Source organism: Alternaria infectoria (genome assembly GCF_024043175.1).
Source record: "Alternaria infectoria strain BMP 0036 chromosome Unknown scaffold_20, whole genome shotgun sequence".
NCBI lineage: Eukaryota > Fungi > Ascomycota > Dothideomycetes > Pleosporales > Pleosporaceae > Alternaria > Alternaria infectoria.
Window position 1 is genome coordinate 6,960 of NW_026250709.1, and position 140,263 is coordinate 147,222.

Consider the following 140,263-nt stretch of genomic DNA (forward strand, 5'->3'; position numbering starts at 1 on the left):
TCTCTACTTCTTAATATAGCTAGAATTCTCTACTAGTATAGTATTCTATAGGCTTTATATATAAAGATTAAAAAATACTAAAAAGTTTAGTAAAGGTATATTCTTTACCTAGACCTAGACTACACTTACTAAGATCTAGATAGGTATTATAACGTATATTAACTAGTAGAAATTCTCTATATAGTTTTACTTATAGTAGCTTAATATATTAGAGCGCACTATAAGACGTCTAGGCTAATAATATAATATATACTAAAATTTAGAGAAATACTCTATCTAGTAATACTATTACTTACTAAGATTCTATATACTAGTAAAGTACTCTAAGTTCTTATAGTTAGTAAGAACTTTAAAAGGCTTATATACGCTAGTAAGCTTAGCTATCTATATTTTAAGATAGCGCACTATAGTAAGTAACTTTTTATTATAAATAGTATAGTTACGCTTTTTACTTATAAAAGCTACTAAATAGTAAGTAACTAGATATAAAATACTTCTAATATACTATAAAAGATATCTCTCTAAGATAACGTCTAAGTAGTTTATCTTAATAATTATTTAGTAAGAGAGGTTCTATTAATAAAGAATAGAGCTTATAATAAATATAGACTTTAATATTTAGAAAGTCTAGTTCTTCTCTAGTCTCTATTTAAACTAAATAGTCTTTTCTATAAGTTAGTAGAGAGAAGTAGCTACCTTAGAGAAGTTAGAGATAAAGTTATAATAAAAGTTTATAAACCTAAGAAAACTATATATATCTATTACTATTATAGGCGCTTGCTAGTTCTAGACTATCTAAAGCTTATCTAGGTCTAGACGTATAGCACGCTCTACCTTAATAATATAACTAAGGTAATAAACTTTCTTTACTATAAATATACTTTTCTTAAAGTTTAGATTAAGTTAGGTATTATATAGTAGAGTTAGAACCTATTTTACCTTTATAAAGTAGTTAGCTCTACTTTCTCTAGAGTAGATTAGAATATTATTAAGATACACTATTATAAAATCTTCTAGTGTCTTCTTTAGCGTACTATTAATATACTACTAGAAGAATGTAGATATACTAGTTAGGCTAAAAGAGTAGATAAGCTACTTAAATAACCTAAACTAGATATAGAATACTATTTTTATCTTATTACTATTAGCTATATATAGCTTATAAAACGTAGTATAGATATTAATCTTAGTAAACTAATAAGCTTCTAAAAGTATATATAGTGTCTTCTTAATTAAGAGTAGTAAGTAGTAATTTATAACTATAATCTTATTAAGGCTATAGTAGTTAATATAGAAGTACTAACTTCTAAAAGCTTTTTTTACTAAAAGAACTAGTAACTTAGTAGAAGAAAAGCTAGCCTAGATCTACTTTTTATTAAGTAAGTCTATAAGCTACATACGTAGCTCTAGTAGCTAATTATATAATATTAGATATAAAGAGCTTTATAGCGCGTTCTACTTATAGCTATATATATTTATAGATAAGTTAATATAATAATTAAAGTAGCTCTAGTAAGAGAGTAGCTTACTAGCTTTATTTTTATTAAAGAAGTTATAGAACTTAGCTAACTTAAGTAGTAATTTACTTAGCTTAGGCTCTATAAAGAGTTAGATACTACCTAATAAAAGGTAGAACTAACGTAAAGTATATATAAGAGTATAGATACTTATAATAAGAACTACGCCTCTATACCTAGAAATACGCGCTCTATAACCTACTACTCTAGCTACTTTCTTAATACTAATTATTATAATCTCTAGCTACTTTAGAGCTTAATTATACTTATACACTACTATTTCTCTAGTATAATCTATAGTAAGAAAACTCTATAGAATATTAAGAATAATACCTTTCTAGCGTATCTATAGCTTACCTAAAATAATATTATAATATAAGTTTAGAACTATATAAGTAATAAGGTAAGTTAGCTAACTATTAATATTATACTCTACTATAGCTAACTATAAAATAATAAAGTTCTATAAAGAATCTACTACTTAGCGTAGTAACTATAGAGTTAACTTAAGAAATTAAGTACTTACTCTTCTAGTAACTACTTTATTAATTACGTAGAAATATTTATACTCTAAGTTAACTAATATCTATATCTACTTAGTACTCTTTAGAAATAAAAATACTAAAAATAAGCTTTTATCTATAGACTAGCTAATATTAACTAAGTAAGTATTAAAGTTATATATTAGTAACTTCTCTACTAATATAACTATAGTTTACCTCTAAGCTAGACTTTCTCTAGAGGTAGTTAGTTTTCTAAATATACTTTCTTTTTATCTAAACTAACTAATTATATTATAATAGAGTGTATTATAGCTATATTAGAGTATACTTTTATATAGTAGCCTACGCGTCTATACTACGTATAGATACCTACTATCTTATACTTACTAAATATATTTACTAGAATCTAGTTTTTTTAGTTAGAAGCTAGACCTCTATAAGAGCCTCTAAATATAGTATCTACTACTTCTACGTTTACTATATAAACATTACTATTATAGTTCTACCTCTAGAGCGCTATAGGTATAAAGTAATAGAGCTAAAACCTCTAGATAGACTTTATCTCTACTATCTTAAGATTAATAGTAATAGCCTTATACGTAAGAACTACTATATTATAGTTAGTGCGTAATATACTTTAATTTATAAAGACTTCTTTTATATAGTTATTTAAAGTATTATAAAGCTAATCTAGCTTATACTTATTAGTCTAGTAGAGCTTATCTATCTACGCTAGAGTCTAGCTAAAAGTAATAAAGAATTTTATAAAAGACTAACATTTTCTCTAGTATAGATAGTTTAGGTATACTAGAGTCTACTTCTTACTATAGATATTACTATAGTAAAATAATAGGTAGTTAAGAAACTCTAGAAAATTCTAGGTACTATATCTATCTATTTTAAAGTATAGAGTAACTTACTACTAGACTATAGGTAATAGTTTAGTGTTAATAAATATAAACTATAACTTTTTATTCTCTAGAAACTTTTAGTCTATAGCTAGCTTATACTTAATTATTATCTTCTAGACTTAGAAGTACGCTTTATTACTTCTAAAGTACTTTTCTATCTAAAGAAGCTTATATTTATCTATATATATAAATAGGTAAGAAGAAGAAAGTAGAGAGTCTACACTAGCGCTAAAACTACTAATAGATACCTCTATAGTAGAAGTAGTGTTTTTTTTCTATAGAGTATTACTAGAAAGAGACATAGTATTAAACTATATACTTAAGGCCTTAAGGCGCTAGATAAAGTATTTATTCTAGACCTAGAGCGTCTAAAATAAGGCGTAGTCTTCTACGTAGTCTTAGATTAGTTATTATAGTTAGTTTAGAATTACTTATAGAGTTATATCTTTAGCTATTTTTATTTCTTAAGCCTAGCTAGTCTATCTCTAGACTTATATATAGTATATAAAGAAGAAGCCTTATAAATATTATAGACTAGCCTTAGAGTTAGAATATACTAAGTATTAATAGAATATTATAAAGCTTAGAACTTAAGAAGCTATATATAGAATCTAAAGGTTTATATAGCAAGTCTAGACCTTACCTATACCTTCTCTATTCTAGTCTAGGCTTAGGCAAAGCCTAAGACTATTATATAGATATACTTAGTAATATATAGTATTAATAGAATATATTAATACTCTACACTAAATATAAATATCTAGAATATTTTTTATATAGTAGAATTAATCTAAAAAGTATATAAAAGTAAAGTATAGTAATAGTAGTATAAGAGTAGCTATTTACTAAGATTAGTAATATTATACTTTATATATAGAATAGATACTTAGAATATAGAAAGTAATAGTTTATACTCTAAGAAAGATTTAGAGTAGAAATCTTTATTTTACTACTAAGAAGTAGAGTACTAAATTTATTTATTAAATAGAGACTAATTACACGTTTATAGAACTAGATAAATATAGTTATAATTTATAATAGTAATACTATAGAGATAGTAAAGATTATAAAACTAATCTTTACTAGTTATATAAAAGTAGAGTCTCTACTAATATAACTTCTACTAAAGTTTATTAAAAAGTCTAACCTTATTAATTAGACCTTTATAGATTTACTTACTTTTAGTTAAGATATATAATAGAACTTTAAAGTAGTCTAGAACTTAATAGATAATATAAGTTAGCCTAATTTACTAGCGTAAATAGTAGTAATATAAAAGAATAGATAATTCTAGATATACTTTACTATTAAAATTCTATTAATTTATATATATAAATAGATAGATTCTTATAGATATAAAAGATTAGATTAATCTAGTAATATCTAGAGATTTGTATATATATATTATTAGAACTTTATCTAGTAATACCTAGAAATTTATAGATATAGAATATTAAATTTTATTCTAAAAATATAGAAATAATCTAATAGTATAGTTTCTATCTATAAAGTAGTAGAAAATAAACTTAGAAGTTATAATACTTATATTAATAAGCGTACTTCTAGAGTTAGCTTATACTATTAGTATACTTCTAGAGTTAGCTTATAGTATTAAGTATACTTCTAGAGTTAGCTTATAGTATTAAGTATACTTCTAGAGTTAGCTTATAGTATTAAGTATACTTCTAGAGTTAGCTTATACTACTAGCGTAGTTCTATATATAGCTTATAATATTAAGTATTCTTCTAGAGTTAGCTTACGCTATTAAGTATTTTTCTAGAGTTAGCTTACGCTATAGAGTATACTTTCTAAATATAATTATAGTAGAGAATATACTTCTAGAGCTAGCTTATAGTATTAAATAAGTTTCTAGAGTTAGCTTATAGTATTAAATAAGCTTCTAAAGTTAGCTTAAGCTATAAGACTAGTGCTAGAATATAAAGATATATAGACTAAATTTTATAGAATTTAATAGTAAAAGTTATAAATCTAATAAAGTTAGCTTTATATATAATATTCTTACTATAATAGAGTTTTACTAGCTTCTATTTTAGTATTATAACTAAAAATAAAAAGAAAATAAAGATTTAAAAGTTTCTAAAAATAGACTATTTTGCTTTTAAACCTTATAACTATACTAAATATTAATTATTTAAAGCTAGAGTTAAAGTATATTATATAACTAGATATACTCTATCTATATATAAAATAATATAGTAAGAAAGTTTAAAAATTCTAAACCTTAAGACTAAATAGCTAGTGTAAGATATACTATTAAAATTATAATACTTTTCTCTATAATATAGCTATTTATAATTTTTTCTCTTACTTATAAATACTAAGTATAGTACTATTCTCTTATCTTACTACTTTATTTACGTAATATCTTACTTATCTTATATACTAGAGCTAAGTAAAATATAGTATTAGATTTACGCTATAATTCTAATTAAAATAGTATAGCTAAAATCTTTCTATAGAGACTATATAGCTATAGTTACGTAAGAAACACTAAAACTAACTCTCTAACTTTACGCCTATATAACTTTTTATTCTAACTAGCTATAGATAATCTAAGAGTAGATTTAGAATTGTATAGTAATTCTATATAAAATAGTCTCTTTAGAATATCTAATATTACTTTAGATAGCTACTAGTAATAGCTTAGAGCTAGGCTCTTAGTTCTACTCTTTATTTCTTATTAGTTCTTATTAGTACTACTAAAAATTACTTAGAGCTAGTAGGTCTAAGTATATTCTTATAGATAGATAAAGCTATTACTACTTATTTATATATAAAAAAAGCTTTTACTAAATAACTTTAGGTTTCTAAAGTAGTTAAATAGAATAAACTTAATAATAAAGCTATTAGCGCTTTTAATAAAGTAAGTATATATTTATAATATATAGTATTTTATACTTTTCTAATAGCTAGATAAAAAATTTAGTTACTAAAGTTAGTAACTTAGAAAAAGATTAAAGTAAAGAATAAAAAAGTAAAGAACTAAATATATTAAAAAAGATAAAAGAGTAGTATTAGTAAAAGAGTAATATATAAAATATAGTAGTACTAAAAAAGAAGAAAAGAAATAAGTAAGAGTAATAGTTACTCTTTAGTAATATATTTACTACCTATCTACGTAAAGACTATTTTATCTAGAATTAGATACTAAAATTAGTATAGTTTTTAGATAGCTCTACTTAGTTCTTAAGCTTTAAATAAATTTTTAGTTTTTTATATTCTTAAACTCTTATCTTTAGTTCTTAAACTAGTATACTTAGTTCTTAAACTAGTATACTTAGTTCTTAAACTTTTATCTCTAGTTCTTAAACTTTTATCTCTAGTTCTTAAACTAGTATACTTAGTTCTTAAACTAGTATATTTAGTTCTTAAATAAGTATATTTAGTTTTTAGATTAATATACTTAGTTCTTAGATTACTATACTTAGTTTCTAAACTAAATTTATTATATATAAACTATTCTATACTTAGTTTCTACTAGATATTATATATTCTAATATAGTTAGATATAGCTAGTATTTTAGAGCTAGCTCTATACGCGCTAGTAGTACTAGATAATATAAAGTTATAAATTATAGTATAATATATTATAAAGTATATAAAAAGTAAATAGTTTATTATACTAGATTACTTATATAGATATAGTAACTATAATAATATATAAAAGTTTTATAAAGATTAGATTATTAATATTAAATTATATTATAATATTATTATAGTAAGACTTAGAAGAAGTACTTAGAAGTTAAATATATATAGTATAGACTATTAGTCTAAGATAAATCTAATATCTAAGAAACTAAACTATTATACTATATAAGAACTTTATATCTTTATAAACTTTATATTCTTTTAGATTTTATATTCTTAGATACTTATTCTTCTTATCTAAATATAAAAGAATATTAAGTCTAGTATTAGAGTATACGTACTATATTTTTAGAAATATAAAGTCTATATTCTAAAACTTAATATAGTTAGAGTAATTAAGTAAATAGATATAAAAAGTAATATAAGTAATATAGAAGAATTAGAAAGCTTTATAAGTAGAGTAAATTACTCTATTTATAAAGTATACTAACTATAATATATAAAGTATAGTAGTTACCTCTAATAAAGTAGAAAAAATAAAGTAATAATAGATTTTAGAGTAATAGAGTATTCTAGTAGTATATATAAGATTAACTTATATGTTATAGAGTTAACTCTAATATAAGGCCTAAGTACTTTCTTATAGCCTATAGGTAGGCTACTTCGCGATATACTCGTAGAGTAATAGTCGCGTAACTCGAGCGCGAGATATGCTTTAGAATCGCGACACAATAAACAATAGATTACTACTATACATGCGCACTTGCCGGGCTACCTGCTTAACAAAGTAGACACTTCAACCCCGTCCTTCCCATCATCTTCGCCACCTCTCCACCGGCTTCCTGCCCGCCGCTCTCCTTCTCTAAACACGACCGATGCCACAAATGCCTGCAAGCAAACAGCACGAGACTCTCCCCCTTCTCGCCCTCCTCCTCCCCATCATCCAGCACATCCGCCTGACTGGGTCTCTTCCCCTTGCCCTTCGCACTCCCCTCGCCTTCATCACCTACCGCCTCGTCCCTCATCTTCCTCTTCGCCTCCTCCCTCTTCTCCCAAGCCTCCCACACGCCCGGCCCGGTACCAGGCCCCCAAGCCCTCTTCTTGCATCCTTCGCACACCTGACCGCGGGGTCTCCACCCGCGCTTCCGCAGCTCGGTGATCTCGTGGACGTGCTCGAAGGATTCTTTGTCGAGGAAGCGGTTCGCGAGGCTGAGGATGGTCTCTTCGAAGGTGTAGGCGGCGAAGATCTCGGCTAGGACGGAGCGGAGGTCGGAGAGCGAGGGCGAGTAGGTGTGTGTTGCGCGCGTGAGGAAGCAGCGGAGGATGCGCAGGAAGGATGGGTTGGATTGCGCGCGGGATTGCGTGGGGCGCAGGGGCGGGCGGGTTGTTGTGTCTGCCGGCGCGTGAGATTGGGCGGCCTTTCGCGCAGGTGGGATGGTGGTGGATGTGAGAAGGGCGGAGAAGGTCAGTTGGATCGAGGAGCGGAGAGTGGACACGATGCGAGCGGTGTCGACGGTATCGGCTGGGTCAATGCCTGTTGATGTGATGGAGGCATCGTGGTCAGCAACGGCGCCGGATGTGTCTCTGATGAGTCGTACGGACGTGTCGACAAGCTCAAGCCATAACAGTTCGTCTGGCGCGAGATCTCCTTCACGAACTTCCCCGTATGCTGACTTCCGCCTGTCGATAGTTGACTCTGGTCTCGGCTCTTTGGATCGGGTTTGTCCTTGACATAACCATATGCCAACCTTGATGTACTTTTGGATGTCTTCGAGGAGATCGTGGACTGCTTCCTCGGTGTTGGCCACATCTGGCGTCTCGGATGCGGCTCCGATAAGGCCTATTAAGGCAGTCTGAAGCGTACCAAGATGCTTCACTAGTCGATCCATGGCTCCTTGGACGAGGCCGTCGCGAGCCATCAAGATGACAGCACCGTCAATGACGCCGCTCTTTTCTAGCGCGGGCAAGACGGGATTCAATCGGAGGTCGCTGGACTTCAATGAGCCGACAAAGTCTGCGACATGCGCGCTGTTGTAAGTACACATGAGCTGCACATAGTTCTCGATAAATCCAGAAGGCAAGTTCTCATCGATGGGCGTGACACTGCCGGTCGCGACTTGCTCTGGTTCAATCAGAGCCTGTAGATAGCGGTACTGCGCATCGCTTCCGGCTTCGATAGCGTCGAGAACTGGCTCGAGCAGGTCGGGCGCATATTGCTTCAATGTCACCGCAGTTTGCGACGCGTCGATCGCAGCCAAGTCTGCAGCGCGACTCACGATGACTAGCCTGACCTCGTTCAGCTGCTTCTTCAAAACACCTTTGCTTGGCCGGAAAATGTCGGCGATACAACCAAAGACAGCCTCGTCGTCCTCTTCGTCGTCAAGGTACGTTTCGAGCAGCTTCGCGTATTGGTGTGCGCCCCGATACACAGACTTGAGGACGCGATGGAAGCCAGCCTTCTCGAACAGCGGCACGAGACTCTGTGGACTGGGTGGGTGGTAGATGGAGAGCAGATACTCGACTGAGAGCTGGCAGTCTTCTTTGATCGTATCCGTAGGGTAGTTGCAGAGACCGATGAGTACCTGATGTAACGATGTCCCCGGAAGCATGATGTGTTGCGGATACTTCGGCAGATTCCGCGCGACGAACATGTAGAAGTAGATGATATCCTCCGGGTCGAAGTTGTCGGTATTCATTATCCCGAAAAGGTAGTTGATGATGGACTGGCGAGTGGGAGTGAGAGCGGACCCTTTGTGCGTGCCATTAAGCTGGGCCCCGTTTGGTGCATCTTGCTCGCCATTCAAGAAGCTATCCTCAAAGGCCTCGTTCAGCATGCTCATGAAGCTCGAAGCGTCAAAGTCCAAGACGAGCTGCAGATACGGAAATGGAGGCTCTGGGCTGCCGTCAGACTGTGTCAAGATGACATCGCCCGAGCCTGGAGGCCATTCCAGATTCTTACCCGAGAACAGGAACCGGTACATGTCCTTCTTGGCACTATACGCTTTATCATCCTCCATGAACGCGCCGCCAGGGTACACTCGCCCAGTGAAGGTGTACGCCAGGTATGGGAAAATCTTCTTCGCGGCAGTGAGATATATGTTCTCTGTCTCATCCACATCAAAGTCTACAAGCTTGATGAGCTCTAGAATGTTGGTGAGTGGCGTGATGTAGTCGCCCATAGCTCTCGTCCACACGTAGATCAACGCGTCGTACAATACGTATTGCTGACAGAGCATGGTGACTTGGTTGAGGTCCATCGTATCGGTGCTGAGCCGACAGATCATCTCTTCGAGCTGGGCGGAGCGATTGGCTGAGGCATAGAACGTGATGAGGTCCTTCAAGACGTTCGGTGGTACTGCGGTGATCTCGTCGTCTTGTATGTATGGCTCGAGGGTCTCAAAGAAAGCCTTCTCTGCTGACGCCTCCTCGTAGGTATCGTAAACGTCTTCGAACAAGAAGTCATATTCCTCCATGCATAGCAAACCTGTGAAGACCACCTCAGCAAGCTCTTTCGCTCGACGCTCCTGCGCATCGCGATCGAGGTCGTCCTGTCTTGAGAAGGAATACTTCAATGAGGCCGTGATCATCTCGAGCAGCTTTGGCTGTACAAGCGCATGGCGTGCTTTGTCATCGTCGGGCAGTCCGACGGTGAGCTTGTCTGCATCCCCGAGGTAGTACGAAGTCGCGAGACCGATAGCGGCAATGTAGTCGCCATCCTCCATCAAGGCCAGCAGGCGGTCAGCCCAGTTTGAGAGAGTGCCGATGGAGCAGTCGTTGAAACCCAGGAGGAACAGCCGACCCTTGTACGCCCGGAAACTCATGTAGAAGGCATCTGCCACAACACCATGTAGCGACGCATCTTCTTCATTAAGCTGCTCCACGACCGGCTTGAGCTGTCGTGAGAAAAGGTCTGAGTGGTAAGTGTGCTTTTGTAGCAAGTCGAATGAGTCTGTCACACGCAGGGTGTTGTCTTCCAAAATCATGAGGCGCTGACTGATGGTAAGTACGCTGAGAACTGATCGACTGAGCCACTGAACAGCAACAATAGCTTCTTCCGCCTTCCAGCGACTCCGAGGTCTGAAGCGAAGCTCGACAGGCTTTTCTCTTTCGGACGGGGGTGGCAGGATGGAGTCGACCTCCAGTATGGTCAGAACGTTAGACCAACAGTACACGAGTTTGGTTTTGGATATCGCGTTATCGGAACCATCGGAGGAACTCTTCAGCTTGACAGCCGGAAACCAAGCCAAACACCCACTCAGCGCGCTGTGCGCTTCCACATCCTTGGGTCGGGGCGCTTTGTGCTGGGTTTGTGCGACCGGGGTAGTCGAGACAATGACTAACAGATAGGGCGTTAGCAATGCGGTCAGACCCATATTGTCGGTTGGCTGCTCAACGTTGCCTAATGGCAGGGGTGCGAAGGCCAGCACCGAACTTGGTTTCCGAGGTTTCTCCAGTGACTTTGCCGACAATGGATATCTCCCTAAGATGCGCGTAGTCTTGACCGTCCGCGCGATCGCGCCCAGCCCACGTGTCGCCAGATGGGAGAAGGCCATGCCTGCGTCATCTGCGGAGACGAGCGCTGTGCGCCGGGTGCCGAGGAAACCCAGATGCAGAATGGCTACGCCCGAGACATGGCCATCTGACTTGTTGTCTTCCAGAGACGCCCTTTCCAGAGGCGGGATGTGCAAGAATGGCTTGGCCGGCTTCGCCAACTCCCATGTGAAGATGTGACCTGTCGCATGCCCCCCTGCAATGGCCGAGTGATCAGCAGCGATGGCTAGCGAAGTGATGGCACCGCATTCGACAGCCTTGGTACCCGGTCCAATAATGGACTTGAGGACCTGCTGGTAGTCGAAGATAAGGATGAAGCCTTTCGACGTTCCTATCGCCAACGAGACGGTCACATGTAAGCATGTGGGCCGGCCAAAGTTGCGCTTGCCAATCTCCGAGAAGACTTGTCCAGTGACCTTCTTCAGCTTTGTCCATCGCACAACCTCCCACGGCGCCTGAGGTGTCTCGGATCCATCATCGGATAGTTGCTGGAAGACGAGGTTGCTCGATACGGAGGATTGTCGCGAGTGCGGCGATAGGAAGGCAGGTGACTGGCCGCGCGGCGTTGGTCCAGGCGATGGAGATAGGCGGGACGAGAAGCGGCGTTCGAATGGCTGCAGCGATGTCGGTCGGTGAGGGCGAAGCGAGTTGTGCGACACGGGCACGCTGCTCGTGGGTGAGGATATACCGGAGCCCTGTCTTGGTCAGAGGATTCCCATGCTGATCTGCCATGCTGCATACCTGAACCGAAGGAGTGTCGTCGGGTATATCCGTCGAGGCCGGGCTGCCTGCCACCTCGATAGTTGGTCGTATGGACAGCACCGATGCTGAATCATGCGTCTCTTCCTGGGGGCTTCTCCGCCGTGTCCTGGCAAACGTCAAGCCCTCGATGCCGTTGTCTACCGACTGAACATCTTCGCTCTCGTCTTCGTCCAAGCTTCTTCGCTCGGTCGCGCTTTCCCCAGAATCATCCTCTTGTGCATCAAAAGTGCCCACCGCGCCTTCCCTGGCGTCTATGTCGTCTCCATGGTCGTTGTGAGCGCTGGAGTGGCTCTCTTCCGAATCTGAGCTCATCAGGCTCGTTCTGCGCAGGGCATTGCTTCAGGCGCACATCTGGTAGCTGTGGGTAGTTGCGCGATGTCTGGTATCTGGTCTTCGGGATGTTGTAGTTCGTGGGTGTGATCGACTCGGCGCGGGGGTTTCGGTGATGGTATGCGGTACGGGTCGGTGCTGCCTACGCGAAGGCGAGTTAGGCGTGCGTGCGGGCGGGTAGCGCGGCAACCGAGGGCGTATGCGATGGGCGTATAGTCAGTCGAGAGGGTGAAAGGCGCCCACGAGGGTTGGCATGGGCTGGCAAGGATGGCGCGTCTACGGAGCTCATGGCGCAGTTCGCAGATCGCCGCATGTGCCGCGCCGTTGGTGAAGGTCCAAGCTCCCGCCGCAGAACGTCACTCGACGCGCAGTCAGGTACACTTTCCATTCACACCCACCACCCACGATGCCTTCAATAGGACCAGCCATGCCGCCGCACCTCTCCAAGCGCAGTCGCGACGCCGAAGATGATCGCGCGTCGAGTCCAGAGTCCGGCGACAAGCGCAGACGAGTCATCGGCCCAGCACCTCCACCTTCCGCATCCTCACCTCCGCGCACAGCTGGGCCTTCACTACCACCAAATGCGACATCACGATCCAGCAGTGTCGACAGCGACGTTGGTCCTGCACCTCCGCCATCCTCAAAGCCGGCGCGCGTAGTCGGGCCTGCTCCACCGCCGGCGCCTCTGGACGAGCGGCCGCCAAACCCACCAGACAGCGATTCCGACAGCAGCGACGATGACTTTGGGCCCGCGCCGCCACCAGCTGGCGGAGCGTCTTCAGGATTCGACAACGCCATGGGGAAATCGGCATTTGACACGGAACCGCAATTCAGCGATGCGCCGAAGAAGGCACAGCGCGACGAATGGATGACACTGCCCCCGACGCAGGACGATCTCGCCGCTAGAATGGACCCTACAAAGATGCGCGCACGCAAGTTCAACACAGGCAAGGGCGCAGGAGGCACGGGAGGCATGAGCAGCGCATGGACCGAGACACCGGAGCAAAAGCTCAAGCGGTTGCAAGACGAGGCATTGGGCATAACCGCGCCCACCAATTCTGCACCTGCCACGTCGGAGTCTAAGCGCAATAAAGAGGAGGAGAGGAGGGCACGCAAGATGCGCGAGAAGATCGATGCGACACGCGGCAAGAGTCTGGTCGAGCAACATCAAGACAAGGGCACCGGCAAGGAGAAGGAGGACGATCCTAGCAAGCGCGCCTTTGACTACGAGAAGGACATGGCTGTGAGCGGCTCGCTCAACCACAAGCAGAAGCGCGAGATGCTCAGCAAATCAAAGGGTTTTGGCGATCGCTTCTCGAGCGGCAACTTCCTGTAGCCGCGAGACGTAGACCTACGAACAGTACAATTGGATCTACCCTCACGGCGACTCTGCTGGCCTTTCCAATCGCCCGATGTCCTCATCCCGCCTTTGCCGGGACCAAGACACTTTCCGTAAAGTACGATGATCAAGGCGCAGCGACGATTCAGGCCGCCTTCAAGTCGAATGGGACACCGTGTGGCTTCCGCTTCTGTCAAGGAAGCAGTGTAACGGGAGCTCTTTCCATGCCCAAAAAAATGTACCACGACATACCGATTGGGCGAGGATCTCCAAGCGCTACCTGAATCCGCGGCGTCCAACCTTTGATTGGCTCGATATACGCGGATGACGGAACTCGTCGCCGGCCTGATTCGGCCGCAGCGCGCCTTGACTCACATCTCGACTTCTGCTTCTAAAGGCACGCTATGCTGTACCGATTAATGCCATATTCGGAATAGATACAAGATAGTGCAGATGAATCATTCTGACCAAGAGCACGTGTGGCTCGGCTTGTCAAGAGCTTCCACACTGACTATGGACCGTTGTATCGTACTAACATATAAAGTGAGCGACCTGCGAATCCATACAGTATAGAATCTCATCCACGCAATGGCTTACAAGACTCCTGAATTCGAAAAGCTAGTGCTCGAGAAGATCAACGAGTTCCACGTGCCTGGTCTGTCCCTCGCGGTTGTACAAGGCAATGACATCTACTCCAAGGTACTAAGCCTCCCCACAAGAACCAGCGCGCATCACTCACACCGCTCAGGCGTATGGTTGTTCGGAACTGCCCGACACCGAAGCGACCACAGACACCCTGTTCGACCTTGCAAGCACTTCCAAGTGTACCACTGCGGCGGCCGTGGCTGTTCTCGTAGACGATGAGCAGTACCCAGACGTACAATGGACAACACCCGTGTCAAAGATTCTTCCCGACGACTTCGTCCTTTCCGACCCTTATCTCACAGAGCAAGTCACCATTGAAGATATCCTCAGTCACCGGAGCGGAATCGCAACTCACGACGAGTCATACCACAGCGCGCGCGCCAAACACCCCGACAATGCGAAGTCCTTGACCCGCAATCTGCGCAATCTCGAATTCGTCAAACCACTTCGTACCGAGCACATCTACTGCAACATCATGTTCAGTGTCGCTGTACACCTCATCGAAACTGTCACCGGCATGCCCTACACCGACTTCATCAAGACAAAGCTCTGGAATCCACTCGGCATGACCAACACATTCCACGACGTACCCGATATCTACGCCAACAGCGACACCGATCGACGCGCAAGGCCATACTACTGGAACAGTGAATCCGAGTCTTACGTCGCACTGCCTCACTACCCGCCAGCACCAGAAGGCCACGGCGCAGGCTGCATCTTCAGCAGCGCAGGTGATTACGCGAAACATATCCGCGCACTCATCAAACGCGACCCTATCCTTTCCGAAGACAGCCACAAAGCGCTGGCTACGCCACGCAGCTTCGATCTCCTCGGCGACGACAAATGGGCCATACCCTACAAGAGCGACGAACTCTACACCCTCGGCCTATCCCGCACGAGCTATCGTGGACACACGGTCATCGGGCATTACGGCTCGGTGCCTGGCTTCAAAGCCATGGTTTGCTTCCTGCCCAAGTTTGACTGGGGCCTCGTCATCTTCGGGAACTCTGATACCGCCATGTACGTCAACGACATCCTGAAGTTCACATTGCTGGATGATGTTCTCGGTGTACGCGACGAAGACCGCATCGATTGGAGCGCGTTCTTCAAGAACTTCCAGGCGACAGATGATGCCGAAGAGGCGGAGAAGCCGGAGTGGACGAAGGTGGAAGATGCGCAGCCGCTTGACGTTCCTCTTGACGCGATAGTCGGTAGTTACCACGACGTTGGGTACAAGAGCCTTGCAATCGAGATGAAGGACGACAGGCTCGTCGCAGATTGCACTGATCGATGCTTCCCGTACATGCTCACGTTCGCACACCTCAGCGGTGACACATTCGCGGTAGAGATGCACGGCGAGTGGGAGGGAAAGTTGTACAGTACTATCCGAGGCGAGATCCGAATTGAGGCCGGAAAGGTTGTCGCGGTCGGTGTGGGCCTCGAGAGCGACGTGAAGGGCGGCCTTATCTGGTTCGATCGTGTAACGTAGCCGATGGGCGACATGGTAACACGGGCGTAACTACCCCTCGTCAGGCGAACCGCGTCTCGTAGTCTATTGGATAGCATTCGTAAAAGGCTGAATCGTGCTCTAGTGACCTTGAATCTCACGTCAGACATGACGTATGTGTTAGTCCCATCCTCTCTGTGCTATCACCTCATATGAGGGAAAAGCCGAACGCCCTAGAGCCTACATCAATATGAAAACATACAAATCAGTTGGCCCAACGTCAAAGTAGGCTCCAGGGTGTCTAAATTTTCCCTTGAATGAGGTGCTATCGTACTTCACCGCGGCTTCGGAACAACCCACCACTGCCATGGCGAACGATCGTGCTATCGCACTCAAGACGCAGATCGCCAACGCAGCCCATGACCAGCAACAGTTGCGACCAATATTCACATCCTTGAACGGGGATAATTCATGGCTTCTTTCCTTTCCACGTTCAAGCGAAGAGCGGGTTACCATCGGGAAAGCATTCTATCACATCGTACACGACCCGTGGTTCAACGGCCCTGTCAATCTATTAGGAACATGGCTAGCAAGCTTCAGCCTATCGTCTCCACCCGCCGTCAACAACGGCAGCGATGTAGAAGGCATTGCGCGCGACATCGAAGCTGCAGCTGCAGACGCTGGGTTCTTTCCCACCACGACGCCTATCACTCAAGATGCATCACCAATTGACGCGATCTTCATACGCTTTCACTACGACGACCATCTGCACAAGCCGACACTACTAACGTTCGCGCCAAGTATACCCGTGTTCGCGACAACGGAAGCAAGCGCGATCATTCGCGGCTGGAACCACTTTGACAACATCATGACCACCCGAGACCTAGAGCCGGGTATCTTCGAGGGCGACTGGACATCGCTGCATCCAGGCAGCCCGCTACCTACCTGGCTCACGGTCTTCCGAGCCCGCGGTCACCATGAGCTCAACTTCGTGAGCGCAATTATTTACACGCCTTCACCAGACACACACGAAGCGGTATTATACTCCCCACACGGGATGCGTACCTCTCAGGAGTCTCTACAGACTCTTTTACATAGGTCAACACCAGACTTCAACGTGCTTGCCCTCCTTCACGGGCTCAAAGAGAGTTGGACGTTCAACTGGCAGACCACGTTCGGCGTTGCAACCGGGTTAGAATTGCAAAGGCAGACGGACTCAAAGTACTGGATTGTTACACACAACTCGCCACTGAGGTATCGAGGGCTGTTGTGGGTAATCGTTACGGATATTTCCCGGACGTTGGAATGGGCGCTGGGCAAAGAGAAGGCACCGGATTCAGAAGAGAAGAAGATGAATGTAGTTAACGTAGAGAACGGAGAATTCTTCATACTCAAGTAGCTTCTCGAGCGCGCTATTCAGATTTTGCTTATACCCTCTGCGACGTCATATGGTGAAAAGTGAAGGTGAAGCAGCATGCGAGCGTTTGTAGCAATAGGCACCCGCGCTTTGTCCGCTTTTTCGACATTTGCTTGCACGACACCTCTCCTACTACCTACTCTACGATCTTTATCTCTCGTTCATACACCTTCTCTACTCTCCCTACCGCCATCGCAATGGCACTCGATCCCACCACGCTTAGGCGCTATACCGGATGGTATAAAAACGACAAGACATCGGCCGAGCGCGTCGCGATCGCACTGGACGGCGCCACTATGAAGCTCCTTCGATTCGATACGACCACTGGCGCGATTAAGACCAGTTCCACTCTGTCCTTGGACGCATCGACAATGCGCATAGGCGGCGATGCGGATATCCGAGCGCTTTGGCGTATAGATCGCGAGTGCGTCTCGATGAGTTTCGCGATGCGCGGTGAAGAAGTCGGGAGCTTCTCTATCAAGGGAGCTTCCTACTCCCGCTATGAGCCTGATAGGAAGAGTGCGCTCTTGGATTTGCCTGCTGAGCTTCGACAAGAGGTGTGGAGATACGTTCTCGATACGCCCGGTAGCTTGGTCATTTCGTCGCCAAAAGACGGAAAGGTCATCATCCAAGACGTTGCTGGCGAGCGCACGCCGTACAATCGCATAGCCGAGATCCACAAGCAATTCAGCACGGAAGCCAAATTTCTCGAGCTCTCTCTGAAACATCTTCTCGCCAAACCTAGAGAGGGTATGTATCTCGTCAACGTTCTCGAGCTCAGCGACTCGTGTCTCGACCGCAAGCTCCGCAAGGTCACATACCAGACCAATTGGGGTCCTGACCTCCTACCTCGTGGAGAGGTCCTCCATGGCCTACTCATGTACGCGAAGAAGAACGCGCACGTCAAAATGAACATCGAGCTCAACAATTGGTACCTCAAGAAGGCGGGAGCCTACATTATTCGGGAAAAGTTCGTTAGATTCGGCATCGGTCTGCGAAGAGCGATTCGAGGTATCAATGCAGGTACTTTTGAGGAGTCTGCCTGGATTGTACACAAGTGGAGGGGAAATAAGACGGTGGAGGAGTTGAATGCTCCTAATGTATCGTTTTGGCCCGCGCAAGAGGAGTTAACGGACGTGGAGTGGAACAAGGTGAAGACGGCAATCGGTGTCAAGAGCTTCAAGGGTATTATGTTAGGGTGTGGTGTAAGAGGGCCGCAGGACTTGAATGTCGTCGTTGAGCTGCTCAAGAGCTACTACTTTAAAGGTACATAGCGACTAAGGACGACTTCGTCTTGTAGCGGCATGGCTTGGTTTCCTCTCATAGTTGAAATATCTCGTAGACGTTGTCTTCGTCATCTCGCTTCTCATGACAATGGCCGACATACCACGTTAGATTCCCGAGTACGTGACCGTAGAGTCGATTCCAAAGTTCACCGGGTAGCTTGAGCTGTGGCGACATGCGCTGGTTGCGAGCAGCACCATGCATCTTGAGTATCCATTCTAGATTGCATCTTTATAGACTGTTGCACTTACATTGCCTGCTTCTAGGGCGAGCTATTAGTAAGAACGAGTATCATCAGCGGGGTCGTAGATTGTCCGTGGGTAGAGAGTGGGAGAGTAGCTGAAGTGACGACTCTGACAGGATGATTGTAAGCGTGAGATCTAAGTGAGACTACGACGTGAGAACAAACCGACAACTACAGGACGTGGTACTTTAACTTTGATCTTGCCCCCTTCACCTCAAAAGATAAGCATAGTCGGAGTCGTCCCAGAGGTGTGTCGTCGCGAACGATACCGCTGCTCTATACATCTATAACTCATCTTCGCAATGTAGTCCACAAGCATACCTAGAGGCCGATAACATTTCCATCAACATGTGTCTGAACCTAGCTCAAGAAGAGCCATCGATTCGCGCGATGACTGACAAGCGCCATGTACCATCAACCACAGCCGTGTCCGAAAAGTACATGCACATCCATACTCACGCAAACCTTCGGTCGCCCAAACATCCTCTCGACTTCGGGACGTAGCTGTGCGATGGCCATAGTTTTGGCGCGCCGAACAGCCACGTCATCTGGCTTATTCCAACTCACCGCGAATTTGCTTACATTAAGGACGAGATGAATGCGTTCAAGGCCCGGTAGGAGAGCATACAACTCATCCACGCCATCTACCATGCGCATGCCCTGTACAGGCCCGCGCATTCGCATAACGCGACGCTCTCTATGCGGGTGTCCCACAGTCCACCATGCCGGAAACCTCGTCTCAAGGACATCTTTCGTGATCTCGCCGCAATGACCTTCATTCATTCGGAGAGAGCGTATCGCAGATCTTGCGGGCTCTGGCAGCTGGTGTAGCCACCACACCAGAGCATCGATCGAAGTGCCTCCGTAATAGTCCGCCTCGAATGTGTTCAAGGCGTAGGGGAGTAGCCATGTCTCTTGGTGTATCTGACGAGAGACTTGGTGTAGAGTAGACCCGAAAGCCCGAATTGTCGGATTACCACACAGAACACACTCGCAATCGTCGTGATAACGTGAGACTTTCCGCCAAGCATGGTCTTTGTGGCATGTGATGTGCCAAGTGACATCACTGTCCAGGACGTATTTGTAGATCCGGTTCCTGAGCTCTCCGGGGAGTTTGAGGAGGGGAGAGTTGGATTGGTTCATCGCACCGCTGGCAATTGTTAGTCGCCCAGCACTTCGGGGCGTTACATGTAGAGTGTGGGACTTACATTGCTATTTGCTCCGGTTCAGCCTTACTCAGTAGTACCATGTTTCCGGTGATGAAATATGCGATGGAGCCAGGAGGGAAGGAGTCTTGGTGGGAATCGACGCACAGAAATGAGATCACAAACCACAGACGATTCACGAAGTTGATATGTCAGGTTATGGCCCAACAACGTCGTTTCGAAGTGCGCCAGACGCGGCCTGTAAGTGGTTTTGGCCTTCACTGTCTACGATGCTTTGTTCTGGCATGTGAACATGACTGCGCGGATGTGACATTGCGTTGTAGCGCGAGCGTTGTGAACCGACAGCCTGGTTGTCAGATTGTAGCGCCTATCTGTCTTTATGTCGGCGCTCCGCTCACGTAGATGTCGTCTCCAGGTAACCAGATACATGTGCTAGTCCATAGGAGATGCATTGGCGTGTTCGTCGTTCAGGTGTGAAGGTTCGTTAGACATGAGCCGATCTGACAAGGCCCGGGGCTGGCGAGCCTCGGTACTAAGCCCGATTGGGTGCAAGGGTCCAGAGTGGGTCATCGTCAAAGCCGTACACCCGTATCGTCAAGGTATGCTCGCAAAATCTACTTCAGATTGTACATCACAGCTTTCGGCCTTAATATGACTACCGCGCCTCTGCCCGATCGTCCCAATGGAAGCTTGACCAACACCCGAGGAGCCGTTCCTCTCAATGAAGCGTTTGAGCGTCTCCGCTGGTCGGTCTTCGAGGACATCTCCAACATCCTCGTTCTCGATGATCCATAGACTGACCTATCGCCCTTTGACGGTCACGCCATCGGATCAGAACCAGCTTCCGAGATCCCTCTCACCAAGATAGCCTTCAGCATCGACGAGCTCAACGAGTTCGCAGCTCTCGAAACAGGTTTCAGCGATGAAGAGTTCGACGAGCCTGGGTTTGAGGAAAATCGTCGCTATCAGCGACCAGAGCCCTTACCTGTTACCAGAGCAGATGGCGGTACTGTTACAATTGCAGACGTTGTCGAGCAACTATCAGTCTACTTGCTCACTCACAAGGAAGACATTCTTATGGCAAAAGCCTATATTAATGGGGACATAAGCGACCACGGAGCGGACGACGATCAAGCCGCCACTAGTACCCTGGGCAAAGACCGGGGCGCATCTTCCAGCACGAGAGTTTTCTTTGACGGGTTATTTGGTATCATAGAGCCCAGCATGGACTCTGTTCCTGTATTATTGTGGGCCGATGGGGATGGTGCCTCGTATCCATTAGATGACAGACTCCGACAATGGACACTCTGGGGCTCAAGCTCGGAAGTTGGCCTGGACTTACAGTCAACATGGTTCTCTCGTGTCCTGCATCCTGTCGCAATATAACCCTCAGCCGCAGACCGCGCACTTGCAGATCCCTGCGGGTAGACTTTGTGTGAGCCTCAGGAGCAGTCGCGTAGTGTCAATGCGGTGAAATTTGACTCAAGTTGCATCACGAACGCCATGGATAGAAAGACCAAGTCAGATGAGGTTGTAGAAGCGTATAGTTGCGTCGGCACTGGAGCGTGAAGATAACTCACTACATGATCTGAAAAGATGCTTTTCGCTGGACACCGCTATGATCTTCGGAGATCACGCTGACCTCGCTCGACACGACAATAACATGCTTTACATCTGGTTTGGCAGAGTCAGTCTGCATAGGATGCATGGCCACATCATTCCCTTTGATCATGTCTTCCTCACTCTCATTGTCAAGCGTCAGGCCCCCGAAAGTGTGGCGCGCCCGGTGCGGCGCCCTCCGGCTCGCCCGTTTTCCACCGGGCCCGGATCCACCCCCAATTGTTTCGAAGTCACTACCTGGGGGTTCTTGACCTTTTGCGTTACTGGAGCCGATCGTACTGGGTAGGAAAGGCGTGAGCCAGTTCCTGAGCAATGGGAAGATCATGGGAAGGTTCGTCGTAAATATGGCGATAAAGGTCTCGCGAGTACCCCAAGAGGCGGTGAGCTCGGCACTCTTCAAAGGGTCCTAGAGATCGGTCAGTCTTGAAGACCATTGTATAGCGATTGTGCCACTGTGTCTTACCGTGATAAGATAGATGCTCTTCAATATCGCACACACAATGACGAGCATGCCAGCGCCAAGTACAAGCATAGCGGCAACCTTCTTGTACGTTCTCAATCTCGACTTCCATAACATAGGAATTGGTATCAGTAGCAGATAAACGTCGGTGGATACGTTGAAGACAAATGTGACCCAGATGAGGCGCTTCGATATCGCTGCTTGACACGAGTTTCCGGGGTCGGGATTGATCTGCCAGTAGCGCCAGAATGGTCGACAGGAGAGGTATATAGTGAACATGATGATCACAAAACTGGTAATGATGGACGCGAAAGCGATGTAAATGCGGATCGTGTACATCCCAAGACCAGCCTGTGATTCATGTCAGTCAAAGCTTCCCGGGCTACTGCGATAGATATACACACCGTGAGACGAAGGTAAAAGGCTGCTACACATAGCTTGAGAGACCAAAGTAAGCAGGCAGAGGTGGTCCAGCCAGCTACCTGAATCTTGGATCCGATGACTCTAAAGCCCAGTTAGCTATGTGTGCGCGGTGGACTACTCTTGTGTTCGTTGCGCGCCAGAAGTTGGCTTCGTGTATACCTCAATCTATACTCGGGGTCGTCTTGCGTCAGCGCAGCACGCTCTTTCGGCGTCATGCCATCATTTGCGAGACCATGTACGTGCACTCCCAGGCTATACCCGAGGCTACATTGGGCGGTGTAGATCAGCTAGTAAACAGGTTGTTAGCAGTATAGAATCTATGAAGCATTCTTTGCTACTCACGATGGCAATCCATACTAAATAGTCATCCACTTGTAGTTTGCGGAGGCCCACGGCAGTAATTCTGGCGTACGTTCGCAAACACGTAAAGGAAACAGCAAGAGCATAAAGGGTCCATAGCTCCACGATGCCCATGGCGTATCCTGCAACGATGGTGTTGAATGATCGATTCAAGTCTGATCCATCACTCTTGAACTCTGGGTCGATCGGTACAATCACAAATCCAGAACAAAACGGATGGAACTGAATCTGTATCCGAGACGTTCATAGCGTAGCCTAACTCGATAGAACGTCAGCCAACAGATACCCCGTGTAATCACATCACATCGGCCCGAAATCACATTGGCACCCAATCTGAGTGCGCCATCCGATACTTTGCAGAGAGAGGAAGGCACAAAGCGGCGCACTTCTTGGCTTGCCGGCTATAGATCAGGATCACGCCGAATACGAGCAATGCCTTCTTTTTTGGCTGACTATATTGCAATTGCTTGTTCGCATAGCCGAGGAGATCAGTGTCTTCGATGGTCACGTTCGTGGTATCGCCCGGGCAAAAGGCGCGCAACGATGGCCGCATTGCGCATTCGGCATTCGACGTTGTTGTTGGCAAGACGGGAATTGGCATGCATGCCCTCGATGAGTCTGTAAAGTACAAGGGTGCAAGCTTTCCAGCAAGGAAGGATGTGGGTGAAGATGCACCTCCACTAGCGCAGAGGAAGCGGCTGTTGATGTCTGGGCGGGCCAGGGCAACGGTGCGGCTCGCGGCATCTAGTCCGAGCCCCGAGCCAATCGCGGTGACGCCTGGGCCCCACAACCCTCAATAACGTGCAAGCGCGCAAGTCGCGGCGAAGACAAGATCATCGTAGGATCAGATTCGCACCGATTGTGTGACCGAGCTGAATCCTTCGATGCAACCCCTTCCATCTTCAAGCCGTCTGGACCCCGATGATATGCATGCTGCATGACAGCCCGGAGGTCTTCCTCATGGAGCATGATGCTTTTAGCCGACAGCGCAGATATGTTCTCTTATTTGAGATGCTTTGAAGCCACATTCCAGGATCTTGGTAACTCACGGCCGTGTCTTGCATCCTGCTTGACATCTCCCCACCGGCATCATGTTTGCAAGATTTCTGGCACCGTTGGCTGTCGCAAGCTCGTTTCTTACCTGTGTCGTTCCGACTGTCTCGGCAACTCCTACTTCGCCATTCGACCTCTTCTCTAGGACTCCTGCAGCAGGTATCGACGTGAAGTCATTGGCACCGTATCTTTCTGCCACCGCAAAGATTTACCTCCCCGATACGAAGGAGTTTGCTACTTACACTACCCGATGGTCCAACCTACAGGCTCCTACGCCGAGCATTGTAATCGCGCCGGGTACGGAGAAGGACGTCCAGAAGATTGTAAGTTCACATCTAGGCGGTAGGGCGTTCTGTTTCAGACATGTAACAACAGCTGACACGTTCACCGCAGGTCAAGTTTGCGAGTGATCACAACATCCCGTTCCTTACCTACAATGGCCACCATGGAACGCTTACGACGTTGGGCAAGATGGACTATGGTATAGAGATCTATTTACCGCAGTTGAACTCAATCTCCATTGCCAAAGACGGAAAGTCAGCAACAATCGGTGGTGGAGCCAACGTGAAGAACCTCACAGATACTCTGTGGGACGCTGGAAAGCAGACTGGTAAGCTGTCCAAATTCGCGTTAGACTTGGCCTGCTCTAACAACATCTAGTCACCGGTTGCTGCGAATGCGTCAGCTACTTAGGACCAGCCCTCGGTGGCGGTCATGGGTGGTTTCAGGGCCACTATGGTCTGATCACCGACCAGTTCCTTTCCATGAACATCGTGCTCGCAAACGGAGACCTGAAGACGATCGACAGCAAATCAGACCTGTGGTGGGGTATGCAAGGGGCTGGGCACAACTTCGGCGTCGTTACGTCCGTTACCACAAAGGTGTACGACATCGAGCACTACGACTGGGCGATTGAGACAATTGTCTTCAGTGGCGACAAAGTCGAGCAGGTCTATGAAGCGGCGAACAAGTACATCCTTCAAGGTGGCAAGCAGTCCGCGGATATCCATGACTGGACGTACTGGCAGAATGATGCAAGATACGATACCGAGGGGGTAAGACATATGACACATCTCAATGAATTCCACTCGCTAATATCTGTTCAGCCGGTGATCATCATCTACATCGTGCAAGAGGGTGTAACCACTGTCGATTCCAAATACACCGCACCATTCCACGACATCGGTCCCCTCGCCGCCAGACCCCAATCCGGCACCTACAAAGATCTCGCCAAGTGGACAGGCATCGCGCTCGAGTCGCCTCCATGCCAGGACTTCGGCTTCAACAACCCTCGTTTCCCTATCTACATGAAGTCCTACAATGTCACCGCGCAGCGCAAGGCCTGGGATCTCTACTCCTCCGCCGTCGCCGGAGCTGACAACGCATACTACAACTCCATCTTCATGTTCGAAGACTACGCCAGTGGTGCTGTACGCGACCGTAGCAACGATGCCAGTGCATTCGGCTTCCGCGACGCGCACACCCTCGCTGCGCCTCTTATCATATACAATTCGACTGGACAGGCGCAAGACGAAGCCGTCAAAGAACTCGGCACGCAGCTTCGCGAGATCATTCGTGAGGGTACAAGGTCTAGCGAGCTACACACATATGTAAACTATGCGTATGGTGATGAGGGGCCAGAGGCTTGGTATGGTCATGAGAGCTGGAGGCAGAAGAAGCTGAAAGCGCTCAAGAAGAAGTATGACCCCAAGGGGAAGTTCAGCTTCTACGCGCCTATTGTGTAGGCGTTCTTGATCTGAATGTTGAAAAAGTAATTAAATAAATCACGAAGCCTATGTTCGTCTCGGTTTGACTGTGATGTTGAGGTGTGCCCGCAGTGTACATGAACTTGTGGGTCTGGAGAAAAGGGTATTATACAATACCCTGGAGACCGCACGCTATTCTACAGCTATGTAAAGGCCGTGAACGAAAAACCTTGCCGCTGACGTTCTTCTTCTGGTGTATACGGCTGAGCGATTACCACTCGTACTTTCTCCTCGGTAGATTGGCTTTTGATCCCATCGCCTAGCTGCGTATAACAACGGTAGTCTCTTTCTGGACAGACTCCGAAATGTCTATCGAGTTTCCTAAGACCAGGAAAGTCTTGGAAGCCGATCATCCCTCTTGGTAAAAGCAGTGACATCGTTGGGCGTGGGTGCGAAGGATTTGGACGATCGGCAGAAGAGGCAAACAGGGTGATAGTCGTGATGGCCCAGCGACATTCCCTCGGAAAGTTGGTGAGCCAATTGCGAAGATCATCTTTTGTCTCACATTGGAAGTCACTGAGTGACCATGGTAAGAGACGGGCTTCGTTATATATTTGTCGACAGACACGAAGCAGAGCTCGGTGATCGTTGCGCTCAGCTTTGGGAGTTTTGCAGGTCAATTTACGACGGGTATCGATACGCCACGTATTGCCACCCAGAGTAAAGTCGTAGATCCTGTTACGAATCTCTCCGGGGAGCCTCAGCAAGGGTGATGTAGTGCGGTTGCGTTCGGTACTGCATACTTGTTAGCTAGTTAGAATTGTTTGTAGGGATGGGGAACGCACATTGCTTGTAGTTGGGCCATGTCGGAGTGATGAAATCTCGGTTGAGGTTCTTGTCGACGGTGTGTAGAGAAGTGACCGCGTGGTCTCGAGGCCCAAGTCGGAAGACTGATATACAACAGCAGTGCTAGGGCTGATCTCTGTTGGCCACTGGTGAAAAGCCTCACAGAGCCAGCGTTGTAGTACCACTCCTTTCACATTGTGCAACAAACATGGGCTTTCACCATCCGGTTCCTTGCTCATCGGTCCCAATCGGACATGTCAACGTGACTCGATGAACGAAGCTGGCCCCACGGCTCCAGGTTGCTATATCTGCTCAGCTGTAATTTCAATGGCTTTCCAATGCATGCCTTTGCCGCATTCAAAGGCGTCACAACGATATGAGAACGTCGCGACCACCGACATGTGTTCGGTGGAGGGTTGTGTTGGGGCGACACAAACGCAGGCAGTAGATACTGGACACTTCATTGCCGTAGCGTTGGTACTTGAGGCAATCAGATCACATACCAGGAGACTAGGCGCATCTGTCTTGGCTTTACATCAAGAACACCCTTCTGGCGACCCTCATAATGGGGCTCATAAGTCTCTTCATCAGGCCTGGCGTGGGTTCGCCAGTCAAGAACCAGTCGTACACCATTACCCAGGCTTCATTGCCGCCAGTATGGAGGACATCTCCATGACAGGGTATAATTCGCTCGATCTGCCATTCCGCCACTTTCTTCGCATCGCGTCGCATCAGGGTGTAATCAACGGTCGCAATGTGGTATACGAGGCGCTTCGCCCATATCGATCGAGGATGTGCACGCTTTGCAAATTCGCGGGACAGTGGACCGTGGTGCGATGAGCTGGGATGATATTGCTGACAGAAGGTCAGCTTTTGATGTCGGGTACGCGCCCGGTAATTGCGTGGCATACCTCTGTGCATGGCAAGTTCATCATCAAGTCAGACTGTATCAATGTCTTCGTCGGCTTGTGATACCAAGCTACACAGTATGTGATGAAACCCTCGAACAGCACGGTCTCGATATCTCGCGCAAAATCGAACTGGTCTTCCGGACTTGTCCGCCAGTCTTCGTAAATGTAGTCCCACTCCACGTCTTTCCTCTTGCTATCCAGACCTGGAACGCCGATCGTCTTTGCTTTCGGCCACGCATCGATATAGTCCTTCGCATACATGTGATGCCCAAGATCACACGCTACAAGATCAACGCCTCCAAGTTCATTCAGCTTGTCGCGCACCGCTTGTTCGAGCTGGATGGGGTTGAGGAGAAGGATTCGGTTGTCGTGCAATCGGATGGCTGTTGCCCGATTGCCTACAGCGACGAACTTGCGGTAGCCGAATGGCGCGAAGCGGTTGAACGGCGCGGAGAAGGTCGTGATGGCGGGCGTGACGTCGCGAATGGTGAGCCCAGCGGAAGGCATGCTCGCGTCGAGGTGTGTTCGGTTTGAAGCTGTCTGAGCCTTGTATCGAGAAAATCTCGGCGGTATCGATGATTGTGAATTAGGTATGCGAAGATAGCGTCTAGAAGCGACGCGCGTGAGGGAAGTTTGGAGATCCATGATGTCGTCATGACGCTATGCGCTGCGACCAGAGATTGAGATACCGGGTCGTAAGACGCTTACAACGAAGCTACATCGTAGAGGCAATGCTGCGCAATGTGGGTAGCAGTATACATTACCTGTTCCACATGTTACTTGGATGTGCTTGTGGGTGTGAAGTAAGGTGACTCAAGACTTGACATTCCGGCGCTGTAGAGGCGGATGTGTCCGCCTAAGACTCAATGCTATGATCCTGTCCAGATACCGCAGGCCTTTACCTTATCACCTTCGCATGCCATCAGACATAAGAGTGCGATGACCGTGGCCTGCGATCTCGACTGTTAGCTCGAGCTTAGGCTTTGGCGCTCGCGAGCTCCACGAGGCAATCGCATTCATTCGTGTCTATGCAGCAGTGAAAGCATGTAAGTCATCTACTGCCAGCTTGCGAGTGCACATGACGTGTCGCGACGGGAAATCGTCGTGTTGAGGAGTGGACAGTCGTGATGCGCGTGTAGGGAGGGCTGGCGCGCGGCATCGGCGCTCCCTGCCCGGGCCGACACCCGGCCGAGTGCTGCACTTCTCCGCGACTTCAACAACGTCACACGGTACACCACCAGCACTGTATGCTGCCATCAGCGTTTTGCGCTCGCGATCAGCATTCAAATCGACCGAATCTGGAAGTCGCGTTCCGGCTTTGCTTCCGCACGCAAATGATTGTACTTACGTAACACTACCTCCACGTGATTTACGCAGCTGCCGCGCTTACTTAATCACCTTCACCTTCACCATCACTGCTGGTATATCCGGCTGCTGCCTGGATCGCCTTGGCGTATGGTCAAAGCTCCATGCGTCTATCTACTGCCTCGCCTTCCTCTCTTTATCTTCCTCCAACACCAGACCGCGCCAGGGTAACACTCGACGACGCCCCCCGCTCAACACGCGCGTCTTCGCTATCAATCTTCTTTTGTCCTCCATCGGAACCGAGATCGGGGTAAGTCCCTCTCCCTCCCACAGTTAGTAGTAACACATCAGGCACTTCGCTTGCGACTTCCCCAATCGCCTCTCCATCTTTTCAGACATCATCGACACCAGGGAATGAGTCAGGTCGGCTGAACCCCAGCATCGTGGCTCGCCCTGGTGGCATCCGACCGCGTCCAGCGTGAAGTGGTGCAGTGTGCGGGAAAGTCAAGTGGCCGGCTCCACTTGACTTACACTTCGCATGAGCAGGAGAATGCACGTGTATCGAGCGTGCAGGACCCTAGCCGACGACATTATGAGAGCGGCTGGTCCGACGATAATGCACCGTCGATGAGACTGGCACCCTGAGCCAGTAACCAATCGCGGTTTACTGTAAACTCGACGAGCTGGACTCGTCGCGTGGATGACAATTCGACAATACGCCCCGGCGCGTCACGTCTTACCGGGTCAGTCAGGTAAGCAGGATCAAACAGTGTCTCTCTTTGCTCTGTCCTGCTGGGTGTTGCGACCTCGCGGGTACGTGTTCGCCCAAGGTCACTCCCCGTCCAGATCCTCATTAGTGTGTCATATGAGAAGATAACTTTTTTCATTGAGTCTTCACCATGTACCGGTGTTGCTTGAGGAAGAAAGCGAAGTTTCACCACGCATACGTAAGACAAACATAGCGCGTTGCAGCATACAGCCACTTATCAGCCTCCTGTAGGATTATCTATATAAGCTTGTAGTCTTTAAAATGATGTTCGCTGTTCGCATGATTGAGCAACAGAGTTCACGTATATGGCATGCTTGCCTCGCCCATCGATCTGGATACGGGCTGGCTCTAATGTCGTCTGCCTGCCATTGCACACCATCGAAGCCGATACGACTAAGATCAAGATCCGCTTCGCTTGTTGGCGCTTCAAAGACATACTTGAGAAAGACATGCTGCTCTTCGTCGCGTACATCACTGGTGGTCATCCACGAATGTCTATCAAGCGAATTAACGAAGTGCATCGCGAATTCGCTAACAAAGCAACAAATTTTAAGCTTTAATATAACACCCTAGTATGCACAAATGTAGGAAAGTTTGTTAGGCTTATTAAGGTAGACAAGAAACGTCTCTAGCTCTACCTCTAACAAGTTATCCTTAGGACAGAATGAGGTATGTCGCTCCGAAGACAGAGGATCTTCACAGCATATTGCGCCAGCAGCGGTTGAGATGCTCGTCAAGGACATAAGGAGCTGGTATGAGGAAGGCGTGTGAGTTCATGTATTCGCGAAACCTTAGGTGGTCGTATTATTATATATACGTACCTCCGATATGTCCCTCAAGAATTACGCGTCGTCCGTACAGCCTTGCTGCCATCATACATCGTCAACCATCCGCCACCGTCCACTCATCAACGCATTACTCTCTTCACAACTCTCATCCACCAACTTCCTACTCCCCTCCATATCCACGACTGGCAGTCTGACTTCGAATCTCTTCCCTTCCGGCGGCGCTGCGCCCTCGATATTGTACGGGAAAGGTACGTACTCCGGAAGCAACCCCAATTGTTTCAGCGCCGTCGCATGATCCCAGCTGATGTGTTCATGACACAGTCGATCACCGCGCATGGCGACAACGCTGGTGAACGGAATGGCGAGTGGCTTGCCGGTGGGAGGGATACCAGGGAGTAGCCAGGGAACTTCTTTGGTGTGGGTGAGCGTGAAAATGAACTCGTCGATCACACGGTCGATGCCTACGGTTCGGGAAACGAGGGCAAGGGCGGTGTCAGGCGGATTGCTGAAGACGAAGTGGTGCGTGTAGAATGCTGTCAGTCGCTCTTGGCCTACGCCTCCGCTGGTGGGTGGTCAGTATTGACGGTCGCATGCAATGCGGGGGTGGGATGATGGTGGTTAAGAGATACGTACGTCATAGTCGGAATGTGGTTGACATATGGCTGATCCACCATCGTAGCCATCGTCTTCTCCACATCTCTCTCGCCGAACTCGAACTTGGTGTGCTCTTCCCACACAGCCTCCAGATCGAAGAAAGGGCCGCCGAGCAGCGGCTTCAAGAAAGTCAGACTTCTCGTATGCGCAATGCCCGCGCTTCGCTTGTGGTAGTGCTCGTCGCTTGGAAGCACCCATTCAGAGTCTTTTGTCGCATCCTCGTACCGGTATGTCTTGATAATGTTCTCCGGAAGTGGCAATGCTTTCTCCGAGGATGATTCTGGGACCAATGAACATGATTCGCGGCGATGAGGGTCTGGCAGCCCTGCGACGTGTATTAGTTGAGGTGGCAGTGCTGTCGAGCTTAGTGTGGAAAGGCTTTTGCCGCCGTAAGAGACGAGGGCCTTGATCGCAGGGTTCTGACAGGCAGCTTCTTCGAGATAGTAGGGAATCCTTGATAGATATGCTGGTAACGATTGTTAGTATGCGGCCAGGGTGACTGTACACGATGCGAGTGAAAGTCGACGCACATATCAGTCCAACACCGTTGCCGAACTCGCATTGCTCACAATCCCTCAATACGTCCAAGGCCTTCTGGAGAGGAAATTCGCCATCGACTTTGCCCGGTACCAGCAGCTGCGAGACAGTCAGTATTTCGACCAAGCCATCACGTTTCCTGTCATTCATCACGCGACATGTTCCATACGTCCATCCTCATGCCCACTTCACCAAGACATACCAACATACCTGCACAACCGCGAACCCCTCCTCCGCCCACTTCTTCAGCGGCGGCGGATCCAAACACCCCTCTTTCGCTTCCCTCGCCGCATAATGGTTCAACACCAGAACTAAACCCGGCCCTTTCCCTCGCCTCGAAAGCGGCGCCTGAAGTGTGATATCCGATGTTATGATTTGAGGCTGCGGTGGCGGGGCCTGCGCCGACGATGACGATGGTGGGGTAACGGGCGCGCCACCCATGATTGTCGCGATTGCGATGTTTCCGTTAAAAAGAAAAGGTCGGATTGGTGAAGGGGTGATCTGATGGGTAAGGGTGGATACAAAGCGATTGTTCCGAACAAAGGAAATGACGTTCCTGACACCTTCCTAACGCGTGCAAACGGGTAAGTGTGGGGTAAAAAAGGACGAACCGCTGCTCCCGCAGTCACTACATCCCATCAACCACCAGACATCCTGCGCTCATCAGCTTTTTGAGCCCTTCGCATACTAGCTTGCATCTGCGCGTGTCTTGATCCTGCACGACCACGTCCTCCCTCATCTTCTCATGTAACACCGACTCGATATAAAGTCGATCACTCCCGCAAGTAGAGTGCTCGTGTCGCACCAACCCCTCTGTAAGAGCTAGATTGAGCGATTCCGCGCATATCGCACGGCGTCACGAGATAGTGTTGTTACATCTCATAGCGTTGTTGACGCGTGTAGGCCGGGCGTTTCTGGGTCATGTGCGAGATGCTTCATAGACGAAGTGATGCGATTGAGTTGATTGCGGCTGGAGTAGCGTGGTCCGTGGCATGTCCGTGGGTATCAAGGGGATTCGAGTGCGAAAGAGGCTCAGATTTGGGGTTCTGCCAGAAGCGCGTTGGAAGCTGTCACATCTATTTCCAGAGAGATGCAAGCAGGGCATACATGTCTGCGCAGGCCCAGGTAGACCTGTGTCGTCCCGTTGCTGTACCAGGCACGCATTAGCCAGGCTACCTAGGTATGCATCGCATCCAATCAACCTCCTCGACAGTATGTGTGTCGCCAAACCCACGCGGAGACAGCGCCGAGCGGAATATGTTGATGTTACGTGGACTCTCCGTGCAGAGTGCAAACGGAGAAGCCAGTGTACAAGAGGAAATGAGCGGGGAATGTGGAAGTGAGCGCGGAATCCGTTCGTCCACAGGACATCGACGCGTTCATATCCAACGCGTCTGTTGGTCCTCTTCCTCGACGTCGCCATCTCCTTCCAACGACAAGCATACCCAACATCACGATGCACATCTACCCTACTCCGATCCTTTCACGCACGACTCCAAAGAAGTACACTGGCTGGTACCGCACCAAGAACGGCTACCGCGCTATCGTTACATCCGACGGCGTTTCCCTACATCTGGGCAGCATCAGCCATGTCTGCGACCACATCCTCGAAACCTGGGACCTAGGATGGTCCAACATACCCACGTTCATAATTGGTGGTGATTCTGCAGAGGAACGGGCCGTCAACGCTGAATGCCAGGCCTTCAAGCCTTGCGTCATCAATACAAGCGAGGTGTCACGAATCCGTGACAGACAACACGGTTTAGACCCATCCAGGTCTGCATGCGCATAGTAACACCAAATCGATAGTTGTCTTGCCGGGTATTGCTATTCCTGTCGATGACGTTGCGACACAAGATAGGTACGTCTGTCAGAAGCATACGCTTGCGACATGAGAATAGGACGCCGAATGTTTTGATCATTTGCTGACTACAATGTAAGAAGTGGCAAAGGTTATGACAAGACGTCGTGCAATGAGAGCTCCCGGGTGGGCATCCGTGTTGCATCTATATACATCTTGAGCTAATGTAGTCGCTGGGCTGCTGTGGAAGCTACCCCAGCATCGCTCGTCAGTCCCTTGAGTTCTTTTAGTACCCTCGCTGCGATCGCAACGGCATCTTCAGGAAGACCTGTATTCGTTAGCTACCATCTCCAAAACTGTACTTCTGAAGCGCACGACTTACCAGCAACTCTCGCGACCTTCAACGCATGGCTCTCACGATTGACACCCTTCCTCAACCGATGCACGTATGAGAACTTGCCGTCTGGCTCTTCAAGGACATCGTTGCAGTAGCAGCCCAACTTCGCAAAGTCCTTTGTCATGTCCGTGAGCGCGTGGAAGTGGGTTGCGAAAAGCGTTCGACATTGATTGACGTGGTAGAGGTGGTGGAGGCATGCGTACCCAACCGCGATCCCATCCTCGGGTGTGGTGCCCCGCCCAACCTCATCCATGATGACAAACGAGCGAGGCGTAGCCTCTTTGAGGATCTGGGCTGTTTCCAGCATTTCGACCATGAATGTGGATTGATCTTGGTACAAGTTGTCTGCTGAGCCGACGCGACTGAAGATCTTGTCGACTAGCCCGATCTCTGCGTATTCCGCTGGGACGAAAGATCCGGTCTGCCCTAAGATGGAAATGAGCGCATTCTGGCGGAGATATGTACTTTTGCCAGCCATGTTTGGACCGGTGATGAGCCAGATGCGCTCATTGTCGCCGAGTTGGCAGTCGTTGGGGGCGAACCTGCGGCCTTGTTCGCTGAGGCCAGCTTCGACGACAGGATGCCGACCACCGACGATGTTATGCGATGGCTCTGCACTTAGTATGGGTCTGATGAGATCTTTCTCCATCGCGAGTGTAGCAAAGGCGCATGCGACATCAAGCTCATCGAGCACAGCGGCGTTACGTCTAAGTTTCACAAGGTTCTGGACGACACCTTCGCGCAGCTCACCGAGAACACGTTGTTCTTCTGATCGGATCCGGAATCGTGTCTCGTCCATTTGCGCGCCCAGTGAAGTCCACTCCGGGATCTGAAACGAGCGGGTAGACTTGCTGCTACTCAAGCTTCTTGGATAAAAGGTAGTAGCGCGAGCTGCGTCCTTGCCCTTAACGTGAGCAATGTGCGCGAGGTTCGGAGTCCACTTCAACACCAAGCTTTCTGTACCCATCTTTTGACGCATCTCTTGTTCCAGGCTTGCCTTTGCTTCTGTCATCTTGTCCAAGCTCTTGTGAAGGCGTTCAAGTGTCGTACTGGCATTGCGCTTCATGATATGAACATCTTCCCGTCCATCGGTCGCACTCTTGAAGCTCCCAGTGATCATGGTAAGTTTCGGCTGAACGCGCTTCGGTAAGCTCTTCAGATCTTCTTCTCCAGCCTCGCGACCGATCACGTCCTGGGCCAAATCGGACATTTCTTCCGCCTCTTCGTTCTCCATGCGGTGGTACTCGGAGAGACCGTCTTCGTCGATCGCATGCTGTATGCGGTTTGCGAGTTCAAGCGGTTGCGCTAGATCAAATCGACGCTCTAACATCGAAATGCACTGTCGTCTTCGGGTATCCGAGGTGGCTGGAGCTGTGTCGACTGGAACAGAGTTCCTCGAAGTTGCGTGCTCGTGAAGGACGTCCACTATGCTGGAGGTGACAAGGATGGTCTTCGACAGCTCCATAAGGTCATCCGCGTCGCCGCGCCCATATGTGAACTTGGTGACCAATCGTAAAGAGTCGAAAGTTTGCTCCAAGAGTAAGATGATGTCCTGACGGAGTTGCGGGTACTGCATGGTCTCCTCTACGAGGTCAAGTCGATCATTGACCGTTGATAACGACATCGACGGCGCCGCTTGGATATGTTAGCGATGGATCGGTGTTACTGGCGTGCTTCTACTTACATAACCGCTCAGTAAGGAGTCTAGTACCGCTTTTGGTGACCGTCTTCTTGAGTGCATGTACCAAGCTTCCTTCGTAAGTACCCTCGCGAATTGTGGTTCGGATCTCTAGCGCTCTCAAGCTGTTCTTGTCGATACTCATGTACTCCTCGGCTTGATGTCGTACTGGCGCGCGCAGTCGTGTCCGTGAACCAAGAAGTTGATGCTTGACGTAATGTAACAACGAGCCTCCCGCTGCTACCTCACCGGGCGTGAAGTTGGCTGTGTTGAAGTCTTCCACGACGTCTTCCAACATCGGTATCCAGTCGTCGATGGTGGGCGGTTTTTCTGAGGGTTCCTGGAACGTGATGACATGTCCGTCTTCTTGCATGATCGAAGCGATACGTGAGTGATCCTGCTCTTGAAAGATGCTGTCTAGTACAATTTCTCGGGGTTTGATACGGGCTACCGCGGACGGCAAGGATGCGATATCCGTGCTCTGAGTAAGAAAGTCGCCACTTGACAGATCAATCCAGGCCAGGCCGACCTCCGTACGGGGTAAGTTGAGAACAGAGGAGACACTCGAACTGCCAGGACTCTCCTTCACAGCCTTTTCCTGCGTGAGCACTTCGGGATTGACATAGATGCTGAGGAGATAGTTGTTCTCCCATGGGTCCATGAAATGCTCATCGATCAGTGTACCTGGTGTCACGATACGCGATACTCTCCTTGTATACTGTGGCTCTCCCTTTGCCTTTGTCGGAGCATCATTGAGATACTCGTCACTAATAGCGACATGTTTGTTGAGGTCTTGGACGAGAATCTTCAGGTACCGGTCCAGTTGGTATGCGGGGAAGCCTGCCTGACGGTGTCAGTTTCATGATAGGTCGCCGAATTGAACTACTGACCATAGAAACGGCGGGCTTCTTGCTACCTCTTGAAACCTTCCTCTTGGACTTTTTGATGTTCAGCAAGGGCGCACATTCGTCCGCATGCTCGAAGTATAGCTGCAGCCTGCATTAGCTCGAGACATGTCGCACAACCTGCATGCTTGCCTCATAGAAGCCACCGACACGTGTGACTAGCACGCAGTGACTGAACTTGAGCATGTTGTTGCGCACTTGCTGCAACAGCGGAGGGTATTCCGGTTCGGCATCGTCTTGGGGTGGCAGTGCCTCGGCCTCCAGAGGTCCTTGTTGGAGGTCGTCAAGGGTCGCGACAGATTTCCTCTTTGCACCACGACATTGCGACACCGGAAAGCATGCTTGGCCAACGAGCGGTGTTGCACGTGGTTTCGCGATCGGACGCGTCAAGCTTGAGAGTGGGCGGACAGAAGCGGCACTACAAACCCTTCGGCTGAGCTGATGTGAAGCCCTTCGGCACGCCAGGTCATGACGCGTCAAACATCGGACATGTCTGGAGAGCATCCTCGGATGAAATTGGCGTCGGAGAGATGTGGAGATAGCGCGGTGGTAGAGATGCAGGAACGCGTCTCGATGTGGTTAGCGCCCAATCTGCACGCGCGGGGTATCCGGAGCTTGAACAAAGTTACGACGCCGATGTCATTGACGTCCGACATTTACACCATCCACACCAACAATGGCACCCCAATTCGAGCCTATGAAGAATGACCTCATTCTGCGCACAGCACGAGGTCAATAGCCTTGATCGGTCAGCAACGTACAGTATATTGACACTCCACAGGCGAAAAGGTTGAGCGCCCACCGATATGGGTGATGCGCCAAGGTAAGCATACATCGTCAAGAACCCTCATCAATGCTGACGTTGTATAGCCGGACGTTACCTGCCGGAATACCACGAGGCGAAAGGCAAGAACGACTTCTTCGAATGCTGCCGCAGCCCCGAAATCGCATCCACCCTCACCCTCCAGCCCATTGAGCGCTATGAAGGCCTCATCGATGCCGCCATTATCTTCTCCGACATCCTCGTTATTCCGCAAGCGATGGGAATGGAGGTCATAATGGTGGATAAGAAGGGCCCCCATTTCCCCGAGCCGCTGCAAACGCCAGAGGACAAGCAGTACAAGGAGGTTCTTGAGAGGAAGGTGGATGTTGCCGAATCGTTGGACTATGTCTACAAGGCCATCACCATGACTAGGCAAAAGCTGGCAGGAAGAGTGCCGCTGATTGGCTTCTGTGGCGCGCCCTGGACATTGCTGTGCTACATGGTCGAAGGCGGTGGCAGCAAGATGTTCATCCAGACCAAGACATGGATCTACAAGTACCCCGAGGAGAGCAAGGCGCTGCTACAGAAGATTGCCGAGCTTTGCGTGGAGTATGTGGCTCTTCAAGTTCAGGCTGGTGCACAGGTACGTGGCATTGCTAAAACACATCGGTCCGATGCTGACTGTCGCAGATGATCCAAGTCTTCGATTCCTGGGCGGGAGAGCTATCGCCAACCTCCTTCAAGACCTTTGCTCTACCTTATCTCAACTACATCGCCGACAACCTGCCCGCGCGCCTCCAGTCAAAGGGCCTCGAGCCCGTTCCCATGACCGTCTTCGCGAAAGGCGCATGGTACGCCTTGTCGGATCTTTGCGACACCAAGTACAACACCATCGGCCTCGATTGGCTGCATGCGCCGGCGGAGGCATACAAGATTGCGCAGGCAAAGGGTAAGGTTCTGCAGGGTAATGCCGACCCGGGTGTTTTGTACGGTACAAAGGAGTCCATCACGAAGGTAGTAGAAGAGATGGTTGCTGGATTTGGTGGCGGCAAGCAGGGATGGATCGCCAACCTTGGACACGGTACGTCAAGCCATGGGTCACATGACGTGCCGCATCGTGCTAACAGCTCGCAGGTATCACACCGTTCGTTAAGCCGGACGACCTGAAGTTCTACTTTGAAGAGATCCATCGGTTAACGAAAGCCTAAGGTCGGATTGACGGCTTGACATAGCTATATAACCCTGCCGAAAGAGCTTTCCAAGCACTCCTAGTCTCTGATGATTGTGATCCCTCTTATTTGAAGGCCCTCACGTGTTGCGCACTGACCTAGGTCACTTACCTTCCGCTCTACCCCGCCAAGCGCTACCTCCGACCATCAGCGAGCAAGTTCGTGTCTCGTCCAAAATCGCCAATACAGTCAGCATGACCAAGTCAGAGACGCTACCTCGGAGCAAGAAGTCAAAGCTTCCACGCGGAGTGATTCGCCGGCCGCGGAAATCCAGCCCCAAAATGTTGGTGAAGCCATACACAGCACTCAAACTACCCCCATTGACACGGATAATTAGTGAACAGCCCGATATTCAAAACGCTCACTGCGACGTCATCGACTCGCCGCTCCTTCGCCTCCCTCCTGAGCTAAGAAACATGATCTTCGCGCTCGTACTCGATCACGGGACAATCCGTCCCAAAATCGGCAAGACCTGGCTGGAGCCCAAGTTGAAAAACTACCCAATACGGGAGCGATTCGGCCTACTGTTCACCTGCCGACAGATCTATGCGGAAACCGCTCTCCTTCCATACAGGCTCAACACATTTGTTGTTGGGGGCCACGACCCCATATTCAATCTCAAAACTTTCTTGAATAGGCGGTCTGACGCTCAGAGGTATGTTATGGACAAGGTGCAGTTTTACCGTGACGAAGAACCGCGGGCGGCGACGGCGTGGGTGGAGATGATTGCTAATCATGAGATTGATCCGGTTTGGTGGGCATGGTGAGGTTGCGCTAGTTCGACAATTGGAAACAGTCACGGTCAAGCTACAATGCGTGAGCCTGGATACCTTCGATGTGCTCTCTATGGATGTAGGGAATTCCAGGAGTGACTGTATACCTTCACACCTTACTTTCGGAACTCCAGCCACTCACAACTTGGACATCGATGACCTCCTCACTACGGAATCAGAACATCTCAGCACATTGCTAGAGCAATGTAGATCTCAAGGGTAATTTTCTGCTTGGCTCGAAAGAGCCCTGTTGAGGAGTCTCCACTCGCTGCCTGGCGTGATGTACGTTACGGGTATAATCACGCTAATCACTCACCCTTATTACCTGCATTTGAACTCTCAATCTGTGTTAACTAACGCTGCACCCAAGCGAATTCTACCGAAATGGCGACTCGCGCACAACGGAAGGAGTGGTTAGAGAAAAGCATGAATCCTTTATGTCAAAGGCCGCTGACGCGAACGCACATGTAAGTTGCATTGCAGGACACGATTGGCAGAATTAACACACAGCCTCAAGCTCCGAGCGCAATGCAGCCGCCTCGCCCCTCCTCCGCCTGCTCCCCGAGCTACGAAACTCGATCTTCGCCTACGCCCTCTACCACGAGAGATTCGTCCTCGATCCCCCAGACTCATCTGGTTACGTGGTCAAGTCGCGTGACAAGAATCTACTCAGCCTTCTCTACGTTTGTCGTCAGATCTATTCCGAAACGGCATTCCTGCCGTACAAGCTAAACAGCTTCGATATCTGCCGAGACAATCCCGTCAGCTTAGTCGCGTTCCTCAAGCGACGGACGGCTACTCAGATAGAGCTCATGCAGGATGTGATTAGGAGATGGAAGTATGTCAAGACGCGTTGGGAACGCAGATGGCTCTTCTATAGGCGTATGTCTGCGACTGAATGGGTATCATGTTTGAGTACGCGAGGGGATCCGTCCTCCGTCTATTGGCTTGACTGGAAACCTGGATCTTAGCGGGGGGTTTTCTGGGGGGAAGTTGCGGTGCTCGGAAGTCTCTCATGGAAGTGAAGGAGTCGTTGTTGCCTTCTCACTGGCGTCATGCTTGACGCACTGACGTAGTGTAGATATCTACAGTTTCTACCCTGTTCCATCACTCTCTCGTTTTGTCTCCAACATACGCATCCGCCCCAGTGACCAAGATTTCAGCCTCGATTACAGCATGTCGAGTCCGAAGAAGCACTCCGAGGGCGCCAAATCTGATCTCGCGCCTGGCACCAACCCGATTGTCAACAATTTGTAAGTCAATTGCCGCGGTCAAGAGGGAATGAGGACTGACACACAACGACAGCGTCGAAATCACTCCCGACCGCAGTACCGAGCTTGCGATCGCGTCTCACTCAGCCGCCGCCCGGGACGAAATGTTAGTTTGCCGCAAAGAAGACTAATTAACGGCGACTGACAGAAGACGACAGTTCCAAGCGCAACGCAGACTCCCCTCTCCTTCGCCTCCCCGCCGAACTCCGCAACCACATCTTCGCCCTTGCCCTCACTCAGGGAGATATCAAGTGGAACTACGGCGCCTGGCTCAAGAACAAAAACTCGGTCAACCTTCTCTACGTTTGTCGGCAGACGTATGTGGAGACTGCCCTTCTCCCGTACTCACTGAACACATTTTCATGTATAAAGATCCACACAATCTCCTTGTACAAGTTTCTGAAGTGCCGAACGCCTGCGCAAAGGGCGGCTATGCTAGCAGTGCCACGCGAATACCCGTATAATAGCGGTAGGAAGCTGGTGTTCTCGGCGGCTGAATGGATGGCCATGTGTCAGGCTGGGTTAGAGTGACGCGATGGCTGAATTGGAGATTTTTAATTCTGTCCTCCCAGCTACGAGGCTTCCCAAGTCTTAAGAGTCATCTAGGACACAGCAGAGGCTCTGGGTATTTTCAAACAATGGCGAGCTTGCATGTCAATGAGCGGTCCTTTTATTCGTGTCGAGTAATGCTACTCAAGTTCCTTCACTTCTTGTCACTTCGTACCTAGCGCACTGACCCAAACAGTATGTACTCTATTCTGGTTTTACTTCCATTGCCTCATACTCCTCCCCTGATCTCAAATATTCGCCCTTCAGCTCGCCAAATCAGAGTCCGACTCCAGTATGTCGACCTCGAAAACGCAGCGCACCAAGTGTGGGACGACGAACCGCCCAAATGAACGTCGACACGATATGTTCGTCAAAGCCTTCTATAATTCAACACTGTCAGCTAACAGGTCTCGCTAGCACCGAGCGCAACGCCACCTCATCCCCACTCCTCCGTCTTCCCCCCGAACTCCGCAACCATATCTTCTCTCTCGCCCTCAATCACGGTTACATCCCAATAATTTTTCCAGAGCGCTCTCATCGTTGGAAGATTAAACGAGCTGAACGCCGAGGCTTCGAATATCGCTACCACTACAAGCAATTCTGCAACATGTTCTACAACCCCATCAGCTTCTCGGCGAGGTCTTGTTCCTTCAAGCTGAAAAAGCGCCCAGTCCGCAATTCCAAGCGTCTCAACCACCTCAAGCGGCCTGTCAACCTCCTGTTCGTGTGTCGCCAAATCCACGCCGAGACCGCACTGCTTCCGTACAAAGTCAATACATGGGTGATCGAATTGAACAGGCCCTGGGAGAGGATAAGAGAAGGGTATGAGCGGTACTATTGGCATGATCCAATGCACTTCGTCGAGAGATTGACCGCAATCCAGAGGGAGGTCATGGAAAAAGTATGGTCCGTTGACGAGTTTGGAGGCAAACATACGGTATACATGGGGTCTGCAAAAGTATGGATGGAGCGCTGGTTGCCACGGCCGAGATCGTGCGTCCTTGAGAGTATGGAATGTGAGGACACGAACATATTTCTGTTGCCACAGGGTGGCGGTTGACAAGGTGCAGTCGTCGCGCCTTCTCGCGGGTACAACCGAAGTGGGACTAGCTTCGTAATCACCTTCAGTAGCGCGATGACTAGACCCTTATTTATACTTCTTTTACTCCCATGCTCATTCTCTTCTACAACTCTCAAGATCACGTCTCCTTCAACCAACTTCACGGCCATCAGCAAGGACGTGGAAAACGATATGTCGGCGTTAGATCAGCAGTCAGAGAGCGAGCGCGAGCAAATGTGAGCTGCCTGCGATCTCTAAATTAAATGACTTACACTGACACGTCCTTTCAGCACCCGGCGAAACGCCAAATCACCGCTTCTGAGTCTCCCCGCGGAGCTCCGCAATCAGATCTTCGCACTGGCCCTTACACAGCCCACCATTGAGATCTTCTGGTCCGAACCGCACTTGAAGTTCAAGTTTCATGAGGATTGTCGGCCAGACTACGTGCGACAACCGCTCAACCTCCTCTTCGTGTGTCGACAAACCCATGCTGAGACTGCCAATCTTCCCTACAAGCTTAATACATTTGCTGTCGACTTCGTTTACCAGCGTGATCCTCCGAAGAACTTTCTTTATCAGAGGACAGTGGAGCAGAGGGAAGTGATGGGCAGTGTCAGCGAGCGAAATCTAAAAACTGGAAAAGCTGGAAAGCCTATGTCCGCAACGAGATGGATGGCTTCTATGGAAGCCGAGGCTTTCGTGCTCTATACTTGGAAACGAGGTGAGATGGAGGCTTGACTGCGCCGCGATTCTGCAGTTCTGAGAGCGAGTGGATGCATGCGTCTCATTATCTATTTGTCTATGCAACAAGGGGTTTAATACAGCCAATTTCAATCCCTACGAGTATGTTTTTGAGGTGTAGAGCTACTTGTCCCGTGCACCTACCTTGTGCGATCTGCGCACTGACTACGAAATACATCTCTTCTTTTGCAGTCCACCCCAGTTTCTACACACACTTCCTCGAACCCTCTTCGCAACACCCATCGCCAACTCCGACGTCAACATGAACACAGAAGAGGAGCAAGAAGAAGCGCGCGCTCACATGTAGGTCTCAAAACAGGGCGAAGCTCTTGGAAGTAGGTGCTAATACATAACTGCAGTACTCAACGCAATGCTACCGCCTCCCCACTTCTTCGTCTCCCCGCAGAAATTAGAAACATGATCTTCGCCTACGCCCTGAGTCACGGCGACACCAAGCTACACATCATTCCCAGTATACAAGACGGACCCGGTGGAACAGGCTGCTGGAAGCATCGCAGCTGGCCAGATCCCGCCAACGTCAGTCTGCTCTACGTGTGTCGCCAAATTCACTTCGAGACCGCTCTATTTCCGTACGAGCTCAATATCTTTGTGGTCTACGGTCACTACAACGCTGTCAAAGACTTCTTCGAACGTAGAACAACGGCACAAATTGGCGCTATGGCGAGAGTTGAGAGGGGCCCGCAGGTGAATATGGGCGTGCGAACCGCGAGTGAATGGTTGGACCGACTGCGATATAGAAGCAAGGGTGTCCTAATAAGACATAAGGACATGAACTCGCGAGCATAGATCACTATGGCAGATGGAAGGCGCCGCGCATCTCAGCTCTGTCTCTATGTTGAGGCTACATCGTGTCATATATAACCGTGGCCAATTTCTTGATCCAGGCCTGCTTTTGTCTAGCAGTTCTCCTACATGGGAGCAGCGCAATCCAAAAGTGAGACAGCTCTTAATTTCCAACTTCACCTGTTCTTTGAGATCGCCGACTAGCGCGCTGACTAGATTCATTGATATCCCTTACCACAGGCTTTCCTTCGCTTCAACACTCACCCCCGTACCTCCGTTAGTTATCTGCTCACACCTCAACCCCGACTCCAGCACGTTTATTTCCGAGATGCAACCAAAAAAAAAGTACGCTAGCATGTACTCCTCTAGGAACGAGGTGAACAGGAAGCGCGCAATCATAGAGTGTGCGGAGAACTTGAAAGTCGAGGCCACGCAACAGGAACAACGGCTGAATCAGATGTGAGTTCTCTCCTAAACTGATCATTTCGATGGATACTGACATATGTTGCTTACAGCACGTATCTCAACACAGCAACATCCCCGCTTCTACGCCTTCCAGGGGAGATTCGCAACATGAGCTTTGCGTTAGCTCTTACCCAGCATGACTTCTTGGTACTTGGTGGTATTGTCACCAACGTTAAACAGCCGATTAACTTGGTCCGAGTCTGCCGTCAAATTCACGCCGAGACTGCGCTGCTGCCGTACGCTCTCAACAGATTCATCGTCACCAAGCCTTTCTTATCATACCTCGGCCCTATTTATACAAAGATCGGCTCCCTCGAACTGTACTCATTTCTCGAGGCTCGAACACCGCCTCAGATTGGTGTCATGACTAGGGTGCGGTGGAAGCTTGGGTCCACTGAACAAGAGAGGTCTGCGGAGGAATGGTTGGAGATTAGGCATCTGTTCTAGGGAACAGCTGAGTCGCATTCTTGAAGCGTGGGCATCAGGTTGTGAGCTTATTGATCCCACGAAACATGTCTCTTTAGTCATCAATGCCATCGCACAGGGCTGCTCTTTTCCAACCTGACTTCTATGACGAAGCGGTGCAGTGAGGGGGGAACCACCTTCCATCTCTCACCGTGACTCTTACCTGTCCTTCGTGCTAGTCAACTAGCGTGCTGACGAGCAATTACATGTACCACTATTCCCCGCCCTAACTTCTCTTCTACACTCACCCCTCCGCCTCCGTCAGCTACCTGATACCAATCCCAAGCTCAGCATCTCGCTTCCCAAGGAGCAACAAGAAGATAATAGCTCAAGTATGACCTCTGCCGAAGCGCGACCAGAGGAGCCCAAGAGCGAAGAGGAGCTCAATGCGATGTGAGTTGATTTTTGAAAGGCGTGCCTTGACGAACACTGACGCAACCTTCGCTGAAGCACCTACCTCAACGCAACAACCTCGCCTCTCCTCCTTCTCCCAGCAGAAATGCGAAACATGATCTTCGAGCACGCCATGTATCATGAAACCATCAACCTACACCTAAAATACAACATGCAGACAGACATCGTCACATCTGAGCCACGCCATAGTGAACCTCTGCTCTTCGTCTGCCGTCAGATCACGTCGGAGGTGGCCTTACTACCCTACAAACTTAACGTCTTCTCCATCACTTTCAATCGCTATGCCGATCTCGGCGACCTTCTGAAACAGCGAACGCCAGATCAACTTGATCTCATGGTCAAAGTGATGTGCAAGCTCACTAACCACGGCCATCAAGTGCACGTAGCATCTGCTGCTAAATGGATGGCGTTTCTCAAGGAAATGCTGGAGAAGGAGACTTGAAGGGCGGGAGTAGATGGTAGCGACGATCGATGCGAGGTGTGTGACCAGCCTGGCGTTGTCATTGTAGCAGACGGACACGACGGTCTCTTCATCCGGGGTATCAATACACAGTGTGCTCCTCTCACCAATGGCGAGTTCTAAGTCCTTTGGAGCAGCCAAGTAGTGCAGTAAAGATTCAGAAAACTACTGCGTCACCTCACCTACCCTTTGCGACTAGCGCACTGACTAGTCGATACATCTCACTTCTTGTTCCAGCGCTCCTTCCCTTCTACACGCACCTTCAAGCAAGCTACTTACCCAACTAATTAGCCACACACAAACAACAGCTCCAGCATGTCTGTCTTCGCAATGCAGCCAGAAACCGATACCAGGATCGCGCAGCAGACCCAACTCTCAAATAGAATGTAAGTCAGTGTCTACCTCAGGTAAAGCCTCCACGACTGACTGTCATAGATTCGAGCGCAACGCGACGACCTCACCCCTCCTCCTCCTACCTGCAGAACTCCGAAACATAATCTACGTCCTCGCTATGAGCCATGGAGACATCATAATGGACTTCAACGACGCCGTGTATGGAACCAAGGCAGCAGACCGGAACCGGTGGCCCGACCACCAAGCGGAACCTCAAGCGGAACCTCTGCTCTTCGTCTGCCGCCAGATTTACGCGGAAGTCGCCTTGCTACCTTACAAGCTCAACAGGTTCAAGGTCAGCGTCAATCTCTGTTACGATCTTTACTTCATGCTTGATCGGCGGACATCAAAGCAGATTGCGCTGATGAAGGAGGTGTGGTGGATGTACGCTGATGAGCAGGACGGCGAGTGGTGCCGTTCAGGACTGGAATGGCTGAGGTTTCTTTGCAAGTATGATGACTACGATGAGGAGATTCGTATGCGTATGGGTGATGGTGAGAGTGAGGATGAGAGTGAGGATGAGAGCGAGGATGAGGATGACGATTAATACGATGAGAAGTAGGGTGTAGGTCCGTCGTCGCCTCTGCGATGGCCGGCCGTGGCTTCCTCAATCTATCCTGATGACGGGGATCGCCTGCCCCATGAGTCGTCTCTTTCGATACCGTTATGTAGCAAGGTTAGAGATCTCCGATACAATTGGAGTTGTTCATCGTGACCTCCAAATGTCCCAAGCATCTACGCTGTGCATTACTTACACTTCCTTGATCAAGCCAAGACAACAATGCATCGCCCTCACCAGCCTGAACAACGTCCCCAATACCTGTTGTTGCTGCGAAGAGACGATTATGCCCGCCTGTTGCCTTGACGTTGAGCCTGAGGCACCATATCGGCCCTACCATTGCTCAAATTCTCCATGTGGCTGAGGCGGCGAAGCTGCGCGATGGCGCAAGGCAAAAGAAGGGTCCCCTTCCGGCGCCCGGAACTTCGCCAATCTTCGGCGATAAGAGCCCTGCCTGATCGCCCCCGCGCTGATTGGCTCGGCCAAAAGCGGTCATAGCGTACCTTCATCGAAGCTTCCCAAGCAATGCGCAATGGCAAACGCATGTTCTCGTGCCATATGCAGACATTGAGGTAGTGAATATCGGAGTTTGTAGTGACATTCTATAGAGTGGAGCCTGCTGCGTAGTTTGGGCAGGCAGACGAGCGGATTCAGGCAATCTTGGGCTGGCGAGGCAGCGTGGAAGGGCATGGAATTGTTTGGAATCTTCTCTCGCTCGGCGCAGCCGGTGCATTTGCAACATCCCGGTTACTACTTTTAAGTCGACAAGCGTTCGCCCTCCCACGCACCCCAATATACACTGTGAACACGCACCTTGCCTCCGAGTCAGATACCCGTTTTCTTCTCTTCTCGAACCGCGAAGACTCCCCGCGGCGACTTTAGGTAAGCGCCTTTTTGCTCATTGTGTCAGCACTTCGACCAGTTACCCGCGCCTTCTTTCACCTGCAAGGCTGAGCTGCAACCGGGCGACTGCTGCGACTTTTGGCCCCCCAGGACTTGACGCTGACTTGATTTAAGATCTTCCCGACACCGCGACTCGCGCTTTCCACAGACCACACAGAGACCTTTCTCTATTGCCCCTCAACCCGACTTTTACGACCCCGCTAGCCCCTCGTCTACGTTTCTATCACACAACCACGAACCGCGACCATGGTCAAAGACACAAAGTTCTACGATATCCTGGGGGTAAGCACACCCATCTCCACAAACAGCTCAAGGCGAGAAGACTAACAACCCACAGGTAGCGCCAGACTGCGCCGAGTCACAACTAAAGACGGCGTACAAGAAGGGAGCGCTCAAGTGGCATCCCGATAAGAACGCCCACAACCCCGAGGCCGCCGACAAGTTCAAGGACCTCTCCCACGCATACGAAGTTCTCTCAGACCCCCAGAAGCGCCAAATATACGACCAATATGGCGAGGAAGGACTCGAGCAAGGCGGCATGGGCGGCGGTGGCGGCATGGCAGCCGAGGACCTATTTGCGCAGTTCTTCGGCGGCGGCGGCGGTCCCTTCGGCGGCATGTTTGGCGGCGGCATGGGCGGCGGACGCGAACAAGGACCCAAGAAGGCGCGCACAATCTCGCACGTCCACAAGGTCTCGCTCGAAGATGTCTACCGCGGCAAGGTCTCGAAGCTCGCTCTCCAGAAATCCGTCATCTGCCCCAAGTGCCACGGCGCGGGCGGCAAGGACGGCGCCGTCAAGAAGTGCGCTGGCTGCGACGGCCGCGGTATGAAGCACATGATGCGCCAGATGGGCCCCATGATCCAGCGCTTCCAAACTGTCTGCCCAGACTGCCAGGGCGAAGGCGAAATCATCCGCGACAAGGACCGCTGCAAGCAGTGCAACGGCAAGAAGACGATAATCGAGCGCAAGGTCCTGCACGTCCACGTCGACCGCGGCGTCAAGTCGGGCCACAAGATCGAGTTCCGCGGCGAAGGCGACCAGCTCCCCGGCGTAGAACCCGGCGACGTAGTCTTCGAAATCGAGCAGAAACCACACGCGCGCTTCCAACGCAAAGACGACGACCTCTTCTACCACGCCGAAATCGATCTCCTGACCGCGCTGGCCGGCGGCCAGATCCACATCGAGCACCTCGACGAGCGCTGGCTAACTGTCGACATCATCCCCGGCGAGTGCATCTCCCCCGGCGAAGTCAAGGTCATCCGCGGTCAGGGCATGCCGTCGTACCGCCACCACGACTTTGGCAACTTGTACATCCAGTTCGACGTCAAGTTCCCGGAGCGCCTCGGTAACAACGAGGACGGCGGGCCCATGTCCCCCGAACAGATTCGCGCCCTGGAGTCTGTGCTGCCGCCCCGCAAGGTACCGGAGTCTATGCCGCCGGCTGATGCCATGACGGAGGACTTTACGCTCGAGGATGTTGATGCTGGTGGTGAGGGCCAGCGCGCGAGGGGTATGGGCGGTATGGAGGATGAGGATGATGATATGCATCCCGGGGCTGAGCGCGTGCAGTGTGCGTCTCAGTAAGAGGTGTGTGCGGTACCATCGTTTCTGTGCTGGAGTAGATGATGGAGTTAGCATGATTTTACGATGCATGAATGCAAAGGAACGAAGTATGAAGCTGTAGAAGGAAGGAGATGGGGGCGTGAGAGGAGTTTCTTTCTGCATTGGAGGTTTTCGACAACTGCTAGCCTTTGAGAGATGAGGCTTCTGCGATACCAAAGAGAGTTTATTTTCCTTCTTTTACTTTCTGTAAGCAAAGGCATCATTATAGCTTTGTTGCTTGTTGCCGGCGTTCTCTTAGACAGGCGAGCTGCCCCGACAATGGCATTTCTTGGTAAACTGTGGGTTTAGTGGTGAGATGATAATGCGATGGTTCTGTGATAACTATCCAAGAGGGGTTTGCAACTATATGATTGATGTTTTGTAATCTTGCATCGCTCATTATGACATGTAGCGATGAAGTAAGGTTTGCCATCCCTGTACCCCAACGCCTTGGCGATGGCACGATGGCATTGGATTAGTGATATGTTGCTGATAGAGACGCTTCTTTTTCCAACGTCTCTTCTCACATTCTTGCCTAGTCTATACTGTCTTACTAGCCCTTCGTCCGCTACTCAGCTCACCCATCTGCCTGTCGTTCTAACACCACTACCGTCCCCGTCCCCCAAAAACCCCCCACCCCCCCAGAACCTCTCTCTCCCCCCAAAACAACCAACTCCCCTCCTCACCCTCGCCATACTTACCCAGTCCTTCTCTCCTCCCCCTCTCCCCAAGTTCACCCCACCTCATCAAAAGATTGCCATCAAGCACACCCCTCGCCCCAGTCCCCGCATCCCACCCGCCATCACCCGTCGCCTCGCTGCCCATTCGAAACGCTCTCGGGTTCAAACTGCACGGCGAGTCGAGCGTGTTGGCGAGGTACGCAGTGAGATTGGATAAACGACGATAGGAATCCTCTGTTAGAGGGGTGAGCAGAGCGAGGGTGCCGGATTGTGTTGTGTGGAGGATTTGGTGGAGAGGTTGGGGTGGGGATGATGGGGAGGGGGTTGTGGTGTCCATGTCGTCTTCGTCGGTGGCGGGGTTGGCGTTAGATGCGAAGGCATCGGTTGTGGAAGGGAGGGATAGGTGGGATTGGACGAGGTGGAGGGAGGTGGGGAAGTGGCCGGTGTGGAAGGTGGATTTGTGGAGGAGGCGGGAGCCCGCTTCGGATTTGGGGTCTGTGAGATGGATGTGTTAGTTGACTGTTTGGGTGTGTAGGTCTAGAGGTGAGGAAGGGAGACGTACTATCTGGATCGAATTGCAGGACTTGCAGGTTCATGTCTGCGTCTGCGACGATGAGGTGGAGTTGTTGGTCAAAGGGCAGGAAATCGACCGCGATGGTTTCTAGATTATGCTTTGAGCGGGAGAAGAGAGACATCTTGTAGGGCTCTTCCTGCTGTGGTGTTAGTATCATATCTCATACGGCCGAGTTTCAGTAATCGCAGGAGAACTTACTGTGTACCCCGTGAACCAGACACCCCGGTATGCATCAGCCATAGCCAGCATACCCGTTCCAGGCAAGTTCTTCAGGTCGCTGACGTAGCATTGCATGTCCATAAACGCGACTGGAAGCAAGGTGCCGTCTTCCTTCAAACCTCGGACCATGCACTTCTGTCCCTGGGCCATGATCATGAAGCCTTGGGTGCCCAGTCCAGAGATAGCGGACACCGCGCCTTTGACTTCATCCTTGACGATGAGCTTGAGGCGCTTGTTGGTCTCCGGACGATCGGGTTCGGGCACTACGGTGATGACTTCGAAGATACGGATGCAACCCTTAGTTGCAAGATCTTCGCCGTGGACGATCGAGGTGCCGACTGCGATGAGGTCTTTGCGCTGGTGTGTCACTTCGCTGACTTCGAGGTTGAGCGTTTCGATGCAAAGAATGACTTCCTGTGGATCCAGAACATGTGTGTCGATAATCGTCCAGGACTTCTCGTCTAGTAGTTTCAGAACGCCACGCTCAATTTTGGGCTTGAAGCTCATGTCTTCCTTGGGCAGTTCGTAGTGGTAGGTCTCACTGGGATCCAGTTGATATTCTTCGAACTGGCCTGTTCCAACAACGTATAACCCTGCCGGGTGGTAGGCAAGGGCGTGCACTTCTGCATCCATTGGCATGCGTCGTGTTGCCCATCCGAGGTGGCCATAGTGTGTTTGAGGCGGAAGTTGAGAGATGCGCAGTGTGTCTGTAGAGTCAAGGTAGGCAAATCCGCGCTGGCAGTTCGATGTGTGGAACGATGTAAGACCCTTAACAGGCTTACCACTAAGGCCAATCACGCGTGGTGCGCTTGATGACTCTTTGAAGATGAAAACCGGGGTTGTGCCTCGCTGGAAGATGGTACTGTAGCCGCAAATGTCGCTCACCGCTAACAGGGTACTTTCGAACCGTTGGTCTTCGGAACCTGCATCTTCGATATATCTTGGTATGTGCTGTTGCGACAGCTTGACCCATCGCAGGTTTTGAGTCCAAAGTTCGGAAGCAGATCGTGATGGAGAATGGAAAGCTTTGTAGATGACGAGGTTATCGCTGGAAGTGCGGATCTGGATGTGGTTAGTCGCTGGAGTAATGTGAGTCTGATATAGTATCTTACGATCAGATGTGGAGACTTTGTAGTGGCATCCCCCAAGTCCGCTGCTAGAATCTCGGTGATGGTCGCTTTGATCGCGCTCCGCTTAGGAACATAATCCATCGCTAGTACCGGCGGTAAGAAGCTCAACGCCTCAGCAACGTAACACGGCTTCTCCATGTCAGACATGGCGAAGACGCGAAGGCCACCTTCTGGTGTCAGGAGAAAGGCAAACACTTCCGTGAAGCTAGATGACTTGAACAGACTGGCCGAAAGCCATGTTGTTCCCGTCAGCCCAGTCGCTTCAACGTCTTCAAGCTCGCCGTCACCGGTAGCCTTAAAGATCTTGACACTGGAGTCCTCGCGCAAGATGAGTAGGTATGGGTCTGCGAAACTGGCGTTGATGACGTTGATCTCGTTTCCGTTGTCTTCGTCTTCCATGGGTAGGATTTGGTCCATATTAAGTTCTAGTCAACCATGTTAGTCTGAAAGGCGGATAACGTAGATGATCTGGCTTACCCGAATCGCACGTCCTGACCTCTGTCCGCATGACCTGCACAACCTTTGTGCCGGCGGCCAACACACCCACGAAGAGAGTAGAGCCTTCTTCACGCTCAAAATCGCCCTTGTCGGTTTCAGTCAGCTCGTTGCCGTTGACTTCGTATACCACAGTAGTTTCAGTGCCGTCGTCAATGGTTTTGGAGACAACCAGGTACTGGTCATAGTCAACATCAGTAGCCATGTTGGCTTCAGTGTCTTCGCCAAACGCTGCAGTGACATCTCCCGGGGCTTGCTTTCGAGCATGTACAGCCCAGACGCCATGCGCTGAAGGAAGCTCTTTGGTCGCGATACTGACAGGGTGGAGTTCGCGGTCAAGGGCAGTGATGGCTCCAGCCGACCCTCTACCCGTAGACAGCATGATCTCACCCTTGTTCAGAGAATCGGTAACCTTGCCAGGATGGAGGACGGCGGTCTTTATCGGTGCTATACTTGGCAAGACGTCGTGAATCCTGAATGTGTACGTTCCTGGCGCCGTGGGCTCAGATACAGCTGCCGTAATCTTTTGAACCGCCGGTGCCGTATCGTTGTAGAGATCGTCCTCCATATCATCCATATCCTCCTCGTCGGACATGTCCTCGTCGCCGTCGGAATCAGCATTCGTTTGCTTGCGTCGCAGTTGAGTGGATGAGCCAGTCCAGCCTAGCATTACTGACTCGCCGTCTTCGCTTCCAACGAACAGCCGCCCTCTGCCGAGATTACTCGTACATGAAGCGGCAGCTTTGAGGGTTTGACCGCCATGGTCTTCCGAGACAGTCTGTATAGTCATTCCGGATACAGTACGGCCGTCGAGCGTGAAGGTAAGGATGAGGATGCGTCCGCTGTTGAGCACGATCATCACATCACCCGTGTCCTGCGATAACAGCTCGACTTGGCATCCTTCCAATTGGAGGGCCAGATCTGACTGGTCGCTGAGCGGGAACGATGTACAAGCCTTGGCAAACTCGTTGACAGCCACGCCATTCGTCTTTCCTCCCTGGTCGACGTGTATGATCTCGTTTCCTCCTACCAACAGAGCACCGCCAATGGGAGACGGCAGCGGTACTACTCTCGTGATGTCGTAAGGCAGTCCGGTGACTGAGAGGAGCGTAGTGGAAGCCTTTTGTTCGAGATCGAGGGTGAAGACAGAGTAGGTGAGGATGTCTTTTCGGTGGGCGAGTAATGACGGGGCGGTGGCTCGCGAGGCAGCGACTATGCCAAAGGTGGGTTCGCGGTACTCGTGCAGAAAGGCGAGGTGGACGGGGTGGGTAAGGGTAGGGTCGAGGTTGGTGAGTGGGAGGACGAAGGAGGAAGAATACGGGGTCTTCTTCTCGCCATCCGCCTGCTCAGCCTTGGTCTCCTTGGGAGCCTCAGCATCGGAATCATAGTCATCTTCGACGAGATCACGCTGGCGAAAGGGCAGAATGGCGAGGTTGTGGGTGCCGAACTTGAGGGCGGCGCATCTGCTGCTGGGGTCTGCCGTCAAGAAGTTGTACGTGTCTTTGAGATCAGCGGACCAAGGGGCAATGCCGGGCAAGTCTGGGTTCTCATAGTAGTGTATTGATATTGTATGGAGGTTGTACGTCTCCGGGTCCCACTCCACCAAACTGAGCTTTGCATCCCGAAACGCCACCAGCAGCGCCTCGCCCTTTGACTTTGTGTTGAGCGCTTTCACGCGCGCCAGCGATATGACGGTGCCGGCGAGGGGGAACTCGCCCACCAGCACCAGCTTGGCCGTGCTCTCGGTGCGCTGCAACGGCACGTCGGCCGCCTCTGTGTCGAGGTTGGCCGCGGCATTCTCCGACTCGTTTCCTCCGCCCGGGGTGACTTCGGTCGTGGTCGCCTTGAGCTCGAAGATCTGGAGCAGCGAGTTCTTTGCGACGACTAGGTTGTTTGACCTAGAGTGCACGAAGGGCAGGCTGATGGCATGGCTGACGGCGGTGGGCGGGGCTATCTCAGTGTAGCACTGCATGGTGGTGGTGAGAGGTCGCTGCAACACTTCGCATGGCAGTCGTGGTCGTCGTGCTGGGTGGGGCGGTATAGCTCAGCGCGAATTCGTGGTGTTGACCGAGGTCGCGTCGAAAGAGCTCATGCGCGATTCTGTCTAGCGTGTTGTGTTGGAGCTCCAGCCCGGGAAGGTGCGACCCATGCTAGCTGTTCTGGGCAGGATCGAAGCAGGGTTCTGGCCGCTAGACGTCATTCCAAACATCGGCGGCTTCTACCTGGAATCCCCTCTTCTCTCCTCCAGCGATAGCAACTGCTGTCCACGGGTATCAACATGGCGCTGATACAGACCTCTCTCATCTGGGTCGCCTACGCCGTCGCCGTGGGAATCCTCTTCCTCATCGCGTCCACATTCGTCTATGTCTATCAGAAGCCGCGCGATCGCGCCGCTGCCGTTACCATTGTCTGCATCTTCACCACTCTCGCCCTGCTCGCAACCGTCCTCCTCATTCCCGTCGACGTCGCTCTCGTCTCGTCTACCTCGCGATCCAGTCTAGGCCGCAAGAAGGATTGGGCGACACCGGAGAAGGTCGATAGCATTGTCTACACTCTGCGCATCGTCTACTACACGCTCTACTCGCTCGATGCGCTTCTCTGCCTGCTCGTCATTCCCTTTACCTACTTCTGGTACGAGGAATACGATGAGGACGCGGCTGAGCACGGCGAGCAGACCGCTGGCCAGCGCATTGCAGGTGCTCTCAAGTGGACTCTCGGCTTCCTCATCTTTGTAGTCGCAATCTTCCTCGTCGGCTTCTTCGTGCCCTTTGCGAAGCAGGCCAAGGATGACAAGCGTCTGGACCTCGACTACTTCAAGCATCTTCTATCAGAGAACCGTAAGCAGCGACTTCCATTGTTTGACGACATTGGCTAACTCCATTAGATGGCGAACGCGCTCTATCCTTCGGCCTCGGCTTCCTCATCACCGTCGGAACGGTCCTCTTCGTGCTCTACACCGGTGCCGGTATGGCTCTCCTCCCCGTCGCCATGATCAAGTCCGCGCCATCCGTCTCAGCACCCACCCTCGCCGCAAACACCGCATCCCAGCTGGAGAACAACCGCGAGCGCCAGAGACAGCTTGAAGGCCGCAACGAAGGCAGCGAGGGCGGACTGGACAGCAGGGATAGACGCGAATTGGAAGCCCTTGTCCGCGAAGAGCGCACCCTCATCCGTCGCGAGCGTCTCGCTGCCGAGTCAAGCGGCGAGGACCGCCATTGGATCGTCAAGGCCTGGATCAAGACCGAAGCCTTCTTCCGCCCGCTGAAGCTCATCGGCGGCCTCATCCTCATGGTCTTCGCCCTCGTCATCTTCGCCAGCATGCTCATCACCGGCATCGACAAGGCCAAGAACTCCATCTGCGGCGCCCACTGCGGCTACATCCTCGGCCACATCAACATCTTCCAGCCGCTGAACTACATCCTCGTCAAGTCCGCCAAGGTGTTCCCCATCGACTATGTTATGTTCCTTCTCCTCGTACTCTTCTTCTTCTCTGCTTCTGTTGTCGGTATCGCAACCGCTGGTATCCGCTTCCTCTGGATCACCATCTTCAAGATTCGCAAGGGACATACTTCGCCCCAGGCACTCCTCATGGCGACAGTGCTGCTCACGCTCATCACCCTCGCAATCAACTACTCCGTCGCCATGGTCGTCGCGCCCCAATACGCGACCTGGGGCCCGCAAACCTACTGCGACATGAAGACCAACAGCATAGACGAACAGCCTGATTGCACCGAGCACAAAGACCTTATTAAGGCTTGCAGCGAACTCGCCACCAACCCCGCTGCTCAGCAGGTCTGCACGCCCTCCGTCCTCAGCACCTTCATCAACCGCGTCACCATCAACTTCCCCTTCTTCGGCGTCGTCCTCTTCTGGGCTCAGTTCGCCTTCTTGGGTGTGTATCTCATTGTTTTCTTGACTACGCTGTTCAAGGCGCCTAGTCTGGATCAGGAACAGATTGATCGCGATCTTGAGGAGGAAGAGGAGGAGGGTCTGCTTGCTAGCACTGGACGTAGGTTTGGTGCTGCGTGGAGTGATGTTACTGGAAGGGCTAGGAAGCCTGCCGGCTATGGTGCGACTGATCGAGATGAGAGGATTCAGTAAGTGGTGGGTATGACCATGTCTTAAAAGTGGGTGTAAATTGTTTTGTGGGGAATGGATGGTAATTTGATATGGACATGCGTGGGATGGTATTTTTGTCTTTTAGTCTTTCTTGTCTCGGTTCAAGTTGTCTGCATTTACTTATCTGTTTTGTCTCTTTAGTTTATACGATACCTCATTCTGGCGTTCAACGAGTTTCCAAATGCACGATGAACCTTCAGCCCAAACTGGAACTCACCATTCACCGTTCATTTTCATCGCTTGGCGCTCAAGACGCCTCTTCATACAACCAGCCCGACGGTCTCCTCCATCTTTCTTCTTCTCTCCTGCCACTCCCCTACCTCTTGTCCACACACTTTGTCTTCTATCCAAACCACCAAGCTCAAATCACGATGGCTAAACGCAAGCGCGCACGCAAGCCTCCCCCCAAGTCTTCTCCCAGCAAGAAACTGCGTGCCAACAGAGCTCAGAGGTCCGGCTCCGTTTCGAGCTCAAATTCATCCCTTGAAACCCTTGAAGCCCAAATCACGCCACTATATTCAGTTCAGGATCCTGTTGAGAAAGCTCCTCGCAGCCCACGCCTTCGCGACCGAGTGTAAGTTTCTAATTCTGGTATCTGCATACGTAACTAATGATGTGTTGTAGCAGCAAGTCGAACGCCGCAAATTCGCCTTTGCTTCGTCTTCCCGCCGAGTTGAGGAACGAGATCTTCGCCTATGTCTATACTGACGCAGCCTATCACCTCGAGCTTGGAGGATATGATGGTGAATTCCGTACCGTTCTGATCAATACGGTGACATACTCGAGGAGATGCGAAGTCCGCCTGTTTCTTGTCTGCCGCCAGGTTCATGCCGAAACAGCAATGTTGCCTTATGAGCTTGGTTCCTTCAATTTCATGGCACAGGAGTGGGATCCTCACCTGGCGGTAGTGGGGATGGGAAGCTTTCTAGAACGGCTTTCGCCTAGGCAGCTTCGTGCGACTGGTAAAGTGACGCTCTGGCGAACTTCATGGGATCATCATCGTTTCTGGATACAAACTAGAACTGCCGCATACTGGCTCGCGAAGCTCGACGAGATGGCCTTCTTCTCTGGCGCTGGGATGTACTTTGGAGTGCCCAAGCACTTCGACATTGCCAATTTCGGTCCAACTGATCCCGAGCCGACGTGATGGGGACTGGGCAGTCGTCTTCTTCATGGGAGTGTTCTTGTACCTAGCAAGATTGATAGCTCCACATTTTCGCTTGCTGCGATAACCTGAATACTATCCATCTCCTTGCTCCTCGTTATATCTGCATGAACATCGGAAGCTGAGGTGACGGCATTACAGTACGGCTTCTTCATCTTTCTACTCAGTATGAGCGCATAGTCTTGCCTTGACTGCAGCTGTCAGCGCGGTACTGCTTTCGCATTTCAGGTAAGTCGGTACTGTTCCTGAAGTATTGCGCTAATCAACCTCTGGAGCAGTGATGTGTTTGTGGTTAGTGACGTCACCTGTTTACTGGTGGCTGTCTGATGTGGAAGCTGCGGCTCTTATCATGGCCGGCTCTGATTAGAAGTCACCCTCACTTTGATTGGTCAGCCCAGGTTGGGTAGTCTTCTCGACCCTTGCTTCTATCTTACTCCTCACCCTTACCCCATTTCCATCGAAACACCAATCGCAACTCGACATGGCCAAGCGCAAGCGCCCATCGACCCCTCCCGCTACCACGTCGTCTGCGAAGGAAGCACGGGAGGACAGGGCATCGCGTCGCGCAGCTGCTCAAGATATTCGCGACCAAGCTCGTCGGGATCAGATGTAAGATTCCGCGCTTCTTGTCACAGGGTGCGACTGACAATGGCTAGTACTACGCTCAATGCTGTCAACTCACCCCTTCTGCGCCTCCCAACGGAAATCAGGAACATAGTCTTCGCCCACGTCTATACTGACAAATGGCTTTTCTTGCACAAAAGAGGGCATCTGACACTCCCAAGATACAAAGGATACAATGAAGGGCTAGTCAGTCTATCTTTCGTCTGCCGCCAGACGGAGGCTGAAGCGTCTCTCCTACCCTATGAGCTTGGTATGTTCGACTTTTGGGCCCATCTGGCATGTGGACTCGAAGAGCTCTGCACGTTGAAGAAGTTCCTTGGAAAACGGTCAGCGGTGCCTGGGCAAATCGACGCGATGGCTGTTTTGAAGTTCACCCAATGGTCGGTCTCGATGAATGACCATTGGCATCAGACAAGGACGGGTGCACACTGGGAGGCCAAGTTGAAGGATCTTGCTGTTTCTGTTGCCAAGATGGGTTCATATGATCGCATGCTGTTTGATGTCTCCTCGCTTGGGCCATCTGACTAGAAAGGCCAGGCATTCGTGGACTTGGTAGTTCCTCTCTTCACAAGAATGTTCCCGTTTTCCTCGTCAAGACGGCTATACTCTCTCGGTTGCTGCAATGACTCCAATACAGTCAATGTATTTAATAAGCGATAAGTGCACGTCACCTGTTCATAATCAGCTATCGTGTTCCACTTTAAAGTTCGCACCCACCTCACATGGTCACCCAGCAACGACAACAACGCGCCTGCCTCTTTCGAGTCTTGGCGACGTCACTCACTCTTTCACTTCTACGCTACATTCGCGCTTTCCTTCGCCCACCACACTCCCCGTTTCCTTCGACTACACCGCCTCGACGCTACCGCCCAAGGTCGCCACCAATGTCTTCAGCGTCCATGGGGAAGGAAGTGGTTTTCGCTCAAGAGTTAGAGAGACGCAAGCGCGCGCGGATCGACAAGCTGTGAGTCTCTCCATTGTTCAGTGCCAGTGCAATTACTGACAATGAATTAGCACCGAGCTCAACGCTATCCAGTCTCCCCTCTTTCGTCTACCCGCCGAGATCAGAGACATGATCTATGTCTATGTCTTCCGTGATGAGATTTTCAGGCTTGAGAGGAAGTCCAAGCTAGACATTGAAGAGTGGCTACTCAGCGGAGGTGTCAGACCTGCACCCAATGCTACCGATCTGCATACCCAAAAGTACCCCGGAATGGCACTGCTGCTAGCTTCTCGTCAAACCCACCACGAAGCAGCCCTACATCCTTACAAGCTCGCAATATTCGATTTTGGTGTCTCTATGACCTCCGCCTATCGTAAAGTCGGTCCCACGCAGATGGTAATGAAGTCCTTTCTGAAGAATAGAACGATGGCGCAGGCTGAGATTCTTGGCAGGATGCAGGTCGACGTCTGTGTGAGTGGAGGACCATGGTCTATCCAGTTCCAGAGAGCACTAGGGGACGAGAAGATGGAAGGCATGTGGACAGGAGATGCGGCGTACTGGGCTGCAGAGTTGGGCTGCCAGGAGTACTTCTCTTAGCCGTTCGGAAGCCATCTGCCGGGGCTTCGAGATCGGTTTTCAGGACGACGCCGACGACGGAGCTTTTGTTAGCTCTTGTACTGTCTCTTAAAAGAACGGCATGCACTGAGCGAGGTTTCAGCAATACAGTCTACATAATCTCCTTGCTCTCTGTGCACATTGCCGCAGCCGATGTGCGACAACACACTGCTGGTGATGTCCGTGAGCCCTGCGGCAATAAGGCTTTCGGGCGTTAGGACAGTCGTTTGCAATGACGTATTTTCAAACTAGCAACTACTATGAGTTTCGCACTGACCTTTGGTCACCCAGTAACCACAACAACAACGCGACCCCCTCTTCACACCCCCGCACACCTCCCACACGCACTGCCACTGCCACGACTCTTAGTCTCGTCTTCTCTTTGCTCACAGCGCCATCCCGCCACCAGCGTGTTCAGTCCTCTTAGGCAACGAGATGGCAGACGCAAGTCTTCAGAAAGCCGCAGCGGACATGCACCTACCACAAGATGCTGCTCGCCGCGACTCAATGTAAGACTTCCCTTGCTTCTGCCCAGCGGCTCTTCAACTCACCATATACACTAGAACAAAGCTCAACGCCACCCAGTCGCCGCTTCTTCGCCTTCCCGCTGAAATCCGGAACGCGATCTACACCTTCGTGTTCAGTGATCAGATCTACAAACATGGAGCACAATGGGATGACTACCCCTCGGTTATTTGTCGCGCTGAACATTCGTGTCTGGGGCTGCTTCTAGCTTCTCGTCAAGTCTACCACGAAGCCGCCTTGCTTCCCTACACGCTCGCCACCTTCGTCTTCGATGGGAGGAAACCATGGTTTCCTGGATATGCACAAATATTCTTGGAAAGGAGATCCGAAGCCCAACTTACGGCACTCAGTCGAATGGAGGTCATATGTTGCAAGAAGAGATGGAATGGAACTGGAGCCGACTTCTTGAATGAAGTTGATTCTATCCTCTCCGGAAATTTCCTGGATGAATGGCCCGACGCTTGGTTCTCTAGATAACATCCTTGTGTATGTATTGGCAGGGGAACTCGTGTTGGTGAATGCCATCCAAACCGAAATGGTTCACTACCTTTCAAGAGTTCTGTATTGTAGACTAAACCTTCAGTGTTTGTTATAGAAGAAGATCCTCATACTTCTACTATAAATTGAGTGACTTCTTCTTGGTGCGACTCACAGGTGAACGCAAGAAACACGTCGACTATGAAAGTCAGCTTTCCATTCGATGCAGAAGTTCCCCTCGCTATACGTGTCTTGCCGGAGCGGTTTAAGCCGCGCCTGGGCTAGTGAAGATGTTCGTTCCCCATGACGCACGGCTACCCAGCGCCACGACAACGCGACTTCCTCATTGTAGCCTTGGCGTATTTTACTACACTCCCGCACTCTCCTCACGCTCTCATCTTACATCTACTCCACATCCCACAGTCTCACCTACCGCGCTCACACACAACCATCTCGTCGGCAATGTTTCAGACCTCTTTCGGGCTACAGATGCTTCACCGGACTCGTCGTAGGGCTCGTCGTCTCAAGGCCGCGGCTCGCAAGCGGCTTCTCCAGGAACGTCAACGTGCTCGGCTGGAAGAAATGTAAGCCTCCCCTTGTTGAAGTTGCCGAAATTTTACGTAGCTAATATCGGGACTTCAGCACCCAATCCAACGCCGTACGCTCTCCTCTACTCCGTCTTCCTGCCGAGATCAGAAACCTGGTGTACCACTACGTGTTCTGCGACGAAGTTTACATACTGAACAATATGGATTGGGTACATCAGAGAAGGATTACTCTAAGATCCTCTAGCTGCAACGATCTAGCCCTACTTCAAGTCTCTCGTCAGCTTCATCAAGAAACGGCACTGCTTCCGTACAAGCTCGCAACCTTCGACTTGGGCGTTGATGAATGGATAGTTGAATCTAGCAAAGACGATGCTATCGTGACGTTTTTGGAGCTGAGATCAATGGCTCAAATCAGAGCCCTTAGTAGATTGGAGTATCACAAGTATTTCAAAGCGTGGATAAAGGATGACATTGAGATGGGAACCGGGTTGTACTGGGCTGAATATTGGGACTGCAAGAACTTCGTCTCCTATATAAACACTGACGGTGGTCAGATTGTTTGAGCTCTTCAATCTTGAAACCGCAAGTAGACACTCCCTAGCGGCGATAGAGGGATCCGGAAAGGGCCAATCAGAGCGCGGAATGATGGTGGCAATCTGCATATGACGCTTTCTCAACATTTCTTCTCTGCCCTGGTGTTCACACGCATCTTGAACACGAAAAAGCCAAAGCGAATGTGCGTTTGCGCCGTCTTAGCTAAGTTTCTCGCACTCGCGCGCTTCTCCAACACTACCTAGTTCGCTCACTCCGACCGCGCTTTCCCACTTTCCTCACACTCGCCCACTTCCTTTCCACACTCCTACGCTCGCACACCCTGTATCAATTCCAATGCAGCGTTCGGAAGTTGCCACCCAGTCTCAACAGCTCGCCGCGCTGGTTTCCACCGCCGCGCCAGATGACAAAAAGAAACGCACCTTCGAAACCGGTGCAACGGAATCTCCTCAAGATCCGGACGTTAACGACCGCATGTATTTCTACAGCCGTGCACTTGTTGCGAGAAACGTCACTAACGTCGTGTTGCAGTACCGCGCGTAACGCTGCAAATTCTCCGCTCCTTCGTCTTCCAGCGGAGCTCCGCGATATGATATACGGCCACGTTTTCGACAACATTACCTACAACCTGTATATGCCGTACGGAGACTACCCATTGTGCGAAAGCTCATTCCAAGAGGCAGGCATGGGGCTGGTTCTGGTATCCCGTCAAATCCATGCCGAGACCGCCTCTCTTCCTTACGAGCTCAGCACATTTAATTTCCTGGTCTACGACGCCAGCAAGAGTCAATGGAAGTCCGATGTGAGCAAGTTCCTCGCTAAGCGTTCCGAAGAACAGACCAAAGCTATGTCTTGTCTGACGCTACGCCGTTACGCCTGTGAAGAACAGGCATTTGCGATGGGGACTGGATTGTACTGGGTCAAGAGGCTGAAGATAAAGAAATAGCGATCCATCGTGCGCCATGCACGAAGGAATCGCTAGTATACACTGGGCTTGATAGGCGAAGGTTCGAGCAGGCAGAAGAGCCTTGTGGCAGTCACATCTCACAAATCAATTTTGATGTACATCAATACCGCTGTTCAGTATGAACCGCATTTCACCTCTGAGCTATCACGGACCGCACTGGAAGCTGGTAAGAGCAGTAACGTTCGTAACCGGCCAACTACGTAGGAATGGTCGTTGAAGCTGGAAAGCTGTGACATGCACGGCTCATCTCACATGTGTATCATGAAGTTGGTAACTACACCTTGCAGTAAGACGCGGTGAGCAGCACTGCTATACGTCTCGTGTTATATCTCTATCTCTGCTGAATGAGTCTTGAGATAGCACAAGGCTCGTTGGAAGGTGTGCTTTCGGCATGACGCGTTCACATTTGTTCTGACCCGGCGTTCTTACTCAGTATGGTGGCCTAGCAACCGAGGTACGTAGGTGTTTACATATCGTCTTAGCGAGCTCTCGCACACTCCACCACCTTGCGCCTACTCTGCTCCACTCCCTTCACCCACTCATTTCCAACATCGCCGTCGTTTCAAGCGCACGCCAACATGCCGCCTCGCAAGCGCTCGGTAATATCTTCAGCCGAGGCACCCTCACCAAAGAAGCTGCGCGAAACAGGGCGCGCCAGAGATCTGCGGCTCGGAATCAAGCCTACCGCAAGCAAGCCCTTCAAGTCCAAGCTCTTCGCGATCAAACACTTCTGGATGAGACGCTCCGCAAGAAGTCCAATGTCGCCAGGGTGTCTCATGAGGAAGGTTTTCGCCAAAACATGCAAGTCTCCAGCTCCACGACACACATTCATAGCTAATACGTCGTTTTAGCACAGAACTCAATGCCGTCAACTCCCCGCTTCTCTGCCTACCAGCCGAGCTGCGAAACATCATCTACCATTACGTCTTCGAGAGCGACCACTATCTGTTTGATCAGTACTTTCTCACCGGTATGAGGCCGGATGAAGAACGGCTACTTTGCTCGGGATCGTTCTTAAGGAAAGATCTTGCTTTACTATTCACCTCCCGACAACTTCATGCCGAGACAGCGCTACATCCCTACAAGCTCGGCTTTTTCGACTTTCAATTTGACTACGACTACCTCGACGAAGATGATTGGCGTGAGGCGGTAATTAGAGGCTTTTTACAAGCTAGATCTCAACAGCAGATAGATGGAATCGCGAAAATGGAGGTTAGTACGCATCGGATGAACTTCACGACGATGATAGAGACTTATACCGGGGTTGAGTGGGTACGGAGATTGAGAGGGTCATAATCGGAAATGAGTGGTCGGTCAAAAGCTAGCTACCTGACCGCGTATGGATGTCATGAATCGGATCTTTTCCTGGACTACTTTTGCCAGGATTAGAGAGCGATTGTTATTTCAGATCAAATTGTGTATAACTAGCTAGTAATAAGGTTAATTAAAGTAGTTTAACAGATAGTAAACTATCTAATTATACTACACTATATACATTCTATTTACTTTAGAGAAATTTCTTCTAATAGTAATAGTGTAAGTTCTTGTGTTAATAATAGTACTAATTTAAGATAGTTTAATTAGAAGAGTGTATTTTATAGTTTAATAGTTAAGTAAAGCTAGTTTTGCTTAGTATAATTATAGTACTATTACGCGCACTATAGAAAAGCTATTAGAGATAGAATATAATAAGAATACTTAAATTTTCTAAAATAGCTTTTATATATAATAGGTCTTTATTTTTTATTTAAAGAGTAAAAGCTATTAAAGGTATAATTACTAATAAAAAGCTATTAGAAGTATAATTAATATTAAATTTTAAGCTTATTAAAGTAAATAGTACTCTCTATTTTAACTAGAAAAAGTAGTAATACTATTTTTACTTTTACTAAAAATATTTATAATAAGTATAAAAGATATTAAAAGTAGCTATAAATAGTAGCTTTAATATATAAAAGTCTTCTATATATAATAAAATAGTTTATACCTAAAAAAGTAGAATATTTACTTTTCTTAATACTATTTATATAAGTAACTCTTAGTATATAGTAAGGTAATAAAGAGAGAAAAAAATATTTAAAAAGTTATCTTTTTTTAAAGCTATATATCTAAGTAACTATAGTACTCTTAAGTCTAATCTAGAGTTATCTTTATAGTAAAAAGATATTAAAAAATATTAAAAAGTGTTAAAAAACTCTAAGCTAGTTCTACTTAGAACTACTAAAATAATTTTAATATTAATTTAGTATATATTACTATAGTAATATAATTATTTTTACTTTATAATAGAGCTAAAGGCTTTATAAACTAACTCTATACTTACCTATATAATATTCTTTATACTATAACTAGAAATAATATAATATATAGTAATAGGTATACTAGACTTACTATAGTTATTTCTTATTAACTATAACTTTATCTTTATTTTTTAGTAATATTAATATAATAGCTATTACTTTTAAGATAAGTTTTATTTAAGGTAACTATAATATATAACTATAGTGTCTATCTAAGTAATAGTACTAAGTAAGAGAAGACGTACTATAAATACTTTATCTCTAGTATTTTATTTTTTATTATTTTTTATACTTAAAATTTTAGTAATAGCTTTATACTACTAGTATATAGTCTACTCTAAGTATAAAAATAGTAAAGACTTTATCTTAAGCTTTACTATATATATAAAGTTATAAATATAAATAGTAATAGTAATTAATAACTTTTTTCTAGTTAGCTTACTAATTAAGTAATCTTCTACTTAGTTTATAGTAATAGAATAGTTTTTATAGAATACTTTATATATCTTTTTAGTAAGTGTTTTAAATATAAGTATAAGTAAATAAATAAAAAAAAGTTTTATCTTAGCTAGATATATCTTTAAAATAATAGAAGTATTAATAGTATTAATAGTACTAAAATATATATACTTAAAGTAGAAAGCTTAGATTATATTCTTTATTATATAAATAGTATCTTATTCTATAGCTACTAGAATAGCTTTAAGAATAGCCTTTTTAATAGTTTTTCTTCTAGTAAATATAGAGTAGTCTATAGTAACTTTAGTTAGTAATAGTAATATAGTTATATAAAAAGTAATTAATATAGTAATAATAAAGTAACTTAGTAGAGCTTTTTATAAAATAATATAACTAGTAAGAGATTAGTTTTCTACTTATAATTATTTAGAAAACTTATAAATTATTTAGAAGTGCGTATTAATAAAGTAATATAGTATTTAGTATTAAATATAAGCTACTTACATTTTTAATCTTTAAAATTTTAAATATTATTATTATAAAAGTATAAAGAATAGAAAAAGCGCGCTTTTACTAAGATTTTAGTATATATATTTTAACTATAAATATTTAGAATATATTACTTTATTAGTTATAAGCTAATAAGCGTATATAATTATATTATAATTTTTTTAAAGTATTTAGAATTAAAATTCTTTTATAAAGTACTTTAGTATTAGAATAGCTTTATAGCTAGCCTAAATTTAGAAGCTTTAACTACTTTAAAGATAGTAGCGCTAAAGCTTTAAGTCTTAGCCTATTTACTTTTAGAGTACTAAAATCTTTAGTTATATATTCTTTAGTATACTAGTAATAGATTTTACTTTTTTAGAATTAGTTTATAAGCTATAGAATTATTAGTTTACTAATAAATCTAAATAACTAAACTAGCTAGAACTAAAATTTTTAGTATTTTAGAAAGCTAAAAACTTTTTCTTTAAGTTAGCTTATCTAAGATTTTACTTAGTAAGTAGTAATAAGAAAAAAAGTAATATTAAATATAGAGTAAAAAAAAAGCCTAGTTTAATATAGCTATATCTTTTTAACTAGCGTGTAAAAAGTTCTAAAAAAAAATTATATAATACTAGCTTATATAATACTTATATAAGTAGAATTTTAACTATAGTTTTTTATCTAAATAATTTTAAAAAATTAAAAGAAAAAAAAGTATACTAAAAAGAAGTACTAAAATTATATAAGCTTCTTTTAGTCTTACTTTATATATTTTTCTCTTTTTAAGTTTAAATTTTCTTTTCTCTATATTCTCTTTATATTAGCAAAACTTTTAAAATTTATAAAAAAAGTTTACACTCTATTTTTATAATAACTATCTACTAGTACTATTAGTACTATACTATAAAAGTCTTCTAAGTCTATTATAAATACTTTATAATATATTAAAAGAAAAAAAAATACTTTTACTACTCTTTTTAAGTCTAAACTAGGCTAGCTTTTAAAAATTTCTAAAAAAGCTACTAAAGTAGTTAATAAAGACCTAGAATATAGTTTTAAAAAAATAAATTAATATATTTTAGAAGAAAATAATTTAAACTTCTTTACTAAATCTTTATAATATTTATTAAGAGTAGAGAAATACTTTATTTTTACTACTAAGAAAAAGTAGCTTTTAAATAAAGAAAAGGCTTTATTTAAAAAAAAATATACTAAAAAAACTATTAAAAATATTAAAAATATAAACTTTAATAAAGTTATATTTTTAAATAAGTTTTTTATATAGCGTAAGTATAGTACTAAGTAAGAATATATTAGAAAGAGAAGAATTTAAAAGACTAAGTCTAAATAAGTTTTTATAACTAATACTAGTATATTTAAAAAAATTCTAAATAAGTTAAATTATTTTTTAGAAAATTTAGTATTTTTTAAGTTTTTTAAATTATTTTTAGCTAGCTTACTAACTAAGTTATAGTCTATAATATTACTATTTTTATTTAGAGAGCTATCTAGATAAGTAGAAGATCTAAGTTATATATAACTAAAACTTTATAAAAGCTTAGAAGCTTTATAAATATAAAATATATAAAAGAAGTTTTAACTTTTATAGTTAAACTTCTTTTTAAAAGAGGTAAGAAAGAATTCTTTTAATTTTAATTTTAAATAACTATAACTTAGTTAATTCTTATTATTTTTTAAGAATTTTTTTATATTTAGAAAGCTAATATCTTTTTCTATTTAGATAGAAGATTTTAGTAAAATAACGCTAAGATTTATAAAACTTTAGCTATTTTTAATTAGTTTAGAAAAAATAGAATTCTTTTTTTTAAGTATTCTACTTATAGCTTAGATTTAAATTTTATAAAAAATAGTTAAAGTTTACTAAAAAATAAGCTAGTAAAAAAGCTTACTAGCTTCTTAGGCGTAAAAGCTAGTAAGAAAGTAGTAGATTTATTTTCTACTACTATTTTAGAAGAGTAGGTAGCTATACTATAAAAGTTAATAAATAACTATATTAAAAGCTTACTTAGATATTATAAAGTAGTAAACAGAGCTAGAGGTTAGTATACTAAGTACTAGTTACTAGATCTAGCTAGCTTATAATATAAAAAGCTTAAAAAATAACTTTTTAATCTAACTATTATAAAAATAAATAGAATAACTTCTAATTTAAATAAGTAATAGATCTAGGTATATATAATAGTATATTAAAATTTTAGTAAAATTAATACTATATATAAAAAGATATAGGCTAAAAAGAGTAGAGCTTTTTAGTATACTTAAACACTACTAATATTACGCTAGTTTTAGCTTACTAAGTAAGATTCTAAAGAAGCTAACTTAAAAAAAAGGCTCTTAGCTTTCTAAAATACTAAAAATCTTAGTTCTAGCTAGTCTAGTTATTTAGATATATAGCTTTAAAAAAGATAACTTTTTAAATATTTTTTTCTTTTTATTACCTTACTATATAATACTAAGTAATAAAGTAAAAGTAGTTAGAAGTAACTTTTATTATAATTATAATAGGTATCTTTATATAAAAAGTCTATAGTAAGTATCTTTTAAGTTACTTAATAGTTTATTTAATAAGTATTATTTTATATTATAATATTACTAATAATAAGCCTTTAATAGTAAGACTTTAAATATAGTAAAGTAATTATTAGTGTCTCTATTAGAATAGGTACTTAATGTAATTAATTATATTATGTATATATATAGTTATTATTCTTATCTAAACACTATTTAGATCTAGCTTCTCTCTAGTGCACTAACTCTTAAGTCTAATAGCTATTTAGCCTCTTATTATATTACTAGTTTTACTACTATATTTCTTCTATACTTAAGAAGAAAGTCTTCTCTTCTTCTTAAGTTTTAGAGAGAGAATAGCTCTTAGATATCTTTTTCTACCTATTATATTACTAGGTTTTATCTACTTACTCTAAATATACTATACGCTAAACTTCTACTTAGAAATCTAAATACAAAATTTCTTTAGCCTCTTTTTACTCTAGTATACTTCTCTTAATCTTCTTTTTATTTAATTTAATCTTTTCTACCTCTTTATAGCTTATTTTTTAGCTTCTTTAGTATTTTTTATTACTTATCTTAACTACTTTTAATATTAGTAGCTAAAAATCTCTTAGGTTTAAACTTATATCTTTCTTAAGTTTAACTTTTACTTTTCTATAGTAGCTACCTATTAAGCTCTTAACTCTCTATAATATTAACTCTTTTTTTAATAGCTAGTCTTCTATCTCTATTATATTACTAAAGTATTTATAGAATATTTTAGAGATTTATATATACTACACTACTATTAGACTCTATACGCTAGTAGCTTTGCTTTTTTACTTAAGAGCTCTTTAGCGCTTAGTAACTAGGCTATTAAAATAATAATATTATAACTTTTCTTTTTATATATTATAATTACTAGCTTTAACTTTACTCTTACACTTATTACCTTCTACTATTCTTTCTCTACTTTATTCTTTTCTTCTCTTTTACTTTTACTTAACTTTATCTACTTTAGTTACTCTTTATAATAACTTTACTAGCGCGCTTTAAAAGTAAATTAGCTACTACGCCTACTATTAAGTCTACTACTAATAAGTAGGCTATTACTATTACTTTATAAGCTCTTACTATTACTACGTAAACGCCTACTACTTAGGTAACTACTAAGCCTAAAGTTATTAATAGTTCTATATTTATTACTACTTAGCTTATAGCTATAGATACTAGTAATAGTGCTATACTATTACTTTAACTCTCTTATAAGCCTAAGTAGTTATTAGCTAATACTACTTTACTTACTTTATCTAAGGTTAAGCCTTTAATTAAGACTAAGACTAGCGCTAGACTTAAGCTAGCTAATACTATTATAACTAATACGCTTAATACTACTATACTACTCTCTTCTATCTATAACACTAACTCTTCTAGCTTTTTTTAGCTTAATTTATCTTCTAAGTTAAGTATAAAGCTCTTTTAGAAGCTTACTTCTTATTTTTCTAAGAAGAAGAAGAGCTAGAATAAGTTAATACGCGTTTCTATTCTTTTTCTAACTAAAGCTATTAAGAATAGAAAGTAAGGTATAATTATAGTTCTACTATATAAGTATAATAGTTCTAACTCTAGCTATAAATAGTATATTAACTAGCGTAAGTCTCTTCTCTTCTCTAGAGTCTTCTATCTAAATATTATTTTAATATTTTTAGCCTTATTAGTTAAGACTTAAAAGTTCTTTACTATTAGCCTTTTCTTTACTAAGAAGCTTTAAGAAATCTTCTATAACTTTTAAGGCATTAGCTATATACTTAGTCTAACTCTCTCTATTTTATATACTAACTAGAAAAGCTTTTAGTTAAATATATAAGTTAATATAAAGAGTAGCTTTTATATAGCTAATCTAGAGATAATAGTTACTAAGTTCTTTTAACTAGATACTAATTCTACGCGCTAAGTATTTAACTCTAATTTTAAAGCTCTTATCTTATTATACTACTTTAGAGCTAAGCTAGTTAGTAAGATTAACTTCTTCTCTAAAAACTCTTCTATTAAGATTATAGTCTATAGTTACTACGCTTTATTAAGTTATAGAAAGATATTTAGTTAGTATATCTAAGTATATTTTAATAGTAAGTTAATAAAAAGAGGTATATATACTAACTACTTAAAGTATAGTAATTATTAAGTCTACTTATTTTACTATAAGTTACTAACTATCTTTTAGATACTTACTTCTTTACTTCTAGTTACTTTACTAATATATTCTTTTAGAAACTAGTATAGTAAGGCGTAGTCTTAACTCTACTATAGCTACTAAATCTATAGTTACCTCTAATATAATTACTAGTTCTTCTAAGAGTATTCTTACTTATCTTAAAGCTAGTAAGAAGCTAACTACTATATCTAAAGAGAGTAATAAAGCCTTATTTACCTAGACTAGTAATAGTCTAGCTACTTAATATAGATACTATTTAAGTAATATTAACGCTAGTTATAACTTAGCTTTCTAACTAAGCCTAAAGAATCTTAGCTATAATTTACCTAAAGAGGCTTCTAATACTAAAGCTACTTTTACTTTTACTAGCGCTACTTATATTTAGTTATTATTACTACGCTTAAAGATTTATAGTAAGAGTAATAGCGTGTCTACGTTAACTATTACTAAGTATTAAGGCTAACTTAAGAATTCTAATCTATCTACTAGCTTATTTAATTTAGACGCTACACTTTCTATTAAGCCTAATAGTAGTTTAGCTACTAGTATTCTTAAGCTTATTACGCTAACTAAGAGGCTTTATTTCTATATTTACTATGTTTTTTACTAAGCTACTTTTTCTACTATCTAGGTTTCTAAGAGTTATAGTTAGCTTTATAAGTAGACTATACCTAAAAAGGCTATAGCTTCTAAGGTAGATTCTATTAGTAATAATATTATTAAGTCTAAGGCTTCTACTATTACTACTTCTATTACTACTTTTACTAGAACTACTAAGCTTATTTCTTCTTTAACTTCTACTAATTCTATAACTTCTAGCTCTACTAGCTCTTCTATACATAGGTAGTTCTCTAGTCTTTTTTCTTTTTAATTAACTTTTAGGTCTATCTACTCTATTCTATACTTATAGTAAATAAAATTATAATATACTTCTAAGTCTTCTTTTATTATTCTCTATTCTTATACTTATAATATTATAATACTTAAATCTATATTACTTCTCTTTTCTACTTAAAAGAAAGAAAGTCTCTTCTTCTTTAGCTTTAGAGCCTAAATATTATTTAGATATACTTTTTCTAATATAATATTCTAATCTTCTTATTACTAATTATAATAATACTAGATCTTAAGCTAAAGTTAAGAAATAGTAATAGTAGTAGCTCTTACTACTTTTCTTAAAGTATAAGTAGCTACTAAATATATTCTTAGAATAATATAATTCTTCTCTAAGATAGACCTCTCTTTCTAAGTTTCTTAACACTATTCTATACTCTATCTAAGAGTCTTTTCTCTCTAGTAAGCTCTAATCTTATAAGCTACTTATAATATCTAGCTAAAGTTTTACTATTACTCTAGTAGAGTAGTTTTTAGTTAAACTCTAGACTTTCTAAAATATATTATGTTTCTTAGGTTAGTAATCTACTATTCTTACTATATTACTACTATATTCTAAAAGTATTATTATATGCTAGTTAGCTTTAAAATTCTAGTATTATAATCTAGTATTACGTAGTAGCTCTTATAAGAAAAGTAGGTTTATTACTATAGACTTAATAGCTCTTTAGGTAGTAAATATATCTAGAAAATTTCTTTATAATATTCTTAACACTACTTATAACTTTTTCTATACTCTATCTACTATATACTTTTCTTTATACGCTTCTATCTCTTCTCTTTCTCTACTTTTATATAACTACTCTAGCTCTATATACTCTTACTATATCTTTTAAGACTATTAATACTATACCTAAAAAAGAAACTATTAAACTACCTATTATTAAAAGCGCTAGTATAATCTCTACTAGCTTTACTAACTTATAACTAACTACTTTATAAGCTTTTCTATGCGCTATATCTAAGAAAGCGTCTACTACTATATTATAAGAGGCTACTATAGCTAAGCTAACTTCTACTACTAAGGTAACTACTAAGCTTAAACCTAAAGATAATTTAGTATCTACTAGCGCTTAGCTTATAGCTTCTAGTACTAGTAAGCTTAACTTAATAAAGCTTATAAAGAAACCTAACTATAACTCTAATATTAAGAGGTTTATTAAGAGTCTTTAAGAGTAGATTAACTTAGAGACTTTACTAGGTATTAAGTAAATAGATTCTAACTATAAGTACGCGTAGAATACTCTTTAGGCGCCTAATAATATTAAAAGTATAGATAACTCTTACGCTACTCTTCTATCTAACTTTTAAGAGACTACTTCTAATATTAAGAAGTTTAGTTCTACTAATAAAAGTTCTGCTCTTTTAGAGTCTAAAGCTCTTTCTACTTTACTAGTAAAAAAGTAACTAGTGTCTAGAGTAGCTAGTAATTAAGAAGTAGAGTTATATAATTTACTAAAGTAAAAGTCTATATCTAACTTTATTATAGAATAGAGTAAGTCTACACTCTTCTTTTTCTACTTTCTAAAAAATATTCTACTAATATTATATCTCTTTATAGTAAAGACTATAGTATATAATAGTTTTAACTATAAATAAGTTAAAAATCTTTATAAATATATTAAGAGTCTTAAAGAGTTAGAAACTCTAGCTAGTTTTATTTTTATAGCTACCTACTATCTAACCTTTAATAATAAGCTTAATATACTTTATAAAATTAAGCCTAAGCCTCTAGATATCTTTAATAAGTATTTAATATTTTTTAAGTTCTTTTCTCTTAGTACTATTTATAAGTAAATAGTCTTTAAGCCTCTAGTTACTACTCTTATCTACTACTACTTTATAGAAGTGCTTTCTTATAAGTTACGCCTTAGTAAAGATACTAAGCTTAATAGTAATAATAAAATATATAGCTATTATAAATATAGATCTAAGCTACTATTTAAGTTATATTAGTTAGTTATATTAAATAGTTATATAATGCTGTAGAGTATTTATATAAACTACTATACTAAAAGTAATAGCTCTTAATACTTATTTAGCTATAAGTGCCTAACTACTCTTTAGATATACTCTTTCTTAGTACTAGTGTAATAGCTAACTTTTTCTTAGAGCGTCTAGACTCTCTAGATAAGAAAGTTCTTTTTACTAAGCTTATTAATCTAGATAAGCTCTCTATTACTTTTTATCTTTTTTTTTATATATTTTATTTAACTCTTTTTCTTAATAGCTCTAATAGCCTAACTACTCTTTAGTTATATAGAAAGAATTCTACTATTTAGTCTATACTTACTTCTAAGAAGCTAATTAGTAATAGTAATTATAACCTAGTTAAGTAGCTATAAAACTTAGATATTAGTAACTATAGCTAAAGTATTTCTAAGAAGAAGTATAAAGTAAAGCGTACTTAGCTTAAGGTAGCTATAGCTACGCTAATAAATCTTCTAGCTCTACTATTTTCTAAGCGTAAGTATATTCTTTCTAAAAGTAATATACTATCTACTTCTACTAAGAAGGTTAAGAAGTCTATACCTACTTCTACTTCTATACACTTTTTTTACTTTTATAAAGCTACTATACCTACTACTAAGAAAATAGATATTAATAATAATAATAGTAATAAGTTTCTTAGTAGGTCTAAGTCTAAAAGCTCTTTAGTCTAGAAGACCTCTAGTAAGAAGCTAAAGAAGAGTAGAAAGTAGCTTAAGAAACTTAGTTATAGACTATAAAACTAGTAGCTATTCTCTATATATATATATAGGCGTAGCTTAGAGCTTAACTATAGTGTTTAATATATATATATCTAAAACTACTTAAAATAATGCTTATAACGTATATACCTAATACTTATTCTAATTAAAACCTAGTTTCTTTATAGAAATAACTACTAGTAAGCGCTAAGGTTTTAATAATACTTACTTTATATTCTATTTCTTCTTTATATTAACTAATAGATTATCTAGTTAAGCTCTTAGCTATAGGCTTCTTTAAACTTTAGTTAACTCTAGAGTATCTAGAATATCTTAGCTATACTTAGGCTATTTAGATATCTTATTATTATTATTACTACTTACTTCTTAATCTTTATTATTAGTTTTATTAGTAGAGAATATAGCTACAGCGTAGTCTAGCTTATTAATCTTAGTAAGGTTAGCTACTATACGCTAGTAAAAGGCTTTTAGGTAGTTTTCTAGTATATAACTTTAGAAAAAAGTACTATTAAGCTCTTCTAACTAATACTAACTTTTCTTATTAATATTGCGAATGCGAAATAGCCTCTTCTACTTAGGCAGAAACTTAGTAAGTATAGATTAGTTATTTTTATAGAAGAAGTCTCTTAATAGAATAAAATTATCTAGAAAAAGTTTACTTAGCTAAAGAACTCTTAACTAGTTAAAATAGTTCTTATTCTTATACCTAAGATATATAGTATAGTTAATAGACTTCTTAAACTATTTATCTCTTTAGTTAAACTAGTAGACTTATATTATAAAAAAAGTAAATATATTCTAAACGTTATTCTATAAAAGCGTCTACTAAGTTAGAATAGATAGCTTAATAGGTAAGATATACTACTAGTCTAAGACTAAGTAAGCTAGTGTCTTATTTATAGATTGCTTAATAGTTATATAGTTAGTCTATAGAATATTAGATAAGTTATCTACCTAGTTACTAGAAAGCTTCTTTAAAGTAGCTATAATAGACGTATACTCTTACTTAATAAGTTCTTACCTCTAAGAGTAGTAGGCGCTTAAAATAACTCTATTAATTTTCTATTACTTCTAAAGCTTTTCTATAAAGCTCTTATTCTTAGAACCTCTATTAGCTAATATCTTAAGTAGAATACTCTATTAGTAAAAGATATTATATAGTAAAAACTTCTAAACACTCTTTAAGTTATTTTTAGCTAAGGTCTTAGCTTCTATCTATTATAAAAGGTAGTTTTAGATAATAATAAAAAACTTTTTACTATTATAGCTAGGTAGTATATAAATAATATTAATAGTAATCTATATAAATAGTATTATTAGTAGCTTTATAGGCTAAAGCTTTTCTTAAACTATTACTAATATATATAATTAGTACTTAGAGTAGAACTATATATAGCGTTTAACTTAATTATACTATTCTTTCTAATAGTAGTGTATCTACACCTTATACTAGGTACCTTTCTTACCTTAGTAGCTAGACTTATTATAGAAAGATCTAATAATTTTATACTACTTATTTACTAAGTTAACTACTTTTTATAAAGGCTAGCCTTCTAAGAGAATTATAAAAAGATATTATTCTCTAATAGTTATTTAGAGCGCCTTTTTCTTAAACTTATAAAACTTAGTAGTAGATATATACTTAAGCTTTCTATAGAATAGAAGCTAGCTTATAATTACTTATAACTTATTACTATAGCTATCTACTAGTAGCTAATTATTAAAAAAAAAATCTACCTAGTATATTCTATACGCGTACGCTAGAGCTTTACTAAAGATAAGCTAAATTATATTTAGGTGCGTATTAATAAAGTTTTCTATATCTTTCTTAAGTTTATTAAGTAGCTTCTAGCTATCTAGCTTAGATATTCTTAAAAGAGTATTAGCTATAATATTCTTCTTACTAGCTATATAGATAATATTAAACTTCTATATATTAAGAAGTATAAGCTACTAAGTAATTAGAGCTTTAGAGAGATCTATTACACTTTATTAGAGTTATATAATAAGTATCTTTATATCTATCTTAACTTAGAAGTTTACTCTATAAATATAGAATTAAAACTTCTTTAGAGTAAGTAAGAGAGTCTTATATTTATACTTACTTAAATTCTAATTTCTCTTAGTAGTAAACTAAACTCTACTCTTAAAGCGTACTAGGTAATAATAGCTATTTAGGTTAAGCTATATAATAACTATACTCTAACTCTTCTTACTACTATTAATAGTAAGAATAATTTTTTAGATAGGCTTAGTATAATTAATAGAAACTAGTGCTAAAGTAGTTATTAGAGCTACTTTAAGATATTCTATTACCTACTTCTACTCTAAGCTTTATTTAAATAGTATATTCTTATAAAAAAGCTTAAACAAAGAGACTATAATAATAGTAAAATCTAGTACTTATACTCTATAGTAAACGTAGATTCTAAGAAATATTTAGACTTTCTTAGTGTTATAGTAATCTAGCTAACACGTAATCTTATTAACCTTCTTCTTATTAAAGTAGTAGCTATACTTATTAATTTAATAGCTTATAATAATTATAAAAAGATAGTAGAAGTTAGACTTATAGTCTAATATTATTGCGCCTACGCGCTTAATATCTATAAGCACTTTATTAATATTTAAAAGATATTTAGTAATAAACTACCTTATATCTAGTTCTACTTTATAATTACTATAACGCTTTTTTAGTTTTTTAATATATATATTATTAAGGTATAGTATATATCTATTAGAGATATAGTCTCTATAGATCTTTATTATAACGCGTATAAACTCTACTAAAGAGTTTATTATATCTATTAGAAGCGTATATTATTATATAAGTTCTAAAAGTATTAAAAAGGCTATTATATCTCTTAAGTTCTTATATAGCTCTACTTAGTTATATTCTAAAAAGAAGTCTAGTAGGCTTATAATAACGTAGCTAGTAAACTTCTCTAAAAACTTATTAGAATTAGGTAGTAAGTTAGCGTTGCGAATTATAACTCTATTAAGCTTTTAAGCGTTATTAATTAGATAGTACTTTTTATCTTTCTTAGTAACTAAGAACTATAAGTTATAATACTAGCTCTTATATAACTCTAAGGTACCTCTATTAATATAGTTCTAAATTATATTAATTATAACTTACTAAAGCTTTCTTAGAATAAAGAATTAGTTAACTCTCTAGACTTAATATAGTACTATATTAATAATAACTAGAGAGATAATATTTCTACTAACTCTTTCTAACTCTCTAAAGTTCTAGGTAAGTGCTACTTCTTATTAGTAAAGAACTTCTAAAAGTATATTCTTCTCTACTAGTAATAACTCTAATAAGATTTTTATCTCTAAAATATATTTAGGTATTAATTAGGTACCTTAAAGAAATATAGCGTATTATAGCTTAAAGTACTTAGTAAATAGAGCTAATTAGCTATTAGTATTAGGTACTTACTTTACTACTACTCTTTTCTTCTAGTCTAACTTTCTCTTAATAGGTTACGTTAGTTAGCTAAAGTTATTAATTAGTTTAATCTTAATACCTTTACGCTTATAAGCTCTATTAATCTAAGTATTATTTAGCTATCTTACTACTTACTTAGTAAGTAGGCACTTAGGTTTATATAATACTATAACTATATTAATCTTTAATATAAGGTCTTTATTTACTTTAGCTAGGTTCTTTACCTAGAAGAACACTTTACTTTATCTAGTAGTGTTTTTATTATTAATACTATTTATAATATTACTTAGAAGTTAGGCTAAAAGCTTTTTAATATCTTCTATTTTAAAGATATATAGGCTTTTATTATTCTTTATTAGTAAGCTTCTATTAGGTTTAAAGCCTATTAACTTACTATTTAATCTTAATAAGTATACTATTAGATTTTTTCTAGAAGCTCTGCGCTTCTTTTATAAAATCTATTTACTAATAAATTATATAGGTATCTAACTACTACTTAGTCTACTACTCTTAGTCTTCTTTACTACTACTTCTACTACCTCTATATACGCGTACGCTACGCTATCTACTAGCTCTTTAGTTATATACTAGAGTGTAGCGCTAGCTACTATACTTCTATACTTTTTTCTACTATAGGTTTAGTATAAAGACTAGAAGCTATAAGCTTATTACTTCTAGTATATATAAATCTTATATTAGCTTAGCTATCTACGCTAAAGATATAATAGTATATTAGTTTATTAGTTATATATTTAATACGCGCCTAAGCGTTTATTAGAAAAGAGTTACCTAGAATAATTAGATTAGTGTAAAACTTTATAATAAAGAAGTTTATTTAGACTTTAATCTATTTTATAATAATAGAGATACTCTAGATAATACCTATAAAGCTTACTATACTTCTATTTATAGTAACTATCTAAGTAGCTTTTATACTATCTAGTAGTAATATAATTAGTAATATAGCTCTTTTAGCTACTTCTCTTTTAATAGTGTTTAGCTTAGTGTCTAAGTTTAAAAAGAAAAGAAAAGAGTTTCTCTAGATATTAATAAAAACTTTTAGATAGTCTTAGTGTAAATACTTAATCTCTATTAGTTAGTTATACGCTTAATTATCTCTTAGGTAGTTATAATCTACGTTCTTAGAATTATACTTTTAGCCTTAATTTATAATAATATACTACTATATATAGCTAATCTTCTAGTTAGTCTAGTATTCTACTTTTAGGCTATAGTAGTTAACTACTCTACTAGCTTCTACTTCTACTAGTATATAGTTAGAAAGAGTACTAAGAGTAATTATATTAACTACAGCGCCTAAGAGCTTATTAAACTTCTACTTTTTTTCTTTTTCTTCTTATAGATTTTATTATTTAGTATATTACTTTAACGTCTTAATAATATTAACTTTAAACTTATCTAACTTTTTATTTATATAGTTAGAGTTAAATAGCGTTTTATAAACTTTAAGTATATTACTAAAAAGAGTACTAATCTAAAAAGAGATTAAGGTGCCTAGAATACTATAAATTATAGCCTACGCATTAGACTTTAGCTTATTAATAATCTTATACTTTTATAAAAGTAGAATAGGTTAATATAGAATTATATAAATATAAACCTTTACTAGATAATCTAGATAGAGCTACTACTTATAAGAGAAGCTCTCTAGGTTTCTACGCTAGCAGAGCCTACTTTTACGTAGACTAGCGCAGTCTAAAGAGGTCTAGAGAGATCTAGAGTAGTCTATAGCTAGATAGCTATAATAAAGTTTTTCTTCTCTCTAGAAGTATATTCTGCATAAAATAGAAGATTAAAAAAATTTAGAGAATTATATAAGCGCTAAGTTCTTGCTAAAATATAGCCTATGCGTTAATATTAAAGAATTTCTTTTTAGGCTACCTACCTAGACTCTTTACTTCTATCTATTATTTAGTAAGTATTTCTAAATTCTCTATATATTAAGATTAGTCTAGACTACTCTAGATTAGAGTAGATCTAGATTAGCCTAGCGTAGCCTAGCTTTACCTTTTCTTTTCTTTTACTAATAAAGGTAGAAGCCTATTAATTAATACTATCTAGTGTAATCTAGCACTTTCTTACACTATCTATACCTTTCTTACGCTATCTAGAGCTTCTTAGCAATAACTAGTAGTTTCTAATACCTATCTAGCTTAGTACTTCTTAATCTAGTCTTATCTATACTAATCTAGCTATAATATAAGACCTCTAGGCCTAGAGTCTTAAGACTACCTACGCTACTACTAAGTTTAACTCTAATAGCTATGTCTAGTGTAGTAATACTTTATATACTACTATTAAGAATAGTTAGCTCTTTTCTCTAGCGCTCTACTACTATCTAAGAGATAGAGACTATAAGATATAGGTTAGTGTCTCTTTTTAAGGCTATCTAGACTATTCTATACTAATCTAGACTCTATAGAGTAGAATAGTAGTTATACTAGCTTATAAGATTAATAAGAAAAAGGCTAAGACTTTTCTACGCTACTATCTCTATAACTTAGTTAGCTAAGACTACTTTTAGGTATATAGTACTACTCTAGTATAATCTAAGCTAATCTAGACCTATCTAGCTCTCTAAGTACTTTATCTCTATAATTCTAGTAATCTAGGCTAAGATCTATATAATATTATTACGTCTAGAAGTATAGAAATAAATAGAAGATAAATTATTATATTATAAGCTTACTTAGAAAGCTCTCTTAAGTAGTAAAGCTTCTAAGAGCTTATCTTAATCTATACTAGTATAATTATATACAATACTCTATAAAAGTATCTAGAGGTGCGTTCTATAATATACTTTTTAAGTAGCTTATAAGAGTAGGCTACGTAGTTATAATAAGCTCTTTTTATTATAGTAAAGAACGCTAATTATATACTTATTAGAGTATATATAGCGCTAAGAGCTTACTTAGTATATATACACTAATTATAATATTACTAAAAATTATTTAATTAGCTAAATACTCTCTACCTCTTATCTAAAATAAGAGTAAGTATCTCTAATTTTTACTTAGTACGCTTACTAACTATAGCAGCGCACTAAATTCTACTAATTCTATTAAGTATACTTTTTTAAACTAACTTTAAGCTTACTAATACTATATTGCGTAGTAGAAATAAGTATAAGTATAAGAATAGCTATTCTTCTAAGAATAAGTAGTTTAGTTCTAGCTCTATAAGCGCCTCTAAGGTAACTATATTAAGCTCTAGCTACGTAAGTTTATCTAAGGTAACTTCTTTAAGCTTTAGTTATATAAGCGCGTTAAAGGCTAAGCTATTAAGCTCTAATACCTCTAACTCTAAGCACCTAGCTATACCTTCTAAGAAGAATAACTAGAAGCACTTTAATAGGCTACTTAGTTACTCTAGTAGCTTATTTAAGCGTAGCTCTTCTAGTAATAAGTAGAGCTTTACCTCTACTAGTGCTTCTACTATTACTTATAACCTATTTATTACTCTAACTTACGCTTCTAATAAAAGTAATCTATTTACTAATTAAGAGTATCTAGATAATATTACGTATTATAATAAGTAAAAGACCTAGAAGTACACTAATACTTAGAAAGCTTATAATTTTAAAGCTAAGAATAAAGTAGAGTATAAGCACTATACTAAGATTACCTATAAGCGCTATATTACTACTTAAGCTTTAGAAGATAAGTAGCGTCTTTATAGAGAGTATAATAAGTAAGTTAAGTATAATAAAGAGCGTAATAAAGAGGCTTCTAAAGCTAAGATAGTTACTATAGCTAAGCACGCTAAGTCTAAGAAGAACTATTTTATTAATAAGTAGTACGCTAAAGCTAAGCGTTTTAAAGTCTTAATACTAAAGGCTATTAAGCTTTATTAATAGATATATCTTAAGAAGGTTAGTAAAACTACTATAAAAAAGTATTCTAATAAGAATATTACTACGCTCTCTTAGAAGCTTTCTAGTAATCTACATAAGTATTAGACCTAGGTTACTATTATAATTTCTAGTTTCTTAGTTTCTAGCAACGCTTACTCTAATATTCTATTTCTTAGTACTACTTCTAGTTCTAAGAGCTCTTCTATTAAGACCTCTACTATTATAGTTTTTTCTTCTACTACTTCTAGACTCTCTACTAACACGTAGAGTAAGCTTCTAGTATTTTAAGAGAGTAGAAAAGTCTACACTAACATTCTCTTCTCTAGTCTAGCTCTAAAGAAGTATAGCTTTATTATTACTAGTAGTAATAAAAGCTCTTTTTTTAATCTAAAGCTCTCTATCTAGTCTTATAACTCTAATATTACTAAGTCTTCTAATAAGTATAATAATAAAAAGTATAACTATAAAAAGTATAACTATAAGAAGTATAACTATAAGAAGTACACGTTTAATAATAACTCTAATAATAAAGATAATAAAGCTTTAGTGTCTAAGTCTACGCGTAAGCACACTTCTAAAAAGCCTTTCTTTATTACTACTAGTATACTTTATAATATAGTGTGCCTTTAGTGCTTATAATCTATAAGCACTAGTAAGGCTACTAACCTTCTTTACAAAAAATATATAAGTATTAATAAAAGTAAGCTATCTAAGCGCTGCCTTACTAATACTAGTAGTAACTATAGATATAATAATATATATATATGCTCTTTTCTAAGCTTAAGAAGCTTTACTAACCTCTTTTTTAAACTTAAAAATATAGAGAAAGTTACTAAGCATATAATTAATTAGTTTTATACTATAGAGTAGAACTTATAGACTAGTTACCTACATAATATTAAGAATAACTCTTACTTTTATAAGCTTATCTATAATTATAATACTATCTTTAAGTAGTACTATAAGTATAGCTATATAATTTAGAGCTATAGTAAGAAGTAGAGCTTTAATACCTTAAAGATAAAGCGTAATACTAATAAGTCTAAGAATACTTCTAGTATAAAGCGCTTTTAATCTAATCTTAATAATAAAGCTAATAATACTTCTACTTCTAAGTAGCGCTTCTTAAGTAAGTTTTTTTCTAGTACTCTCTTTTTTTACTACTAACTAGCTTTATAAAGCTTTATTCTATAGTTAAGTAAGTTAATTATAATAAAAACGCTAACACTAGTAAACTACTTCTTAATAATAAGAATAGAAGCGCTTCTTCTAAAACTATTACTAATAACGCTATTATAGTTATCTATAAGAGTATTACTACTAAGTTTAGCTATACTTTCTTATCTACTAAGAAGAATATACTCTCTAGGTTCTTTACTATTAAGCTTAAGTACTTCTACTATTATAAGAATAAAGCTAGTAAGAACTAGCTACGCTCTTTTAACTCTACGCTTAGATAACTAAAGAAGCTTTACTCTAATTATAGTTCTAGGTATATTTCTTTATCTAGCTACGCTCTTTAGAGCGTATACTTTAATAGAAACTTCTTAATACTTAGTAGTTTTCTATAGGCCTATAAGAGAGGCTCTATCTAAATATACCTACTACTACTCTCTAAGAGAAGTAGCTAAAACTCTTTATACCTTATAAGCTTTATAATATTACTAATAATTTAATATTTTTTATATTTAACTACTTCTTAAAGTAGGTAAATTACTAAACTAATAGATTTTTAGTAAGCCTATTAGCTAGTATACTCTTAGTTTCTAGGTACTTAACTCTAAAAGATTTTTTAGTATACTCTTACCTTAGCTATATATTTTAGATATTAATATATCTAAGGCGCGTTATTATACACTTATTAGCGCTAACTACTAAGTATATAGTTTACTAGTTATTATAGAAGATTATCTACACTACTTCTAAGGTAAGAGTAAGCTTCTAAAATAGCCTTTTAAGCGCTATTACTTCTTTACTAATATACTTAAGAGCTAGAAGCTCTACTTCTATAGTTAAAGTTATTATAGTTACTTATTATACTACTTTCTAAATAATAGCACCTCTAAAAAGTATAATAAAGTAGCTCTAGAAAAAGTGCCTTATCTCTAGGTTATCTATAAAGAAAGCGTCTTTATAAATTATAAGCTCTACTCTAAAGTATACTCTATAGTAGATAGCCTAGAAGTAAGTTTTATATAAGTATATAATTACTTAGTTAACTACTTTAATATACTTTTTACTTAGGTTAGTAAGAAAGTGTAAAAGCTTTAAAGTAGCGTATACTATATTAGACTATAGCATAATAGCTATATAAAGTAGTAATCTAATACGCTTCTAGTAGTTTTTAACTACTTTCTTATTTACTTTACCTATTAACTTTATAAGCTTTTAGCTTAGAAGTAGTATAGTAGAACTTAAAGAAGTACTCTCTAAGTTAAACTTCTTAGTAAGCTTATTTAAATACTTATTATATATAAGTATTATAGTATAAGTAGCATAATTACGTAATACTCTTACTTCTAAGAACTACTTAACTAAGCTCTTTTCTTCTAGTTTATATACTACTTTTATTATATTAGCTACGTATAAAGCTTCTTACTAAGTAGTATAGTAATATATAAGTAGTATATTATTAATATAAAAGAGTAGAAAAATCTTTTTTTATTTATTAAAGAAAAGATAAAGCTCTTTCTTAGAGGTAATAAGGCCTACTTTCTTTACTATACGTAAGAGCTCTTTATACTAGAGTAGTAGAGAGTTCTTTAGTCTATAAAGAGCGCGCTTAAGCTTTATATACTTACTAGGCTTCTTAAAGCTATCTAGTATATTATATACTACTACTAGCTAGTACTCTTAGTGTATATAAAGAAAAGCTTCTATAATATTAAACTAGAGAATCTCTAGGTTAAACTTAGCTACTATTACTATTACTATTCTAAAAGAGTATAAGGTAAGTGTTACTATATATATAGAGTATATAGAGTTAATTACTTATAGATCTTCTCTTACTACTACGTAAGCTTTACACTTAATAAAGTAGCTATTCTAATTAACTTTATATATAAATACCTACTTTAGTAGAAGTAAGCGCTTTTATACTAAGAAGCGCTTAATCTTCTTCTAAGTACCTACTCTATAAAGTATATTAATCTCTTTTTTATAGGCTTTATAGAAGAGCTTACTATATAGATAGTTACTAAGATCTTTATACTTCTTAGAGAGTAGTAGTAGTTAGTTATAGTATATATATCTAGATAGCTTATACTTTCTTAGAAGTATATTACTTAAGATTATAGCTACTATAATTAAGTAAATAGTTATAAGCTTCTTATAGTTTTCTTCTACTCTATATAAGTATTAGAAAAGACTATTAAAAAAATTATTATTTTATATACTATTCTATAGATTATATAGCGTATAAACTTCTAGTTCTTCTACTTCTAGGCTTTTGTAGCGCTCTTTAATTCTAGAGCTTAACTATATTAGTTTTTTATAATTACACCTTTAGCGTGTTAGTCTAGAAGTAGATAGTAGTTCTATTTTACTTTATTTTAGAGAAGTTCTAAACATAGAGCGTACGTAGAAATATAGTATACTTAGTAGTATTCTATTCTAATAAGCACTATATACTTTATTCTAATAAAAGCTCTCTATATTAGGTAGCTATTTATCTTCTAGTACTAGTAGGCGCTTTTCTCTAGTTTAGTGCACTTTCTAAGCGCTGCTATTATACTTCTAACTAGACTTTATAGTCTAGTGCGCTCTAGGCTCTAGTGTTTACTCTAGAGTAAATAGGCCTATATACTCTTAAGATTCTATATAGATTTCTAGTAGTTAGCTAGCTAAGCTTTCTACCTATATAGAAAATATATTATATACTACTTATTAATTAGGCTAGCTAGCTTATTTAATAGTAAGCTATAATACACTACTCTCTAGCTTCTAGATAGAATTATTAAAAGTATACTAGTTTTATGTTTTACTTACTATAGTGTAGAGTTAGTTAAAGATATCTTTATACGCTTCTTCTACGTTATATAGCTTATTCTTATATAGAAAATTAATAATATATATAAGCTCTTCTACTAAGTACTTCTAGCTTTCTTTAGCCTTACTTTTATAGAAAAGCTTTTTATTAAAGCTTACGTTTTTTATTATAATTACTTAATTAAGCTTTAGAACCTATATTCTATAGATATTAAATGCTCTATATTCTACTAGGTATCTAATATAGCCTCTTAGTATAACTTTAAAGTTATACTTATCTTACTTAGCTATACGCTCTCTATTAAGTAGGTAAGCTCTATAGCTATAAGTGTAGATAGTACTCTAATTTAGGCAAAGGTTAGCTATAGTAGTATAGACCTTCTTACTATACTTTATATACTATATATTAAGTATAGTGTTTAGTGCTAAGAGATTATAAGTATATAATAAGCTTATATTATATAGCTAGGTTACTACTTTAATAATATCTAGCTAGAGCTTCTTAGAAAGATTTACACTAATTCTTATCTTAATAGACTTAGTAATTATTTTCTAACCTACTCTTTCTACTTCTCTATTTAGTTTATAGGTATAGATAGAGGTGCGCTCTATAATAATACTCTACTCTTTAGCTTAAACCTTAAAGTGTAACTTATCTCTCTAAGATAGTATTATAATATTATTATTCTAAATAATAATATAGATATTAAGCTTATATTAAGCTATAAGAAAGCTTATAAAATTATAGAAAACTCTTATAATCTTAATAAGCGTCTTAGCTTAGAGAGTATACTAATAGATCTTACTACTATAATTATCTTTAAGTAGTATAATCTAAAGCTTTCTATTATATTCTATAGAAAAGTTAAAAAGATTCTATAAGATTTACTAATATAGTCTTAGAGCTTTCTTACGTAGTTACCTAGAGATACGCTATTTTATATAGGTAATAGTATAATACTTATACTTACTTTAGCTTATTCTCTTAATATATATATTATATACATTCTTAATAAGAGCTTATAGTACTTCTAGACCTAGGTAGTCTACTTTTATATACTAAAGCTTCTCTAAATTAAACTAAGAAAAGCTTCTCTAGAATTATTATAAGCGTTAGTTATTAGTTACACTTATTATAGTTAGGTAAAACTTTAAAGAATTATATTTAATAAACGTAAGCTTATACTCTCTCTTAAGCTTTACTAGTATAAAGTTATTAGAGAGCATTTCTATGTAAAGCGTTAAGTCTAGCCTAAAGTACTATAGTCTAGCTTTATTAAGAGCTACTTCTAAGACTATATTAATATAGAATTCTTCTATAAGCGCTACGCTTATTAGAATAAGGTTCTTTATATATAGTTCTCTTTTTCTAGTTAAAGCGTTTTTAATTCTTTACGTACTATGTCTAAGTACCTAGAAAGAGAAGCTTTCTACTTCTATAGTGTAGAATTTATATACTCTTATAAATATATTAAACTTAAGTAGAGATATATTATTAATAAGATATACTACTACTCTATTATCTAAGATAGTGCTTATAGAGAGTAGGTAGATATTAAAATCTATAGTTAAGTATATACTACTAATACTTAGCTAACTTATAATAAAAGTAGAGTTAATAAGTATTACCTAAATTAATTCTAGATAGATAGAGCTTAGGCTCTCTATCTATTCTTACTATAGAGTAGTCTAACTTTTCTTATTAAGAGCTCTTCTTAGACTATTATACTTTAAGTTCTTAAGCTTAGTAATAATCTTAGCCTTAGCTTTAGTAGAAAGCTTTAGAGGTTTACCTATAAGCGCTATTTCTAAGCGCTTATATATAGTAGTAGACTACTTATAGTACTATCTATATAGGTAATTCTTCTTAGGCTTTTAGGCTAAGTTATTATTACTAAAAGCTTATTACTATGCTTCTATAATAGTAAATACACTGCCTCTACTAGTAGAGTAAGTAGTATACTCTTAGATTAGCGTAGTAAAAATCTTTAATACTTATTTAAAAGTAATCTATATTCTACTAATAGTAAGAGCTTTAATAAGGTTCTATTATATAAAGCGTTTCTATTCTAGAGTAAGTCTAATACTAATTACTTCTAAATAGTTCTAGACTATAAGTATATTATTAACTTTAGTAAGTTTATACACTTTAGCTTAGGCTAGAATATAGAGGTACTTCTATTACTAGCGCTTAGCGTTAATATATTCTTATTACACTTTCTAGAGATATACTCTATACTATAAGCGTATAAGATTCTTAGTGTAGTTCTCTTCTAGAGAAAGCGTAGACTTAAGGTATTTAATAAGTATTTATAATATAGCTTCTTTCTCTATAGAAATAGAGAGTATAGTAGAAGTAAGAAGCTTTAGACTAATAGTCTAATTAACCTAGTTCTAAAAGTACCTAATATAAGTGCTCTTTAACTACTATTCTATTACTTCTACCTTATACTTTATAATAAATAAGTTATACTTATTAATATAGAGCTTATTAACTAAAGTGTTCTATATAATTACTACTAGCTCTAGAGCTATTAGAACGCTTATCTAGATAGAAGTAGCTATATTAGCGTTAGAGTTAACGTTAGCCTAAACTTCTCTACTTAAAGTATAGAATTTAAACTATATAAACTACTTAGGCTAATATACTAAGTTAGTAAGTATAAATACTTTTATAGAAATAGTTATAGAGTTACTTATTATAAGTAATAAAGAAGTGCTTTTTAAAGAAGCGCAAAGATTAGTAATAGAATTAGAATTACTATACTCTATTAAACGCCTTACGTCTTAAGTATATAAATATAAAACTATATTATCTTCTTAAAGCGCTAGACTTATAACTATTACGTCTAGAAGTATAGAAATAAATAGAAGATAAATTATTATATTATAAGCTTACTTAGAAAGCTCTTTTAAGTAGTAAAGCTTCTAAGAGCTTATTTTAATCTATACTAGTATAATTACGTGTAATACTCTATAAGAGTATCTAGAGATATATTCTATAATAAATATATTCTAGAGTAGCCTTAAACGCTATAGTCTATAATATCTTAGATACCTCTAAGAATAATAAGGTAGCTCTAAAGAACTTAGTTAAGGCCTAGGCTACTAAGTTTATAATATAAGTAATCTAGGCCTATCTATACCTATCTATACTAATCTAGATAGAAATACTATTTAGTACGTTAATAATAAGTAGACTTTACTTTACTCTAGTAAGTATATCTTCTTTAATACTAAGGTTCTTAGCATTACTTAGAAGTCTAAGCCTAGCTATAGAGGTAATATTACTTCTAAAACTCTATCTAAGTAAGTAAGTATACCTCTATCTATTCTAGTTTAGATCTATCTAATCTAGTCTAGAAGAAAAAGGTTATAGACGCTTTAGATAAGAAGGTTAAGCGTCTAGAAGCTAAGGTTAAAGCTCTTATAAAGTTACTGTTCTTAATTAAGAGTAAGCTATCTAAAGCTTACTAGAAAAGCTTTAGAGATAATTATTCTACTCTTTTCTAGATTAGTCTAGTCTAGCCTAGATCTATCTAGAGTTGCCTCTAGGTTCTCTTAGATTATTTTATTCTAGTTTAGAGTTATCTAGTTATAGAGTTTAGCGTTTAGTATACTCTAGTATAGATTAGTCTAGGTTAGGCTCTTTAGAGTCTTCTCTAGTTCTAATCTACTTTATCTTATTCTTTATATAGCCTTTAGGTATTATCTAGCTCTAATAGATCTAGATTAGTATAGATTAGCCTTAGCTTTAGAAATATAATTATTAATTTCTCTATACTTATAATTTAAGATTTTAAGTAATTTTAGAATTTTTTATACTTAGAAAATTTATTAGTAATTTATAATCTAATTCTCTCTATAGCCTATCTCTTAGAGATACTAGACTAAGTTAATCTAAGCTTATCTAGCTCTATCTAGCTCTTTCTAGACTTACTTTAGCGCATTTACCTCTTATTAGAGAGTTCTTAGAACCTTTTAAACACTTTTATTACGCTAAAGAAGATTTTCTCTAAAGGTAACTACTAATTATTAGAGTCTAGGTAACCTGTCTACTTAACTAAGTATATCTAGAAGTTTTCTACTCTTTACTTCTTAAGTATTCTATTTACCTTATATATATTATTACCTACCTATAAAGTAATATAATAAAGTAGATTCTAGTCTCTCTAGACTAGATTAGTATTAGAGGCGTCTTCTAGTAGGCTAACGTAGAAGACTAGGTGTATTCTACTATCTTTAGAGAGGTCTAGTTAGTAGACTTACTTTCTAATCTATTCTATTACTTTAAGTAGGCTCTAGTACTTATAGTCTAGTTTCTTCTTTAGCTTTATTATCTAGATATTACGCGTATCTAGTATAATCTAATTACTAACTTTAAACTTCTTAAGCTTATAAGTCTTATTATACGCTTTCTATTAGTATTCTTAGACTCTTACTAGGTTCTATTATATAATCTTACGTACTTTCTTATATAGTTTCTAGTTTTATAAAGTACGCTTAGATAGCCTAGCTAGATCTAGACTAGCTAACTCTAGTGTAGATAGAATTATATAGCTATATACTAGTTTAAAGAAAGTAACACTAGTAGAGTTATACTTAGAGTTATTATACGCAAATTCTGCGTTAGCTAGTAGAGTTACCTAGTTATTCTACTTATAGTTTATATAGGCTCTAAGGTACTACTCTAGAACTTAGTTTATACGCTCTATCTAGCTATTAGTCTAGAGATAAAAGGCTATTAATAGTAGTTATTTAGTTTCTAGGTATTAAGCAAAGATACTCTAGTATACTAATATAAATAGTACTCCTCTATTAGTAACTACTAACTTTAGTAAACTATAAAGGCGTACAACCTTCTAATAGAAGGTTTTAGCTAGTTCTAGCGTATCTAGATTACCTCTAGATAGTATAAAGTATACTATTTTAGAGAAGTAGTATATAACTATAAGTATACTATTATACTCTTACCTTTCTAGAGTACTTAGAGGTAACTTAGTAATAAAGTCTATTATAATATCTTTCTAGATATTAGCTAGTATAGATAGTAACTATAGTTTACTATATCTAGTATACCTAGTAGGTTTTATTCTTGCGTAGGTTATATAGAACTAGTAGTAGTTCTTAACTATTTATTAAACGCCTAGCTACTAGAATTCTCTTATTATAAGATCTAAAGTCTAGATAAATCTAAAGTAGCTAGCTAGAGAGTTATTATAGTAAGCTTATAAAATCTTAATATAGGCTACTTCTAGAACGTAAAGTCTTCTCTTATATAGAAGTGTATTATTTAGTTCTATACTCTAATAGTCTATCTACTATAGTTAAGCGTTATCTAGTATTAATAGTGCTTCTCTAGTAAGACCTACGTGCTTATTACTAAGTATACCTTCTCTAATAGTATTATATATTAGGTATAGTAGTCTAGTCTAGTTAGTAGATAATAATAGTTAGTCTAGAGCTACAGCTCTAGTTATGCCTATAACTACTCTAATCTAGAGTTTTCTTATCTCTTCTAGAGTAACTACGCGCTCTTTAGAGCTATCTTTATTAGTTAACTATAGCTTACGCTAGAGCTCTACTAGTAACCTTTTATTACTACTAGCTAACTCTACTACGTTCTTACCTAATTTATAATCTAAGCGTCTAGATAGTCTATTAGTAGAGTTAGTCTACTTAGAGTAGTAGACTATAGTAAAGTAGAAAGCTACTAGCTACTCTACCTATCTAGCCTATCTATATAATAGTACCTTAGTAGATATAAACTTTTATAGGTTATAGTAGTTTATATAGAGAGTAATATTATAAGCTATACTCTTTAGGTAATACCTCTAGTATTTAAAGGCCTCTACTACTATAAAAAGTTCTCTATTATATATATTATAATTACGCTTAGTAGAAGTTATCTTACGTAAATAATACATAATTAGGTACTATAGGTTCTTACTATTAGGTTCTAGCCTAGATTAGTTTAGAATTCTAGAGATTATAAAGCCTAAGGCGTTAGTCTTTACTCTATAGAGTAGGCTAGAGTTAAAATAGACTAGTATAGAGTTTATAGTAAATCTTTTCTTAAGAATCTTAAAGACTTTAATAGCGTTAGGTTCTAGCTTAATTAGATATAATTTCTTTTATTATTAGTAGTAGCCTCTCTTACTTATCTTAGGCAGCTTTTAGGTAATCTAGTAAAGAAAAGCTACTATTCTAGAGAACTCTTTAATAAAGCGCTAGTAGTAGTTAGTAAAACCTAGAAAGATCTAGATATTTTTAACTAAGGTAAGTGTAGGCTAGAATTAAATAGTGTTAATGTAATTAGTCTTTATTTCTACCTCTTAGAAAGTAACTACAAAACCTAAGTAGCCTATCTACTAGGTATAGAACTTATACTTAGAGAGTTTTATATATAGCCTATACTAGATAAGTCTAGATAGCACCTCTTAAACCTAGCTAATATACTTTTTCTTATTCTATAAGTAGATAAGAATATTATTAAGGTAGATAATATAGTAGATACCTAGTAGGTCTAATAGAATTAAGTTAATATAATTCTAGAATACTATAGAGGTATTAGTAAAGCTAAATAGTATTATAGTATATTTAAAGTAGCTATACCTTATATAGAAGGCTATCTTCTATTTATTACCTTCTTTAATATAAATATAGTAGTAAGTGTTTCTTAGGTCTAGTTTAGTATAGATTAATATAGATCTAAGTTAATTAAGAGACTCTTCTATAAGTAGTAGTAGATAGTAGTTTTTTATAGTAATAGCGTTAAGGCTGTAGTAGTCTATATATAATTAGAGTAAGCTATTCTTCTTCTTTATAAATAGAATTAGCGCTTCTACCTTAGAGGTAGACTACCTAATCTATTCTCTAGTAAAGTTCTTGTTAATATATTTACGTAATATCTTAGCTTTAGTTACTAATAGACTATAGAGTAGCCTATAAAGTAGATTCTTTTCTTTCTCTAGGTTAATAGATATCTTATAGAGTCTATATTTAGTAAGAATAGTAGCATCTTCTTTAGAAAAGGCCTTAGCCTAGGCGCTGTAGTACTAATAGAGTAGAGAACTATTATTAGAACTTACCTAGCCTACTACTAGTAGAAATCTATTATTATTCTTATTAAGGAGAGTAGCTATAAACTACTTAGAGGTTTCTAGAGTAATCTTATAGTATCTAGCCTACTTTATAAAATATATAGACTTTAAAACAAAGTTTAGAGTAGGCTACTACTACTCTAGCTATAGTATACCTAAGATTATATTAAAACTCTTAAGATTCTCTAGGTAGAACTTTTCTTATTCTTCTTAGATAGTATTATAGCTATTAGTTATAGTGTACTTTACGTCTACTTAATCTAATATAGCTAGTTCTTAGCTATTAAAGCTATAAAACTAGGTTATACTATTATAGTATAGAACGTATCTAGCCTTATTAGCTATAGCCTAGCTAATAAAGTTAGCTTTAGCGCTACTATTAAGAAGTGTCTAGATATAGATAGGTCTAGACTTATATAGAACTATGCCTTCTATAGTAATTAAAAATAATTCTACTATCTCTAGTCTAGTTTTATATTTACTACTTATAGTAGTAATAAGACTCTTAGAGTATATAATAAGTCTCTTAGACTATAGAGTTAGGTAGTCTAAGAGTATGCTTTTCTCTTCTAGATACTAGTAGAGTTAGAATATTCTCTCTTATAGTATTCTTTATAGTAGTAGTTATAGTACTTAACTTAGCTAATATCTCTTATACTTATTTAGGCTGCTAGAGTTATTATAAGCTCTCTCTTAAGTAGCGCGTAAAGTCTTACTTCTTAGCTAGATAGACTATACTAGTTAGTGTTATACTATATCTACTTAAAAAGTAACTAGTCTCTTCTAGTGTTATCTATACCTATCTAGGCCTATCTAACTTAGAGTAAGAACTCTAGAGCTCTATATTACTAGTTAGCCTTAGCCTCTAGCGCTACTAGGCTGTACTACTTCTACTTAATATTATCTAGTTATTTACGTATCTTTAGGTTAAGAGTAGAGTAGAAGTTATAAATATAGTTCTTATTAGTGTTATTAAGAGCAGTCTAGGTATTAAGCTTCTTTTACTATATCTTAAGATAGTTAAGAAGCTTAGTAGAAGTATAATAGCGCTACTTTATATTCTTAATCTTTTCTTTAGCTATCTACTTACGTTTAAAAGAAGAACTAAGAAATTTAAGTATAGCTAACTTTAGAGTAGCCTAAGTTAAAACTAGCGCCTCTAGATTAACTATAATAGCCTTAGCTATTCTTTTCTAGTAATTAAGTTAGTAGTTTCTAAGCTACCTAATTACAAAATTAACCTACGTAACTAAGTTAGATAGAGTAGAGTTACTCTTAAAGAAGTATTTATAGGCTCTAGCCTAGCTATTAAGTTATACTCTATTCTTACCTTTAAAATAAGTTAAAGAGTTAGACTTTAGAAGTAGAATCTTAAAAGACCTAGTCTAGTATAGGTTACTCTTAGTAGGCGTAGTTAGAGCTAGTGTTAGTATAGGTAGAGATAGAGCGTAAAGATTACTACTAGTAATTATAGTCTTAAGAGCTTTACGTTAGACGCGTAGAGTAGTAATCTTTATATACTATTCTACTTCTAGTAGAAGCTATTCTTTCTATTTAAGTTTCTACTAGAGAGTTAGAAGTGTTAGCTCTTTAATAAGTAACTTCTTCTTAACTAAGAGTGTTTTCTTAGTAGATATTAGAGCTTATAGCTTCTTTTTAGTAGTAGTTATAGTTAATAAAGTATTAACTAGCCTAGGCTAGGCCTAGAATACTACGTTCTCTACTACGCTACGTAATTATAACTAAACTATATTTATAGTATTACTAATAGTTATAGATAGAGGTTTATATTATAAAAGTAGAATAGGTTAACACAGAATTATACAAACGTAAACCTCTACTAGATAATCTAGATAGAGCTACTACTTATAAAGAGGGCTCTTTAGATTTCTATACTAGTAGAGCCTACTCTTATATAGGCTAGCGTAGTCTAGAGAGGTCTAAAGAGATCTAGAGTAGTCTATAGCTAGATAGCTATAATAGCTTTCTTAGTTACTTATTAGTTATCTTAAGCTTTAGATCTAATTATTCTTATAGTGTTATAGAAGCTCTATTATCTAGTTATATAAAATTATTTTCTTTACTAAATTAGATAACTCTTTTCTTATTTAGAGCCTAATAGCTTAAAAAGTATTCTATTCTATTCTTATAGCTTTAGAGATATAGAATATAATTATTACTAGATTATTATAGTATTATCTTCTTCTAAACCTTAGAAAGATTATAAAATACTACCTTCTTAGACTCTAAAGACGCTCTAGAAATAGTTATAGCTATAATAGTGTTATTATATTAATTTAAGTTTACTAGATATAGGTAGTAGTCTAATTTATCTTTAGTAAAGATACTTAAAAGCTTCTAGAATTATTCTATATTATCTACTTAGAAGCTTCTAGTAGAGTCTAGTATAAGCTAAACTAAAATTACGTTATTCTCTACACTAATTAGAGCGTTTAGGCTACTAAACTAAGTATTAACTATAAGAGAGTTAATATCTTTCTTTAGAAATTATTATTTAATCTTAGCTAAAATACTCTTAGCCTATAGTCTTTAGCCTAGATTATTAATATAACTCTAGAGGTTCTCTAGTGTACTCTACTAAAGTATATTTTATTTATTTATATAAAGCTAGCTCTTATCTATATACGCTTAAAGAGTTAGGTAGTTCTACTTATAATAGTTACTTTTATTATATACTTAATAGTTTAGAGTTACTCTAAGAGCCTGTCTATTTATAGTACTTTAATTATATCTAGGTTCTAGATTTTAAAACCTCTAGAAGTTATTATAGAATATCTAACTAGTGTTCTATTAGTAACTACTATACTACTACTACTACTAAGGTTAATACTAGTTATTTAGCTAGTATTATCTCTAGTCTTAGAGTAAGTACGCTCTTAAGTAGTTTACGCGTTTATTAGCTTAATAGTTTACTTTACTGCGTATATTAAAGTTATTTATAAGTTTAGTTTTATAGTAGATCTACTAGATCTTCTATAGTTTTATTTTTAAGCTAGTATAATTAATCTTTAGATTAAGTATCTTATTAACTAAGTTATTTACTTCTATATTAGTAGATACTTTTTCTAAAGGTAACTTAAAGGTATAGAGTTAGAAAGGCTTTTCTTAGAGTAGAATATTAAGCTTAGGTAGCTAGAAAGCCTGCGTATAGTTATCTTAAGAGGCTAGTACTAGTTACTAAGGTTACTAATAAACTATTAGCTGCGCTAAGTTAAATTTAACTTCTAAAATAATCTCTTTAACTACTTTAAAGAGGTTAAGTATATAAGCTTTTTCTTCTACCTTTAGATAGGTAGTAAGGTAGTTACTAATCTTAGTATAGTTAAATGCCTTTAGGTTATTAGTCTTTAAACTAAACTTATTAAGTATCTTTATAGTATATCTAAAAAGTAGTCTCTTAACTAAGTAGAAACTTTAGTAATCTTTATTAATAGTTAAAGCTTTAATATAGCGCTTACTATAAATCTAAAACTCTTATAAGTACTTCTTAATATTTAGATTAGACCTAGCTTAGCACTATAGAAGCTAGTACTTAAAGTACTTAGTCTAAGCTTTTTATTAGTCTTTATTATTTATATAAAAGAGCTTTCTAAAAGCCTCTCTAAACTTCTTCTAGAATTTAGTAACTAGAGTATTAGTATATTTATTTAAGGCTTAGATAATTACTCTCTACTTAGGTTTATAGTACGCTAAAAGGTAATTAATCTTTATCTTATCTATAAACTTATAGTACTTTAATATATTCTTAAAGCGCTTAAGAAATATAGTAATATTAGTTTTATTAAATACTAGAACTATCTTTAATAGGTATAGAGAAAGCTAGATAGAATAGACTAGAGAGTAATTATCTAGCTACTAGAGAGACTAAGCTATTATCTAAAGAAGCTTTACTATATTATTATTCTAGAGTTATACTAGAGGTTATACCTAGAGCTACTAGCTAGTAGTACCTAAGAACTCTAGAATATTTAGCATCTTAATATTCTTCTAGAATAATATAGATATTGCTTTAGGCTTTATAAGCTTAGTTTAGAGAGGTAAAGATAGTTATTTAGTAAATTAAGCTTTTAAAAAGGCTTTAGTAACTAACTTAGATTATTTATTAACTTTAGCCTTATTAAATTAGTTTTTACTTATTTATATAAAGTAGTATATAAGTATTATAAATAGTATAATAGTTAGTGTAACTATTAAATATATAAGTACTATTAATTAAGTTTAACTATTTACTTACTAAAGAAGTTAGGTATTCTTTACTAGAAGAGCTATTACTATCTCTTTTATATACTATAATAGCTTTCTACTACTATTTTATTATTTAGTCTTTTCTTTTCTAGCTATACCTAAATTAAGATCTACTATGTTAGCTTTTCTAATCTTTCTTAGATTCTATTATTTATTCTTAGTAGAATAGTATAGCTATATACTTTTTATTATATTATTTTCTATCTATATAGCTCTCTAAAAGGTAATTAGCCTAGTCTAAACTTTTTATTTAGCTTTTTATATTACTTAGTGTAGCGCTACTATAGCTATATTATTTATTAGCCTAAGTAGTAGTTATTATTATCTAATTATTTATATTATTAAAGGTCTTTTAGTACGCCTACTTCTTAGGTTTCTATATAGTTAGGTTTCTATAGCTTATAGTTTACTTCTATACGTCTTTTAGGTATACTATTCTATATATTATTTTATTCTCTATTTTATATACTTACTTATTACTTATTCTATTATATTATATAATAATTGCGTTTTTTCTCTTTTAAAGCCTAGTTAAACTATTATTCTAATAAGCCTTTAGTAAGTAAAATATATACTTAAAGGTAGCGCGTAGTCTTTCTAAGGTAGAAGGCTAAATAGGTTAAGTTTTAGTTAGTTACTATATATAGTAAAGTAATTAATAGTATCTCTATTAGAATAGGTACTTAATGTAATTAATTATATTATATATATATATAGTTATTATTCTTATCTAAACACTATTTAGACCTAGCTTCTCTCTAGCGCACTAACTCTTAAGCCTAATAGCTATTTAGCCTTTTATTATATTACTAGTTTTACTACTATATAAATAATAAGCCTTTAATAGTAAGACTTTAAATAATAAGCTTTTAATAGCTTTTTAAAACTTTAATTTACTATTAAGATTATTTTAACTATTTTTTAAAGCGCGCTATATAATTTATATTTATTAATTTAGTATTATATATAATAGTCTATAAGTATATAAAAATAAGTATAAAGTATAAAGTCTTTATAGTCTACTTATAAGTAGTTAAGTTATAAATTTTATAGAGCTTAGCGCGCTAAGCCTTTAGCTAATATTTTAATATTTTTAATTTTTTACTAAAAATTACTTTAGTACTATAATCTATTAATATAATACTTATTTATAAGTATTTATTTTATATAAAGTACTTAGTACTAAAAGTGCTTAAGTATATATACTAAATATAATAAATAAAAGTTTTTTAAAAGTATTTTTTTATTTTTTAATACTTACTTTACTTACTATATTAGTAAGTACTTTTTTATTTTTACTACTACTACTATATATTACTAACTAAATAAATATTTATATACTTTAATAGCTATAAAGCTTTCTTTCTAAGTTAAATTTTTAATAACTTTTACTTATTTACTTTTACTTTTTTTCTTAATAATAAGATACTTTCTTTATAGCTATAGAAAAAAATTAAAAAGCTTTATAGCTATAATATTAGTAGTAACTTAGCCTAAGAGTTTATAGGAAATGTTGCTAGTTAGGGCGCGCTATAGTACTGTTAAATTAAGTGGGTCTTAGTATGGTAGCCTAGCAGCGAGCTCTCGTAGAACGTACTATCTCCACACTCTTCTACCACGTCTCTCACCTCAACCCCACTCTGCTTCCCAGAACTCCCAAGACCTTGAGCGCGCACCGTCATGACATCTCGAGGGCGCGGAAAAGAGCCTCGTTCTGGCGCATCACCTACCAAGAACAAGACAGAACGCGATCGTCGAGCTCAGCGCAAGACAGCGGTGCGTGAGCAAGCTCTCAAAGATGAAGCTCGCCGAGCTAAGATGCAAGTTTCCTACTTCTCCAGCTCTCTGTAAAGAAGGATAGCTAACAAGATCTCCTAGCACTGAGATGAACGCACTCAACTCGCCCCTCCTTCGTCTTCCGGCTGAACTGAGGAATGCTATCTTCGCCTATGTCTTCAGCAGCAACGTCTACGTGTTCGATGGCGCCAGTGTGTATCGCGACAAGACCACTTCTTTGACTTCATTCAACGAGAACAACCTAGGCGTGCTGGTTACGTCGCGCCAGCTGCATGCCGAGACAGCTCTGCTCCCATACCAACTCGCGCTCTTCCGTTTCGAGTTCGGGGGGATCAGGGTTACCAAAGGCGAATGGTCACACTGTGTCGAGAGGTTCGTCAAGAGCAGAACGAAGGTACAAGAGCTAGTCGCAATCAAAAACATGACGGTCACCCATGTCAAGATGTACGTCGTGCTATCATGGTACATCAGCTTGGAATCATTCGAATCCTATCAAAAGAGGACGAATGGATGTTGGGACGGCGCTTTTGATTGGCAGATAGCTTACTGGAGGTAAGCAACGGCATCTGTACCAGCTCATTGGGCTGGCGCACCAAGATTGAGGCAGTCAGAGGCCAAATCCGAGTAGCAATGTCGGCATTGAACCATCCAATCAACGTAAACCAAATACCCTCGTTAGCCAAGTGAAGTTCTTTGCAAACAGTGTATACGTTCCCCGACCTGCGGTTATCAACACAATGCAGCTGAAGATGAACGGCATTGTGAGAATGAATGACAAGTAATTCTCTATGTACGATCGCTCTACTCTTAGGTTCACCCAACTCTCTCTGGCTTGATATCAGCTAAAGTGCGCCTTTGTATGCCACTTTGACCATATTCTCTCCACTACCTCTACTCTACCTCCTCTCCTCTCCTTCAACCAGTACTCTTCCCACTGACACATAAGCCCCCAACGCAGCACAACATGTCGGCTTGGAGATTCCGCACCCCCCAGGATTCGTTCTACAACCGAGTCTACGCTAGACCCGCGACGTACGCGTCATCCCGCACTCTTGAAGACACCCACACACCTCAATGTCGAGCTCGTCGCGACCAAATGTAAGAGCTTCAATCCGTAATCTCACGGATGCAAAACTGATATACTACGTAGAAGCGAGCTCAACGCAGCCAACTCACCCCTCCTCCGCCTACCCGCCGAGCTACGCAACACAATCTATACCTACGTCTTTAGCAGCACAGCCTGCGGCTTTGTAGATCACAACAACGACAGGGACTTCGATCCCGGTCAGATATTCTCGTTCCAAAGGTGCAATCTAGGCTTAGTAGCCACATCGCGTCAGCTCCACGCTGAAACCGCGTTGCTTCCATATAAACTTGGGCTATTTCAATTTTTTCTCCACAGACCGGAAGGCCCGTGGGAAGTTTATGTAAGGGCATTCATCGGCAGCAGATCGGAGGAACAGCTTAGAGCCATGGGCGAGGAATTTGAAGTGGTTGGATGGGATCCTGAGACCAGAGCTGATAGGCCATATTGGGGTACTGGGGTGCAATGGGCTGACGCATTCGCTAAGAATGATGTGAAGGCATTGTGTCCGGAATGGTACAGACGAAGAATAGGGGAAATTTGAGACCGTTAGTGGAGCGTCTATGCATACATGCGGTGGTATTCAACGAGTTACAAATCTATGGGTATTCTGACCATTGCAGTTGGTCACTACATCAGCATCTTTCCTTTCGATCAAAGATATGCGATTATACAATGATGAGAATGCCGGTGGTACTTGGTTCTTCGGCGGACGCGGTTCATCTCTTCCAAGTCTTGCTGTGTGAAACATTACATGGCGACCGGAGAACTGTAACGAAGGGTTAAATCCGATATAGATCTCCGGATGAGCGACTAAAGGCGGTGCACCCTGCCCTTCGCCGGAAGCTAGTCAAACAACGCTAGCCACATTCAACAAATGGACCGCCCAAGTGCTCTGACCTTCTACGACGCAGCCTTGTCACAAGACCACCTCGCTTTCGGCACCCCATTTCAAATCAATCATGGCGCTACCCAAGCCCACAGTGTCGCCCTTGGCCACTGCAGCATCCGCAAAAGAAACTCGCGACGAGAGCGACGTGATTCGGAATCTAAGTTCACTCGATCGGCTGTAAGTACCATAACCATCTTTGCGACTGGTCTCACTGACAATTGTTACAGCACTGAGCTCAACTCCGTCGACTCGCCTCTTCTTCGCCTTCCAGCCGAGATCAGAGTCATGATCTTCAACCACGTCTTCAGCGGCGAAAAGTACCTTTTCCACAGACATGAGGTTCTTGCAGATGCGATACTTGTCTCTTGTGGACGATCATTTACGGAGTTGAACATGAGTCTTCTCTTGGTCTCACGTCAAGCCCACGCCGAGACCGCCTTGCTCCCGTATAAGCTCAGCACGCTCTGTTTCCCTTCCCAGTCAGGCTGGTCAACTTGGCAGCACAGCATCAAACTCTTCCTTGAGGAGAGATCGGTCGAACAAATCAAGGCGATCGTCTGTTTACAGGCTCATGTGGTTACGTACGACCCTCAATGGGGAGGGGAGAAGACTGGGGTATGGTGGGCCAACAAACTAGGTGTTTGATGCCTTCGTCAGAAAGTCACTGAAAGGATATAATGGGTCAGTACAGGCAACATGAATCGGATCTCTTCTGAACTCTCTGAGTCAGAACGAGAGAGCGACCGTATGTTTGAATCGGGGAAGCTTCGGAGCGAAAGGATGAGGTAGCAAAGAACGGTGAAACTTGGCAATTGCAGACAACACGCATGTCCCTCCATTGTCGTCGCTCTCTGCAGCCACTAGCTTAGTAGAGAATGCCACACCTATACCAGTCTGGCAGTCTGCTCCCTACCTACTTCTACTCCCCTCCACGTTCAACCGACCACCTCGCTCATATTACACCACACAGCACAACACACCAAGATGTCACCAAAGTGCTCAACAATGCCGTCTCGTCTGAACGGCCAACCCCCAGCAAAGAAGCGGCGCTTTGAGGGTGCTGAAGAGAGGGCAGCGATTCGACGTCTCCGCGAAAGAGCTCCTCGCGACAAGATGTGAGTCATTCAGCTTTTGCCATTTCGAAAGCTGATATATCGTTTGTAGTACCGAAGCCAATGCGACCAATTCGCCTCTTCTCCGCTTGCCAGGCGAAATACGAAACACGATATATACCTACGTATTCGGCGACAACAACTGGAACTTCGTCGGCTGGAGGACACGGAAGAACTCAGCCAAAGAGAACGACCTAGCGTTACTGCTCACCTCTCGTCAGCTTCATACAGAAACTGCATTGCTTCCATATATGCTTGGAAGGTTTCATTTCAGAATGATGTACATGGGAGTAGAGGCGGGAGAAGTTCGAGTGGGTGATTTTCTCGAAGAAAGATCCGAAGAGCAGCTTGCAGCCATGGGTAGTTTGGCGCTCCAGAGTTATGATAATGACCGGGATCGACCCACATATGATCGTGGAACCGGAGAGTATTGGGCAGAAAAGCTAGCATGGGTCCAAGATATTTGGCTATCCGCCTTGCCTTTTGGTAAGTGTCCTCTCTTTCTTTTCTGAACATATGGCGGAGGGGGGATACTCATCGAGGTATCCTCTGAGCAGCGACATCGGCAGGCCTCATGCATTAGCGGTCAATACTACACCCACTTCACATACCAGTTCTCCCAATGACTTGACCATGCGTGCGCACATTGTGCACTCTTCAAACGCCAGACGGGCGGCGGTGAGGTGAATATTCCGCTTCACACCTCCGTAGTGACGCTCCCGATTGGCCAGAGCGGCACATTCCTCTCGCACCTGCGCGCGCACTCAGGGTCCTCACCGTGAGTGGCCATGCATCGGGTGACGCGTGTGAAGGGCGCGCATCGACGCGTTTTGTTGTTGTTTTCTTCTCGTTCGCGTTCCGAGTTCTTGACTTCCTCTCACCACCACGACCACTCACTTTCGTGTCGGCGGCCAACTCTTTCCACGCGGGTGTTCTTCGACTGTACAGCTTTGCCAGATTAATTGTACCCCTTACGACACTTGTACACCTCACCCTGGAGCCTACATCGACGTTGTACGAGGTGCACACCCGCTCGAACCCACCACTGCCATGGCGCCAGCTACCGTCTCGACGCCGCAGAAGCGCAAAGCTTCACTCTCGCACGCCTCGGCCTCGGCTAAGCGTACCCGCTCCGTCTCGATATCCGTCAAGGTCACCCACACGGCCACCGATGATGGCCCCGGCAGCCCGGATCTTCCTGTCGTACTCAAAAACCCACAAGCGTGTCTTGGTGGTATACCGGAAGAGCTTCTACTGAAGATCATGGAGCATGTGAAGGAAGTCGGCCGTGACGACGCACTCTCGAAGCTGTGTCGCACAGATAAGCTCTGCAAGCGAATCGCGGAGGTGGTACTGTACAAGACCGTACACGCCTTAGGGTCTTCCATGTACTATAAGAAGGCCGCGGCGATTGCCAGCAACCATCTCCTCTCCGAGCACGTCCGCGAAATCAAGATCTTCTTCGGCGGGAAAAAAATCAACAAGGACGCATGCTACAAGATCTTGGCCAACGCCCACGACATCCAAACGTTCCACGTGATGGAGACTTATGACCGGCCCGCACATACACCAAAATGGTTGCAGATATTGAACAGCGCTGTTGCGCGACCCGTCGGTGGTCATCTCAATCGATTTGCTAAGCTCAAGGAGCTCAACATCGGTTCCCGCAACCTCTCGGTGGAGGAGCTGTCCTGTGTGTTCCGTCTTCCCTCCCTTGAGACACTTACCCTCGAGGACATATGTCAAACAACACCTGTTGAGAACTGGTCGGTCCCCGAGTCGAGTAGCTCAATCCGAAAACTTCGCCTGGTTTACGCGATGATGGATATTTCTGTTATCGCACAAATGCTCCTCACGCTCAAGGCCCTCCACAGCTTTCGCTACCAACGCAGTATTGGGAGGTGGGAGCCGTTCGCCGCCGAAGACAATCCTTTGTCGATCTGGCCTGAGCACTCCTGGAAACTCCTGGGTGATGCGCTGAGGGGACACCGACACTCCTTAGAAGCAGTGTATGCTACCGACAATAGCGACAAAGACATCCTAGACGTAGTATATCCTAACGGTCGGGACGTTGATATTCTGGGATCTCTCCGAGACTTTCCGAGGCTGAAGTGTTGCCATGTTCCGGTAGAGGCGTTCCTCGATCCTAGGATCGGTGGAAATGATCTCTCATTGTATCTACCACCGCAAGTGGGAAAGGCTGGCGCCAAGGTCGCACCGAAGGGTCCAGACTGTGGATGCGGTTTCTGGAGGTCGGGCTGGTGTGGATAGTCGTTACGTATCTTTCAGGCCGAGATTTCAGATGGGGAGGACATCAAGTTGTTTGTAACTTTCGGTGTGTACCAGAGTCTTGTTATTGACCTGGCTGCGATTTGGGCCTGGTGTGTCATATGAAGGTGCGTCTTCTACAAGTAATTAGTTCGGTAATAATGTCTAATGGTTGCAAATCCCCGCGTTATCAGTATCGTTCTCAGCTTGGCCTACACATATTCTAGGCGTGTCTCTGTCGGATTGGGACAGCAGTAAGGTGGCCAGTCGCCGACGCGTCGCTTTACGTGAGTGCAACTCTGATTGTTGTCGTTGTGATAATGAGCTTCACCGCAAGTGTACGGTGGCAAGCATCAGCTAGGCAGAGATGCCTCGATCACGAAGGTTGAGGCAAGCGCGCTCGCGTCGCGTCGCGTCGCAGCGTGATGACGTAATATTGATTTCGATCTTAGCGTGGCTCGTTCCCCCCTCACGCATCAGAACCACGACTTCGACACCTCAACATTCGTGCATCGTTTGCTAAACACCGGTACCCAAATTCTACGCGATTCCGAATGGACTTCACTTTTTCATGACAGCTATCGTGGCCTCTGTACGGCGCGCATCCCGAAGCCCAGCGTCTGCTTGTCACTACCTACCACAACGTTCGTGCGCTTGTTGGCTATCGCCCCTGTCGGAGTTGCGCGAATAATTGTTTCTTTCTTTTGCGCGTTTGCAGCGATTACGAGGGCCTTCGCTAGCCATGGTCGTGCCATGCCGTATATCGTTGAAACATTCCTTAGGCGCGGAGGCCTTCCGCTCCTGGTAGGTACAATTCAAGATTCGACGCCGCCGAGCACCACTACGCGCAGACTAAGTTCGCACATTCCCTTTTCTATGATCTCCTTCCTCTTATCTCCTCTAGAGTCTTGCTGCGAACGCCTCTTGTCCAGGTGTTGTATATTGGTCCGCATGCCCAGACGCCTTGGAAGTCTTGGGCTCCGCTAGCGGGCCGTGGCAATGATGTTCGCTCCTTTCCCGAGGCCCTCCCGACAGTACCAAGCCGGATATCTGTGGCGCACCATGTGTATACGAATTTCGCTGCTTGGCAACAGTACTCCACTCAAGAAGTGTATAGACACCTTCCCTATCAAGTTAGCGGAATGGTAGTCCTGACCTTCCGCATGGAGTATGGATGCCAACGGATGCCCAGAGTATATTGCTGTACCAAGACGGTAACATGGTACTGAATGGTCGTGTGGCAAGGCAACGGTCGAGAGCGAGATCTTGCACCTTGAGGGTACCACACTCATATATATACCTGTTGAGCTGCATAGGAAATGTGCTCATTCCAGCTCAATCCTTCTCTTAGTTCCTCAAGATGAAGTTCTCACTCGCTGTGTTGGCACTCCCGGTTGCGGTCCAGGCTGCGCACTACTCCAAGTCGGAGTATGCCTCTGGCGCAATTCATCAGAAATTGATGAAGTTGAAGAGTGTATGTTCATACTTTGCTTCTTTCCCCTGATGATCAAGTACTAACAACCTCTAGGATCAATGGGAAGTTGACGCAGCCCAAGGCAAGCAGGATTCCCAGCAGTGGAAGTCTTTCAAGAGCTTGAAGAAGGGACCTCATGGACCCGACAAGGCCAAGCGTGTCCAATGCAAGGATGGTCTCGCCATCGTCGAGCAGGGCAATGCGAACCAGACGTTCAGGTGTAACAACATGGACCTCTACGACTTTGTCAACCACGCCGACATGGGAGGCCCTGAAGGCCAGGGTAGCTCATCATGGGGCTGGACCGCTCGCAATGGCCGTGAGTTCGGTATCGTGGGCCAATTCTCTGGTGCTGCGTTCGTTGAGATCCTCAAGGATGGTCAGATCCAGTACATGGGTCGCCTTCCCGCACAAAGTGTGGGTTCGCGATGGCGCGAGATTCGCGTACTGAACGACTATGTCATCATCGGCTCTGAGGCCGTTGGTCACAACGTTCAAATCTTCGACATGAAGAAGCTTCTGAGTGTTGACCCAAAGACACCGAAGATATTCGACCCCAAGGCCGACCTCGTTGGTCTGTTCGACGAACTGCCCATCGGCCGCACACACAACGTTGTTGTTGACTGGGACAACGAGTACATCCTCGCTGTCGGTGCCCAGCCCCGAAACCAGACCTGCAAGGCTGGTCTCCAGTACATCGACCTCAAGAACCCTAGCAAGCCAACCTCTCCAGGCTGTGCTAGCCAGGACGGATACGTTCACGATGCCCAGTGTGTGACCTACAATGGTCCTGACCGCAAGTTCCGCGGCCGCAACATCTGCATCGGCTACAACGAGGATACCATGACCGTCTACGACTCCACCATGAAGAACGGAAACCCCGCCTCTGAGGTCATCTCCACCCTCTCCTACCCCGGTGCTACCTACTGCCATCAAGGATGGTGGACCGAGCGCAACTGGCACCAGTACGTCCTTCTGAACGACGAGCTTGATGAGCAAGAAGCTGTCGGTCCCGCTGCGTCCGGCCGCCCCGTCACCCACATCATCGACCTCACCGACCTCCGCAACCCCAAGGCCACTGGTACTTTCTACGCCACCGACAGCAAGGGTATCGACCACAACCTCTACATCGTCGACGGTCTCGCCTACCAGAGCAACTACGGCGCTGGTATCTGGGTACACGATGTTCGCAGCATTAGCAAGGATCCCACCGGTAAGGGTGTCAAGACCGAGGGCTTCTTCGACATCTACCCCGAGGATGACTCTGTTGGTGGAATCGTTCAGTTCGTTGGCACTTGGTCTCACTTCTTGTTTCCCTCTGGATACATTCTGGTCAACACCATCGAGCGTGGTGCGTTCACCGTCAAGCTCGCGAAGGGTCGCGGAGCTAAGCGCGGTCCTGGCTTCGGTGGAAAGTCCAAGGGCCAAGGCAGATAAACGCCATGTAGATAGTATAACATACAAAATCATATCTTTATCACTTCAAATGTAGTCATCTCCGTTATCCATGTTTTGCATGCAAGTGTCATGGCTGCTGAACGTCGCTGCCGCGCCTGGTGCTGACCTGCTTAGACCATTCCTAATCAGGAAAGGTACGCAAAACACTCAGCCTTGGAACTCCTTCAAGGTTCCTCCGCTCCCTGGAATGCTTCTTGTTCTCACTTGATCCACGTGTCTTCTTTCAGCTCTCACATCGCCGTCGCACACGACGACTTCATCATGCAAGCGCCACGGCGCACCTACCCCAGTCTCCATGCTATCCTGCGTCAGCCCTGGCTCGCCTCACTGCACACGCGCATCGCATCGGATGCCTCATCTACACAGCGTACCGGTTTCTGCATGCATTCAAAGCCGTGGGATGTTACACAAGATACTGTCCCGTCAGCTGTGTGTAAGACGGGACGTGCCATGTTGCCCTACCATCATGCTGGAACGCTTATGCGCTTGAGCGTGGGATGAAGGCAAAGTAGCGGTGACTACGCGAGACTGCTGATTATCAAGGCTTGCTCACCGGACGATGTTGTCAGACGTGCAAGTTTCAGCAAGCTTCCTATCACGGTCCATTGGTAGCGATAGTGCTGTCAGCTGCTCAACCCAGTGGCAGACGGAAACGGAGCACGGCGACACCGTTGTCTGCGCATGTATTCGCTACTTGCCGGCAGAAACAACACGAACGCCACGCGGATAGGGCACGATCCAAAGACGCCGATTGGCTTACACGGCTTATTGCAGGCCTTCAGTCAACTACCTCGCTGCTATGAGTGGCTGCCTTTGCCATTGAGTATGTTGCTGGCGATGTAGAGCAGAGCCATTCACATAGCGGGCTTGTGTGTGAGCCATCACGCGACTGGCCATTTACGCACTCCAGCGGTTTCGAAATACAATCCCATGACGCTCCATGGTCTCCGTCTAGTGAAGCGTCGTTCCACGGCGGAAGTCGGCACTGGTACTTCTTAAAAGTCGCAGAGATAGGACAAACCACAACGGCGGGATGCATTTCTACTGAGCAGGAAAATGCATGGGTCTGCGACACTCCCCGGCTCTTCGGGTGTGGCTAAGAAGACGTACCGGAGAGTTTGTGCACCCTATTTCGTGGGGGGGTCGTACCAGCCGCTCCATGTGCTACACCGGTCAGTGGCTTGAGGGCCATGCAAACACGCTGATCCAATCATGGTAAGCATCAAGATCAAGCGCTCGTAACGGTCTACTGCGTTGCTATCGGATGAGCAGAGACGTTTCGGAGGAGTGCGCAAGCCAGGATAACAGCACGGACGAGCACTGCACTGTCATGCGAATACCACGAAGAGCGATTTGTGAAGGTTTTGAGTTCAACGTTATTAGGATACTGACAGGTCCGAACAGGCTGGGAATACAATTTGAATCAGATATCCACCCACTGACTGCTATGCGAAGCTAAAGGTACGCTTACAGAAATTGAAAACTAGCCACTAGAAGGCTCGAAGCGCTACACAGCCACTGCTGGCAACGACGCTGGCAGGGGTAACAAATTGCTTTTCGCAGCCTCGTAACGACAGATAACGCCCACTATACTGACTTTGAAGAAAGAGACGGCCAAATTGGAAGAACGCCGCTAGAAATGTGCAAAAATACGCTCAACGCCAAGAGCAATGCGAAAGGATGCTCGGAAGCAAAGGTCATGGCCTCTTTCGACGGGAAAAGGAAGACGTCGTGTTTGCGTGCGCAGCTCAAAAAGAGTTCTCAGTCTTGACGAGCTCGTCAAATGCATCTCGCCACCTGCGGACTTCGTCCTTGCCAGGCCTGGGGAGTGGCTTGCGAGCATATCCTCCGTAGCCGAAGTGAGCCATCAATCCGGCCTTGGTGCCGATTATACCACCCTGAATGGCAGCCCAGTCGCCTCGGGCTACTATAGCCTGGAGCTTGCGGGCTTCCGCCAGCTTGCCAGCTTCAAAGAGCTTAATGAGCTGGACGCATGTCTTGGGTGCGATGTTCGCCATGCCGCCAATGATACCGGAGCCACCTCCGACCAGAGTCTGCAGTGTGAAGTCGACAGATCCTCCCATGCACATGAAGCCCGATCCAGGATCAGAGCCAGTGGCTGCTCGGGTAGCTGCTGCGATGCGGTTCAGCTTTCCTGTGTTGCCACAGGTCAACTTGCAGCCGACAATGTTGGGATGTTGAGCCAGCTCGATGATGATATCTGAGTTGAGATCCATTCCAGAAACAGCACCGGGGTAGTTGTAGATGAGGATGGGAATGGGCGAAGCAGTGGCTACATCCTGGAAGAATTCTTTTACGGTCTCCTTCGAAAACAAGCCCTGGTAGTACGCTGGTGGAAGCACCAAGGCATAGTCTCCGCCAGCAGAGGCTGCCTCTTCGCAGAGTTCGATGCATTCCCGGGTCGACTGAGCACCACATCCGACGATTACAGGCATGTATCCAAAGCCTGCGTCATCGAGAGCTTTGCGGGTAGTGTTTGTGATAAGGTCGCGTTCCTTGTGGGAGAGATGGACAGCCTCGCCATTGGACCCTTGAGTGGTGATGCCGGCAACACCAGCTTTGGCTAGACGAACGGCGTGGCTGGCGGTAGTCTCAACGTCGACGTTATCTGAAGTTGGTTCGAAGAACGCTACTGTGGGAACGTAGATGCCAGGAACCAATGATCGCCGAATGCCAACATCAGCAGACTCCATTGAGCTGGTGTCGAAGTCGGTGTATCGGTTCATGGTGTAGACGGATTGGACAGGATGGTGGAAGCCGGAATCTTGAACGAAGCTATTTGCGGGAGAAGGTGCGTCGGTGTGCGGTGACATGATAAGAAGATTTCGGATGTGGACGTCTAGTAGACTTTTATACTAACAAAAGCTTGCAGAGAGAAGCGGGACTTTTGACAAAGAATAAGCGGAACGCAGCAACGACGAACGGAACGAATACGTCAATGGTTGATCGATGTTTGGTAACACCCCGAGGATAGTACAGGTACTTAAATATTTTCAAACGCCGGACACTTGACCTTGCAATGGGGAGTGTGGGGGTCCAGCTGACGGCGTTGTCAGGAGTGCTAGTGACGGCAGGCAAAGCAAGGTGCGTGAATGCATCAATGAGGGATGGGCAGGCATCTTTGGTGACGACCAAAGGGGCGGTGACTCCCGCAGCCTGCTCGAGGCGCTGCTCTGCACGTAGCCGATACCAGGCACAGCTGTTTGCGCTTAGCTGTAGGGGTCGCGCGTGGCCAATAAACGCGGAGAGGATTGCTGATTGAAGCGGCGTTTGCTTTTTTGCTCACGTTGCATCAAGCGAGCAGGGGGTGAGAGGCTGTGAACATCGGATCTTGGCCGGACGTGAAGTGCAAGGGGGGCACGCCTTGTGACGATCTTTTGGAATCCTGGCTGCATGCTGATAGGGTAATTCTCGCCACAGCTGGCACCATGCGAAGGGTTGGCGGGCTCGAAAGAGCGTTGATGGATACCGTTCGGGGGTGTTAGTGTGGGGGTGGGGGAATCGTGGCCGGCCTATTCGCATCATCTGATTCCGCTCAGCATCCCCGGCCACCCCGTCTTAACCTTCGTGGTCCCAGTCGGTCCAGCCGTCTAGCTCGGCGACCACTCGGACGTGCAGTAGAGCAATGCAAAGGGTAAGAGAAACCAAAGGATTCCAGCGGTGCTGCAAGACGTGGCAGACAGCATGAAGGGGAAGCTCGTCACAAGGCCATGCAATATCCGCACCGAGGCAGTCATCCATATCCGACCGCCGTAGGGCCACCAAAAACGGACCAAAATAGCGAACTTATCAGAGGATGCATCCCATGTCTCATCATTACAGAGCCTGGCCAGGATGACGACGCCGATCGCTCGAGGAATTTCACCCCACGCCCATTACTCTTGGTGGCGGGGTCTGGCCATAGCTCAAACCTTGAGGCTCTTCACCACAACATGTTTCCGCAAGGGCGATTGTGTACGAGTCGTGCTGTGGACACGACATTATCTGCTTCGTATATCCACCAATCCGCACATGGAAGGTGTTTGTACTGCTGTATGTGCAAGCCACGACCCAATCTTGCGCGAAAAGCAGCAAGCCGATACCACCATCATGAGCAAAAGCATCGCGGCAATGTGCCGAACGCCGTTTCGGCAACTGCAGCAGGGACGAAAGCCCTCAGCATGTTCTCGCGCATTGCTTTTGTTTCCACGACTTAGGTTCAAACGCGAGCAGGATAATGCTTGAGACGCCTCGCTCATCGTACCTGATTCTCGGTGGATCTTGGACTGGTTGCGCCCCCACGCGATGCCGTGGCAATTCGCTTCGGCACTCAAAAACACCGCGAACTTTAATTCGCATCGTCGAGGACTTGGACAGACTTCTTTGACCCGACACACCCTCGATGTCTCTGTTCATCCAATCGGTTCCGGTTTCAATAACCCGGAAGTATAATCTGTGACGTTCAAGTCATGCGAAATCCACAGCCTAGCGGCACGAGGATGAAGAGTTTTACTGGCGTTGCCGTAAGCTGTATGCAGTGGTTGCGTACCTAGCGGCATTAATGGATCTCTCGACGGCATTCTCTTCTTGCAAAACAACTGTAATGTTCGCGAGGATGCACACAGCCTCGTCGCAAACCGAGCGTGAGCCGACCATGCAGCCATCAACGACGAGACGCTATTACCCCACAAATTGGCGATCCTGGAGACCTGTTTCCCCGCCTTCTTACCACGTTCGCACAACAAGCCGCACACCTTCGACCTGCCGCTGCACCAGGCCTCTGACTTGCATGATGCCCAGTCGCTCTCGCCATCACGTCTTGTGCGTCGTTGTATTGCCTCTTCATGCACTGAGGCCCTGGAATCATGCACGTAATACTGGGTACTGCCGTCTTAGATGATGCCCGAGGTTTGCGAAAGTTCAAGCCATCCGCTCATCTTGCAGGGTGTACGTCAGTAACGCCCGAATTCATCAGCATCCGCGGTCTTGTGATGATTCCCTTGAATAAATCGTATAGCTACCAGGGTACCGCTGCAGTCACAGGTATCAAGGGGTGGGTCCTGACGGTAGTTTCTTGGCCAAAATTCCTTTTCCTTCTCCACATCACGATTGTAGCCGCACATAAACGCAGCAAAAGAGCAAGGAAGATATGAAAGATCCACTCCAGCATCTGAAAAGCTCACCTCGTGCAACTTTGTCCGACATCTCGGCATCCACGCCGCACCGAATTTAGTGCTGATGAGGGGTGAGGGGTCAGCCCACACCATGCGGGTCATATGCGATTCACTGGGACCAGGCCCTCGCTCGCCTCTTCCGAGACCGATGCAGTGAGCAAGGAGTATGTGGTCTGATCGAGTTCCAGCTCTGTCAGCAGATGATACTCCAGGGATGTTTTGGATGGACGTCACTGTGGCACAGCTCTTCCAACAGTTCGTTCTCTATCATCACACACGGGACCAGCAGAAGTAAGCTCGGTCTACAAAACTCACACACAGTAACAGGTGTATGCATGGCAGTGGGTACGTCCGATACATCACCGAATACAGTACACCGTTGGACTCAACACTAGCCTCGGTTAAGAGCACCAACCGAGTAAACGATGGGTACAGTTACCGCGCGGTCTACTTTAGCTGTAGTTCGTCGATCTCTTGTCGACCGTGGGGGTCATCTGCTATTCACAGCTCATAGCAGCATGGGCTAACCGTACAACGGCAGTTGCAGCAGAGCCTGTTTGCCACGCCATGCCGTTCGTTCCTGATTCGGTCTAAAGAGCCTCAACCGATCTCACCGAGTCGATCGTGTGGGATGTCCGTACCTGGTCGCACGCCCTTCTACCTGTTGTAGCCATAGGCGTGGGATGCCAAGTATATCCTGACGCTTCCGACTCAACCTCAGTCCCGCAGTTGATATATTCTCGGATGCTTTTGCCTCCTCAACATTTCATCACGGTAATTGATCGGAATGTCTGAACGGTGAAGAGGTTAGTTGACTACCGATCATCCCACGTTTGACGGTCTTGGGGTTCCACGAATTGCAGAATCTGCCTATTGCTATCTTGCAGTGTACCGATACATGTTGGGTGTCAGCGAAAGAGATGGCGTGGTCTCATCTTTACGATAGGTCTGGTCGCCGTCTCCGATTCATGAAAGCCCACGATTTACGCGCGACTTGCGACGACCGCCCGTGTCGTGTACGGTGTCTAGGCGATCTTACATTTCTCTCTGCCTAGATTTACCATAGCGAACATGGACCTCTCATGGCCATGATAGGAGGATCGAGGGTCGTTATTTCTCCATGCCGAGACAAGGGGCTTGAAGGCTTCCAATGACGCACACACGAACAAAGAGGCAGTGTTCATGAGACATCGGGGTCATGACAGCTGCTCACGCCACTAAGATGCACGACAATTCAAGTGAGCAAGGTCTCTTGGGTTCGGACGCGAGCTCGTTGAGGTAAGCGATGCGAAAGTCATTAGCAGCACCGCGCTTGCGGCGTGTACACATAGTGCGCTAAGGTCCGCATTCTACATCGCATCTCTCTCAACAATCCACAGATCCTAGCTTTTGCATTTGAATGCCCAACTCTTTCCGCGGCCACTGAGACATAGTCTCGTCGAGTTCTAGACAAGCGCTCTTCGTGAGAAGAATGAACTTCTGGACATTGCATGAGTCCACAGTATATTCCTTGGAGTAACGGGGCCGCGGACTTTCGGAGAGCGGCGGAGGATGCGGCATTCAATACGGCCTCTACCACCCCATATGTCGCATCCTAGAATCGGCTTGCTTGCGATTGCTTGCGATACAACTCTTCTCTTTCAAACACGCGTCATACGGTCTGAGGAACCTGTAACCATCAATCTCCGTCTGGCAACTCGTAACGAACTCATATCTAGGTAGCTTACCAAGAACCCATACACCAAGACCCCGCATCTGACCCCAGCAAAAGGCGACAACCCGCGGTCAATCTTCTTAACACCCTCTTCTATAGCCAAGATAACAATCATCGATCGCAACCCGCCGTCCTCAACAACACCCTCCCAAATCCTCCCCATGACATAACATACACCTAGTCGGACCGAGAAGACCCTAGATGTTCCACCAATCCACCCCATCCCGCCAATCCAGTCACATCGGAATCTTAACCGAGACACTAGCTCAACAATTCGCTCGCTTGACCATGTTTGAATCCTTTAGCAAAGCAACCCCAGTTCCCTTTACGCAAATCGTGGGGTAGCACACCATCATTTTGATGTCGCGCGTGTGTTGAGATCCTGATAATTCGTACGAGGCTGTTCGCCAAGTGTTGACGTCTGCACTTTGCAGCGAGGCGTTCGTGTTCCTGCGGCTTTTGGATGCAGTTGGGAAGGGTTTACTTGATCGGGATCGAGGATCGTCGTGGTCTGGAGCTGTTTCTCCGATGTTCTCCGGTCGTTGAGTCTATGGTTGTCGAGTGCGATATTGTGGTGCAACCTCGGTGGTGATCAACTTTAGCAGGAGCTCTGCGTATCCAGTAATTCAGATCCATTGGAACAGCTATCGCAACCTCTTCGAACTCAAGATCCGTTTTACACTTTCAGGTCTGAGTAGCTCTTTCGAAACGCCAGACCTCGCTCTCCCCATCTTCGCCATGGAAGAATCTATACGCACGCCTGCCTCTTACGCAACGGACGTTGGCATTCACGTCATGGGAAGATCTACAGCTCTATCAACGTCCTTCGCGTTGAGTCCATCCGTCAACGAGAACATGTTCACTGGAAGCATCGCATCGTGTGATGATACATCGTTCCTTCCGTTCCCAGCGACGAGCCCACATCCATCCCGCTTCCCCGTAAATGCTCCGGCTCGGCTCGCCGCAACCAAATACCTCGACTACAGCAATTGCAACGGCAAAAACCGGTGTGCAATGGCATGCTCGCGATAAGCAGAAATCTCTCATGAACATGGACGGGGTGTCATATTGCACTGACAGCATGAGACTGGGCGATAACGACGAAATACGTGACGAAGCTGATGAGCCACATAGTCATTCTACGCATGAATAGTTGTCTAGCTAACGAAGAAGACAACAACACTGATTCCAGACCAGTAAGCAATCAGCTCTCTGAATGTATGATGTAGCTCATTGGTACATCCATCGAAGGGCGTGATGAGTGATATGACGATAACGATTTCTATCACACTCGGCGCAACGTCATCTACTGTCAGCATGCCACCCACGCGATTGAAAGGCTTATGCCGGTACACAGACCTAGTACCCTGGCCGGGGAAGCGGCTGCGGTGCATGCATCACCATTGAGGCCCGCTTAGACACTCGCCCATCTAGGAAACTCACGATACCCCCATCTCACCGGCTCCCACGCCGTCGTGCGTTGTGGAAAGTCGCGCGACGATATATTATCCCCCTCCGTCTAGATCCGACCATGCCCTTCACAAAGCGCAGATCACATGCAGAAGTCAACATGCATATTCCTCGCACCTGCCACCAACCCTCCCTTCGCAACCAGGAACGTGCATCTCCCACGACTACGCGTCCCGGAAAGTTCCTTTTCTTTTTCTCGTTGGAAAGCGCGTTAGACGGGACGCGGCGGGTGACGAGCGATGACGACGATGGAAGTCGTCATGTTGGGGCGTGGGTGGTGCCGAGATGAGACCGTACCGTTTTGTGCAGATCGTGGGTTTACAGGGGACCTTTTGTGACAAGGGGGCGAGCATCGTGTTTGGAGGGCTCCAGTGTGGTGGTAGTGGTTTGTAATGGGGTGTAGTAAAGTGATGTACTCAGTGAGCTGAGCGTGTAAGAGGATAGTGCACTCAACGTCATGCGAGTCTGCTTTTGAACGGTGGTTTTATTGTGATTTCTTTGACTTGATGAGAAGGCGCTCTCACGACTATGTTCCTGAATCTATTTGCAATTGTGCATGAGTAGGCATATCATCTAATCTCATTTCCATCGTCTCACATATCTATCTAGCAGGTGGTGTTGCCAGTCTGGGTCAACAAGCCAAGGTTCCACGGCAGCGCGTTGTAGCTCCCGGTCGCCTGAGGATCGATACCCTGGTACAAGAACCTCATACCACACGGCTTGATCGAGAGGGTTTGGTCAACCTGGGACCTAATCAACTCTCCATGGCTGATACTGTCCGACCACCTGTTTCCATTGGCAAACTCAACATTCGCCTCACCCATGAAGGGGTTCTGCTGGGTAGCGGCAAGCGGCTTCCACTCGTCGGCTTCCAGCGAGGAAGACGTCCAGGAGCGGAAGTAACGTAGGCCACCGGGGGAATCTCCTTGACCGATGCACTCGACAAGTAGGAGGTAGGTGCTGTTGTCGACGCGGTACACGGTGGCTGCTTCGAAGAGGTCGTTCTTGTTGGGCTCTGAGAGGGTGATGACAGGCTCGCTCATTCCAGCGGGGAATTGGGCAACGGTCGTTTGGCTACGGTAGAGGCGGCCGTTGTCATCGTGGGAGAAGAGATGGCAGTTGGCTTCGTCGCATACGACCCACATGTCGACCCAGTAGCCTTGCTGAGGGGTGAGAAGGCCCTCTGCAATGAGAGCGGGAGTGCCGTTGGGGTAGAAGACCTCCGGAGCAGACCAGCCCGCAGGGTTGGAGATGTCTGGGTTGGTGCTGTATGCCGCATTGCCGTTCTGGTAGACGAGGTACCAGAGCTTTTGGGGAGCGAAGTAGACTGCGAAGTGTTAGCTGGGGACTCTTTCTACTCCATCCTGGTATGTATGGATTTGGAAGATTGCTTTACTTACAAACTTCAGGTGCAGCCCTGTAGCCGGTACCGATGGCGCTCTGGTCGAGATAGTAGAATGGCGCCTCTTGTGCCTTATCGAAGTCGGTGAAGTTGAAGTACATCAGGTTGTAGCCCTCCTCTTTTGCTGTGCTGGCAAAGACGTGGTATACGCCCTCATACTCGATGATTGAGGGATCTTTGATACCAGCGAGGTTGCGACCATCGTTCTTGGGCCTGACTAGGATGTCGCTAGATGTCCAGCTGAAAGTGCTGGGAAGACCTCCATTCTGCCTGGCAGCCAACGAACGGTGAGGGACTGTTCGAGCTAATGCTGTGGCTACGAGAGCAGCGCCGGCGAGGAGGATGGAACGCATTGTGGTGGATGATGCTCGATAACAGTGACTACCACATTTCTGCTGCGGACTACTCGTTCTTATATAGTCGTTTCTTACCTGGTTCCACCAAGCCCGTCGTGTGGAGCCGAAAGCTGGGGAAAATCTTCATTGACCGGGGTTGGTAGACAATGCAATCTATCTGGGGTAACGGCCATCTTGGTTTTTCCGTCTACCTTTCCTTAACCATTCGTTCGTGCCTGTTCGTGATGGGCACTAGCATCTGTTTTAGGCTGTTTGCCTAGTGCGTATATGTAAACAAGCAGATCGGCCATGTCTTTCTCGACCCGTACCGTCGATTCGTCATTTACATCCTGGAGCGTGCTCCGAGCGAAGCAATATGAGGTGGCAACGCTGTATTTCTTTTACACTAACTAAATGGTGGCTGCAATCATCGAATCTCGCAGAGTCGCCTTTGAAATCTTGGGCCACCGGGTCGATCATGGCATCCGGAGACAGATAGGTTTTCGGCGAAGGTCCGATCACGTGGCCATAGAGCCGCAGTTCATCCGGTGGTTAACAATAGCTTGTCGTCTTGTCGTCTTGATGCCAGATGTCAATAATTCCGCCTACCACAACGCAGCTTCGGTGAAGAGCACAGGCAAAATCGAGCTAAAGTCGTAAACGCCTCCTCGTGAGCGATGCGTTCGTGTAGGAACGACCGTGACCGGATCCAAGAAGCTTGGAGGCAGGCGGGGGCAACGCCATGCCTAATCCGTTTCGCTATGTCGCGTCGCTTGCACGTGCATCTCCTTTTCGCGATAGCAATCCGAAATTCAGTACTCTCTGCGATGCCGACCACCCGACTTTCTAGTCCAGTTATGAAGCCGTAATTACGTGCTACAATTTCCGAACGCATCAACATTCAGCAGCGAGGAGCAACGCGTTGCCTCTCGTGAACATCAAGGAAAAGCCGTAGCAAAAGCCTGTTTGAATGACTTTTGCGAATTCATATCTGAACACAAGATCACGACCGTCGTTACCATGTCGGCCGAAACAGCTACATCGCAGAGCGCAAGCGCAGCCTCTAGTTACGACCGCGATGCAATAATAGCAAGCATCACCCGATACTACAAACTCCTTTCAAAGACAGTATCGATCAAACCGGCAGACATCGGATACGCTCGAAAAGGAGGGCGCTCCGATAAGAGCATTCCGCTTTCGAAGCTCCGTCGACTCGGTTTCAACGATCGAATGATCGACTTCATCCGCCACGTACCATTTTGTCACAGCAACGATAGGCCCGTCTTCCCAGACACAACCACACTGAATTATTACCCGCATCTTTTTTACTATCCCGAGGAAGATTACAAGCTCGAAGATGCTCACATGACGGAAATGTGGCCGTATGAAGATTCAAGGATACCCGAGGGTATCATTCCACTGTCGGTTCCTCTGGAGGGAAGCTCTCTGGGAACGTGGTGGATGCTGGATACCAACAATGGTAAGTAATATGATGACGAGAAAGACAAGACAATCGGCATGAGTCCTAGTCTGCAGTTTCGCTTCGTTTTTGACTCAACGTTTCATCTTAGGCGAATTGACTGCTCGTGGCCCGTACCTTATGAGACCATTCGAGGAAGTCCCAGAAGACGAAGAATGGCGTTCGTCTCGCCCCGTGCCTGCGGTCGCCTATTTCGACGGCTTGTGTCAAGATCTGATATCGCTTCAGATGATACCCTTGCCACACCCTTCTGATCACTGGATGATATGGGAAGCTCGAGATGACAAGATATACGCCTCCGATACCTTCATGTCATGGGCAAAAGTGAGTTTACACGATTCTACTATACACTTCGTCTCTCCCCACATCCCCTCGCTTGTCGTATTCTCACCGAATTCCTACGAGACTGGATGGATTAACGCGATACCAGGAAGCTAGGGCTATTTATCGACAATGCCACTGGCCCGATTTGCGCTACTTCCAGCGCGCAAAGTGCCGAAGGCTTCTACTTGAGTTTTGGGCAAGATATGATGCACATCAAGAGGAGTTTTACAAGGAGAGGAAACGGCAACAGCAATTGGCGTCCGGAGAAGAGCCTGTAGAAAGAGTGCCGACGCCACCAGTTTCAAAACCAGAGAGCCCGCCCAGGAAAGCGCCGTGGGGGACAGAAAGTATTGAGGTACAGACAGATTTAGATGGGATGTTTGTTAGTACTACGTTAAAGATGTAAGGTCACCTAAACAGTGGTGTACCTGTAATTGGCAACGAGAGACCACCACCCACCCAGCACGGAAGAGAAAAAAGTGCAGATTGAGTCGGATGGGACGTTCATTACTACTACGTTCAAGATGTAAGATAGCCAAGAGGTCTTGCATCTCATACTAGCAACGAGCGAGCCCTCCACCTCCTCCCCTCCTCCCCTCCTCCGCCCCGCCGCCTCCCCCACCCACCCTTAGAGACTATAGTCCCGCAGACTGAGTCGGACGGCATGTTTGTGAATACAACGTTGAGGATGTAGCATTAGGTAGCGGTCGTGTACCTCTACTAAGCAACGAGCGACCTCCACCACCTCCCCGCCGCCTCCCCCGCCCGCCCTAGTGTAGGTGTCTGACTAGCAAAACCTTCAAAATTCCATACCTATCGAACTTTCATCATGCGCTTCCCGGCGCGGGTATATATACGTAAAACTCCTCACAAAGCCCTCCGTCCCACCCCATCCAAAACCAAAATAAAAGAGAGAAACAAGACCAAAAAACTTATACCACCACCACCCATCCACCCATCCACCTCAACTCTCCGCCTTCATACACCCACAACAACTACAAGTCCACCACTCCCTCTCCATAAAAGTCCCACAAACCAAACAATTCCAACCCAACCTCCCCCTCGCAGGTTCAAACGGCGTCGTCACCTCCCCTCCCCGCTTTGACCTCAGATCCGTTCTAGGGGGCGGCCGGGGCAAGTTGGGTATGGAGGAAGAAGAGGAGGAGGAAGAGGCGAAGCGACGGTGCTCGGGGATGGGTTGGGGTGGTTGTTCGGTGGTGCAGATGGAGCAGGCGAGGTGGGCGAGGGGGTTGTCGAGGGTGCAGGTGGGGCAGGACCAGTGGTCGGGGGGAGGGATGTGTGGGGTTTGTTGGGGCTGGGATGGAGGGAGGGGTTGAGGTTGCGGAGGAAGATCAGGTGTTGATGAGGGTAGGGGTGTTGGGGGGAGACTCTTGTTTCGTCGTTGGTCCTCGCCGTGGGGATGGGGGTTTGATGGTGTTCGTGAGGAAGAAGAGGACGTAGGATTCGAAGGCCGTGACGACGATTGGGTGACGAGTCGGGATATGGGTCTTTCTTGTGGTGTTTGTGCCATGCTGCGTATAGGCCGAGCTTTCTTCGACGCTTCATTCTCTGGGTGTTCGGGCATGTAATAGCCCCCCTTCCCGTTAGATTTCCAACCCGAGTCGCGTTCGTCATTAAGTTGGACACCATTTTCATCATAGTACCCTCCTGGCTGTGTAGTGCTACTTCCTGGCGGACGGGGAGGTTGAGCAGGGTAATTGTCGACGGACAACCCGTTCTCTGGATCCCAGGCTAGACCACCGTTTCCTGTTGGCGCACCTAACCTCTGCATTTCCTCTTGGTACATGAGATCTTGCAGGGCTTGCGCGATGGCCCAGTCATTTGCGTCATCTTGTTCTGCAGTCGTTCGGAATCCATTTTGGGCTTGCTGGTCGACCAACGTTCCTGCGTTTGCAGTCCCGCTCGCGCAGCCGTCGGTGATGCTGATTCTACGTGACGCTGCATCGGCGATGACCTTGCGCATATCGACGCCGCGTTGTACAGGGCGTGATCCGCCTAAGCGATGTCCTCCGTTACTGGGTTTAGATGCGGCGTGTCGCTTTTCAGCGGCCTTCCTGGCATTGCGGCGCATCTCATCAAGTGGGACTCGTTGGCCACCTAGTTTCTTGCCCTGTCCTAGGAAGCCTTCGCCAGTGTAGCCTTTCATGAGAAGGGTCTGATGTTCGTCGCGGAGCTCATTCCAGAGGTTGTGGAAGTTGCCGTCGTGGGGGCCAAACACGATGTGGCAAAGTTCGTGTAGTAATGTGTCCATGATTTCTTCAAAGGGTAGAAATTGCCTGGCATCATAGTGATACCTCATGCGCACGAGAATCCTTTCTGTGCGATTGACATTAAGACCTTGAAAGTTAGAACCTTTCCGTCATCATGACTTTTGCTTTCTTACCTAGTAGTCGAGCCGATTCGGGTAGGAACTCGCACAGTGTTCTGACTTTCCAGCCGCGCTTCCTCATAATCGGCTTCACCATGGAAGCTGCCTTGCGAAGCATGTGCAACGCCTCTTTCTCCCTAGGCAGATGCTTCAGATGCTCGTAGGCATCGAAATGTGCGTCGATCTCTTTCATGGTTGGGTTGTGTGAGAGGATACGTGCGCGTTGCGTGGTAGATCAACTTGGTGTAGTTGCGAGTTGCAGTAAATGACTCAGTGGATCGGATATACGCGTGGCCAACTTTGCACAGAAGATATAGGAACCTGGTGGCAGAGCCGTGAAGGAAAGTGAAAAGTAAAGAAAGATTGAAGAAAGAGGCGAAGGACGAGGCCAGCCACGTAAGCACTTCACGCGGCCTTTGCTGCTTGACGATGGCAAGGCCAGGTCGTTGATTAAACGACTTCACTCAGACAAAGTGATAACTCGCTGCTATTGTAAACAAGGTAAAGGGCGATCGTCTGCAGGGTCAGCAAGCGCGCATATTTTGTGGGAAGATCTGATGCTAATGTTAGACTTGACCGAGAGAGTGGCGCAACAGCTCAGAGGCCGGTTGTGCCTCTCACGTGCGACCGTGTGCGGATCCCGTTCCGCGAGTCAGTGCCTGACGTAGTGGACTGGCGGAGTCGTCACACTCAGCTGTCAAAGACTTTGAACCTGGAAGCATCGCCCGCTGTCAAGTGGTATGTAACATTGATATATCGTTCCTCTGTAAGACATGTCAAACGACGACCAGCAGATTCTGGGCGTGGTGAGTAAGACAACGGACTTTGACTCTGCGCCTCGCTGACGTGGGTGAAGCTCTCAGAGTACACGAAAGACGTCCGCAACTTCACGGGATCGATATGGGACGCCACTGATGCGCATTTTGCGCATGTCGCCGGATACATTAAGAAGAGCCTCCCTGAAGGATGGCTGCCAGAACGCGCTCGACCGCGCCCGCCACCGCCGCCCCCGCATCCCATCACCGGTGCCTACCTGCATCGCCTGCAAGACTGGGTGTCGCGAAATCGGGCTCTGACGGCAGCCATCGTCGCCTTTGTCGGCACTGGGAGTTTCCTAGTATGGAGAGAACAGAAGAAATACAACCGCAAGCGAAGAGTACGGCGAGCGAGCAATGGGGCAAGAACGGAGGTCGTTGGTGAGTGCTTGAGGAAGGCGCGAGGCAGTGGCTCTGACTAACAACGACAGTTCTTGCCGGTCCACCTAACTCGCCCATCGTCCGATCGCTAGCCCTTGACCTCGAACGACGCGGCTTCATTGTATACATTGTGTGCTCTACCATGGACGAAGAGCAGCAGGTACTCAGCGAATCAAGAGCAGACGTGCGGCCGCTGCACTTGGATGTTGTGGACACGATGGGCACAAAACAGGCCATTCAGAACTTCAACGAGCTCCTTGTGAAACCGCACGTCGCTGTCCCGGGGACGAGCCCGCACAACCTCAATCTTAGCGGTGTCATACTGGTGCCAGACCTCATCTACCCTACCGGGCCTGTAGAGACGGTGACCCCCGAGCTTTGGTCGGACGCGCTGAATGCCAAAGTGCTCAACACCATCGCCGTGACCCAAGCGCTGCTGCCGACAGTCTGTGAGTTCAAATCCAGGGTCCTAATGCTTACGCCCAGCATCATTGCGTCACTACGGCCGCCATTTCATAGCGTAGAGACTGCGATCGTGAGCGCACTCGAGGGGTTCCTGGCATCACTCAGGGCGGAACTGGGAACCCTTGGCATTGAAGTTTTGCAATTTCATCTGGGAACTTTCGATCTCACAAACGTGGGTCCGAAACATCATCTGCAGACCAGAGGGCTTGGGAGCCCACACGCTTGGCCAGCAACTACCAGAGCGCTGTATGCCAACAACTTCGAAGCGCAAACGCGTGTCGCGCAGAACCGGGGGTTGTTAAATCACAGCGGCTCAAGTCTTCGGGAATTGCACAACGGCGTATTCGATGCACTCACGCAGAAGCGGCCAAGGAAGGTATGGCGCGTCGGGCGTGGTAGTGTGACATACGATCTGGTGGGCAATTGGGTGCCGGCTGGGATTGTTGGGTGGATGATGGGGTTAAAACGTGTGTCCCTGGACACAGCGTCCGAGCCGAAGCTAGAGGATAGCGTGCAACTGCAGTCGTGGGAGAGGATCGATGCGATCGCCTAGACGATGGACCCCAGAACCTAGACAACAACTCGACGATGTGGAGAATCACTAAGATGATCACGATGCGCAACGTCATAGACGGACTGTGCCTGCGGGAGTGCGTGGCATCGGCGTGACCTGAAGATCGCGCCCGGCGCTGAAAGATCACGAGATTGAGATGGTGTATTGGCCCAAGGACGGGCACGCAGGGCGAGCGTAGTGGCAGATGGCATCACGTAAAAGACCCTGAGCCCCTTGCCGGCACGGGTCTCAGCGAGTGTTCCCTGCATGGTTAGATTTGCAGGCACGCAGAGAATCCAGTCGACGAGCGGTATATAGTCACGGCGATATAGGCAGAAACAGCACGCTCTTGACGTGAAGCGTTGCAGGAACAGTGGTTCGCAGGACGGGCAGCAGTTAAATGAGCAAAAGTCTGGAACATGTTCCGCTCCACAAGTGCCATGAGCAAATGAAGTGACGCGAAGCATGTGCCACCCTATTGACGGCCAGCGCCCGAAACGGAGGCAGGCCGAGAGGGGAATACGGATGGCGTGCGGATAGACTAGTGAAACGGCACTGGGGGAGGTATGTAATGGAGGCAGCTGGAGGCGATGGTGTACACGATAGCAAGTGGGTGAAGGAAATGAGAGTTTGGTAGCTGGGAGCATGGAGATGTGAAAAGCAATGGCATTGTCAGCGCGCGAGAGATGAGTGTGCATGCGTGCATCGAGTGGCTGCGTGTCAGGGCGACGGCGCGGTGGGTCAACGTCGTCGCGATGCAGGGCCGACTGGTGGTAGCGGACCCTATTGGCGAGCAGGGAGCATCCCCGGCCCACCTGAAGTTTCAGGAGGTGTAGGTTTAGCTATTCTTGCACGCGAGGCAGCATAGAACATCGCGACGCCCCAGACACTGCTCAGGGCCTGCAGTCCATCACTGATCTCTCGACGCTTGCTGTCGTATCCGCTCCTTCGCGCTGCTTTCATTCTCCATGGTGCCGATTGCATCCACGCCCTCCCAAAATACCCCCCATAGCACCCACCGCTCTTATCACGGCTGCTTTTCCCGCACGCGCTGCTCAGCCCCGTGTCTCCCGCATTCATCCCTCCAGGCGGCTTCGACGGCTTCTTTTGCCCGGTCGCGCGCATGACGGCCCAGCGTCATCAATCTTCCGCCGCACATTCCATGAACCACTAGCCCGCCTGCCACTTCCTTCACCATGGCAAACCGCACCCAACGCCCGGGCGGCCTCGACTTCCGCTCCCAGTCCTTCGACCCTCCCACCACCGCCAGCTCGCTCACCTCCAACCACCTCGGCCTCGGAAACCTCGCCAGCGCCAGCATGAGCAATCTGTCCCTCGGCTCCGACCTGCCCAGCCCGCGCACCGGCGAAGCGCCGCCCGCCCTCTCCCCTCTGGATGCCCTCGCCCTCCAGGGCCGCCTGCTCGCGAAGCGCTTCGAGCAGCAGGACAAGACGGGCCGCCGCCTCAGTCGCCTCGCGCCCCTCACCATCCAGAATGAATTCGGCAACCGCGGCGGCTACTTCTCGTCGCTCTCCAACTCGACCGTCAACTCGCCCAACGAAGATGCAGGCCCCGTCCGCTCCCCGCGCCCCGAGGCCTCGCCCCGCCAGGAGATATCGTCGGACAAGCGACACCAGTCCTACTACCCGCAGTTTGGCATGGACGAGCCCGAGCCCCAGTACGCCATTGGGCCGCTGCAGAGCCCCATGGCCACCATCGCCGAAGCCAGTCCTGCGACGCCTCCCCAGAGCTACTTCGACATCCCCAGGTCGCGCTCCCCCGATTCGGTAGAGCCACACATCGGACTGCGCGAGGCCACGCCCGTCAGTCCCCATCTCCCGGCCGCTCCTACCTCCCACATGTTCCTCAGCCCGCAGAGGAAGCGCTCTGGCGACTCGCAGCATTCCCAGCACTCGCAACAATCGCAGCCCCGCTCGGCACCTCGCTCCAACCTGCTCCCACCGCGCTCATCCAGCTCCCTGCACTCGAACCGCTCACCGAGCATCCGCTCCGCCGCTGGCACATACGACGATGTCGAGGACATGTCCCTCAGCGGGTCCTACGACTCCCTGCACCAAACGCGCAACCTGTCTCCCAGCTCCAGCCTGTCGAGAGCTCAGTCTCCCTTCACGCCTGCCACTGGTCCTACCATGATTCCCCGATCACCGTCAGCTGCGTCCAACTACTCGGTCGACGGCGGCAGTCTCCCGCGCCCCGCCTACAACTTCTCGAGACCCAACTTCTCACGCCCCACAAGCCGGCAGAGCGTGCGTCCGTCATTAGACGTAAGGTCAGATGCTGGACCCTCGCGACAGCCGTCTGAGGAGAGCGTGAACATGAGGCCCTCCTTCGACGACCAGCTCCGTCGACAGGACTCTAACGATATCCCTACTGCTCACTACGCCAACGAGCAGGTCCACACTCCCGTCAGCATGGTAAGCGAGGACTTCCGTCGGTCCGGCGAGTTCGGCAACAACCCAGCCCCGTCCTACACCTACACCAGGTTCAACCTCCCTCGCGGCAGGGCCGTCGACCGCAAGTCTGTCGGCATTGAGGACTTTTTCAAACGCGAGATCAAATGGGACCAGCCCGGAGGCCAGCCTAACCAGACTCAGGCGCGACCTCCTTCACCCGAATCACCACCTCGTTCTTTCGACCAAACACGCCAGCAACAGCCACAAGCCAGGCGGGATGCCTCCTTCGACCACGGTACCCCGTCCCTCACATCCAGCAACAGCACTATCCGCGCGCGGACAGCCGGGTCTGTTGGGGAAGTCACAGCGCAGCAGCACTGCGACATGGGACTGGAGCTTCACGAAGCTGGTGAACTCCTGAAGTCCACCTATCACCTTCGACTCGCAGCTCGCGCTGGTCTTCCAGAAGCCATGTTCTGGTATGGCCTCGCTTGCCGTCACGGCTGGGGCATGCGTGAGAACAAGTCCGAAGCATTGCAATGGCTACGCCGCGCCGTTGACTCCGGTCAGCTGGAAGTAGCCGACGATGAGGACCAATCAAAGCACGGGCAGCCGACCGACCTCACCAAGAAGAAGCGCCACCGCGCTCAGTACGCTGTAGCCATCTACGAGCTTGGCAAATGCTACGGAAACGGCTGGGGTGCTCCTCAAGACAAGTCCCTCGCACTGCGATGCTACGAGATCGCTGGAAACTGGGGCGACGCCGATGCTCTCGTCGAAGCCGGCTACTGCTATGCCGAAGGCGTCGGCTGCAAGAAGAACATGAAGAAGGCAGCCAAGTTCTATCGCGCAGCCGAAGCCAAGGGCGTCAGCATGGTGGGCAACAGCTGGATCTACAAAGACAAATACATGGACGACGGATCTACCACCTCGGATGAGCGGTCCGTTCGCTCAGGTCGTTCCACCACCAAAGACCACTCCAAAGACAAGAAGGCCCGCGACAAAAGCAGGACTCGCACCATTTTCGGCCGCAAGAAGAGCGCGGCTGAACCTCTCCCTCCTATGGCTTGATCCCACCAACATCTCGCCTTGTACATGTGTCCACGAACCTTTCCTTTCACAATCTCTTCTCGCGCACGGCGTCTGGGTTTGAGCATACGCTTTGGAGGTCAAAACATTTTGCCTTTCGAATACCCCATATTAACGAAATCACCTTTGCCCGGCGCATAGGCTTGGCCGCTCTTACTCTTTACTTTGGCCACCCCGCGCTTCAGCGACATTACCTGTTTTGGACCACCGCCTTTTTGATCGAATATCTTCGACATGTCGATGTACCACCTACCTCTCCTTTTTCGTCTCTCCGGGTTCGGTTTTCCATTCGTTTCCTTTGTTTATACCATTGTGCGTTTGTGCGGTGTGCCCATGGGCCGCCCATTTCCTTTCCTTTTCCTTTATCTTGATTGGACTCTCGAAGAAGTTCATGTGTACGTAAAGTCTAATTTACCGGTACTGGTGTACCTGGGCTGGGCTAGGCTAGGGTTGGCAAGAAGAGGAAAGCTCTCATCTCTGACGTTGGAAGACAGTGTCATTTCTCTATCTGGGTCACGGCTGCTTTTCCATTGTTTGGCCAAGAAAAAGGGATTCGGGATTATAACTAAAGGCTGTGAATAGGTTGGGCTTTTTCCTCTGTTGATATCCCCGAGCTGTAGCTAGCTAGCAAGCAAAGTCTCTTCCTTCATACCTGATGATGGGTGTGTGGAAGGGAGGAAATTGAAAGTTGAAGATGTATAACTACGCTTGCACTTTTGGCTGGTGATTGTGTTGGTGACTTTGATACTGATACAAGTCGATAAAAGTGATGCACTGCGCACAAGCACAGCTTGGGCAGCAATCGGGCTGATAGTCGTGCCTGCTCGTTTGACCGGCGCGACTTCCGTCATCGCATCCTCATCCGACGTTTCCTTCTCCTGGGTGGGTGGGGGAGGCGGAGGGGAGGCGGAGGGGAGGAGGTGGGGTGGTGGTGGAGGTTTCTTCTCTTTCCCTGTTGTGTATGTCTGTGTAGGTATGCGGACCAGGCGAAGCTCTGAGGTGTGGCACCCACCCTTAAGAATTGAGCTTACTCAGACTGCGGTCTGGTCATGATCCGGGCTGGTCATTGAGATTGTGCTTTGGTATACGGTATGATTGCGATGGCTTTCATGTTGTTCACTGGAGTGATGTCTGGTGCATACTGGATATGCCAAACATAACAGCAATGTTTGTGTTCAAGATGGCATACGCATGTCGATCCGCATCAGCCAAGGACACAGGCTCCGCAACGAACGAGAGAGCACGTACTCGGAATGATGGTGTTTACACGTGGATTCAAGCTACGTTGTTCATGACTTCGTGTGGCAGCCCGAAAAAAGTGAAGGTAGAGTGTTTGTGGAGCGGGTGGGTGCCCGATGTCGCATCTCGGTGTTGCCGACTATTGAGTACTTGATAAGTTCTTCCACCCAAGGCATTTTGTACATCAAGCCTTGCCTTCGTCTTCAAGAAATCCATCCCAAAGTAATGTGAGGGTTCTGCACGTGGTCTTTCGTGGTCTGGGCGCGATCGATTGGCTCTCTTCGAGCTTCTGCCTCCACTTCACATCTTCTTGGTCACTGTGACAACCAGCCCTCGCTTTACACCCCATGCACACAGCTTAGCGACCCGTCTACTAATTCCAGACGATCTCCTTTTTCTCTGCGATCTTACGGCTCTCTCGTCAATGTCAATCCCACCATGCCTTCACTAAAGGACCTCAATTGCGTCATCGAGCTATCCGGGAGCCAACAAGCATTGCGAGAGTTCGGCACCATATACGGCGACGGGTTCGTAGAAACCTTCGTCCCTGTACCCAACAAGCCACAGTCTTTCTCTATCCACCTCACCTCCAACAAGTTCATCGCTCCCGGGGTTGCGATCTTCGTCTACGTCGACGGCGTTTATCAGTGCAACCGCAATAGGCAGGATTTGAAGCTACGGAAGCCTTCCGATAGTCGCTCTCTTGTCGACTTTCGCGTAAGGCAGAAGGAAGAGAGGCAAAAAGATGGGTCGATGATTGCGAGGGAGTGGGCTTTTGATAAACTCAACATTGGTATGTGTTGCGAGGACTTCATAGAACCGCAGTCTGCTAACTGTGCGCAGCTTCAGCGGACGATGCACCGAATATTTGTTCGCCAAACGTTCTCGACAACATAGGCTGCATCGAAGTCGTCGTTCTACGATGCGCCGGTACGCGCAATGCCAAATCTGCCTCAACGATGAACTTTGATGGAGCAGGAGATTTCCCAGATCACCGGTTTGGCATAGACGATAGCTCATCGCCATCTAACGAGAGGTCTATGTACGATGATCGTGGCCCCTTCTTCAGCAACTTTGGCAATAGCCATGGTCCACCACCGCCTCTCCCGTCTTATCGCTCGCCATACGCCGAAACGGTACGTAGCCCGCAAGGCTCGACATCGAGAACTCATCGCACTACATATGGAGCTCAGGAGCTCTTCCCTCCGGCGGCTATCGTAAACCACTCGCGGCCACATTCCAGATACTCAGAGCCTATCAGTCCGGGGGCGCGGCGCACCAACGACCTTCCTCCGTCAGGGTTTCAGTATGGTAGCGGTCCTATCCCGCGTGACGGAGAACTATATAACACACATCCTCCTCATGTCGGAGCGGTGCAACCTCCTAGCGTGGATCCGATGTGGTTGAACAATCTTCTTACGACGGCAGTGAAGCAGGGAGTGGAGGAGTCAGGACGGATGGACACACAATCTGAAGGGCAGCCGAAGTACAAGGAAACAAATATTGATGCGAAGTCTGCAACTCAACCACCAGGAGCATGGCCCGAATCTCCATTCGATGCTCCAACACAACCACATCAACACATAGAGCAGCCAGCCTTTTCCTCACGCGAACACAAGAGTGAGCACGGTCCAAACTGGGCCAAGCCACAGCCTGGCTGGGGCGAACGACCTCCACGAAGTAGAGCGGGAACCCATGTTACCTGGAACGCTGAGCCTGCTTTCGAGACCGACTCCTCCAATTTCGGCGGATGGAACGCGCGGGAAGACACCCCGTCCGATACCTGGGACACTGGAGATACTTGGCCGACCAACAAGGCAGCTGAATGGGACGCCTCCAGTCAACAGGGAAAACTCTGGGTGACTAATCCTCCTAGTCATTATCATCTGCGGCCTAGCTCCCCAGTCACTCTTCCTAAACACGATCGACGGCGCTCAAAGCACGAAACGAAACGAAGTTCGCGTTCAAAATCGCGGTCAAGACGTTCACGCCGAGATCGAGAAATCACTTCTTCAGAAGAAGATAGCGGAAGCTGGGATCGTCTCGAACGGCCTTCAGACTCTGTGGTCTCGCTGAGTAGCTCCGACGCTACTCTCCAGCCATCGCGTTCTCGAAGCCGGGTACAGCCCTCACGACAGAGGTCGAAGAGTCGTTCCCGACGTGCAAAGTCGGTACAGCGCGATCATGAGCGAAAGCCATCGAAGCATTCCCATCGTCACCCGTCTTCGAGGCCTGCGGATGAAGTTCAACTCGCTGGGCCTGCGCCCTCAGTCGTTACGCGAATGACACCGACCGTGATGAACGCACCTCCTTTTGCTGCCCCAGAACAAACGCGATCACAGCATCCTGTTGCTTACGCTGGTCCGCCTGCTCCGGTAATGGCCACTCCAGAGTGGGACGCTGCTGTTCATGAGGCGATGAGGAAGCCCAGCAACGTTCCAAGTAACGTTTTCCCAGCCCCGTACGCACCGTCGATGAAGGAATTTGTTCAGAGCACAGCTGGTGACAAACTGGGAGGTGATCGACCATCTTCGCTTGCGTCTTGGGGTAACGACAAGAACGATCACACCGACAAACCTTCTTGGGGAAAGGCAACTGAGAAGAATCTCGGCTGGGGCAAGGATACTGAGAACGGTTGGCAAGAAAAGAACACCAAGGAGAACGACAAGAAGGGTTGGTACTCAACCGATGATGATCAGGCCGGAGGCTGGAACGAGGCCGATGGCAACAAGAAGATCCAGGCGGGCAGTGACTGGAACAGGAAAGACCACGGCTGGGATAACCCCCCATCCTCACCAAAACAAGAGCGAGTCGACAAGATGAACGACTGGGCTGGTCTCAAATCCGCCTTGACATCCGCTTTCGCCAACCCACCAACCCCAGCACCAGAAGCCCCCTGGCCAACCCAATCATGGAGCTTCCCCGCCGACAACGCCGTAAAGCCCACTCTTCAACAGCCAACGCCTACACCCTTCGCCTCCGCTCCAGCACCGCCAGCCCCGGCATCGGAGAAAGGCAGATTGCCTTCTCAACGCATGAGCAACAAGACCCTCTCAAGATACCGACCCAATCACAACTTCCCCTCCCGCATCCATCCCAAACCCACGCCAAACTTCACAGCGCAACCGCACTGGCAGTTCCCTCCTGCGCCATCTACCTCTACACCCAAGAACGTCCTTCATCACTCCTCCCCGAACGATACATACATCGCACCCGCAGAACCGCGCCTCACCATCAGCAAATCCACATCCAGCAAAAGCGGTATCGAACACGCCGTGCGCGCAGGTAAAGCAACGGAGTACGGTCATGTAGTTGGTCGACCTGAGTATCTGGATAGGTTGGAGAAGCCGTATGCGGTGTTTCGGTTTAAGTATCGGAGTGAGGGGGTGTTGAGGGGGTTGGGTGTGCTTGGGGAGGGTGACATGAAGCATTATGAACATGGAAAGAAGGAGAAACAGGAGGTAGAAAAGTTGAAAGGCATACCGCAGGAGGAACTCATTGCGAAGATGTTGGCTTTGGAGAGAAAGTTGAAGGGTAAAGATGATGGGGAGGGTACTACGGTTGCGGGTGATGGTGGGAAGGAGAGGAAGCACAGTAAGACCCACGCCGATAAGGAGAAACAGAAGCAGAAGCAGAGGAGGTCAAGTGAGAAAACGGATGCACATGGCGACGGCCGGGTGAAGGACTTCACGGAACAGTGGGTTGAGCGGCATTCGAGAGATCCGAGTGTGAAAGCGAAGAGTGCGGCTGTTAAGGAAGTAGGCTGGGAGGGAGATAAGGAGAGGAAGGAGAAGGAAGTAATGGGAACGTGGGGACAGGATGCGGATGAGGGATGGGGAGGTGGAGGTATGAAATGGTAGGATCGATGCTAGCTAGCTAGTCAGTCTTCGGATCAACAACAGAAGGATTAGATGTGTAAGTGTATTTTGTACGTATAGACATCGATATAGATAGACCAAACAGAATCATTGTCAGCTCTAGCTATTACCCCTCTCTCCCCACGATCAAAACTTAGCGAGTTCATCCTCACTCCCGTCCCCATCAACATCCACCCATCTCCGTTTCCTCACTTCCAATCCTCCCAAACTCCTTCTCTTCGCCGCACTGTCCTTCGCTGGTGTCCCTTTCCTCGTCCATTCCCTCTTGATCCGTTTGTGAAAGGCCTTTCTGTCGGCTTTCGATGTGGATTTGCTGCCTTTGTCGCTACTGCCGTCGGCATTGCGAACTTTGGGTGTTTGGTATGTGGTGAAGGGGATAGCGGTTTGCGGGGTAGCTGGTTCGTGGGCACGGTTCAAGGATGGAGTTGTTGGGTTGGGCGGTGATGGGAGGAGTTCGTCGTCGGCGGAGGTGCCGATGAGGTCGAGGGATGGGCTTTTCCGGCGGGAGTTGACATGCGTGTTTTGCTGATTTTGTTGTTGGACAGTGGCGGGGTTGAAAATTCCCGAGGATTTGTTGTCGATAGTTTGAGGGAATGGTTGGGCGAGGTCGTCCGGTAACACCTCTTCGGTATCTTGTGAGTCGGGTATCACTTCGGCGAGTGGTGTTGCATGCTTTCGTACTCGAAGTGTAGTTGGCGAAGAGAAGGCCGGCTCGGCTTTTATTGCTATGCAGGAGGATTCCCGGACTGGAGTTGCGATGTCGTCTTGCGTTGGTAAATCTGCAAGCAAGTCGCTTTGTAGTGTATCTTCATCGATCAAATCTCTCGTCTCGATGGACGGCAGTATCACATCTCCTGATGTGTCTAAAAGTGCATCGTCGTCGTCGTGGTTTACCGGGAGTTGATCCTCGTCGGAATCATCGCCAGCAAGAGATAACAGATCACGCTCATCGTCATCATAATGCGTGCTCGACGATCGCAGATTCTGAACACCATCTTCTGTGGACCGGACAAGGCTCTGATGATAATCTTCATGCTCGGATGAACTTGGTGTCGGCAGATGGTGCGGCGGCTTTGGTACGTCGGGATGGTGTTCCTTGGAGACCTGGTTGTCCCCGACAACGTGACAACCCGTAGGAGCTACAGCAGGTTCTTGCAGGTGAAGATTCTGATTCTTGATCACATTCCAGCGATTGTGAAGTGCGCTTATTGGCCACTCCTTCCACTTTTGCTGACCGTCTTTGATGCCGGCCCACGATGCACCCTCTATTGCCCTACGCTTGCTTATGTACACATCATCTTCGCGAGTGAAATGATATTTCCTTGCAGTCCTGGGGATGCGCCTTTGGATCTCAACACGTGGACTGGTCCGACGGGGTCGCGTTGGCGAGCTTTCATCCGGTCTTGTACGTATTGAGACAGCAGACTTTTCCTTGGCGACTCCCATTGAGATAGTGTGGGAGTGTTCTTGATCGGTCTCTTTCGCTATTGGTGCCGTCGCATAGCTTGTGAGGGGACTCGACTGGGCGATTGGACATTGGCGCGGTTGTACAGACAGAGGCGGAAAGAACCATTTCGGGTCCGTCGCAGGCGCGACTTTGTCATCTGTTGTTATCGGAGTAATCGGCGGAGGTGCGGCGTTTGCGAAGGGTATTGGGGCGTTCGGCAGTATGAACCCGCTGACGGCTTGGTGTATCGCTTGATTGATTGTCTGCAGTAGGCTTGCGTGAAAAGCGTTTTGTGCTTGCTGCCCCGCAGGTGTTTGTGGAAACTGAACCTGGCGTAGGAGGTCTGCGGTGGAATTCGGAGGATAGGGTGTTTGTGGAGTGCCGAAGTGCGGTATGGATGTTGTTGGCAAGTCTTGTTGAGATGTTGCAGGCTGTGGAGCATCGGTGTCTGTGGCTGCGGTCTGTTGTTTGCTCGTGTCTTGCTCGGGCGATTCAGCAGTCTTGGGCTTGACCAGCTGCGGGGGTGCCAGTTCGTCCTCCGAATCTTCCCCCTCTCCCTTCTCCTCGTCATCATCTTCATCGTCCTCTGAATGGCTCCCAGATCCCATCACAATTGATTCCAGCAACGTCTTCTCTTTGCCATTGCTTTGACGCTTTATTCTCCGCAGATGGCCTCTATCCACGACCACCCGGTTTGTGTTGAAGTCGATTTCGTCGCTTTGAGATGGATTCATATTTCCAAATTTCTCAAATATAGACTCAAATCGGCTTTTGAGCTTCTGTTGTTGTTTCTGCTTGGCCTTGGTGTATTCGGCATTGTCTTCGTCGACCTCGACTGATTGCAGTATGCGCATGCGCTTTGCCGGCTGTTCCATGGCGCGTGTTGCCGCGCACTTTAGCAGCAAGCATGTGTCTCAAACAGCGTGAAGGCGGTGTAGAATAGGGGTAGGTGTGTGGGTGGTGGGCGTTTGCGTGTAAGACAGTTTGTGAATGTGATGCTGTGATTGACGCGAACAGCGAGACGCGACGCGGTTTCCTCGGCAGGCACCCGACACTTAGCGGCAGCCCCACCCGCATGCAGGTGATCGCCAGTGAACCGCAACCGTCATTCCGTCAGCGCCTTGGAACAGACGACCTCTCTTCAAGCATGAAGAACAATAGCTCATGACAACATGGCCATCGACAAGAAACAGACGGCCCTGGCCTGTCAGAAATGCCGCACGCCCATAGACATCGACGCCTCCATCGACCAGCTCAACCCGGCCGCCTTTAAGCTATTGACTGGTACATGTCTATTCGATGACGACTATTCTACATCGTACTAACATACCCCAGACTCGACGGTATCAGGCCAGCAGTCGGCGCCAAGAATCTCCCCCAACCGCCAGTCGCGCCCTCCGAACCCGCCCGAACACCTCAAGACATATCAAGATGCGGCCAAAGACGCCAGGAACCCGACCTTCAAGCGCAACATCCAAGGCGCACCGCCTTCGGGGCTCTCAAATGGCCCCCAAAACCCCGCCATGTCCTTCATCGACGTACACATGTCCGAGTCGATGATAGACCCACCCTCTTCAGCCGTCCGTAGCCCAGATCGGAAACCACAAGCAGGCGAGACGAAGCCGAACGCGAATGACAAGACACGCCGGAAGAGCTTCTCAAATGGACTGGGCATACAGGGAGGCGCGAGTCTGGCCGACACACTGGAAACAACAAACCGCATGTTCGAGATACTATCAGCACGCTCCGACGTCGACCACCCTATATGCGTAGAATGTACCGAGCTGCTCATCGAAGGCCTCCAGAAGCGATTAGGCGTAGCGACCCGCGAACGCGACGCATACGTCGACTACCTGCGCCGCGCCAACACCGACGTGCCCAGCGCCGAAGAAGTCAAAGCCGCCGAAGCCGCCCTCAAAGCAGCCAAGAAAGCCGAAAGCACCGCCATCACGCAGCTCGAGAACCTCGAAGCCGAAAAGGCCGAACTAGACGCCCAGCTCGCCGCCCTAGAAGTCGAGAGCCGGATCCTCGACCAAGAAGAAAGCGAGTTCTGGAAGAGCAGAAACGCCTTCAACACTACCTTGACCACTATCCAAAACGACCGCGACGCTCTAGCCACGCGGTACGCACACGATGCGCAAATCTTGAACCAGCTACAAAGAAGAAGTGTGTACAACGACACCTTCAACATAACCCACGACAACCACTTCGCCACCATCAACGGCCTCCGTCTCGGCCGCCTGCCAAACCCGTACGTCGACTGGCCCGAAATCAACGCTGCATGGGGCCAAACCTGTCTCCTCCTCGCCACCCTAGCCGACCGACTAAACTACAAGTTCGACGGCTACGAACTCTGTCCCATGGGCTCTACATCCACCATTACGCGTATCGAAACCAAAGGCGGCACCGGAAACACAGTGTCTGAATCGACACGCCAACCACAATCCACAAGCGCTAACTCACCCCAAGTAACAAGACAGAAACTCGAGCTCTACTCCTCCGGCGACTTCCCTATCAATTTTGGCTTTCTACATAGAAAGTTCGATACGGCTATGGTTGCGTTTTTGGAATGTCTACGGCAACTGGGTGAGTTTGTGGAGAACTCTGCTGCTGCGCCGTCGCACGTTGCAGGTGGTGGTGGTGTTGGTGCTGGAATAGCGGCACCTGGAGGCGGACCGCCAGGCGGCGTCAAGATGCCGTATGAGATACAGAAAGATCGCATTCATGATCAGAGTATCAAGTTGGCGTTGAATAAAGATGAGGGATGGACGAAGGCGTGCAAGTATACATTGACATGTTGTAAATATTTGCTTGCGCATGCGAATAATGTGGAGAGTTTGGGGGCGAGGCGGCGGTAGGGGAGTAGAGATTAAGTTTGGGGAATGTGTGGTTTGCTTGTTTGATTAGATACCCCATTGATCTTTTTTTTGTGTTTATAGACTCGGCACACTCTCTGTTATGGTGATGGATAATCATGACGGGTGATCACGAGTTGGTATATTGATCCGATAGTCTTGCACCTCTACTCATCTCCTTGAAAGCTACGGACTGAGTGCTTTGCATGAAGCGCCCTCAACATCCAGTCTCCTTATCTCACGTTGCATTATGGAAAGCTATGTACTGCACAAACGACTCCCCGTGAATACATGCACACGGCGCGTCCCTATCTCATGTGATACAGCGCCAACAACGGGAAGCCGTGTACATGAGGCTCTTTCGTGTTCCCGATACCCGATGTCCCTATCTCGTGTTGCACCTACGTTTGATGAAAATGCTACGTTGCGGGTGCTAGTCTTACTGCGAATTGCCTGTAGTTGTACAGAGATCCTGTGCAATGGTGGTTTTGAGCTACCTTTGACCTCAGCGCTGTGAGATAAGGATCGAAAGCTTATTCAAGGCTAGCATTTGGCTTGAAGGTCTACAGGCAATAGTAGGGTCGCAGTTCCTTAGAGCTGTACTCTGGGGCTTACTACAATAAAGCCTTGCGTACATGAGCGTATCTTGCGATAGGTAGCACTGAGAGACATCTCCCGTTGTTCAAGATAGGATACGGCGAGCTTAGAGGTCCAGCATGATGCCAGCAGGGAGCTTGACGGCCGTTTAGGAGATTGGAACACCCGGCGTGTGCTCAGTCATGTTGCTGGCAACCAGGACCAGAACGGCAACTTACTGCTTTGATCGTCAGAACGTCGTGTGATGCTGTTGATGCGCTGCCACCGCACCGACCGGGAAGCACGGACACTACGACCGACTCAGCATCCGGGAGGCACCGACGTGGCAGCATGAAGCACCTCTTGAATCAGGGGCGAAAAAGGAAGGTCACGATACTTGCTCGGTGGTGTTGCGGCTCCTAGCGCTGGGTAGGACCATGTCAGCTGAGTCGTACAGCCCCGTGACTACCTAGGTATCGGTGGCGCACGTCCAGCCGGACGAACAGCGAAGCCGGCATCCATGGGCGAGCAGGCTCGCAGCGGCATAACAGGCAAAGCCGATGCTCTAGTGGAAACGGAATGCCTATCCCGAAGCCTAGCTTGCCGGTGTGATCGTCTCTGAGCTAGATGAGCTTCGTGGAAGCGAGCTGGCCAGGGGTTTTGAGATCTTTGCGGGGTAGCGTATTTCCTTAGCTCATAGAAACCGAGAAAGGAATTTAGGGGTAAGGAGATGGACACTGGGGTGCTGTGGAGAGGCACAGTCGATATAGTGAACGGTCTGCTGTGCTCGTTTGCGCAAACACCCGTCGAATATGCCGTCAGCGATTGCATCATTCTAATCAATGTCAGCACTTCGTACCCTGATTACTTCCGCTGTTTGGGAATCGCTGTGTAGTGTGCTCGGCTCAAGTGGTGAGCTAGAGTAGTTCCCGTAACGGTATCGATTCTTGGTTGTGGAGAAGTCGCATAGCGGGGAAGTTTCGAAGACGTAAGATATTACCAAATAAGCCCAGATGGACACGATGGTGAGAGGCCTAAGCTCCAACTCATGCAACAGACCGGAAAATACGTGTCACCAGGAGGATGAGCCCATGCAGGAGGAGAATTTGCACGATCCACTTGGACGTGAAGGTCATGACATGAGTTGTGCGTATGGCATAGCGTGCGACGTGCCTTGCATGGCGAGCAAGAAAATCCAGCACGTTCTGGATTCGTGGTTTTCAACGGAAATGGGTGTTGCAAGGCTGGTCGCGTATGTGCTGTGCTGCATACGACGTTGGCTAAGACGCTGGCAGTTTGACGACAGAAGGTGCGAGACATGACATAGATGGCGACACCCGCAGCCGCAGCCGTAAACGCCTGGAGAAGCGGAGATGTTCAAAGTGCCCGGTGCGTCGGATGTAATATGGTACAGCAAGCCACACGCTTGAGATGTCGTGAGAAGAGGCGTGAGTACGGCATCACGACCAGGCGACGCGACGCGACAGCATGGAAGCAACGGAGGTTGGACCCAGCAGAGAGGCGCCATGCAGGCACGGGGATGATGAAAGATGGTCGGAGGGTCTCGTCAGAGATTTCCATGTGTCATTGGTGGTCAGGTGGCCTGCGGATTGAATTTCCTGGGGGTAATCGAAACGCCAGCCACGAGCCACGTGAAGCCAATTTTCTGCTTTGCTTCGCCGCCCCAGCAAACCCGAGCCCGCCAAGCCACCGTGACGTAAAGAGAACCTAACCTCACAACCACTTTCCATCGCAAAACTATACGCGTGCGACGTGCTGCTTACTGCCCTATTGGCTCGGTTGGGCTGTGAAGTGATCCTTCTAGCTCAGAGCCATGTCGGCCCAGCGTCCGAGTCGTTGGCGCTTGTGCATGGACCTGGGGAAGACACAAGACGTCTGACTAACAATGAACCACGGTGCTCTTTGTCCAAATAAATCTCTGCGGTAGATGCTGCCTGACTATAAGAGTCCCGGAGTGCCTTTCACTCTGGAATAACTGCCTGACCTGTCACCAATACATAAACCCACGGATCCCTCACCTGCTCTCACACCACCAGACAACGAGTCACCCTACCGTCAATACCGTCAATCATTCAATGCACATCAACGACTTCCCCTACGAAGTACTCACCCAGATCCTTGAGGAGGTCACCAAGGCCAATATACGTGATGGCCCCACGTATACATTTGGTCTCCAGCAGGCGCCACTGCCTCTCGAGAGGGCCAAGCTCCAGCGCTATGTGAGAGGTCCGGTCCCGCCAGAGCTCCTCAAGTGGGACGCAACTGCCACTCTACGATCAGTTTGCTGGAAGTGGCACGAGTGGGCTCTGGAGCACTCCATCAAGGACGTCTACATCCGTCGCTGGAAGGGCGGAGAGGTAAGCAAATCGGCACACCTGACAATGAGGACGATGCTAACATGGCATAGCGATGGGCCGAACTTTCCAACAGGCGAGAGAGCTACCCGTTGTACGAGCTCATTGACCGTCCAACTGGCACAGCGGTCTACCGCGACCCATTCGCCTCTCTCAAGCGGACCGTAAGCATCTGCAACGACTACCCACAGGTGGCTGCCAAGATCAAGCGCATGTGGGTGCACGGCTTCTACACCGCCGAGACCGACCGTCTGGTATTTCAGTCGCTCAAGAACTGCACCAACATCACCTCGCTCTCTCTTCCATGGACCACCATCCGTCACGTGGACGCCAACGCATGGCGGACTGTGCTCACTGGTACCGGCAAGCCACTCCAGTCGCTGGAACTCCAATGTGTCGACCCTACCTCACAGCAAGCAACAGACAAGGATAACATCGTTGATCTGGAGCCACTGCAGTCGGTAAACTTCAGCCAGCTTCGCCGCCTGAAGATCTTTGGCGACACTAGCTTCATGCCCATCACCGATGATGATCTTTTCGCCATCGCTCGCACGGCCACTCAGCTGGAGGAGTTCCACTTGACCTGCAACTCCTCCATCACAATCGACGGTGTCATGGCCATTGTCAAGGCATCTCGGAAGACGCTCCGGGTCCTGGAGCACAGCCCCCGGTCACAGGATGGCTTCTGGCACCCGCATCCTGGATCACCGAGCGACTGTGAGCATCTCTGCGACACGTTCCGGAACTGCCCAAAGCTTGAGACTCTGTCCATCTCTCTTCCTTCCGTGTGCTCTCATCTCTTTTCCAACGACAATGCGAAGTTCGCAGGTGACCTGCAGGTACGTGCTCTGCACTTATGCGAGCACGAGGATGGCCGCTCCACCCACGAAGCTACCGACGCCCTGCAGAAGCTTCTTGAGCAAGCCCGTCGCTTCATCCGCCTCCGTGCGCAGAGTGCAATTCCCCGCGAATTGTACGTCGAGCTCTTCTTCGCAGAATGCATCTTCGAGCCCGGCTTCCAATCCGTTCATGGCGACTTTTCGCTGGCGCAGGTCTCGTCCGACGGGCACTGGCCACAGAACGTCGAGTTCAGCGGCAAGGGACCCTACGGCAGCACCGGCCTCTACGGAAAAGAGGAGGAGGCGCAGTTCCAGCGCATCGACGAATCCGAATTCCTAGCCGGCGTCCGTAGGAGGCTCCTCTCCATCCAAACCTGATTGTGGATAAAACCACTGATAACGGCCGACTTCACTTCAACTGTAACTTTTTATTGCGAAACCTATACTTACGAAATTACGACCACATGCATGAGCGACAGGCCTGGAGCCAAAGAGATACCAGGCTGGAGCAGCCACATTGTATTCATGCATTTGGGAAATTCATAACGAGAACATGGCCATGTTCCGAAAAAGCGAATACTGCGTATTGATTACTTGGGAAGGCGGGGTGTCTATTGCTTTTTCTCCATCTTGCAGTTTGTTAGCATTTTAGCGTTCAACCTTCAAATCAG

The 140,263-nt window shown here is 44.9% G+C and overlaps 30 protein-coding genes across 30 annotated transcripts; 21 read left to right on the plus strand and 9 right to left on the minus strand.

The window, feature by feature from the left end:
* Window positions 1-7,323: 7,323 nt before the first annotated feature.
* On the minus strand, window positions 7,324-12,169 carry J4E92_008931 (uncharacterized protein; the record flags this gene model as incomplete). The annotated part of the gene is made up of 2 exons (XM_051500280.1): window positions 7,324-11,790; window positions 11,837-12,169. The coding sequence occupies 2 exons, from the start codon at window positions 12,167-12,169 to the stop codon at window positions 7,324-7,326; spliced, it is 4,800 nt and encodes a 1,599-aa protein (XP_051349368.1).
* A 424-nt stretch (window positions 12,170-12,593) lies between these two features.
* On the plus strand, window positions 12,594-13,523 carry J4E92_008932 (uncharacterized protein; the record flags this gene model as incomplete). Its single annotated transcript, XM_051500281.1, has 1 exon — window positions 12,594-13,523. The coding sequence occupies one exon, from the start codon at window positions 12,594-12,596 to the stop codon at window positions 13,521-13,523; it is 930 nt and encodes a 309-aa protein (XP_051349369.1).
* A 591-nt stretch (window positions 13,524-14,114) lies between these two features.
* J4E92_008933 (uncharacterized protein) lies at window positions 14,115-15,660 on the plus strand (the record flags this gene model as incomplete). Its single annotated transcript, XM_051500282.1, has 2 exons — window positions 14,115-14,225; window positions 14,275-15,660. 2 exons carry the CDS (start codon window positions 14,115-14,117, stop codon window positions 15,658-15,660), a joined length of 1,497 nt encoding a protein of 498 aa, XP_051349370.1.
* A 126-nt stretch (window positions 15,661-15,786) lies between these two features.
* J4E92_008934 (uncharacterized protein) lies at window positions 15,787-17,017 on the plus strand (the record flags this gene model as incomplete). Its single annotated transcript, XM_051500283.1, has 2 exons — window positions 15,787-15,791; window positions 16,117-17,017. The coding sequence occupies 2 exons, from the start codon at window positions 15,787-15,789 to the stop codon at window positions 17,015-17,017; spliced, it is 906 nt and encodes a 301-aa protein (XP_051349371.1).
* Window positions 17,018-17,232: 215 nt separating this feature from the next.
* J4E92_008935 (uncharacterized protein) lies at window positions 17,233-18,309 on the plus strand (the record flags this gene model as incomplete). The annotated part of the gene is made up of 1 exon (XM_051500284.1): window positions 17,233-18,309. One exon carries the CDS (start codon window positions 17,233-17,235, stop codon window positions 18,307-18,309), a length of 1,077 nt encoding a protein of 358 aa, XP_051349372.1.
* A 2,999-nt stretch (window positions 18,310-21,308) lies between these two features.
* On the minus strand, window positions 21,309-22,088 carry J4E92_008936 (uncharacterized protein; the record flags this gene model as incomplete). The annotated part of the gene is made up of 2 exons (XM_051500285.1): window positions 21,309-21,755; window positions 21,813-22,088. The coding sequence occupies 2 exons, from the start codon at window positions 22,086-22,088 to the stop codon at window positions 21,309-21,311; spliced, it is 723 nt and encodes a 240-aa protein (XP_051349373.1).
* Window positions 22,089-23,683: 1,595 nt separating this feature from the next.
* On the plus strand, window positions 23,684-25,390 carry J4E92_008937 (uncharacterized protein; the record flags this gene model as incomplete). Its single annotated transcript, XM_051500286.1, has 4 exons — window positions 23,684-23,968; window positions 24,039-24,255; window positions 24,306-24,700; window positions 24,752-25,390. The coding sequence occupies 4 exons, from the start codon at window positions 23,684-23,686 to the stop codon at window positions 25,388-25,390; spliced, it is 1,536 nt and encodes a 511-aa protein (XP_051349374.1).
* Window positions 25,391-26,728: 1,338 nt separating this feature from the next.
* Window positions 26,729-27,615, minus strand: J4E92_008938 (uncharacterized protein; the record flags this gene model as incomplete). The annotated part of the gene is made up of 2 exons (XM_051500287.1): window positions 26,729-27,052; window positions 27,109-27,615. The coding sequence occupies 2 exons, from the start codon at window positions 27,613-27,615 to the stop codon at window positions 26,729-26,731; spliced, it is 831 nt and encodes a 276-aa protein (XP_051349375.1).
* A 2,439-nt stretch (window positions 27,616-30,054) lies between these two features.
* J4E92_008939 (uncharacterized protein) lies at window positions 30,055-31,602 on the minus strand (the record flags this gene model as incomplete). Its single annotated transcript, XM_051500288.1, has 4 exons — window positions 30,055-30,532; window positions 30,604-31,090; window positions 31,155-31,260; window positions 31,372-31,602. The coding sequence occupies 4 exons, from the start codon at window positions 31,600-31,602 to the stop codon at window positions 30,055-30,057; spliced, it is 1,302 nt and encodes a 433-aa protein (XP_051349376.1).
* Window positions 31,603-33,303: 1,701 nt separating this feature from the next.
* On the minus strand, window positions 33,304-36,412 carry J4E92_008940 (uncharacterized protein; the record flags this gene model as incomplete). The annotated part of the gene is made up of 5 exons (XM_051500289.1): window positions 33,304-34,994; window positions 35,044-35,881; window positions 35,928-36,026; window positions 36,063-36,246; window positions 36,369-36,412. The coding sequence occupies 5 exons, from the start codon at window positions 36,410-36,412 to the stop codon at window positions 33,304-33,306; spliced, it is 2,856 nt and encodes a 951-aa protein (XP_051349377.1).
* A 206-nt stretch (window positions 36,413-36,618) lies between these two features.
* Window positions 36,619-37,913, plus strand: HEM12 (Uroporphyrinogen decarboxylase in heme biosynthesis; the record flags this gene model as incomplete). The annotated part of the gene is made up of 5 exons (XM_051500290.1): window positions 36,619-36,673; window positions 36,724-36,765; window positions 36,813-37,348; window positions 37,396-37,786; window positions 37,840-37,913. 5 exons carry the CDS (start codon window positions 36,619-36,621, stop codon window positions 37,911-37,913), a joined length of 1,098 nt encoding a protein of 365 aa, XP_051349378.1.
* Window positions 37,914-38,215: 302 nt separating this feature from the next.
* Window positions 38,216-43,135, plus strand: J4E92_008942 (uncharacterized protein; the record flags this gene model as incomplete). Its single annotated transcript, XM_051500291.1, has 10 exons — window positions 38,216-38,688; window positions 39,225-39,559; window positions 39,789-39,960; window positions 40,013-40,084; window positions 40,137-40,295; window positions 40,945-41,437; window positions 41,726-41,823; window positions 41,878-42,308; window positions 42,601-42,631; window positions 42,688-43,135. 10 exons carry the CDS (start codon window positions 38,216-38,218, stop codon window positions 43,133-43,135), a joined length of 2,712 nt encoding a protein of 903 aa, XP_051349379.1.
* Window positions 43,136-45,251: 2,116 nt separating this feature from the next.
* On the plus strand, window positions 45,252-45,876 carry J4E92_008943 (uncharacterized protein; the record flags this gene model as incomplete). Its single annotated transcript, XM_051500292.1, has 2 exons — window positions 45,252-45,322; window positions 45,372-45,876. 2 exons carry the CDS (start codon window positions 45,252-45,254, stop codon window positions 45,874-45,876), a joined length of 576 nt encoding a protein of 191 aa, XP_051349380.1.
* Window positions 45,877-47,037: 1,161 nt separating this feature from the next.
* Window positions 47,038-48,376, plus strand: J4E92_008944 (uncharacterized protein; the record flags this gene model as incomplete). The annotated part of the gene is made up of 2 exons (XM_051500293.1): window positions 47,038-47,073; window positions 47,129-48,376. 2 exons carry the CDS (start codon window positions 47,038-47,040, stop codon window positions 48,374-48,376), a joined length of 1,284 nt encoding a protein of 427 aa, XP_051349381.1.
* Window positions 48,377-49,585: 1,209 nt separating this feature from the next.
* CFT1 (mRNA cleavage and polyadenylation factor subunit) lies at window positions 49,586-53,464 on the minus strand (the record flags this gene model as incomplete). The annotated part of the gene is made up of 5 exons (XM_051500294.1): window positions 49,586-49,593; window positions 49,637-49,787; window positions 49,847-50,929; window positions 50,980-51,422; window positions 51,475-53,464. The coding sequence occupies 5 exons, from the start codon at window positions 53,462-53,464 to the stop codon at window positions 49,586-49,588; spliced, it is 3,675 nt and encodes a 1,224-aa protein (XP_051349382.1).
* A 306-nt stretch (window positions 53,465-53,770) lies between these two features.
* On the plus strand, window positions 53,771-55,593 carry J4E92_008946 (uncharacterized protein; the record flags this gene model as incomplete). Its single annotated transcript, XM_051500295.1, has 2 exons — window positions 53,771-54,329; window positions 54,377-55,593. 2 exons carry the CDS (start codon window positions 53,771-53,773, stop codon window positions 55,591-55,593), a joined length of 1,776 nt encoding a protein of 591 aa, XP_051349383.1.
* A 2,691-nt stretch (window positions 55,594-58,284) lies between these two features.
* J4E92_008947 (uncharacterized protein) lies at window positions 58,285-58,940 on the plus strand (the record flags this gene model as incomplete). The annotated part of the gene is made up of 2 exons (XM_051500296.1): window positions 58,285-58,364; window positions 58,415-58,940. The coding sequence occupies 2 exons, from the start codon at window positions 58,285-58,287 to the stop codon at window positions 58,938-58,940; spliced, it is 606 nt and encodes a 201-aa protein (XP_051349384.1).
* A 2,456-nt stretch (window positions 58,941-61,396) lies between these two features.
* Window positions 61,397-62,006, plus strand: J4E92_008948 (uncharacterized protein; the record flags this gene model as incomplete). Its single annotated transcript, XM_051500297.1, has 2 exons — window positions 61,397-61,536; window positions 61,592-62,006. 2 exons carry the CDS (start codon window positions 61,397-61,399, stop codon window positions 62,004-62,006), a joined length of 555 nt encoding a protein of 184 aa, XP_051349385.1.
* A 36,172-nt stretch (window positions 62,007-98,178) lies between these two features.
* J4E92_008949 (uncharacterized protein) lies at window positions 98,179-98,718 on the plus strand (the record flags this gene model as incomplete). The annotated part of the gene is made up of 2 exons (XM_051500298.1): window positions 98,179-98,642; window positions 98,688-98,718. 2 exons carry the CDS (start codon window positions 98,179-98,181, stop codon window positions 98,716-98,718), a joined length of 495 nt encoding a protein of 164 aa, XP_051349386.1.
* A 1,418-nt stretch (window positions 98,719-100,136) lies between these two features.
* Window positions 100,137-100,711, plus strand: J4E92_008950 (uncharacterized protein; the record flags this gene model as incomplete). Its single annotated transcript, XM_051500299.1, has 2 exons — window positions 100,137-100,243; window positions 100,294-100,711. 2 exons carry the CDS (start codon window positions 100,137-100,139, stop codon window positions 100,709-100,711), a joined length of 525 nt encoding a protein of 174 aa, XP_051349387.1.
* Window positions 100,712-102,228: 1,517 nt separating this feature from the next.
* Window positions 102,229-103,449, plus strand: J4E92_008951 (uncharacterized protein; the record flags this gene model as incomplete). The annotated part of the gene is made up of 1 exon (XM_051500300.1): window positions 102,229-103,449. The coding sequence occupies one exon, from the start codon at window positions 102,229-102,231 to the stop codon at window positions 103,447-103,449; it is 1,221 nt and encodes a 406-aa protein (XP_051349388.1).
* Window positions 103,450-104,806: 1,357 nt separating this feature from the next.
* J4E92_008952 (uncharacterized protein) lies at window positions 104,807-106,357 on the plus strand (the record flags this gene model as incomplete). The annotated part of the gene is made up of 2 exons (XM_051500301.1): window positions 104,807-104,920; window positions 104,975-106,357. The coding sequence occupies 2 exons, from the start codon at window positions 104,807-104,809 to the stop codon at window positions 106,355-106,357; spliced, it is 1,497 nt and encodes a 498-aa protein (XP_051349389.1).
* A 1,769-nt stretch (window positions 106,358-108,126) lies between these two features.
* Window positions 108,127-109,212, minus strand: J4E92_008953 (uncharacterized protein; the record flags this gene model as incomplete). Its single annotated transcript, XM_051500302.1, has 1 exon — window positions 108,127-109,212. One exon carries the CDS (start codon window positions 109,210-109,212, stop codon window positions 108,127-108,129), a length of 1,086 nt encoding a protein of 361 aa, XP_051349390.1.
* A 6,129-nt stretch (window positions 109,213-115,341) lies between these two features.
* Window positions 115,342-116,491, minus strand: J4E92_008954 (uncharacterized protein; the record flags this gene model as incomplete). Its single annotated transcript, XM_051500303.1, has 2 exons — window positions 115,342-116,063; window positions 116,137-116,491. 2 exons carry the CDS (start codon window positions 116,489-116,491, stop codon window positions 115,342-115,344), a joined length of 1,077 nt encoding a protein of 358 aa, XP_051349391.1.
* A 4,948-nt stretch (window positions 116,492-121,439) lies between these two features.
* On the plus strand, window positions 121,440-122,880 carry J4E92_008955 (uncharacterized protein; the record flags this gene model as incomplete). Its single annotated transcript, XM_051500304.1, has 3 exons — window positions 121,440-121,472; window positions 121,523-121,862; window positions 121,913-122,880. The coding sequence occupies 3 exons, from the start codon at window positions 121,440-121,442 to the stop codon at window positions 122,878-122,880; spliced, it is 1,341 nt and encodes a 446-aa protein (XP_051349392.1).
* A 1,196-nt stretch (window positions 122,881-124,076) lies between these two features.
* Window positions 124,077-126,365, plus strand: J4E92_008956 (uncharacterized protein; the record flags this gene model as incomplete). The annotated part of the gene is made up of 1 exon (XM_051500305.1): window positions 124,077-126,365. One exon carries the CDS (start codon window positions 124,077-124,079, stop codon window positions 126,363-126,365), a length of 2,289 nt encoding a protein of 762 aa, XP_051349393.1.
* A 1,695-nt stretch (window positions 126,366-128,060) lies between these two features.
* J4E92_008957 (uncharacterized protein) lies at window positions 128,061-131,482 on the plus strand (the record flags this gene model as incomplete). The annotated part of the gene is made up of 3 exons (XM_051500306.1): window positions 128,061-128,415; window positions 128,466-129,481; window positions 129,965-131,482. 3 exons carry the CDS (start codon window positions 128,061-128,063, stop codon window positions 131,480-131,482), a joined length of 2,889 nt encoding a protein of 962 aa, XP_051349394.1.
* Window positions 131,483-131,626: 144 nt separating this feature from the next.
* Window positions 131,627-133,822, minus strand: J4E92_008958 (uncharacterized protein; the record flags this gene model as incomplete). The annotated part of the gene is made up of 1 exon (XM_051500307.1): window positions 131,627-133,822. The coding sequence occupies one exon, from the start codon at window positions 133,820-133,822 to the stop codon at window positions 131,627-131,629; it is 2,196 nt and encodes a 731-aa protein (XP_051349395.1).
* Window positions 133,823-134,119: 297 nt separating this feature from the next.
* On the plus strand, window positions 134,120-135,805 carry J4E92_008959 (uncharacterized protein; the record flags this gene model as incomplete). Its single annotated transcript, XM_051500308.1, has 2 exons — window positions 134,120-134,231; window positions 134,283-135,805. 2 exons carry the CDS (start codon window positions 134,120-134,122, stop codon window positions 135,803-135,805), a joined length of 1,635 nt encoding a protein of 544 aa, XP_051349396.1.
* Window positions 135,806-138,474: 2,669 nt separating this feature from the next.
* On the plus strand, window positions 138,475-139,970 carry J4E92_008960 (uncharacterized protein; the record flags this gene model as incomplete). The annotated part of the gene is made up of 2 exons (XM_051500309.1): window positions 138,475-138,756; window positions 138,807-139,970. The coding sequence occupies 2 exons, from the start codon at window positions 138,475-138,477 to the stop codon at window positions 139,968-139,970; spliced, it is 1,446 nt and encodes a 481-aa protein (XP_051349397.1).
* Window positions 139,971-140,263: the final 293 nt, after the last annotated feature.